Source organism: Moschus berezovskii, chromosome 8 (genome assembly GCF_049115385.1).
Source record: "Moschus berezovskii isolate FMDL1 chromosome 8, NW_MosBer_1.0, whole genome shotgun sequence".
In the NCBI taxonomy this organism is placed as follows: Eukaryota; Metazoa; Chordata; class Mammalia; order Artiodactyla; family Moschidae; genus Moschus; species Moschus berezovskii.
The window spans coordinates 99049384-99173078 of NC_142467.1; the positions used below are offsets into that span (position 1 = coordinate 99049384).

Below are 123695 nucleotides of genomic sequence, written 5' to 3' on the forward strand. Positions count from 1 at the left end.
AATAGTTGAGGCAATTCTTGTGCAAACAGCAGTAGTAATTGGTCCAAGATCACCACTTAGGAAGTGGTGAGCCAGAGCCTGAATCCAGGTTACTCTGTCTCAAAAGCCTGAACTCCAAAGATTATTGTTAATTCTCCACTATGACTGGACAGTGATCATGAAATAGTGTGCAGGAAATGATTAACTTAGCCAGTCTGGGTTGCCCAAAATTTTTACTAGGAATATGAGTATGAACCTATGATGTAAGAAAAGAAATATTTTAATTGGGTTTTTGAAGAATAATAACGTGAGAGTATGTTCACAATATAATTTATATGAAAAGGAGAATATAAAATTATAAATATTAAAAAAAAACTTATTTATTTATATTTTTGGCAACTTTGTGTGGCATGTGGGATCTTAGTTCCCCAACCAGGGATCGAACTTGTGACCCCTGCAATAGCAGCATGGAGTCTTAAGCACTGGACCACCAGAAAAGTCTTGAAAATATCTATTTTAGATATTCACTGAAAGGCCTAGACACAATTAAATCCCAGGAGCACTGAGTCAATGTATCATACAGACCTTGGTGTCAACAAGGAAACAGGCTTCTTGAAGAAATCACTGATTATGGTCTGTTTTTTTTTTAAGTAATTAATTTATTTTTTATTGGAAACAAATTATTTTACAATATTATATTGGTTGGTTTTGCCATACATTGACATGAATTCGCCCCGGGTTTACATAAGTTCCCCCTTCTGAACCCCCCTCCCACCTCCCTCCTCCCTTTATCCTCACTCTGGGTCATCCCCGCACGCCAGCCCCAAGTATCCTATAACATGCATCGACCCTGAACTAGTGATTCGTTTCACATATGACAACATACGTGTTTCAATGCCATTCTCCCAAATCATCCCACCCTCACCCTCTCCCACAGAGTCCCAAAGACTGTTCTATACATCTGTGTCTCTTTTGCTGCCTCGTATACAGGGTTATCATTTGCATCTTTCTAAATTCCATATATATGCGTTAGCATACTGTATTGGTGTTTTTCTTTCTGGCTTACTTCACTCTGTATAATAGGCTCCAGTTTCATCCACCTCATTAGAACTGATTCAAATGTATTCTTTTTAATAGCTGAATAATACTCCATTGTGTATATGTACCAAAGCTTTCTTATCCATTCGTCTGCAGATGGACATCTAGGTTGCTTCCATGTCCTGGCTATTGTAAACAGTGCTGCAATGAACATTGGAGTACATGTGTCTCTTTCAATTCTGGTTTCCTCGCTGTGTGTGCCCAGGAGTGCGATTGCTGGATCATATGGCGGTTCTATTTCTAGTTTTTTGAGGAATCTCCACACTGTTCTCCATAGTGTCTGTACTAGTTTGCATTCCCACCAACAGTGTAAGAGGGTTCCTTTCTCTCCACATCCTCTCCAGCATTTATTGCATGTGGACTTTTGGATAGCAGCCATTCTGACTGGTGTGAAATGGTATCTCATTGTGGTTTTGATTTGCATCTCTATGATCTAACAACCAAAAAAGATGTCCTTTTCATTATAGGGGATTGGAATGCAAAAGTAGGAAGTCAAGAAACACCTGGAGTAACTGGCAAATTTGGCCTTGGAGCACGGAATGAAGCAGGGCAAAGGCTAATAGAGTTTTGTCAAGAGAATGCACTGGTTATAGCAAACACCCTCTTCCAACAACACAAGAGAAGACTCTACACATGGACATCACCAGATGGTCAACACCAAAATCAGATTGATTATATTCTTTGCAACCAAAGATGGAGAAGCTGTATACGGTTAGCGAAAACAAGACCAGGAGCTGACTGTGGCTCAGATCATGAACTCCTTATTGCCAAATTCAGACTTAAATTGAAGAAAGTAGGGAAAACCACTAGACCCTTCAGGTATGACCTCAATCAAATCCCTTATGATTATACAGTGGAAGTGAGAAATAGATTTAAGGGACTAGATCTGATTGATAGAGTGCCTGATGAACTCTGGACGGAGGTTCGTGACATTGTACAGGAGACAGGGACCAAGACCATCCCCATGGAAAAGAAATGCAAAAGAGCGAAATGGCTGTCTGAGGAGGCCTTACAAATAGCTGTGAAAAGAAGAGAGGCGAAAAGCAAAGGAGAAAAGGAAAGATATAAGCATCTGAATGCAGAGTTCCAAAGAATAGCAAGGAGAGATAAGAAAGACTTCCTCAGTGATCAATGCAAAGAAATAGAGAAAAACAACAGAATAGGAAAAACAAGAGACCTCTTCAAGAAAATTAGAGATTCCAAGGGAACATTTCATGTAAAGATGGGCTCAATAAAGGACAGAAATGGTATGGACCTAACAGAAGCAGAAGATATTAAGAAGAGGTGGCAGGAATACACAGAAGAACTGTACAAAGAAGATCTTCACGACCAAGATAATCACGATAACGTGATCACTGACCTAGAGCCAGACATCTTGGAATGTGAAGTCAAGTGGGCCTTAGAAAGCATCACTACTAACAAAGCTAGTGGAGGTGACGGAATTCCACTTGAGCTATTTCAAGTCTTGAATGATGATGCTGTGAAAGTGCTGCACTCAATATGCCAGCAGATTTGGAAAACTCAGCAGTGGCCACAGGACTGGAAGAGGTCAGTCTTCATTCCAATCCCAAAGAAAGGCAATGCCAAAGAATGCTCAAACTACCGCACAATTGCACTCATCTCACACGCTAGTAAAGTCATGCTCAAAATTCTCCAAGCCAGGCTTCAGCAGTATGTAAACCGTGAACTCCCAGATGTTCAAGCAGGTTTTAGAAAAGGCAGAGGCACCAGAGATCAAATTGCCAACATCCGCTGGATCATGGAGAAAGCAAGAGAGTTTCAGAAAAACATCTATTTCTGCTTCATTGACTATGCCAAAGCCTTTGACTGTGTGGATCACAATAAACTGTGGAACATTCTGAAAGAGATGGGAATCCCAGACCACCTGACCTGCCTCTTGAGAAACCTGTATGCAAGTCAGGAAGCAACAGTTAGAACTGGACATGGAATAACAGACTGGTTCCAAATAGGAAAAGGTGTACGTCAAGGTTGTATATTGTCACCTTGCTTATTTAACTTATATGCAGAGTACATCATGAGGAACGCTGGGCTGGAAGAAGCACAAGCTGGAATCAAGATTGCTGGGAGAAATATCAATAACCTCAGATATGCAGATGACACTACCCTTATGGCAGAAAGTGAAGAGGAACTCAAAGGCCTCTTGATGAAAGTGAAAGAGGAGAGTGAAAAGGTTGGTTTGAAGCTCAACATTCAGAAAACAAAGATCATGCCATCTGGTCCCATCACTTCATGGGAAATAGATGGAAAAACAGTGGAAACAGTGTCAGACTTTGTTTTTCTCGGCTCCAAAATCACTGCAGATGCTGATTGCAGCCATGAAATTAAAAGACGCTTACTCCTTGGAAGGAAAGTTATGACCAACCTTGATAGTATATTAAAAAGCAGAGACATTACTTTGCCAACCAAGGTCCGTCTAGTCAAGGCTATGGTTTTTCCCGTGGTCATGTATGGATGTGAGAGTTGGACTGTGAAGAAGGCTGATCGCCGAAGAATCGATGCTTTTGAACTGTGGTGTTGGAGAAGACTCTTGAGAGTCCCTTATACTGCAAGGAGATCCAACCAGTCCATTCTAAAGGAGATCAATCCTGGATGTTCATTGGAGGGACTGATGCTAAAGCTGAAACTGCAATACTTTGGCCACCTCATGCGACGAGTTGACTCACTGGAAAAGACTCTGATGCTGGGAAAGGTTGGGGGTGGGAGGAGAAGGGGACAACGGAGAATGAGATGGCTGGATGGCATCACCGACTCTGTGGACATGAGTTTGAGTGTACTCCGGGAGTTGGTGATGGACAGGGAGGCCTGGCGTGCTGTGATTCATGGGGTCGTGGAGAGTCGGACACGACTGAGCGACTGAACTGAACTGACTGAACTGATTATGAGGGATATTGAGCATTTCTTCATGTGTTTGTTAGCCATCTTTATGTCTTCTTTGGAGAAATGTCTGTTTAGTTCTTTGGCCGATTTTTGATTGGGTCATTTATTTTTCTGGAATTGAGCTGCAGGAGCTGCTTATATATTTTGGAGATTAATCCTTTATCAGTTGCTTCATTTGCTATTATTTTCTCCCATTCTGAAGGCTGTCTTTTCACCTTACTTATAGTTTCCTTTGCTGGGAAGAAGCTTTTGATTTTAATTAGGTCCCATTTTTTTATTTTTGCTTTTATCTAATATTCTGGGAGGTGGGTCATGGAGGATCCTGCTGTGATTTATGTCGGAGAGTGTTTTGCCTACGTTCTCCTCTAGGAGTTTTATAGTTTCTGGTCTTACATTTAGCTTTCTAATCCATTTTGAGTTTATTTTTGTGTATGGTGTTAGGAAGTCTTCTAGTTTCATTCTTTTACAAGTGGCTGACCAGTTTTCCCAGCACCACTTGGTAAAGGGACTGTCTTTTCTCCATTTTATATTCTTGCCTCCTTTGTCAAAGATAAGGTGTCCATAGGTGCGTGGATTTAACTCTGGGCTTTCTATTTTGTTCCATTGATCTATATTTTATGCCAGTACCATACTGTCTTGACGACTGTGGCTTTGTAGTAGAGCCTGAAATCCGGCAGTTTAATTCCCCCAGTTCCATTTTTCTTCCTCAAGATTGCTTTGGCTATTCGAGGTTTTTTGTATTTCCATACAAATTGTGAGATTATTTGTTCTAGTTCTGTGAAAAATATCGTTGGTAGCTTCATAGGGATTGCATTGAATGTATAAATTACTTTCGGTAGTATACTCATTTTTACAATATTTATTCTTCCAATCCATGAACATGGTATATTTCTCCATCTATTACTGTCCTCTTTGATTACTTTCAGTAGCGTTTTATAGTTTTCTACGTACAAGTCTTTTGTTTCCTTAGGTAGATATATTCCTAAATATTTAATTCTTTTCTTTGCAACAGTGAATGGAATAGTTTCCTTCATTTCTCTATTTTCTCATTATTAGTGTATAGGAATGCAAGGGATTTCTGTGTGTTGATTTTATATCCTGCAACGTTACTGTAATCATTGATTAGCTCTAGTAGTTTTCTGGTAGAGTCTCTAGGGTTTTCTGTGTAGAGGATCATGTCATCAGCGAATAGTGAAAGTTTTACTTCTTCTTTTCCAATTTGTATTCCTTTTATGTCTTTTTCTGCTCTGATTGCTGTAGCCAAAACTTCCAGAACTATGTTGAATAGTAGTGGTGAGAGTGGGCACCCTTGTCTTGTTCCTGACTTTAGGGGAAATGCTTTCAGTTTTTCACCATTGAGGATAATATTTGCTGTGGGTTTGTCATATATACCTTTTATTATGTTAAGGTATGTCCCTTCTATTCCCACTTTCTGGAGAGTTTTTATCATAAATGGATGTTGAATTTTGTCAAAGGCTTTCTCTGCATCTATTGAGATAATCATATGATTTTTATTTTTCAGTTTGTTAATGTGGTGTATTACGTTGATTGATTTGCGGATATTGAAGAATCCTTGCATTCCTGGGATAAAGCCCACTTGGTCATGATGTATGATTTTCTTAATATGTTGTTGGATTCTGATTGCTAGAATTTTGTTAAGGATTTTTGCATCTATGTTCATCAGTGATATTGGCCTGTAGTTTTCTTTTTTTGTGGGGTCTTTACCAGGATTTGGGATTAGGGTGATGGTGGCCTCATAGAATGAGTTTGGAAGTTTCCCTTCCTCAGCAATTTTCTGGAAGAGTTTGAGTAGAATAGGTGTTAGCTCTTCTCTAAATTTTTGGTAGAATTCGGCTGTGAAGCCGTCTGGACCTGGGCTTTTGTTTGCTGGAAGATTCCTGATTACAGCCTCTAATTCTGTGCTTGTGATGGGTCTGTTCAGATTTTCTATTTCTTCCTGGTTCAGTTTTGGAAAGTTATACTTTTCTAGGAATTTGTCCATTTCTTCCAGGTTATTCATTTTATTGCCATATAATTGCTGATAGTATTCTCTAATAATCCTTTGTATTTCTGTGTTGTCAGTTGTGATCTCTCCATTTTCATTTCTAATTTTATTGATTTGGTTCTTCTGCCTTTGTTTCTTGATGAGTCTGGCTAGTGGTTTGTCAATTTTATTTACTTTCTCAAAGAACCAGCTTTTGGCTTTGTTGATTTTTCCTATGGTCTCTTTTGTTTCTTTTGCATTTATCTCTGCCCTAATTTTTATGATTTCTTTCCTTTTACTGACCGTGGGGTTCTTCATTTCTTCCTTTTCTAGTTTCTTTAGATGTAGGGTTAGGTTATTTAGTTGACTTTTTTCTTGTTTCTTGAGGTGTGCCTGTATTGCTATGAATTTCCCCCTTAGCACTGCTTTTACAGTGTCCCAGAGGTTTTGGGTTGTTGTGTTTTCATTTTCATTCATTTCTATGCTTATTTTGACTTCTCCTTTGACTTCTTCTATGATTTGTTCATTATTCAGCAGCGTGTTGTTCAGCCTCCATATGTTGGCATTTTTAATGGTTTTTCTCCTGTAATTGAGATCTAATCTTACTGCATTGTGGTCAGAAAAGATGCTTGGAATGATTTCAATTTTTTTGAATTTACCAAGGCTCGATTTATGGCCCAGGATGTGATCTATCCTGGAAAAGGTTCCGTGTGCGCTTGAGAAAAAGGTGACATTCATTGTTTTGGGGTGAAATGTCCTATAGACATGTATTAGGTCTAACTGGTCTAGTGTATCATTTAAATTTTGTGTTTCCTTGTTAATTTTCTGTTTAGTTGATCTATCCATAGATGTAAGTGGGGTATTAAAATCTCCCACTATTATTGCATTGTTGTTAATTTCCCCTTTCATACTTGTTAGTAATTGTCTTACATATTGCGGTGCTCCTATGTTGGGTGCATAAATATTTAGAATTGTTATATCTTCATCTTGGATTGATCCTTTGATCATTATGTAGTTTCCTTCTTTGTCTCTTTTCACAGCCTTTGTTTTAAAGTCTATTTTATCTGATATGAGTATTGCTACTCCTGCTTTATTTTGGTCTCTATTTGCATGGAATATCTTTTTCCAGCCCTTCACTTTCAGTCTGTATGTGTCCCTCGTTTTGAGGTGGGTCTCTTGCAGACAACATATATGGGGGTCTTGTTTTTGTATCCATTCAGCCAGCCTTTGTCTTTTGGTTGGGGCATTCAACCCATTTACATTTAAGGTAATTATTGATAAGTATGATCCCGTAGCCATTTTATTTATTGCTTTGGGTTCAAGTTTATACACCCTTTGTGTGTTTCCTGTCTAGAAAAGATCCTTTAGCATTTGTTGGAGAGCTGGTTTGGTAATGCTGAATTCTCTCAGCTTTTGCTTGTCTGTAAAGCTTTTGATTTCTCCTTCATATTTGAATGAGATCCTTGCTGGGTACAGTAGTCTGGGCTGTAGGTTATTTTCTTTCATCACTTTAAGTATGCCTTGCCATTCCCTCCCGGCCTGAAGAGTTTCTGTTGAAAGATCGGCTGTTATCCTTATGGGAATCCTCTTGTGTGTTATTTGCTGTTTTTCCCTTGCTGCTTTTAATATTTGTTCTTTGTGTTTGATCTTTGTTAATTTGATTAATATGTGTCTTGGAGTATTTCGCCTTGGGTTTATCCTGTTGGGGACTCTCTGGGTTTCTTGGACTTGGGTGATTATTTCTTTCCCAATTTTAGGGAAGTTTTCAACTATTATCTCCTCAAGTATTCTCTCATGGTCTTTCTTTTTGTCTTCTTCTTCTGGGATTCCTATGATTCGAATGTTGGAGCGTTTAACATTGTCCCAGAGGTCTCTAATATTGTTCTCATTTCTTTTAATTTGTTTTTCTTTTTTCCTCTCTGTTTCATTTATTTCTACAATTCTATCTTCTAGTTCGCTTATCCTGTCTTCTGCCTCTGTTATTCTACTGTTTGTTCCCTCCAGAGTGTTTCTGATCTCATCTATTGCATTATTCATTGTATATTGACTCTTTTTTATTTCCTCTAAATCCTTATTAAACCTTTCTTCCATCTTCTCAATCCTTTTCTCCAGGTTATTTATCTGTAACTCCATTTTGCTTTCAAGATTTTGAATCATTTTCACCACCAAAATTCGAAATTCTTTATCAGGTAGATTCCCTATATCTTCCTCTTTTGTTTGTGTTGGTGGGCATTTATCCTGTTCCTTTACTTGCTGGGTATTTCTCTGCCTCTTCATCTTGCTTATATTGCTTTGCTTGGGGTGGCCTTTCCCTCTTCTGGCTGTTTGTGAAGTTCTCTTTATTATGTAGTTTCCTCGTTGTGTGTGGGGTTGGACAGGTGACTTGTCAAGGTTCCCTGGTTATGGAAGTTTGTGTCGATGTTCTGGTGGGTGGAGCTGGATTTCTTCTCTCTGGAGTGCAATGAAGTGTCCAGTAATGAGTTATGAGATGTTAGTGGGTTTGGAGTGACTTTGGGCAGCCTGTATATTGAAGCTCAGGGCTAGTTTCCTGTGTTACTGGAGAATTTGCGTGGTATGTCTTGCTCTGGAACTTGTTGACCCTTGGGTGGTGCTTGGTTTTAGTGTAGGTATGGAGACGTTTGATGAGCTCCTATCGATTAATGTTCCCTGGAGTCAGGAGTTCTCTGGTGTTCTCGGGATTCGGGCTTAAGCCTCTTGCCTCTGGTTTTTGGTCTTATTCCCGTTTCCAAGGTGGTTCCCTCTGTTTTAGCTTCTGTTTGCTGGTCTCTTCAGTGTCTAATTTCTGCCCTGATACTAGGGGTTGGGTGGACACTTTTTAAGGCTCAGTTGTTCAGTCCTGTTCTGGGAAGGGAGGAACGCTGCAGACGAATATCCCTGCTGTCTGTGGGGAGTGCTCGCAGCGTCTCGGTCACACTGGGTTTTCCCCCGCTCACAGCGCGTGTGTTTTCCCAGTCTACACTGCACAGGCTCTAGGTTGCTCTGCTGGGAACTGTCTGAGGCCGACGCCGGGTTGTATGCACTTCCCAGGTCTGAGCGGCTCAAGTTCAGGTTCTCGGGTACTCCACAAAGGCGCAGACTTGGTTGGGCCTGCGTTTTGTGCCTTCCCCAGTCCGAGCAGCTCAGGGGACCAGGTGTTTGGGAGTGCAGTCTCTGCGACTTATCGCCTCCCCAGTCCCCGCAACTCAGTTTTCTGGGTGTACAACTGGCGCACCTTCTCAGGCGGATATCGACCGGCCCGAGCCCAAGAAGTCCTGATTAGCAACAAGCCTGTCTGCAGTTTGTATCAGATGCCTTTCTGGGGCCGCGGTTGCCCCCTCTGGCTCTGGCTGCCCTCTCTGCCTGTCTTGGCTGGGGATGGGGGATGGGCCGACCGCAGCCGGCTCGCTCTGCTCAGTCCTTTATTCTGTGAGCAGGGCTGGCAGAGTCTTAGGTTAGAGCTTTCCACCTTTTCGTGGGGAAGCTATCCCACAGTCTGCTTTGCTCTCCTCAGTTCTCTCAAATTGTTCTCGCGACATTCAAGCCCAGTCCTCTCTCTAAGCAGTTCAGCTGGCTCCTCCCTGCACAGCCCCCGCTTGCTAATGGCATATGCAAGCGTCTGCGCTGCTTTTCCGCTGGGAGTTACCGTTTGGCGGGTAATCTGTGGGTTTTAAAAAAAAATCTCCTTTCGAAGACAATGGGCTGCTTTTCTGGGTGCCTGACATCCTCTGAAAGTATTCAGAAGTTGTTTTGTGGACTTTACTCCGCGTTCAAATGTTCTTTTGATGAATTTGTAGGGGAGAGAGTGGTCTCGCCATCCTATTCCTCCGCCATCTTGTTCCTTCCTCTGATTATGGTCTGTTAACAGTCAAGTTTGGTGCTTCTCTGGTGCCTCAGCAGTAAAGAATCTGCCTGCAATGCAGGAGACCTGGGTTTGATCCCTGGGTTGGGAAGATCCCCTGGAGGAGGCACGGCAACCCACTGTAGTATTCTTGCCTCGAGAATTCCATGGGCAGAGGAGCCTAGCAGGCTACAGTCCATAGGGTCACACAGAGTCGGACATTACTGAAGTGACTAAGCAGCAACAGTCAAGTTCAAAGTGAACTGGGAATTTACGCTCAAAGATTTATAGGGATGTGTTGAAAGGACACATGAATCAAATTAAACTCTTGGCCAAGTTTGGGAGAGTCTGAGCATCAAATGACAGCAACTGTTTATAATATGATAAATGAAGGAAAAATAGGGGAATATGTTGTGAAACCCCGAAAGGGAAAAAAAAATAGAGAAGGCAGGGGAAGTGGGGGGAGAAAGCTCTTGTTCATAAAAGACTGACAGCAAGAAAATGGAAAAATTTGGAAAAAAAGAAACAGAATTAGTAAAAACAAGAACAATAAAAAGCACTTTTTAAGACCCCAATGTAAAAAGAGGTAGAAGTGAAGATCAACAAGTGATGCTAAAACCACTGGGTGAAAGGGCTGGGCAACAGATTATTCCCCTGTTGCCAAGTATCACCCTCAGATCGTTGTTGTTGTTAAGTTGCTGAGTCATGTCCAACTCTTTTAAGACCCCACAGATTAGCCCATCAGGCTCTTCTGTTCGTGGGATTTCCTAGACAAGAATTCTGGAATCGGTTGTCATTTCCTTCTCCAGGGGATCTTCCTGACAAAGGGATCAAACCAGTGTTCCTGCACTGTGGACAGATTCTTTACCACCGAGCCACCTGGGAAGCCTATCACCTACAGATTACCACAAAGAAAAATGTGACTGGGCAAGAGAGAGATGGGTACCCTAACTAAACGCTTTGCACTCCTAATACACAGTGGACGACTTGCATTTATGTGCCTCCTGATGTGACATAACATGAAGTACACATCACCTAGGAAATTTTCAAGTCTCTAAACCTGCAGTCTAATGCAGTAGTCATTTTCTTGCTCCATGTGGCTACGGTGAATAAAAAATGTGGCTAGTGAGACTGAGGGTCTGAATTTGTCATTTTACTCACTTTTAATTAAATTTTAGAAGTAAAACTGTTCAGTTACTAAAAAAATCTTTCAGTACGTTTGGAGCAATCCCGGTTTCCCCAAATACTTTTTCAACACTCAATTTTCTGAAAGCTAAATACAGATCAAGAATTTCTAATAAAAATTTAGCATCCATACTGAGGTGAGCTTAGGTGTAAAATACATATCAGAGTCCAATAACTTGGTACAAAAGAAATGTAAAATTTCTCACTAATGACTTTGTATTAGCTACATTGGTCATTAATTTCACCAATAGTTATATATTAATAACTGGGTAAATTAGGTTAGCTATGACATATTATTAAAAATAACTTCACATGTATATTTTCTCCTAATTTGACTACTAAAAAATTTTAAATCACATTGCATTTGTATTAGATACTACTGGCTCTACCAGGTGACTCAGTGGTAAAGAACCTGCCTGCAAAGGCAGGTGACCTGGGTTTGATCCCTGGGTCAAGAAGATCCCCTGGAGGAGGGAATGGCAACCCACTTCAGTAGTCCTGCCTGGGAAATCCCATGGACAGAGGAGCCTGGTGGGCTACAGTCCATGAGGTCTCAAAAGACACAGACACACACCCTAGACTCAATGTCCACTTTATGAGATACACAAGATAATTATATGAAATTATAGGAAAACATCACCATGTGGGAATGCCAACATTTTTCAATATAAATCTCCTGGACTGCAGGAACCAAAAATACTGGCAAATGTTTTAGGTAAAACAGATGTAAAACCTAAATGCAACGTGCAAACCTTATTTGAATCCCAGCTCCCCCCAAAACCCGACAACTAGAAAATATACTTTTGGAAAACTGGAGAAGTTTTGATTTTCTTGGATGGACAATGGAGTTTTGTTCTTAGCAGGAAACTGTCCTCATTCTTAGACGTCAGTGTCTGCAATTCACCATTAAATGGTTCATCATTTTTATATGACAGACAAAATCTTAAATTAGTGAACCTAGATTAAGAGTTTATGGATATTCCTTTTATTGACCATATATTTTCTTAAGATAAAGATTTCAAGATGAGGGAATTTCTTGGTGGTCCAGTGGTTAGGACTGCGTACTGTCAATCCCGTGGGCCAGGGTTCAACTCCTAGTGGGGGAACTAAGATCCCTCCAGCCATGCAGCACGGGCGAAAAAAAAAAAAGAAAGAAATTCTAGATGAATACCTGGAAGAAAAATCTACCCATCAAAACTCATCTTACGTAAATTCAATTCCAATTGTGGCTACTAACGGAAAACAGCCTCGATCGGCTTCCTTCCCAGAGACTTCTATATTTTGAAGGTTTGGGGCTTTACGGGGCTCTCATGGTAAATTCGGAGAAGGCAATGGCAAGTCACTCCAGTACTCTTGCCTAGAAAATCGCATGGACAGAGGAGCCTGGTGGGCTGCAGTCCATGGGGTCGCTACTAGTCGGACACGACTGAGCGACTTCACTTTCACACATTGGAGAAGAAAATGGCAACCCACTCCAGTGTTCTTGCCTGGAGAATCTCAGGGACGGCAGAGCCTGGTCGGCTGTCGTCTATGGGGTCGCACAGAGTCGGACACGACGGAAGCGACTTAGCGGCAGCCGCATGGTAAATTTATTATTTATATGAATCCCTTCACTCCTGCTCTTATTTAGATCAAACACACGTGCTCCCTAATAACCTACAAAGGTTTCTTCTCTTTCCAACGGAATATGACTTACCAAACTTCAATAACCGACGAACACGGCCGGAGTAAGGCCAGCCACCGAGAGCTCACCGGGATCCGGGGACAGGGGGCCATAGGCGCCGGAGTGTCGAGAAGGACGGAGATGCTATTTCTTTTCCTTGTGGAGAAAGGACCCAAAGGCTGCTCTGGAGGCTTGTGAAATCGGGAGCAACTCGGATGGAGAGTAGGCCGGGCCGACCCGCCTCCTCCCGGAACTGCCGCCTGGACACCGGCGGGCCCAGTGGGTCCGAGCTCTCGGAGGAGGGGCCGCCGCCCGGCAGCAACGGCGGGATGCCAGGGCGGCCAGGTCAGCCCTCGAGGCCAGTGTCCTTTGACTTCAAGCGTCCTCTTGGGTCTGTTCCCCTCCTGCTTGACCACACAGAGAGGGGACGATAAAAACGAAAAATTCACCTCAGACGCGGGCCGGGGCGCACAAATAACAGAACTTCCGTATTGCGCACGCGCAAATTCAACCGCGCCCGCGCACTTCCAGTGTCCGCGTGCAGCCTAAGGGGTGGGGCCTCGGAGGTTGGGCGGGCCCTAGAGGCTACTGGTTCTAAGTCCCAGAGCTTCGAAGAGTTATATCGTTTTCCTCCGGCTGAGAGGCACTGAGGCTCAGGTTCTGGACCGACAAGATGGGGCTGTGGCCCAGGATCGGCTCGGTGGTTTGCTTTCCTCAGTAGTCCATGCATCCTACACGAATGACAATTGCTTTCAAATTTGGGTGCATAACTGAACAGTCATATCATAGAAGGAGGTAGATAATTAAGGTGACAGTGCACAGTCTACAATAAGCTTTCAGTTCAGTTCAGTCGCTCAGTCGTCTGACTCTTAGAAACCCCGTGAATAACAGCACGCCAGGCCTCCCTGTCCTTCAAAAACTCTCGGAGTTCACTCAAACTCACGTCCATCGAGTTGGCGATGCCATCCAGCCATCTCATTCTCTGTCGTCCCCTTCTCCTCCCGCCCCCAATCCCTCCCAGCATCAGAGTCCTTTCCAGTGAGTCAGCTCTTCAAATGAGGTGGCCAAAGTATTGAAGTTTCAGGTTTAGCATCAGGCCTTCCAGTGAACACCCAGGACTGATCTCCTTTAGGATGGACTGGTTGCATCTCCTTGCAGTCCAAGGGACTCTCAAGAGTCTTCTCCAACACCACAGTTCAAAAGCATCAATTCTTCGATGCTCAGCTTTCTTCACAGTCCAAATCTCACATCCATACGTGACTACTGGAAAAACCATTAGATTGACTAGACGGACCTTGTTTGGCAAAGTAATGTCTCTGCTTTTTAATATGCTATCTAGGTTGGTCATAACTTTCCTTCCAAGGAGTAAGCATCTTTTAATTTCATGGCTGCAATCAGCATTCGTAGTGATTTTGAGCCCCAAAACATAAAGTCTGACACTGTTTCCACTGTTTTTCCATCTATTTCCCATGAAGTGATGGGACCAGATGCCATGATCTTTGTTTTCTGAATGTTGACTTCAAGCCAACCTTTTCACTCTCCTCTTTCACTTTCATCAAGAGGCTTTTGAGTTCCTCTTCACTTTCTGCCATAAGGGTGGTGTCATCAACATATCTGAGGTTATTGATATTTCTCCCAGCAATCTTGATTCCAGCCTGTGCTTCATCCAGCCCAGCGTTCCTCATGATGTACTCTGCATATAAGTTAAATAAGCAGGGTGACAATATACAACCTTGACGTACTCCTTTTCCTATTTGGAACCAGTCTGTTGTTCCATGTCCAGTTCTAACTGTTGCTTCCTGACCTGCATACAGATTTCTCAAGAGGCAGGTCAGGTGGTCTGGGATTCCCATCTCTTTCAGAATTTTCCACAGTTTGTTGCGATCCACACAGTCAAAGGCTTTGGCATAGTCAATGAGGCAGAAATAGATGTTTTTCTGGAACTCTCTTGCTTTCTCCATGATCCAGCGGATGTTGGCAATTTGATCTCTAGTGCCTCTGCCTTTTCTAAAACCAGCTTGAACATCTGGAAGTTCACAGTTCACGTATTGCTGAAGCCTGGCTTGGAGAATTTTGAGCATGACTATACTAGCATGTGAGATGAGTGCGATTGTGCAGTAGTTTGAGCATTCTTTGGCATTGCCTTTCTTTGGGATCGGAATGAAGACTGACCTCTTCCAGTCCTGTGGCCACTGCTGAGTTTTCCACATTTGCTGGCATATTGAGTGCAACACTTTCATAGCATCATCTTTTAGGATTTGAAATAGCTCCACTGGAATTCCATCACCTCCACTAGCTTTGTTTGTAGTGATGCTTTCTAAGGCCCACTTGACTTCACATTCCAAGATGTCTGGCTCTAGATCAGTGATCACACCATCGTGAATATCTTGGTCGTGAAGACCTTTTTTGTACAGTTCTTCTGTGTATTCTTGCCACCTCTTCTTAATATCTTCTGCTTCTGTTAGGTCCATACCATTTCTGTCCTTTATTGAGCCCATCTTTGCATGAAATGTTCCCTTGGTAGCTCCAATTTTCTTGACGAGATCTCTTGTCTTTCCTATTCTGTTGTTTTCTTCAATAAGCTTTAGGAATCCTAAGTATGTGAACCGTGAACTTCAGATGTTCAAGCTGGTTTTACAAAAGGTAGAGGAACCAGAGATCAAATTGCCAACATCCGATGGATCATCGAAAAAGCAAGAGAGTTCCAGAAAAAACATCTATTTCTGCTTTATTGACTATGCCAAAGCCTTTGATTATGTGGATCACAATTAAGCTGTGGAAAATTCTTCAAGAGATGGGCATACCAGACCACCTGACCTGCCTCTTGAGAAACCTGTATGCAGGTCAGGAAGCAACAGTTAGAACTGGACATGGAACAACAGACTGGTACCAAATAGGAAACGGAGTACATCAAGGCTGTATATTGTCACCCTACTTATTTAATTTCTATGCAAAGTACATCATGAGAAACGCTGGTCTGGAAGAAGCACAAGCTGGAATCAAGATTGCTGGGAGAAATATCAATAACCTCAGATATGCAGATGACACCACCTTTATGGCAGAAAGTGAAGAACAACTAAAGAGCCTCTTGATGAGAGTGAAAGAGGAGAGTGAAAAGGTTGGCTTCAAGTCAACATTCAGAAAACTAAGATCATGGCATCTGGTCCCATCACTTCATGGGAAATAGATGGGGAAACAGTGGAAACAGTGTCAGACTTTATGTTTTTGGGCTCCAAAATCACTGCGGATGCTGAATGCAGCCATGAAATTAAAAGACACTTACTCCTTGGAAGGAAAGTTATGGCCAACCTAGACAGCATATTAAAAAGCAGAGACATTACTTTGGCAACAAAGGTCCATCTAGTCAAGGCTATGGTTTTTCCAGTGGTCATGCATAGAAGTGAGAGTTGGACTGTGAAGAAAGCTGAGCACCGAAGAACTGATGCTTTTGAACTGTTGTATTGGAGAAGACTCTTGAGAGTCCCTTGGAGTGCAAGGAAATCCAATTAGTCCATCCTAAAGGAAATCAGTCCCGGGTGTTCATTGGAAGGACTGATGTTGAAGCTGAAACTCCAATACTTTGGCCACCGGATGTGATGACTGACTCATTTGAAAAGACCCTGATGCTGGGAAAGACTGAGGGCAAGAGGAGAAGGGGATGACAGTGGATGAGATGGTTGGATGGCATGATCGACTTGATGGACATGGGTTTGGGTGGACTTCGGGAGTTGGTGATGGACAGGGAGACCTGGAGTGCTGTGGTTCAATGGGTCGCAAAGAGTTGGACACAACTGAACGAATGAACTGAACTGAACTAAGTTGTCTTTCAGCAAAAGGAAACAGAATTTTTGAAAATTTATTTTACTTTATTTTGATGTACTTACTTTGCTGTATTGGATCTTAGTATTGGTGCACTGGCTTAGCTGCCCCGCAGTATGTGTGATCTTAGTTCCCCCACCAGGGATGAATCAGCGTCCCCTGCATTGGAAGGGAGATTCTTAACCACAGGACCACTGGGGAAGTCCCCAGGAAAGGGAATTTTTAATAGCTGTTATTCAATTTGGTGTGAAGACTTCGTTCTCAGTGTTACATCATGAACTATACAATTAACCTACTAAATCTGATTTAATTGTTATTTATCCTCAAAAACTCTGTGTGTTATTTCTTTATTTTTGGATGGGAGGCTTGCAAGATCTTAGTTCCCTGACCAGGGATCGAATCCAGGCCCCCTGCAATGAAAGCACTTATCCCTAACCACTGGATCACCAGGGAATTCCCAGAAACTGTATATCTTTAGATAACAAAGTTTTCCAGAGATAAAAATATTTCTTTTGAGGGGAAGTTAGATCAGGTGAATATAAAAGTTCAGCGGAGGATGAGATGGTTGGATGGCATTACCAACTCAATGGATGTGAGTCTGAGCAAGCTCCAGGAGATAGTGAAGGACAGGGAAGCCTGGCATGCTGCAGTTCATGGGGTTGAAAAGAGTTGGACAGGACTGAGTGACTGAACAACAACACCACCCAGAATCAAAGTAGAAGAATAGGGACATTGAAAGGCTTGGAGATTATGGTTAAGAAACTGGAAGAAGTAGGAGGGGATGTTAGTGAAGCCTTGTGACATCACACTTTCAGGTGTACTGTTTTGTCATATGAAAGTGAAAAGGTATTCGGAGTCAGGATGTAAAGGAACACTAGAGAAAGCTGAGCAGAGACCTACTACTGCGAAGTATGCTGATTTCAGAAGTTAAGAAGCAAGAATGGCAGTTGGGTTGGGGGCCCACAGGAAATGTGGGCACACAATACAATTTATAACCCTTAATTTTTTTTTACAAAATAATTTCCCTTATCATTATTTTTTAAGAGGATGGAAATGTTTCAGAGATTAGTACAAGGCTCTTGACTACGAAATCTGCAACAATAGGTCATAGTGCCTCTAGTTCTTTGAGATTGTTGTTGTTTAGTTCATAAGTCATGTCTGACTCTTTTGCGATCCCATGGACTATAGCCCACCAGCCCTTCTGACCACGCGATTTCCCAGGCAAGAATTATGGAGTGGGTTTCCAGAACTGTGCAATTGCAGAGGCATTGTAGGGTTTATATTGATTCATATGGGTCTATAATCTTACTTTCCCCCACACCTGTAGATGAGACCTCAGTCATTGAGAAAAGTAAATCAGAAAACTGAACTAATTAGTGAGTTGGAGAAACATGAGTCTTTAAGGGAAGCCAACATAAATTAGTACATTAAGACATCAGAGCCTGAGAGATTAAAGAAGGGAAAAACATCTTTCAGGTGTTAACCTAATAGTGGCTCGTCATTGAGTCAAAAGTTCCCATCTAAATATGTTAGTGGGGATGAAGAACTGAGATAGATGTATTGAGTAATAAGGGTCCCAGTGAGACAGGCAAGGTTGGGAGAAAAGGAGGGAGTGGGAGAGAACGTGGAAACTTATGGTTGGTAAATCCCACCATTGAGAACTTTTTTATTGCTACAAGAAAGGTTCATGGAAGACTGAGAGAAATTAATGGTGAAGAATATGTCTCTAGTGTCTTAAAAAACTGGATGTTTGATGGCAACTCACAAATAGAGTTATTTTACCTTGCTGACCCAAGGGTCACTTGTAATTTAAGTTTTAAACATTTTCATACCCTCTTGGTGTATGTGTGTGTGGCATAATATCTTGACATGAAAATAAAGTTTAGGGTGGGGGTTCCATTCTATATCTGCAGAGTGACTATGACAATAGGATAACTGGTTCTGTGGATACCAGTAAGCCACCTTTTCCAGCTGCTCCTCTCCCCAGTGGGCTCCTGAACAAAGTAGCCACAGTGGCAGGGATGAAAGTTATGTACGAGCTCAGCAAAAACCTACTACCTCGGGATTTCTCTGGTGGTCTAGTGGTTGTGAAAGTGAAGTCACTCAGTCGTGTCCGACTCTTTGCGACCCCATGGACTATAGTGGACTATACTCCGCCAGGCTCCACCAGGGATTCTCCAGGCAAGAATACTGGAGTGGGTTGCCATTTCCTTCTCCAGGGAATCTTCCCGACCCAGGGATCGAACCCAGGGCTCCCACATTGCAGGCGGACGCTTTAACCTCTGAGCCACAAGGGAAGTAGTGGGAGAGTCGGACTGTGAAGAAAGCTGATTGCCGAAGAATTGATGCTTTTGAACTGTGGTGTTGGAGAAGACTCTTGAGAGTCCCTTGGACTGCAAGGAGATCCAACCAGTCCATCCTAAAGGAGATCAGTCCTGGGTGTTCATTGGAAGGACTGATGCTGACGCTGAAACTCCAATACTTTGGCCACCTCATGCGAAGAGGACTCACTGGAAAAGACTCTGATGCTGGGAGGGATTGGGGGCGGGAGGAGAAGGGGACGACAGAGAATGAGATGGCTGGATGGCATCACCGACTCGATGGACATGAGTTTGAGTGAACTCCGGGAGTTGGTGATGGACAGGGAGGCCTGGAGTGATTCATGGGGTCGCAAAGAGTCGGTCGCGACTGAGCGACTGAACTGAACTGAAGATTCTGTCTTGCAATGCTGGCAATACAGATTCAATCCCTGATTGGGGAACGAAAATCCCACATGGGAATTCAACTAAGCCACCCATCTAGGCTTGGTCGCGCCCCAGCTCCGCCCCACAGGCCTAGTCAATCAAGCCCCGCCACGGGCCTGGTCCCGCTCCAGCGTCATCCAACGCCAAGTCCTCGGCTGACCCGGCTCCGAGACCCAGTCGCGTCCCTTCCTGGAGGAAACTAGCACTTCTCCGCTTGCTCCTGGAAGCTGCCACCGCCCTCCCCATTTTCCCAGCTCCCGAGACCCGCCCCTTACGCTGTACGTGCTCCGAGACCGGAAGCAGCGGCACGCTTCTGCGCGTGCGCGAGCGGGCGGCCTTGTCTTCTTGCATCTCTGTCTAAATCTGATACAAATTTTCCCATCCAGTTCGGCCCAGCAGTACCCAAGTCTGGTGCTCGGGAGGTGGAGAACTCGGCCTTGGAATCTGTGGTCAAAAGGCTGCTGCTTGGGCTCCCCGCCGGGAGCGCTCCCCGCCGCTCCCGGGGTCTGTAGCAGCCGCGGCTGGTCCCCAACTCACTGAATCAGGAACTCTGTGAGGGTCCGGTAGTCGGGGTGAATCGGCTGCAGGCAAGAGTTGAAGAGCCATTCGCCTACTTAATCGGCCTCCAAAAGCATCCTCTGCTCTCTTTCCGTAAAGGAAAAGCATCCTTGCCATTCGGGTCACGGGGACGTGAGCCTCAACTTCGTCTCTGCGCCGGTCTGTGGATTTAGGTTTGTTCGGTGAGTGCGGGGTGACGTTTGCTTAACTCAGTCTGCATCTCTCCCTTCCAGGTGCAAGTAATACATTTTAACCTGTGATTTCTTTTTCTCTGACTGTGGGAGTTAGTTTGTTACGTTATATTCAGCTACATACTAGTGAACTGATTACTTAGTATCTTTTTAACCCGTTTGCCAGTTGCCGCTCTGAAATGTTAGTCAATTATCCATAGATTTTTTTTTGAATTTCACACCGCAAGTGATCATATGCCAGTTTTAGCGTTTTCTTTTTTATTCCTTATGTCTTATATTTTTGTTTATTTAGTGCGTTTGCCAGGACTTAAATGTAGAAAAGCATATAAATTGCATCCTTGCCTTGTTCCTGATCCCAGACGGAATTCTGTCATTTCATTATTAAATAGGATGTTTGTTATAGGTGTTTGTAGATAATATATATATTTTCTAATTAAAGCCTATTTCCTTCTAGTCCTAGTGGGTTAAATTATTATCATCAATGGGTATTGATAGAGATCAGTCACTATTTTGTATTGAAGGGGATAAGTCATATGATCTTTTTCTATTGATGTGAATTATATTTATCGTTTTAACTATATAAATCATTTTAACCACCCATCATTCCTAGGAGGAAATGAACTTAATTTGTGATTACTATCTTCATTATTAATTCCTGGACTGTACTTAATATTTTAATGTTTTGCCCTGTGTATACGAATGAGATCTTTCATATATGTGTGTGTGTGTGTACATGTACAAAAATACACATATATTTGAGTTTTGAGTCCCTTCCTGGTCTTGGAAATACACAGGAAAACACCCACTCAACAACAAAAAAGTAGAATTATGAATCTTTTACTTGTTTGGTGAACCTGTTTGTAAAAGGTTCTGTAGCGTCTATTTCCTTTGTAGGTATGTTCTAAACTGCTATTTTTTTTTCTTTAATGACTGAATGTAAACAGGTTTTGTATTTACAGTTTTATTTTGTTAACTTTTTTCACTTTATTTTTTTAAAATTGAAATATAGTTGATTTACAATGTTGTGTTAATTTCTTCTCTGCAGCAAAATGACTTACACATGTATACACATTCTTTTTTTATATAGTATATTCTTTTTCATTATAGTCTATCCAGGATATTGAATATAATTGCCTTTGCTCTTCAATAGGACCTTGTTGTTTATCCATTCTGTAGTTTGCATCTACTAATTCCAGACTCCTAGTCCATCCCTGTCCTATCTCCTCTCCCCTTTGGTAACCACAAATCTGTTCTCTATATCTGTTGAGTCTTTTTCCACTTTGTAGATCGGCTTGTTTGTGCCACATTTTAGATTCCATATATAAGTGATATCATATGGTATTTGTCTTTCACTTTCTGACTTAACTTCACTTAGTGTGATAATTTCTGGCTGTACCCGTGTTGCTGCAAATAGCATTATTCCTTTCTTTTTTTTTAATGGCTGAGTAGTGCCTAGAAAATCCCATGGATGGAGGAGCCTGGTAGGCTACAGTCCATGGGTCACTAAGGGTCGGACACGACTGAGCAACTTCAGTTTCACTTTTCACTTTCACATGTTGGAGAAGGAAATGGCAACCCACTCCAGTGTTCTTGCCTGGAGAATCCCAGGGATGGCGGAGCCTGGTGGGCTTCCGTCTATGGAGTCACACAGAGTCGGACACAACTGAAGTGACTTAGCAGCAGCAGCAGCAGTGTTCCATTTTAGATATGTACCACATTTTCTTTATTCATTCCTCCACTGATGGATATCTAGGTTGTTTATCTGACTTCACTGTTGTGAATAGTGCTGTTTTGAACGTAGGGAATTCATGTATCTTTTTGAATTGCTTTACTCCAGATATATGCCCGAGAGTGGGATTTTTGGATCATACAGTAGTTCTGTGTTTAGTTTTTTTAAGGAACCTTACATACTGTTCTCCACAATCGTACCAGTTTACATTCCTACCAACAGGTTGGGCATCTTCCCAACCCAGGTATCGAACCCAGGTCTCCCCCGCATTGCAGGCAGATCTTTACCAGCTGAGCTACCAGGGAAGCATTCAGTCACTAAGTTGTGTCCAACTGTTTGGAACCCCATGAACTGCAGCATGCCAGGCTTCCCTGTCCCTCACTATCTCCTGGAATTTGCTCAAACTCATGTCCATTGAGTTGGTGATACCATCCAGCCGACATCCATCTTCTGTCGTCCCCTTCTCCTCTTGCACTCAATCTTTCTCAGCCTCAGAGTCTTTTCCAATGAGTTGGTTCTTTGCATCAGATTGCCAAAATATCGAAGGTTCAGCATCAATCCTTCCAATGAGTATTCAGGGTTGATTTTCTTTAGGACTGACTGGTTTGATCGCCTTCCTGTCCAAGGGACTCTGAAAAGTCTTCCCTCCAATTAAAAATAAATTAATTAAAAAAAATCAGGAGCGCAAAGATAAAGCAGTTGAAGGGAATACTTCATTTGTTTACTCTCCATAGTGTGCCCAACAGCATTCTAGGCTAGACCCCGGTAATGTTAGGGCATAGGGGCCTCACTGATAACTAAATTATAAGGTATATGTTCAGAAATGCACTCTTTGGGCATTTAGCTTTCAAAGTAAATACACCTGGACACACACCCTCCCTCAGCCACTTTCTAATTGGATAACATTGAGCACATGTCTAAGTGACTAAGTTTCTATTGGCTCTACAATACATATTTGGTCACTGAAGACTGCTGTGCTTTCATTATTTGAAATTCATGCACTAGTGCTATAGATGCCACTGTCAGAGATGACACATATGCCAACTGCACTTCAGGTGTTCTTGTTCTGCTGTGACTATACCTCCTGTACAGGCAGAATTTGGCATGAGATGTCTTCTCTGCTGCCTGCATGTGAAATTCAGTCAGTTGTGCTGTTTCTCAAAAACCAGGTTTTGGAGACCCTGCAGCACTTGGAGGGGGAGGATCTCGTAGTCAGAGATTGAGTAGTAATACATATTGGCCTGCCAGGCAGTGCAGAAATAAATATTGGGTGTGGAACCCCCAGAGATCTGGCATACAAGTCACACTTTCCTCTGAGATGGAGTGTATATTCTTACTACTGAAGGCATTCTCTTATATTTTTAATGTTTTCATTATCATGGGCAGATTGACAGCTAAATTTTTTTATACTCCAGCTGACTCACAAAATGGACTCTTAAACCTTTTTTTTTTGAATGATCTACAAGAGTGAGAGGACTGTTTCTAGCTCTTGAGGAGATAAAATTGCTCCAACTTAGAAAAAAAAACATTTTGTTTTGTATTGGGGTGTAGCTAATTAACAATGTTGTGATAGTTTCAGGTGAGCAAGGAAGGCACTCAGCCATATATACATGTATCCATTCTTCCTTAAACTCCCCTCCCATCCAAGCCTCCACATAACATTGAACAGAGTTCCACAATAGGTCCTTGTTGGTTACCCACTTTAAATATAGCAGTGTGTACCTATCCATGCCAAACTCCCTAATTATCCCTTTCCCCTATCCTCCCCCCTGGCAGCCATAAGCTCCTTCTCTCTGTCTGTGAGTCTCTTTCTGTTTTGTAAGTAAGTTACTTTTTTTTTTCTTTCTTGCTCCATTTTCTCACAAGATCAGTGTGTATTTGCTTGGGTGTGCAGGGTCTTTGCATGTGTGTGTGTGTATATGTTTTGAGGAGAATGATCACTCATAACAGAAGTGCTGCCGAATCCACAGTCTAGATTGTGGAGACTGTGGGGACACCCAGATTCTCATGTCTTCTTTCTCCTGTCTTAGCTGTAACATCTCAATACTCTATCTTTCTTCATGAAGGGAACATGGAGGAAGAGAGAACAGCTGCTGAGTTACAGAAAAATGTGATACAGGTAAGTAAGAGCTAATAATTCTCCAAAAGAATATTTCAATTCCATCAGGTTATCTATGTCCTAAATTTAGAGCAGAGATCAACAACCTGTTCCTCCATCGGGTCACATAGTAAGCATTTTAGGCCATAGTTTCTATTTTACTCAGTTCTGCCATTTTATTGTTTTTTGTTTGTTTTGGGTAGCTTGTAGGATCTTATTTCCCTGACCAGGGACTGAACCTGTGCCCTCAGCAGTGAAAGCATGGAGTCCTAACCACTGGACTGCCAGGGATTTCCCATCAGTTCTGCCATTTTAGTGTGAAAGCAGCCATATACAGTGTATAAACAAATGTTTTATTGTGTCCCAGTAAAACTTTACTTATATAAACTTAGCTCATGTTCTATAATTTAAGAAAATATGACTGACTGTGGGTCTGGGTTGAATGTTATACTTCTTGCTGACTTCTGGGCTCCAGGTATATGGGGGGGAAAAGAGAAAAATAAAAGGTCCTTGTCCTTTGGGGATTTAAACCCCACCCAAATTTTATCTAGTGTTTTGTGTTGTGCTGATTGCTATGGTGGGGAATAAGGAAGCAGGTGAACTTGTTTCTGTAACAAGGAATTGTTTTTTAAATAGTTTTTTTTTTTTTTTTTGTTACAGTAGTTTTTCTATTTTACAGTAGAATGTTTTGTTACAGTTGCTTTTTCTGTTTTCTGTTTTGATTTTTTGGCCCCAAGGCATGTGGGATCTTAGCCCCTCAACCAAGGATTGAACCCACATGCCCTGCATTGGAAGGCACAGTCTTAAGCCCTGAACCTCCAGGGAAGTCCCTCTAACAAGGGATTTTTGCTTTGTTCAATATGGAAATTGTCATTTCATTTTTAGAGCATTTCTCTCATTTCTGCAATATGCTCTGGATGTTCTTGATTATTGTAAGAATGGAATTGGTCACCATCAAACAGTGGAAAAATAAATTTAGTATTTCAAAAATGTTGTTAAATCTGTGAGACAGAATTTGATCAGTCAGGATGCTTAGATAGAACGAGAAAGATCTGATGACTGAATCCTAGGGTAGATATTTGGGAGAAAAGAACCTTCTGAACTTCCTGTGAATTGATTCTCAGTTCCCCAGTAGTGTCAGCCTCATTCACCCTCCTGTACATGCTGGGGGAGTTGGTACCTTTCTGAACAAAGTATGTGGAATGTTTTAGGACACAGTGGTCTTCGAGGATGTGGCTGTGGACTTTACCCAAGAGGAGTGGGCTCTGCTGAATCTCACTCAGAGAAACCTCTACAGAGATGTGATGCTAGAAAACTTCCGGAACCTGGCCTCATTAGGTAAGGATGGTAACATTCCTCCAATGTTCTGTTATTTAGAAAACAGCTTTATCTTATAAATTGCCCTTGTTCTAGGATTTGGGTTGAGATACTGGAATAAATTGTTAAATAAGACAGACATGGTCACTGACCCCAAGGAGCTTATAGTCTAGTGGCTTCACCATGAAAATAAACATGTGTATTGTTAAAATATTTCACCAATATAAAACAAGCAAAAAAACTAGTGAACATTTCCCTACCCATTTTGCCACTGGTACTGAATGTAGAGTTTTCATTTTCTCAGGGTTGTAAAGTTTTCATTTTCTCTCCAGTACTGAAAGCTTTATTTTTCTTCATTCAGTCATTCTTTCATTCTTTAAGCATTTTTTTTGAGGATGAACTTGTATCAAACTGTTTTGAATATATACTATAGACAGTAAGATGTCATTGTATTCAAAATGCTTCAGTAATGGAAAAGATAAATATGAAATTAACATGAAGAAAAGAAAGAAAATAAACATATATATTGAACCAGCTTTTCCTTTTTCTTGTGGTCAGAATCCTCAAGGAGGCTTATTAAGTGTGTATGGTGTGGGCACAGACTTCAGGGGTCACTTTGGGGGACAGGGAGAAAATTGGTGTTTTGGGACCTTTTGAGAATTTTACTGCTGTTAATTCCATGTACCAAAAGATCACCAGTTTAACAAGCTGGGTTTATTCCTTGGAGCAGTGAGGGAGAAACACATGTTATGGGGAACAATGCAGTGTGTTAGAAAGTAAATATTATAGGATTTATATACTTAGGTCAAATGATTTGGGGGTAGGTTCATGACAACAGGCTATTCTGTTTTCCTAGGCCTTCCATAACAAAGTGTGACAAACTGGGTAGCTAGGAACAACAGAAAGTTATTCTTTTACTTTTTAAAAAATTTCCTCTACTTCTACTCCCCAGTCTTATTCTGTAGCTAGACAACTATTTTATTTATTTAGGCTGTGCTGGGTCTTTGCTGCACTTGGGCTTTCCCAAGTTGCAGTGAGTGGGGCTACTCTTTGTTGGGGTGCATGGACTTCTCACAGTGGTGGCTTCTATTGTTGGGGAGCCCAGGCTTTAGGTGCAAGGGCTTCGGTAGTTGTAGGGTGCGAAGGCTTCAGTAGTTGTGGTGCATAGGCTTAATTGCTCCATGGCATGTGGAATCTTCCTGTACCAGGGATCGAACCTGTGTCTCCTGCCTTGGCAGGCGTCTTCTGTACCACCTGTACTACCAGGGAAGTGTAAAATTTACTCTTCTGAATTTCAGGAGATTCCAGGAAGTCTGAAATCAGGGTGTCATGATCCTTCTGAAGGCTCAGGAAAAATCCCTTCTTGTCTCTTCCTAGCTTTTGGTTGTTGTTGGCAGTCCTTGGTTGGTAGCCACATCACTCTAATCTCTGCCTCCATCTTCATAGGGCCTTTGTCCTTTGTCTCTACATCTTTCTGTCCTTGTAGGGACACCAGTCATTGCATTTAGGGCCTACCCCAATCGAGTATAACTTAATGTTAACTTGATTACATCTGTAAATATCTGTTTCCAAATAAAGTAATGTTCTGAATTCTGGGTGGGCATGGATCTTTTTTTTTTTCCCCAGTACACTCTATTTTTCTTAGAGCAGTTTATAGACTCACAGCAAAATTAACTGGCAGGTACAAAGATTTCCCATAAATGTACTGCCTTCTGCCAGAGTGGTATATTTATTACAGTTGATGAACCTATATTGACACATCATTATCATGGTAAATCTCAAGTTTATATTAGTGTTCACTTTTGTTGTTGTACTTTGTTACAGTTTAGACAAATATGTGTTGACATTTCCACCATTATGGGCTTCCCTGGTGGCTCAGTAGTAAAGAACCCTCCTGACAATGCAGCAGATGTGCAGTTTGGATCCCTGGGTTGGGAAGATCCTCTGGAGTAAGAAATGGCAATCCACTCCAGGGTTCTTGCCTGGGAAATCCCATAGACAGAGGAGTGTGGCAGGCTATAGTCCATGGGGTCATGAAAGAGTAGGACAAAACTGATCAACTAAACAACAAGCATCCACCATTATAGTATCAGAGAGTAATTTCACTACTAAAAATCCTTTATCCCCCTCCACTCCAATTTATCTCTCCTTCCCTCCCAACTCCTGGCAGCCACTGATCTTTTTACTGTTCTCATAGTTTTGCCTTTTCCAGAATGTCATGTAGTTGGGATCACACAGTACATAGCCTTTTCAGATTGACTTTTTTCACTTACTAATATGCATTTAATGTTCTTCCATCTCTTCATGGCTTGATGGCTGATTTCTTTTTAGTGCTGAGTAATATTTTGTTGTCTGGATATACAGTACCAGTCTGTTTATCCATTCGCTCACTGAAGAACACCTTGATTGCTTCCAAGTTTTGGCAATTATTAATAAAACTGCTATAAACACCCACATGAAGGTTTTTGAGTAGATGTGTTTTTAACTCCTTTTGGTAACTTCCAGAGAGCATGATTGCTTGCTTATATGGCTAAGAGTATGTTTAATTTGGTAAGAAACTGCCAAATTGTATTCCAAAACAGCTGTACCATTTTGCATTCCCACCAGCTCCATATCCTCACCGGGACTTGGCCATTGTTTTAGGTATGTAGTGGTGGCTCATTGTTTTGATTTGCATTTTCCTGATGACATGTAATGTGGAACATCTTTTTTTTCATATACTTATTTGCTATCTATGTGTCTTCTTGGTAAGGCATCTGTTAAAGTCTTAGGCCCATTAAAAAAATTTTTTTTAATTGAAGTGTAGTTGGTTTACAGTGTTGTGTTTACAGCAGAAATTAAATTATATGTATTCTTCATATTCTTTTGGAGAAGAAAATGCAACCCACTCCAGTATTCTTGCCTGAAGAATTCCATGAACAGAGGAGCCTGGCAGGATATAGTCCATGGGATCACAGAGTCAGACATGACTGAGTAGCTAACACTTTTCATTTTCTTTTCCATTATGATTTATCATAGGATTTAAATATAGTTCCCCGTGCTATACAATAGGACCTTGTTGTTTATTTATTCTATATATAATAGTTTGCATCTGCTAATCCTAGATCCCAACCCATCCCTTGCCCTTGACAACCACAAGTCTGTTCTCTGTGTCTGCCAGTCTGTTTTTGTTTTGTAGATATGTTCCATTTGTGTTCTATTTTAGATTCCACATATTAAGTAAGATCATATGGTATTTGTCTTTCTCTTTTTGACTTACTTCGCTTAGTATGATAATCTCTAAGTCTATCCATGTTGCTACAAATGGGATTATTTCATTCTTTTTAATGGCTGAGTAATATTCCACTGTTTATGCATGCTGCATCTTCTTTATTCATTCATCTGTTGATGGACATTTGTGTTGTTTCCATGTCTTGGTTATTGTAATAAATAGTGCTGGTTTGAACATTGGGGTGCATGTGTCTTTTAGAATTATAGTTTTGTCTGGGTATATGCACAGGAGTGGGATTGCTGGATCATATGGCAACTGTACTTTTTGTTTCTTGAGAAACCTCCATACTGTTTTCCATAGTGACTGCACAAGTTTACATTCCCACCAACAATGTAGGTGGTAGTTCAGTTGCTAAGTCGTATCTGACTCTTTGTAACCCCATGGACAGCAGCACACCAGGCTTTACTACCTTCACTCTCTCCTGGATAGTGTAGGAGGGTTTCCTTTTCTCCATACCCTCTCCAGTGTTTGTTATTTGTAGACTTTTTAAAATTGATTAATCTTTTTATTGAAGGATAATTGCTTTCCAGAATTTTGTTGTTTTCTGTCAAACCTCAACATGAATCAGCCATAGGTATACATGTATCACCTCCCTTTTGAACCTCCCTCCCATCTCCCTCCCCATCCCACACCTCTAGGTTGATACAGAGCCCCTGTTTGAGTTTCCTGAGCCATACAGCAAATTCCTGTTGGCTGTCTATTTTACATATGGTAATGTAAGTTTCCATGTTACTCTTTGCACACATATTTGTAGACTTTTTAATAATCACCATTCTGACTGGTGTGAGGTGGAACATCCTTGTTTTGATTTGCATTTCTCTAATAATTAGTGATGATGAACATCTTTTCATGTGCCTGTTGGCCATTTGTATGTCTTCTTTAAGAGAGAAATGTCTAGGTCTTTTGCCTGTTTTTCAATTTTGTTGTTATTGAATTATAGGAGCTGTTTTGAGTTAAGGAGCTTAATTTTGGAAATTAAGTTCTTGTCCATTGCATCATTTGCAGATATTTTCTCTCAGCCTGTAGGTTGTCTTTTTGCTTTGTTTATGGTTTCCTTTGCTGTGCAAAAGCTTGTAAGTTTGACTTGGTCCCATTTGTTTATTTTTGCTTTTATTTCTCTTGCCTTGGGAGACTAACCTAAGAAAACATTTGTATGATTTATGTCAAAGAGTATTTTGCTTGTGTTCTCTTATAGGAGTTTTATGGTGTCTTGTCTTTTAAGCCATTTTGAGTATAGTTTTGTGTATGATGTGAGGGTGTGTTGTTTCCTTGATACACATGCAGCTGTCTAGCATTCCCAACACCACTTGCTGAAGAGACTTTTTCCACATTGTATATTCTTACTTTGGCCTATTTTTTAAAAATCAAGTTATTTTCTTATTGTTGTTTTAAGACTTCTGTGAATATTTTGGATAATAGTTCTTTATCACACATGTCTTTTGCAAATATATTCTCCAAGTATGTGACGTGTCTTTTCATTTTCTTGACAGTGTTTTACTCAGAGCAAAAATTTTTAATTTTAATGAAGATTAGCTTATCAGTTCTTACTTTCATGAATTGTGCTTTTCAGGTTACCTATTGTCTTTAACAATAAAAAGTTATTTTACCAACAGAAAATGGTTTACTTGGGAATAGCAGGGGAATTGGAATTTGAGATAAGAAAGCTATAACAAAAGCCATAGGCAAGTCCACAGAACAATGGAGAAGAATGTAATTTTGTAGAGAAAAATGAGGAAATTGGGAGAGGTTGTTTTGGATGAAAGTCCTTTGGAGAAAGGTGAGAGTTCAGGGTGATGATGGCTGAGTTGCTGAAGTAGTGATTTCTGATAGGAGATGCAATGTACATCTTTTCCTGTTAGGATTATAATTGGTGATTCTTGTTGGGGTCTCTGATGGACAATTCTCCCTGTAATTAATGTTGTGAAGAATTAGATGAAAGCTTCCTCTTCTGGCCTCTTAACTCCATTTTAGTGAAGTTTTCCTTGATTAATTTTCATGTATCTAACAAATCACTAGATCTTAGGGCATCTACATTTTTTCCCTGTTATCTTTTAGGAATTCCATAGTTTTATGTTTTACATTTAGATTTGTGATTCATTTTGAGCTAACTTTTTACTCTCTGTTGATGGACCCCAAGTTGTCCCAAAGCCCTGTGTGCCTCCCTGTGTATTTTAGTTAATTTTTTGCAAGTCTGTGTCAAGACTTTTTTTTTTTTTCAGTCCAGTTCAGTTCAGTTCAGTCGCTCAGTCATGTCCGACTCTCCGTGACCCCATGAATCACAGCACACCAGGCCTCCCTGTCCATCACCAACTCCCGGAGTTCACTCAAACTCATGTCCACAGAGTCGGTGATGCCATCCAGCCATCTCATTCTCTGTCGTCCCCTTCTCCTCCCGCCCCCAACCTTTCCCAGCATCAGAGTCTTTTCCAGTGAGTCAACTCGTCGCATGAGGTGGCCAAAGTATTGGAGTTTCAGCTTTAGCATCAGTCCTTCCAATGAACACCCAGGATCGATCTCCCTTAGAATGGACTGGTTGGATCTCCTTGTGGTACAAGGGACTCTCAAGAGTTTTCTCCAGCACCACAGTTCAAAAGCATCAATTCTTCGGTGATCAGCCTTCTTCACAGTCCAGCTCTCACATCCATACATGACCACGGGAAAAACCATAGTCAAGGCTATGGTTTTTCCCGTGGAAATGTACCTTAATGTCTAGTAGTTGTTTTAGCACCATTTGTTGGAAAGACTTGTTTTTTTCTCTGTTGTATTACCTTTGAGACTTTGTCAAAGATAAGGTGACTATATTTATGTGGGTCTATTTATAGACTCTCTATTCTATTCCATTTGCAGCCATGAAATTAAAAGACGCTTGCTCCTTGGAAGGAAAGTTATGACCAACCTTGATAGTATATTAAAAATCAGAGACATTACTTTGCCAACCAAGGTCCGTCTAGTCAAGGCAATGGTTTTTCCAGTGGTCATGTATGGATGTGAGAGTTGGACTGTGAAGAAAGCTGATTGCCGAAGAATCGATGCTTTTGAACTGTGGTGTTGGAGAAAACTCTTGAGAGTCCCTTATACTGCAAGGAGATCCAACCAGTCCATTCTAGAGGAGATCAATCCTGGATGTTCATGGAGGGACTGATGCTAAAGCTGAAGCTGCAATACTTTGGCCACCTCATGCGACGAGTTGACTCACTGGAAAAGACTCTGATGCTGGGAAAGGTTGGGGGCAGGAGGAGAAGGGGACGACAGAAATGAGATGGCTGGATGGCATCACCGACTCTGTGGACATGAGTTTGAGTGAACTCCGGGAGTTGGTGATGGACAGGGAGGCCTGGCATGCTGTGATTCATGGGGTCGCGGAGAGTCGGACACGACTGAGCAACTGAACTGAACTGAACTGAACTGAATTCTATTCCATTGGTTTATTTAGATATGAATTTTTGAGGGCCACTGTCACCCCAGTTCGCAGGTAGTCATTTTAGATTGGATGCTGACAGAAAGCAGGGGAAATTCTAGTAATATTTTGTCCCTAGGCTAAATCATGAGGTAGCCTTATTTTTTTTTCATTTTATCGTGGTTTTGGAGTAACCTTGTCTAAGACTGGTATTTGGACATTATTTATCTTCAACAGGAGAACAAAATATCCTGCCTGTGAGTATTGGACCAACTTCTGATAATATCGAAGTCTATGTGTGAATATCAGATCAATTCTATTCATTAGACTGCCCCCTCCCCTTAAAAGATAAATTAGATATTTTGTTGCAGTTAAACTCACACTTGTGAAACAGTTCACCTCAGATTTGGACTTGAACTCGTGTGTCAGAGCTTGAACTCATGTGCCAGGACTCGAACTTGGTCAAAATCCAGTTTGGGACTTGAACTCATGAGGCTGGAACTTCAACCTGGCCAAAACCCATGGTCTTCCAACTGAGATCACATACCTAGTTTCTGGACTTAATGAAGGTCAGATTCTTTGTATCTCAGTGCAAAAGGAACAGCAAGAAGCAAACTGATAGGCAAAAAGTAGATAGGATGCTTGTAAGAGATGTAAGTGGATAGGTGAGGGAGCCCTGCACTGAGGATTAAGTGGGCTATAATTTTATTGTCAAAGGAAAGTGAGGGAGGGGAAAGGACCGCCTTCTTTGAGTTGATTTCAGGTTTACATCACTAGTTCCTTCTTTGTATCAGGCCCAAGAATGTCTGACCCTGTGTGGTCAATGTAGAATTGTCACGTGTGCATGCATGCTCAGTCATGTCTGACTCTTTGAGATCCCATAGACTGTAGCCCACCAGACTCCCCTGTCCATGGAATTTTCCAAGTAAGAATAGTGGAGTGGCTTGCCATTTCCTACTTCAGAGGGTCTTCCCAGAGGGTCTTTCCCTTCAGAGGGTTCAGTAGGGGTTGAACCTACGAATCCTGCTTTGGCAGGCAGAGTTTTGACCACTGGTGCCACATTGTCATAGCATTTATTCAAATCAGTAGAAGGGGGGTGACTTTTTTCTTTCAACTAATGACCTGGGGCCTATCTTGTGCTTTTATAAATGGCAGTATAGTTAAACAAGCCTGCTTTGTTCCACCATGGTCTAATAGCTTTTTGAGCATCATTAACTTCCACTGGTCTCTCAAAGTTCCCTAGGTTTCCCTCTTTATCTATAATCCACTACTGGGACTTCTGCATAACTATCCTATCCTGTATAACTATCCTATTCTATCCCTATCACTTGCTTTAGAGTATCAGAAGAGCAGCTTTTGCTCTGTTTCATAGAAATATTTGTGGTAACTTGCTTTCCCTCATGATATACCTTTCTGTGTGAACAGGGTATCCACTACACAAACACTATCTGATCTCACAGTGGAAACAAGAAGAGGACCTAGAGACAGTGGAGAGAAGACCTACCCAGGGGGAGCATCAGGAAGGCAAGAATCCTTGGGTGAAACTGATGTGGTTGGGGGATATTACATTTGGAGAAAATAACATAAAATAAAAATGAAGCTTCATTTTGTCTGAGGAAGCTGAGCTTCCACAGACACCTTAGATTACTATTTTATTTATTTAAAAATTTTTTATTTTTTACTGTGCTGGATCTTCATTGCTTTGCATGGGCTTTTCTCTAGTTGCAGAGAGTGGGGTCTGCCCTCTAGTTGTAGTGCCTGGGCTTTGCAGCTTGTGGGCTCGAGGGTATGGGCTTAGTAGTTACAGCACACTGGCTTAGTTGCTCTGTGGCATGTGGAATCTTCCCGGACCATGGATTGAACTGGTGTCCCCTGCGTTGGCAAGTGGATTCTTATCCACTGTGCCACCAGGAAAGTCCTTGATTACTATTTTGAGTTTTCAGTCCTCTCACCTGTTCCTTGTTCTTGGGAAAGACCACATTTCCTCTTTGTAATGTAGTATTTGGTCATGTGTGTTTTATTCTGTTTCTTTTTGTTTTGTTCTCCTAGTAATATCTTGTTTATGTTACCATCAGTCTCCATCATCATGGGGTTATTTCCTAGTCACTTCGCTATTTTGATCGTGTGCTTATTACCAAAGTCCTGAACTAGCCACACTGCCAAAGTCCTTTGCTCATGGGTGCCTTTGCTACTTTGTTTCAGGTTTCGAGATTCAACTTAAAATTAATGAATCAGTCACTCCACAAGATACTTACGGAGAAAAAATATCCAATGAGCAGGATGTAGTAGGATTCAAAAGGAGTGATTCCTCATTGTCCATTTTACACAAAATCTGGGAATACCATGATATTGATTATCAGAACACAAGCTACGAGAGACATTTGAGGTAAGTACCATTCATATAAGAGACAAGTAGTGTGTTAGGAAAGAATCTTAAAATATCACAGAATTAAAAAAAGAAAAATCTAAAACTTAGTCAAAAATTGTAATTTCATAGACTTTTCATAAGGTATTTTTTTTCACAAGTGAGACTTGAGCCCTTCCATATTTGACATGTAAATCATTGAGCAACCATCAGAAAAATCTCATAGGTCAAAAACTCAGTCATAATATTGTCTGTCTTAGAGCACTATGTGAGTACTTTCATCTTATCATTGGACAGGGCAGAAAAACACACATAGTCACTGAAAATGGGAAAAATTTACTTGCCACTAATAATGTGCTTTTTATTTTTGAAAGAAATCATGGGGTTGACAACATCTATGAACATAATGAAGAAAATCAGTGTGGACAAACCTTCAACCAGATTTCACACCTTAATATACTCAAGAGAACTACCGAAGTAAGAGCCTATGAGTGCCATGCTTGTAAAAAGGCCTTCACAGATCATTTATCCCTGAAGAATCACATTAGGTCTCACACTGGTAGCAAACCCTATCAGTGTAAGGAATGTGGGAAAGCTTTCCATTTTTTTGCTTGTTTTAAGAAGCATATGAAAACTCCCACTGAAGAGAAACCCTACGAATGTAAGGAATGTACCAAAGCCTTCAGTTGTTCTTCCTTCTTTCGGGCACATATGAAGATTCATGCAGGAAAGACAAGTTGCGAATGCAGGGAATGTGGGAAAACGTTTAGCTGTTCTTCATCCCTCACAGAACACAAAAGAATTCACAGTGGAGATAAGCCTTATGAATGTAAGGAGTGTGGGAAAGCCTTTAGTTGTTCGTCCTCACTCTCCAAACACAAAAGAATTCACAGTGGAGATAAGCCATATGAGTGTAAGGAGTGTGGGAAGGCCTTCAGTTCCTCCTCTCACCTTATCATACATATAAGAATCCATACTGGAGAAAAGCCTTATGAATGTAAAGAGTGTGGGAAAGCCTTCAGTGAGTCCTCAAAGCTCACTGTACATGTTAGAACACATACAGGCGAGAAACCCTATAAATGTAAGGAATGTGGGAAAGCCTACAACTGTCCATCCTCCTTGAGCATCCACATGAGAAAACACACAGGGGAAAAACCCTATGAATGCCTAGAATGTGGGAAAGCTTTCTATCTTCCCACTTCCCTGAATACACATGTGAAAAATCAGAGTAGAGAGAAACCCTATGAATGTAAAGAATGTGGAAAAGCCTTCAGTTGCCCCTCGTCCTTTCGAGCACATGTGAGAGATCACACTGGAAAGGCACAGTACGAATGTAAGGAATGTGGGAAAGCCTTCAGTCGTTCCTCATCCCTCACTGAACACTTAAGAACTCACAGCGGAGAAAAGCCTTATGAATGCAAGGAATGTGGGAAAGCCTTCATCAGTTCATCCCACCTGACGGTACATATAAGAACTCACACTGGGGAGAAACCTTATGAATGTAAGAAATGTGGAAAAGCCTTCATTTACCCCTCAGCCCTTAGGATCCACATGAGAACACACACTGGGGAGAAACCCTATGAATGTAAGGAATGTGGGAAAGCCTTTCGCCATTCTTCATACCTGACTGTCCATACAAGGATGCACACTGGAGAGAAACCCTTTGAATGTCTGGAATGTGGGAAAGCTTTCAGTTGTCCTTCATCCTTTCGAAGACATGTAAGAAGCCACACTGGTGAGAAGCCCTATGAATGTAAGGAGTGTGGGAAAGCCTTTGTTTGTCCCGCTTACTTCCGAAGACATGTGAAAACTCACACTAGAGAAAATGTATAAAGTAAGGAATGAGGGAATGTCTTTAATGCTTTCTCAAAGCTTAGGCAGAACGTGAGATCTCACACTGTGGAGACACCCTATGAATGTAAGAAATTGTCGCTCATCTTTTGGAAAAACCCATAACTGAGAGAAACTGTGTATGTAAATCAAGTGGTAATACCTCCATGACCATCACTTATTGTGTTGTAAGAAAATTCATACTTGAAGCAAAGATCAGTGCCTCATCCTTAAAGTGGGCTACTGCTGGCTCATTGATTTCATTTTAATTTTCTGATATGAATGTTTAAGGTGATAAAATTTCTCTAATACCCTTTAGCTCTAGCCACACATGTTTTATTATGAGGTGCTTTTATTTTGGTTCAAATGTAAATGTTATTTCTATTACAGAGTTTTCTGGACCCATTGGGCATTTAAAGTCTATTTTTTATACATAGGCATGAGTGATCTTTTAATATTATTAGTTACTAATTAAGTCTCCTTGTTCTCTAAGTGTGCAGTCATTGTGGCATCGACATTCCAGTATTTGTAGTTTCTTTTGTAAATGGTAATTTCATTTTGATCTAGTATGGCAGAAACTGGAAATTACCTACCCACTATCCTCCCACCCCCGCCTCTTTCTTTCTTTCTTTACAAAAAAACTATTAGTTTTTACCATTAAAAGCTTCCCTTGTCTAATAAGTAATCCAGTGGAAATTAATAAGTGCAAAAGCCTTGATAGAAGAGTCTCAACTGTTATGGTATTTTTGTATTTTGTTCTTTATCCTTGCTTATGACTGGGAATTGGACCCAATGTTTTGAACTTTTAGAGACCTTGCAACAGGAAAGCTACAAGTAAAGTTGGTTGGGCTGGCTTATGTTTTGTTACTGTGGACGTGGCTGGGACTCCATTTCCCAGAGTCAGTTCTTTATCTAGTTCCAGGATTGAGTTGTCTAAAATAAGAGTTTGTGTGAGAATTGGAAGGCAGAGGGAAGAAACCATTATTCTGAGTTTGTGGGGGCAACAAGACAAGGAGACAGATGCATGGGGGCCTGGCAAGTTTCAGTTTCCAGCTTTTTCCCTAATTATTGGACTTGCTGATCAACACTGGCTCAAAGCAGAACACAGAATGCTTGACTTTCATTATCTCAGAGCCAGCCACTCCATAGATACCTTCATAAATTTCTACATCATGGCCATCCACAGCTTCTTGGATTTTTCTGGCAAGTTCTTGCATTGTAATTTTGCTGATATTACAGTCCCTCTGGCATATCTGTTGACTGCATAGAGTTGGCTCCAGTTTGGATAAGGGTTGTTATCATCTACATGGTCCAAAGTGTGCTAATCTTAAGTATACAGCTTGGTGAAATTTTACACTAAATACTGTGACAAACAGAACTTTTCCAGGATTTCAGAAAGTTCATTCATCTGTTTTCTCAATAATTGCAGTGGGGACTTTCCTGGTGGTCCTGGGGCTAAGAATCTGCCTGCCAATGCAGGGGGCTGGGGTTTAATCCCTGGTTGAAGTGAGGTGAAGTGAAGTGAAGTCACTCAGTCATGTCCGACTCTTTGCGATCCTGTGGACTGTAGCCCACCAGGCTCCTCTGTCCAAGGGATTCTCCTGGCAAGAATACTGGAGTGGGTTGCCATTTCCTTCTCCAGGGGATCTTCCCGACCGAGGGAGCGAACCCAGGTCTCCCGCATTGCAGGCAGATGCTTTAACCTCTGAGCCACTGGGGAAGCCCAGGTTAGGGAACTAGATCTCACATGCCACAACTAAAGATCCTGCATACTGCAACTAAGACTTAGTGCAGCCAAATAAATAAATAAAAATAAAATAAATATTAAAAAATGTTGCTCCACAATTTTGCCTTTGATTATAACTTATTAAGTTTGCTTGTTCTTGATCTTCATGTAAATGTCAAGATAAAATATGTACAGTTACATGTTTGGCTTCTTTTTTCAATATAATGTCTAATTTGCCTCTTAATTGCTATTTAGGCATACTATGAACTTATGTCTCTTGTTACATGCTTTGAATATAAGAATGAAATTATTGAATCACAGGATAGACTTTATATTTAGGTAAGTATTCCAGTTTTTCAAAAACAATTCCACTTATAATCCTAAAAGCAATGAATGAAGGTCCTAACTGTTCCACATGCTTGATTAGCACTTTCTGATTTTAGCTGTTCAACACAGAATGTACTATTATCTTGTTTCTCATTTTAATTTGCATTTACCTGATATGTAACAATGGTGAATATTTTTTTATATGCTTATTGATTATTTGGATATCTGGTCATTTTGGCTGTGTGACTTGCAGGTTCTTAGTTCCCTGACCAGAGATTAAACCTGGGCCATGATAGTGAAAGCCTGGAATCCTAACCACTAGGCAACCAGGCAACTCCCTGGATATCTTCTTTTTGGGGATACCTGTTGAAGTAGTTCACCCATTTTTGGTTCCTTTTCTATTTGAAAGGTTTCCTGTGGTTGTGTGTGTGTGTGCTCAGTTGATCAGTCATGTCCAACTCTTTGCAACCGCAGGGACTATAGCCCTCTAGTGCCCTCTGTCCATGGAATTCTCCCGGCAAGAATACTGGAGTGGGTAGCTCTTCCCTTCTCCAGGGGATCTTACTGACCAGAGATAAACCTCAGGTCTCCTGCATTTCAGGTGAATTCTTTGCTGTCTGAGCTACCAGGGAAGTCAGGTAAGCCCTGACTATAGTTAGATCTCGAGAATTTATTTATCTTCTATCTGGCAGTTTGCATCCTTTGATCAGTATCTCCCCATTATCCCCACCCCTAGTCCCTGAAGAAAATGGTTGCATGAAATCAAGATTAAATTGTGTAGAGTCCACAGAGATAAGAAAGATCTGTATCTGTGCCAGTGAATGTAGGAGCATGTGAGAATACATAGCTGAGATCTAAAAATATTATAGAAAATTGTAATTTGTATTGGCCCCATTTTAAAACTAAGAAACTGACATTTCAATAGGCTGCGTAACAGAGTTTTTAGAAATAGTAGGTATTAGTAGTTTCAGCTACAATTCATACTTAGAATTACAAGTTGATTCAAAAGAGTAAATATGGACTTCACTTTCATGAGAGGACTATAAAAGAATTTGGGAGCCATATCTTAAAACTGCTGCTTTTGTGCGTGATCAGTCACTCAGTCATGTTCAATTCTTTGTGACCCCAAGGACTGTAGCCCACCAGGCTCCTCTGTCCATGGGATTTCCCAGGCAAGAATACTGAAGTGGGTTCCCATTTCCTTCTCCAGGCGATCTTCAGACCCAGGGATTGAACCCACGTCTCCTGTGTCTCCTGCATTGGCAGGAGAATTCTTTTGCACTACACCACCTGGGAAGCCCTTTCTCTGGTTATTTATACTTTTTAAACGTATGTAAATGTCTCTATCTAGTTACATACATATACATAAAACATATTTTATATATAGGTAAATTATGTATACTGTATATACCTGTATTGCAGATAGTTTTTCCCAGTCTCCGGCTTGTCTTCATTCTTTTCATTTTTGTTTAAATGAATTAAATAGTTTGATTACAGAAAAATTCTTGGGTATAACTAATTGCAGAGATGGCTGGATCCTGGAGCTAAAAAGATGTTATCTGGATGAATTCTGCCTCCATTCCTTGACTGTGCATCTTTCTGTATTAACTATTCCTCCTGGTGGGCTCTTTCGCTCCACAGTGGCCCTCAGAAGATCCAAGCTGCTTTCTTTCCAGGTTGACGTGTCAGGGAGAAGAGAGTGATTTTCATTGTGATCAATTCCAATATGCCTGTTATAGTTCAATCTAATTGGCTTACTTGCCAACTGTTATCAGTTCATTGTGGCCAGAGGAATACGATTCTTTGGTTGGTTTAGGACTGGTTTCTCACTGAATCTTGTTGTTCAGTTGCTAAGTCATGTCAGAATCTTTGTGACCCAATGGACTGAGGCACACCAGGCTTCCCTGTCCTTCACTATCTCCTGGAGTTTGCTCAAACTCATGTCCATTGAGTTGGTGATGCCATCCAACCATCTCATTCTCTATCACCCCCTTCTCCTCCTGCCCTCAATCTTTCCCATCATCAGGGTGATTTCCAATGAATTGGCTCTATGAATCAGGTGGTCAAAATATTGGAGCTTCAGTTTCAGTAACGGTCCTTCCAATGAATAATCAGGGTTGATTTCATGCTGTATATGGTGAAGGGGGAAGGCAGCAGGGGCAGATAGGGTATAGTAATATATGTAATTATTTCTATTAATGGGCTTCCCTGGTGGCTCAGAGGTTAAAGCATCTGCCTCCAATGTGGGAGACCCGGGTTCGATCCTTGGGTCAGGAAGATCCCCTGGAGAAGGAAACGGTAACCCACTCCAGTATTCTTGCCTGGAGAATCCCATGGATAGAGAAGCATGGTAGGCTACAGTCCACAGGGTCGCAAAGAGTTGGACACGACTGAGCGACGGAACGGAACGGAACAGAATAGATGTAATAATAACATTAGCCAACACAATATGCTTACTCTGATTTTAGCAGTGGGAGGACAGTATGAAATCTGGGAACTCTCAGCCAGCCATAGTTCAAGAAATTTTTCAGAAAGGGTTGATTATGTTACCATCTCTTTTGATTGCTGAAGATGATTTCTCAGTCTTTACGTAATTTTGCAATATTTTTAGCAAGAGCCTTCCCACTTTTTTATTCATCAAGATTGTCATGCCTTCTCTATTTCCCACTTGATTCTATATTAATTTTAGGATCTCCTTAGCAATTTTCACAAAACTTTTGGGACTGCTTGGAATTGCATTGACTTTATGGAATAATGTGAATAAAATTAACATCTTTACAACACTAAGTCTTCTAGTTGATGAACCTAAAATAATTGTTCATTTATCTAGATCATCTTTAATTCCTCTTAACAGTTTTTTTTTTTTTTTTTTAGTTTCTATTGTAGAGGTCTTGAATAACTTTATTTCTAGGTTTGTGGTATGTTTTCCTTTGTAAATATTTTTATTTAATTTTTGATTTTGGGGGCTGGATAGCACATAGAATTGCAATTTCCTTTTGCACATTGAACTTTTATCCATGACATTTATAAATTCAATTATTTATTCAAATAATTTATGAGTTATTTTGGATTTTCGTTGTATGCAATCTTGTCAACTCCAATAAAAGAAAGTCTTACTTGATTTCTAAATTTTACCTTTTCTTTTTCTTGCCTCATTGCTTTATAGTAATAAATAGAAATGATGAAAGTGAACATCTTTGCATTCTTCCTGATCTTAGGGGAAAATGTTCCATATTTTGCCGTTAAGTATATTAACAGTTATAAGTTTTTCATAGATAACTTTTAAAAATGAAAGGAATCCTGTTCTACTATCTACTATCTATTCCTCAATTGTGAAGATGTTTTTGAAAAAATACCTTGTAACTTAAAAAGATCTTAACTTGAGGATAATTGCTTTACAATGTATTGGTTTCTGCTGTACAATAACATAAATCATCCATAATCAGCCATAAGTGCATATATATGGGAAGAGTTTTTTAAATCATTAATGGATAATGGATTTTATCTAGTGCCTTTTTTGTCTATGTCAGGGTCTTTAAAAAATAATTCCTTGGTCTCTTAATGTGGAGAATTACTACATTCCTTGATTTTCAAGTGGTAAGACAACATGTATTCCTGGAGTAAACCATACTTAGAAATGTTATAGATTAGCTTATTAACCTACTTATTTTGCTAGATTCAAAATGCTATTTAAAAAAATTATTTCTGTGTCTGTGTTAATGAGGTTTGTCTTGTAATTTCTTTTATGTCAGTATGCTTTGTATCAGGTTCATGCTGCCTCACAAAAGTTGGACACTGTTCTGAAGACTTTATATGAAATTTGAACTATCTACTATCTGTTCCTTATATGTTTGGAAAAATTCACCAGGGAATCTATATTTGGGTTTTCTTCACAGGAAACTTTTGTAAAATAGTTTTACTGGTGAATCTGTGTGTGTGTGTGTGTGTGTGTGTGTGTGTGTGTGTGTGTAATGCTTATTTGTGTTAGACTCTTTGCAACCCCATGGACTGTAGCCTGCCAGGTGCCACTGTTTATGGAATTTTCCAGGCAAGAATACTGGAGTGGGTTGCCATTTCCTACTCCAGTGGTGACTTATATTGAATGTATAAATAGACTGAAGATTATTTAAAATTTGTACTTGTTTTGCTATATTGTATCTGTCCATTCCATAACTTTCCAAATTTGTTGGCCTAAAGTTATTAATAAAATCCTATAATTTACTTTTAATGTCTAAAAGTTGTAATGATACTAATATCTCCTTTTTCATTCCTGATCTTGGTAATTTATCAAGTATCACATCCATACATGACCATGGGAAAAACAATAGCCTTGACTAAACGGACCTTTGTTGGCAAAGTAATGTCTCTGCTTTTTAATATGCTATCTAGATTGGTCATAACTTTCCTTCCAAGGAGTAAGTGTCTTTTAATTTCATGGCTGCAATCAGCATCTGCAGTGATTTTGGAGCCCCCAGAAAATAAAGTCTGACACTGTTTCCACTGTTTCCCCATCTATTTCCCATGAAGTGATGGGACCAGATGCCATGATCTTTGTTTTCTGAATGTTGAGCTTCAAGCCAACCTTTTCACTCTCCTCTTTCACTTTCATCAAGAGGCTTTTGAGTTCGTCTTCACTTTCTGCCATAAGGGTGGTGTCATCTGCATATCTGAGGTTATTGATATTTCTTCCGGCAATCTTGATTCCAGCTTGTGCTTCTTCCAGCCCAGAGTTTCTCATTATGTACTCTGCATATAAGTTAAATAAGCAAGGTGACAATATACAACCTTGACATACTCCTTTTTCTGTTTGGAACCAGTCCGTTGTTCCATGTCCAGTTCTTTTTTGTTGTTGCTTTATTTTTTATTTTTATTTTATTTTTTAAAAATCTTTTATTGAAGGCAAATTATCTTACATTATGGTTTTTCCCGTGGTCATGTATGGATGTGAGAGTTGGACTGTGAAGAAAGCTGATCGCCGAAGAATTGATGCTTTTGAACTGTGGTGTTGGAGAAGACTCTTGAGAGTCCCTTGTACTGCAAGGAGATCCAACCAGTCCATTCTAAAGGAGATCAATCCTGGGTGTTCATTGGAAGGACTGATGCTGAAGCTGAAACTCCAATACTTTGGCCACCTCATGCGACGGGTTGACTCACTGGAAAAGACTCTGATGCTGGGAAAGGTTGGGGGTGGGAGGAGAAGGGGACGATAGAGAATGAGATGGCTGGATGGCATCATTGATTCTGTGGACATGAGTTTGAGTGAACTCCGGGAGTTGGTGATGGACAGGGAGGCCTGGTGTGCTGTGATTCATGGGGTCGCGGAGAGTCGGACACGACTAAGCGACTGAACTGAACTGAACTGTATTGGTTGGTTTTACCATATATTGACACGAATCTGCCCCGGGTGTACATATGTTCCCTTTCTTGAACCCCCGTGTCCAGTTCTAACCGTTGCTTCCTGACCTGCATACAGGTTTCTCAAGAGGCAGGTCAGGTAGTTTGGTATTCCCATCTCTTTCAGAATTTTCCACAGTTTGTTGTGATCCACACAGTCAAAGGCTTTGGCATAGTCAATGAAGCAGAAATAGATGTTTTTCTGGAAGTCTCTTGCTTTCTCCATGATCCAGCGGATGTTGGCAATTTGATCTCTGGTGCCTCTGCCTTTTCTAAAACCTGCCTGAACATCTGGAACTTCACGGTTCACATATTGCTGAAGCCTGGCTTGGAGTTTTTGAGCATGACTTTACTAGCGTGTGAGATGAGTGCAATTGTGCGGTAGTTTGAGCATTCTTTGGCATTGCTTTTCTTTGGGATTTAAATGAAGACTGACATTTTCCAGTCCTGTGGCCAGTGCTGAGGTTTCCAAATCTGCTGGCATATTGAGTGCAGCACTTTCACAGCATCATCTTTCAGGATTTGAAATAGCGCAATTGGAATTCCATCACCTCCACTAGTTTTGTTTGTAGTGATGCTTTCTAAGGCCCACTTGACTTCACAGTCTAAGAAGTTTGGCTCCAGGTGAATGATCACGCCATCGTGATTATCTTGGTCGTGAAGATCTTTTTTGTACAGTTTTTCTGTGTATTCTTGCCACCTCTTCTTAATATCTTCTGCTTCTGTTAGGTCCATACCATTTCTGTCCTTGATCTAGCCCATCTTTGCATGAAATGCTCCCTTGATATCTCTAATTTTCTTGAAAAGATCTCTTGTTTTTCCTATTCTGTTGTTTTCCTCTATATCTTTGCATTGATTGCTGAGGAAGGCTTTCTTATCTCTCCTTGCTATTCTTTGGAACTCTGCCTTCAGATGCTTATATCTTTCCTTTTCTCCTTTGCTTTTTGCTTTTCTTCTTTTCACAGCTATTTGTAAGACCTCCTCTGACAGCCATTTTTCTTTTTTGCATTTCTTTTCCATGGGGATGGTCTTGGTCCCTGTCTCCTGTACAATGTCACGAACCTCCATCCATAGTTCATCAGGCACTCTATCTATCAGATCTAGTCCTTAGTTTAGTTAATCAGAAATGCACATAGGAAACGCTACTGCAAGTGGCTGAGGTGGGACTGCATCCTTTCTGTGCTATCAGAAACACTTTCTTCTCAGGGACTTCCCTGGTGGTCCAGTGGTTAAGACTCTGTGCTTCCAATGCTGGGGGTGTGGGTTTGATCCCTGGTCAGGGAACTAAGACCATTGGAACTAAGATGTCACATGCCATGGGGCCAAAAAAGAAACAACAACAACAACAACACATCCTTCTCTGTCCCATACTGTGGAGAAGTTTAGAAGACTTAAATTTGTTTCAGAGAAGGCTTTGAAGAGAAGGGGCTTATTTGATTTTATGATAAGAGGGAAGAGGTAAGAGAAAAATAATATTTAATGGGTTTCACTCTGTGTCATTCACTGTCTTAATACTCAAGATATTTCTATATATTAATCATTTTGATTGTCACAATAAGTTCTGAGGCCGATACTTATCCACTTGACACACATAGTGAAACAGCACACATGAGCTCAAATAATTGGGCAGTGTTATACATGTAGTGGAACTATGTCTGAATTCAGAATGCATGATTATTATAACTATATCTATGCCCCAACTAGTAATGCTGAAGAAGCCGAAGTTGAACGGTTCTATGAAGACCTACAAGACCTTTTAGAACTAACACCCCCAAAAGATGTCCTTTTCATTATAGGGGACTGGAATGAAAAATTAGGAAGTCAAGAAACACCTGGAGTAACAGGCAAATTTGGCCTTGGAGCACGAAATGAAGCAAGGCAAAGGCTAATAGAGTTTTGCCAAGAGAATGCACTCGTCATAGCAAACACCCTTTTCCAACAACACAAGAGAAGATTCTACACATGGACATCACCAGATGGTCAACACCAAAATCAGGTTGATTATATTCTTTGCAGCCAAAGATGGAGAAGCTCTATACAGTTAGCAAAAACAAGACTGGGAGGTGACTGTGGCTCAGATCATGAACTCCTTATTGCCAAATTCAGACTTAAATTGAAGAAAGTAGAGAAAACCACTAGACCATTCAGATATGACCTAAATAAAATTCCTTATGATTATACAGTGGAAGTAAGAAATAGATTTAAGGGTCTAGAACTGATTTGTACAAGAGACAGGGACCAAGACCATCCCCATGGAAGAGAGATGCAAAAAAGCAAAATGGCTGTCTGAGGAGGCCTTACAAATAGCTTTGAAAAGAAGAGAAGCGAAAAGCAAAGGAGAAAAGGAAAGATATAAGCATCTGAAGGCAGAGTTCCAAAGAATAGCAAGGAGAGATAAGAAAACCTTCCTCAGCGATCAATGCAAAGAGATAGAGGAAAACAACAGAATAGGAAAAACAAGAGATCTTTTCAAGAAAATTAGAGATATCAAGGGAACATTTCATGCAAAGATGGGCTAGATCAAGGACAGAAATGGTATGGACCTGACAGAAGCAGAAAATATTAAGAAGAGGTGGCAAGAAGACACAGAAGAACTGTACCAAAAAGATCTTCATGACCAAGATAATCACGATGGCATGAACACTCACCTGGAGCCAGACATCTTGGAACAAAGCTAGTGGAGGTGATGGAATTCCAATTGAGCTGTTTCAAATCCTGAAAGATGATGCTGTGAAAGTGCTGCACTCAATATGCCAGCAAATTTGGGAAACTCAGCAGTGGTCACAGGACTGGAAAAGGTCAGTCTTCATTCCAATCCCAAAGAAAGGCAATGCCAAAGAATGCTCAAACTACCGCACAATTGCACTCATCTCACACGCTAGTAAAGTCATGCTCAAAATTTCTCTCAGCCAGGCTTCAGCAGTATGTGAACCGTGAACTCCCAGATGTTCAAGCAGGTTTTACAAAAGGCAGAGGCACCAGAGATCAAATTGCCAACATCCGCTGGATCATGGAGAAAGCAAGAGAGTTCCAGAAGAGCATCTATTTCTGCTTCATTGACTATGCCAAAGCCTTTGACTGTGTGGATCACAATAAAGTGTGGAAAATTCTGAAAGAGATGGGAATCCCAGACCACCTGACCTGCCTCTTGAGAAACCTGTATGCAGGTCAGGAAGCAACAGTTAGAACTGGACATGGAACAACAGACTGGTTCCAAATAGGAAAAGGAGTGCGTCAAGGTTGTATATTGTCACCCTGCTTATTTAATTTCTATGCAGAGTACATCATGAGGAACGCTGGGCTGGAAGAAGCACAAGCTGAAATCAAGATTGCCGGGAGAAATATCAATAACCTCCGATATGTAGATGACACCACCCTTATGGCAGAAAGTGAAGAGGAACTTGAAGAAAGTGAAAGAGGAGAGTGAAAAAGTTGGCTTAAAGCTCAACATTCAGAAAACTAAGATAATGTCATCTGGTCCCATTACTTCATGGGAAATAGACGGAGAAACAGTGGAAACCGTGTCAGACTATTTTTTGGGACTCCAAAATCACTGCAGATGGTGATTGCAGCCATGAAATTAAAAGATGCTTACTCCTTGGAAGGAAAGTTATGACCAACCTAGATAGCATATTAAAAAGCAGAGACATTACTTTGCCAACAAAGGTCCGTCTAGTCAAGGCTGTGGTTTTTCCAGTGGTCATGTATGAACGTGAGAGTTGGACTGTGAAGAAAGCTGATCGCCGAAGAATTGATGCTTTTGAGCTGTGGTGTTCGAGAAAACTCTTGAGTGTCCCTTGGACTGCAAAGAGATCCAACCAGTCTATCCTAAAGGAGATCAATCCTGGGTGTTCATTTGAAGGACTGATGCTGAAGCTGAAACTCCAATACTTTGGCCACCTGATGCAAAGAGTTGTTTCATTTGAAAAGACCCTGATGCTGGGAAAGATTGAGGGCAGGAGGAGAAGGGGACGATAGAGGATGAGATGGCTGGATGGCATTACTGACTCAATAGACAGGGGTTTGGGTGGACTCCAGGAGTTGGTAATGGACAGGGCGGTGTGGCGTGCTGTGGTTCATGGGGTTGCAAAGAGTAGGACATGATTTAGAGACTGAACTGAACTGAACTGAACAATGCTTAATTAATATTCTTATAGGTTTCCTGATATATATGTGCAAATGTTCTTCCATAATAGCTAGTGAGGGACTTCCCAGGTAGTCCAGTGGTTAACACATCACCTTCCAATGCAGGGGATGAGAGTTTGATCCCTGGTTGGGGAACCAAGATCCCATATACCTCACAGCCAAAATAAACCAAAACCTAAAACAGAAGTAATATTGTAACACATTCAATATTTCTGTGGATGGTTGAAAAGCTATCTTTTGCTTGCCTAGAAGATGCCGAGTGAAGGTCACCCCAAAAATGCTGTCTCAGCCCCAGTTGACCCTAGCAGTTACCTGACCAACCACACAACCTGCTTTTCCTAACTGGTTCTTCAGAATTCTCTGATCTCTGGAGGCAGTATAGTGCAATGATAAAGGCCATGGGTTCTGGATTCAGACATAGTTCCACTACATACTAAATAAACAACACTTGCCAGTTATTTGAGTTCAGATCCCCTGGAGAAGGAAATGGCAACCCACTCCAGTACTCTTACCTAGAAAATTACATGGATGGAGGAGCCTGGTGGGGTACAGTCCATGAGGTCGCAAAGAGTCAGACATGACTGAACGACTTCATTTCACTTCACTTCATGCTGTTTCACTGTGTGTGTTATGTGGATAATAAATATCTCTTGTCTTTAGACAATAGCCATTTTGACAAGTGTGAAGTGATACCTCATTGTGTGTGTGTTTTTTTTTAAAGATTTATTTATTTTTGGCTGTCAATGCAGGGGGCATGAGTTCAATCCCTAGTGAAGGAATTAAGACATCATATTTTACACCGTGTGGCCAAAAATAAATAAATAAAAATAAGGAAAATTAAAAAAAATCCTCAGCTCAGGACACATGCAAATCTAATTAAATCAGAACATTTGGCAATGAGACTCAGTTGTCAGTATATTTTAAAATTTATTTTATTGTAGTATAGTTTATTTACAATGTTGGGAAATAGTATTTTTAAGCCTTCCAGGTGATGTTGATAAAAGCCAAGGCTGAGAAGCAGTGACATGCGTCCTCATACATAGACTGCATGCACAAAATTAAAACATAGTAATCAGCTGGAAAATAAACAACAGCTTTGAGGAAAATATATAATATTTAAATTTGTACAAAGGAAGTTTTTTCATCTTTCTAGAATGTGGATCACCATGATAAACTAGAAGCTCCTCTATAGATATAATAAGATTCAGTCACACAGTAGTTCTAATATCTACAGAATCCCAGGATACTCTCCCAGCCCCGTTAAAAACATATCAAAAGAAGTAATATTCAGGTGTAAAACAAGGAGAGGCAAGAAGGCCATAAGAACTACAAAAATGATGTTATGAGAGAGGTAGAATTTTCAGATGTTAATGATGCTACATTTTCCAACTTATACTCCAAATGGATGACACAGGTAATGAGATTAGAATATTTTGCTGGAAAACCTCCACATGGTCCTTTTGATGTGTCTGTTCCTCAGACCGTAGGTGAAGATTTTCAGCATAGGGGTGACCACAGTGTACATCACTGAGGCCACTGCACCCTTCCTGGGAGATTGTGAGATGGTTGAGCTGAGGTACACACCAAGGCCAGTTCCGTAAAATAAGCAAACAACTGCCAGTTGAGAACCACATTTGGAGAAGGCTTTATACCTCCTACCTGATGGGACTCTCAGAATGGAGGAAATAATTTTGTAGTAAGAGAAAAAGATCCCTGAGAAAGGTAGAAAAGCAAAAATGGCACCATCGAAATACGTGACTATGTTATTGGTGAAAGTGTAAGAACAGGCAAGCTTGAGGAGCTAAGAAGGCTCACAGAAGAAATTAGAAAAGTCAGCATTCTTAAAGTAGGTAAGTTGTAGCACAATCAGATTGTGCACTTGGGAGTCCAAAAGGCTGAGAAAAAAAGACACCAAAACTAAGGAGCAGCAGAGGCGAGGGTTCGTGATGACCGTGTAGTTTGTAGTGGGTGACAGATGGCCACAAACCAGTCATAAGCCATCACAGACAGAAGCAGACAATCCATACATCCAAAAAGGATAAAAATAGATATCTGTGCATCTTGGGGACTGTGGTGGAGACAAAACTGATGTCAACCAAGGACACGTTGGAGAGGAAGAAGTACATGGGGGTGTGAAGGTAGGGATCAGAGGTGACAACCAAGATGATGAGCAGGTTCCTCAGCATGGTGACCAGGTACATGGACAGGAACAGGACCCAGAGCAAAGGCTGCAGTTCTGGACCATCTGAGAGTCCCAGGAGGAAGAATTCTGAGATACTGTCTAGATTTCCAGTTCTGTGTATCTTGGGCACCTTGGGAAAAGGAAAAAAAGTGCTGGAAAAATAGGGAATATGTAAATGATCATGCAGTCCTGCATCCATATTTTGGATTCAAACAATATCCGCAAATCAATCAATGTAATACACCACACTAACAAACTGAAAAATAAAAACCATATGATTATCTCAATAGATGCAGAGAAAGCCTTCGACAAAATTCAACATCCATTTATGATGAAAACCTTCCAGAAGGTGGGAATAGAAGGAACATACCTCAAATAATAAAAGCTATATATGACAAACCCACAGCAAACATTATCCTCAATGGTGAAAAATTGAAAGCATTTCCCCTAACGTCAGGAACAAGACAAGGGTGCCCACTCTCACCACTACTATTCAACGTAGTTCTGGAAGTTTTGGCCACAGCAATCAGAGCAGAAAAAGACATAAAAGGAATACAAATTTGAAAAGAAGAAGTAAAACTCACTGTTCACCAATGACATGATCCTCTACACAGAAAACCCTAAAGACTCCACCAGAAAATTACTAGAGCTAATCAATGAATACAGTAAAGTTGCAGGATATAAAATCAACACACAGAATCCCTTGCATTCCTATACACTAATAATGAGAAAATAGAAAGAGAAATTAAGGAAACTATTCCATTCACTGTTGCAACGAAAAGAATAAAATACTTAGGGATATATCTACCTAAAGAAACAAAAGACTTATATATAGAAAACTATAGAATACTGGTGAAAGAAATCAAAGCGGACACTAATAGATGGATAAATATACTGTGTTCGTGGATTTGAAGAATAAATATTGTGAAAATGAGTATACTATCCAAACTAATTTATGAGTTCAATGCAATCCCTGTCAAGCTACCAATGGTATTTTTCACAGAACTAGAACAAATAATCTCACAATTTGTATGGGAATACAAAAAACCTCGAATAGCCAAAGCAATCTTGAGGAAGAAGAATGGAACGGGGGGAATCAACCTGCCGGACTTCAGGTTCTACTACAAAGCCACAGTCATGAAGACAGTATGGTACTGGCATCAAGACAGAAATATAGATCAATGGAACAAAATAGAAAGCCCAGAGATAAATCCACGCACCTATGGACACCTTATCTTTGACAAGGGAGGCAAGAATATACAATGGAGAAAAGACAGTCTCTTTAACAAGTGGTGCTGGGAAAACTGATCAGCCACTTGTAAAAGAATGAAACTAAAACACTCCCTAACACCATACACAAAAAGAAACTCAAAATGGATTAAAGATCTAAATGTAAGACCAGAAACTATACAACTCCTAGAGGAGAACATAGGCAAAACACTCTCCGACATAAATCACAGCAGGATTCTCCATGACCCACCTCCAAGAATATTGGAAATACAAGCAAAAATAAACAAATGGGACCTAATTAAAATTAAAAGCTTGTGCACAGCAAAGGAAACTATAAGCAAGGTGAAAAGACAGCCTTCAGAATGGGAGAAAATAATAGCAAATGAAACAACTGACAAAGAATTAATCTCCAAAATATACAAGCAGCTCCTGCAGCTCAATTCCAGAAAAATAAATGACCCAATCAAAAAAATGGGCCAAAGAACTAAACAGACATTTCTCCAAAGAAGACATACAGATGGCTAACAAACACACGAAAAAATGCTCAACATCCCTCATAATCAGAGAAATGCAAATCAAAACCACAATGAGATACCATTTCACACCAGTCAGAATGGCTACTATCCAAAAGTCTACAAGCAATAAGTGCTGGAGAGGGTGTGGAGAAAAGGGAACCCTTTTACACTGTTGGTGGGAATGGAAACTAGTACAGCCACTATGGAGAACAGTGTGGAGATTCCTTTAAAAACTGGAAAGACAACTGCCATATGATCCAGCAATCGCACTCTTGGGCTTGAACATCAAGGAAACCAGAATTGAAAGAGACACATGTACTCCAATGTTCATTGCAGCACTATTTATAATAGCCAGGACATGGAAGCAACCTAGATGTCCATCAGCAGACGGATGGATAAGAAAGTTTTGGTACATTTACACAATGGAGTATTACTCAGCCATTAAAAAGAATGCATTTGAATCAGTCCTAATGAGGTGGATGAAACTGGAGCCTATTATACAGAGTGAAGTATGCCAGAAAGAAAAACACCAATACAGTATACTAACGCATATATATGGAATTTAGAAAGATGGTAATGATAACCCTGTATACAAGACAACAAAAGAGACGCAGGTGTATAGAACAGTCTTTTGGACTCTGTGGGAGAGTGTGAGGGTGGGATGATTTGGGAAAATGGCACGAAACACGTATATTATCATATGTGAAACGAATCACCAGTCCAGGTTCGACGCATGATATAGGATGCTCGGGGCTGGTGTATGGGGATGACCCGGATCAGGATAAGAGGGGGAGGGAGGTGAGAGGGTGGGTTCAAGGAGGGGAACACATGTACACCCGGGGTGGATTCAATTCAATGTATTGCAAAACCAATATAATATTTTAAAGTAATTAGCCTCAAATTAAAAAAAATAATAAAAAAATAAAAGTACACATATGAGTACCTTCAGCAATTGGAACAGGAAAGAGCAACCCACTCCAGTATTCTTGCCTGGAGAATTCCATTGATGAGGGATCCTGGCGAGCTATAGTCTATGGGGCCACAAAGAGTTGGACACGACTGATTGACAGCACCTTCAGCAATATTTCTCAGTATGAAAAATTCTGTCTTAGAATCGTTTCCTCATTGGCTTCTATGTTATTCATTTTTGTCTATACACTCTTAGAGTATAAAAGGAAAGAAGAACATTAGGGATAATACATCCATGATCTCAGTTAAATACAGCCTACTTTTTTAAGAAATAATGAGAGATTCCCTTCTCCTTCTAAGAAAATATATAATAATTAAAATATAAAGAAATTATGTCATTTATATAAATCTTACTGTATTCAAGTATAATTCTAGATATTTCCTTCATTTGGAATATTTACAAATATCTATGAAATGCAGGACTATGTCATGTGGATTCTAAATTAAAAATGAATGTTCATAATCAGAACACATTTTGTTTGCTATTCAGAGTTTTATCATCTTTGATTTACTGTCTTCCATCCTTCATGAAATGGGGATTATTCAAATATCAAAGTTGTCTTTTAGAAGTCATTTAGTATATACTTCATATCTTTGGTGGACTTCAACTGTCAATCAATCTTGTTTAATTAATTGCACATGGCACTGGAGTGGTGTGCTGGAGTGGTGAGCAACCGAGAGGAGATACCCCACGTCCAAGGTCAGAGAAACTCCAGTAAGGTGATAGGCGCTGGAGTGGCTGTAAGGAGACACCCCACATCCAAGGGCAAAGGAGAAGTCCCAGCAAGATGATAGGAGGGGCAAATTCACATTTGGAATCAAACCCCATTCCTGCCAGAGATGCTAAGAGGGCTCAAACAAACCTTGTGTGAACCAGGACCCAGAGACCCCACAGAGACTGAGACAGAACTGTGTTTGAGTGTCTCCTGTGGAGGTGTGGATCAGCAGTGGACTGCCACAGGGATGGGGCTCTGGAAGCAGCAGACTTGGATATGGCATAAACCCTCTTCGAGGAGGTCACCATTAACCCCACCATAGAGCTGCCAGAAATTACACAGGACTCTGGGAAATAGACTCTCGTAGGGCACAACAGAACTTTGTGCACCAGGACCCAGGAGAAAGGAGCAGTGATCCCACAAGAGACTGACTCAGACTTGCCTGTGAGTGTCCAGGAGTCTACAGCAGAGGTGTGGGTCGGTCGTGGTCTGCTGAAGGGTTGGGGGCACTGAATGTGGCAGTACATGCATGGGATCTTTTGAAGGAGGTCACCATTATCTTCATTACCTCCACCATAGTTTGGCCCCAGGAGAGAACACAGCTCTACCCATCAACAGAAAACTGGATTAAAGATTTACTGAACATGGCCCCATCCATCAGAACAGACCCAATTTTGCTTCCAGTCAGTCTCTCCCATCAGGAAGCTTCCATAAGCCTCTTATCCTTCTCCATCAGAAGGCAGACTTACTGAAAACCACAATCACAGAAAACTAACCAATCTAATCACATGGACCACAGCCTTGTCTGACTCAATGAAACTATGAGCCATGCCATGTAGGGCCACCCAAGACGTACAGGACATGGTGGAGAGTTCTGACAAAATGTGGTCCACTGGAGAAGGGAATGGCAAACCACTTCCTGCCTTGAGAACCCCATGAAAAGTATGAAAAGGCAAAAAGATAGGACACTGAACTCCCCAAGTTGGTAGGTGCCCGATATGCTACTGTAGATCAGTATAGAAATAACTCCAGAAAGAATGGAGATATGGAGCCAAAGCAAAAACAACATCCAGTTGTGGATGTGACTGGTGATGAAAGCAAGGTCTGATGCTGTAAGAGCAATATTGCATAGGAACCTGGAATGATAGGTGCATGAATCAAGGCAAATTGGAAATGGTCAAACAGGAGACGGCAAGAGTGAACGTCAACATTCTAGGAATCAATGAACTAAAATGGACTGGAATGGGTGAATTTAACTCAGATGACCATTATATCTACTACTGTGGGCAAGAATCCCTTAGAAGAAATGGAGTAGCCATCATAGTCAACAAAAGAGTCTGAAATGCAGTACTGAATGCAATCTCAAAAACGACAGAATGATCTCTGTTCGTTTCCAAAGCAAGCAGTTCAATATCACGGTAATCCAGGTCGACGCCCTGACCAGTATGCTAAAGAAGCTGAAGTTGAACGGTTCTATGAAGACCTCACTTCAGTTCAGTTCAGTTGTTCAGTCTTGTCTGACTCTTTGTGACCCCATGGACTGCAGCACCCCAGGCTTCCCTGTCCACCACCAACTCCCAGAGTTTACCCAAACTCATGTTCATTGAGTTGGTGATGCCATCCAACCATCTCATCCTCTGTGGTCCCCTTCTCTTCCTGCCTTCAATCTTTCCCAGCATCAGGGTCTTTTCAAATGAGTCAGCTCTTCACATCAGGTGGCCAAAGTATTGGAGTTTCAGCTTCAACATCAATCCTTCCAATGAACACTCAGGGCTGATCTCCTTTAGGATGGACTGGTTGGATCTCCTTGCAATCCAAGGGACTCTCAAGAGTCTTCTCCAACACCGCAGTTCAAAAGTCATCAATTCTTCAGTGCTCAGCCTTCTTTATAGTCCAACTCTCACATCCATACATGACTACTAGAAAAACCATAGCCTTGACTAGATGGATCTTTGTTGGCAAAGTAATGTCTCTGCTTTTTAATAGGCTGTCTAAGTTGGTCATAACTTTCCTTCCAAGGAGTAAGTGTCTTTTAATTCCATGGCTGCAGTCACCATCTGCACTGATTTTGGAGCCCCACAAAATAAAGTAAGTCACCGTTTCTCTATCTATTTGCCATGAAATGATGGGCCTGGGTGCCATGATCTTAGTTTTCTGAATGTTGAGCTTTAAGCCAACCTTTTCACTCTTCTCTTTCACTTTCATCAAGAAGCTCTTTAGTTCTATGCTTTCTGCCATAAGGGTGGCGTCATCTGCATATCTGAGGTTATTGATATTTCTCCTGGCAATCTTGATTCCAGCTTGTGCTTCATCCAGCCCAGCGTTTCTCATGATGTACTCTGAATAGAAGTTTAATAAGCAGGGTGACAATATATAGCCTTGACATACTACTTTTCCTATTTGGAACCAGTCTGTTGTTCCATGAAGACCTACAAGAACTTTTAGAACTAACACTCTAAAAAGATGTCCTTTTCATTATAGGGGACTGGGATGCAAACGTAGGAAATCAAGAAACAGCTGGAGTAACAGGCAAATTTGGCCTTGGATCACGGAATGAAGTAGGGCAAAGGCTAATAGAGTTCTGCCAAGAGAACGCAGTGGTCATAACAAACACCCTCTTCCAACAACACAAGAGATGACTCTACACATGGACATCACCAGATGGTCAACACTGAGATCAGAGTCATTATATTCTTTGCCTCCAAAGATGGAGAAGCTCTATACAGTTAGCAAAAGCAAGATTGGGAGCTGAATGTGGCTGAGACCATGAACTCCTTATTGCCAAATTTCAACTTAAATTGAAGAAAGTAGGGAAAACACTAGACCATTCACGTATGACCTAAATCAAATACCTTACAATTATACAGTGGAAATGAGAAGTAGATTTAAGGGAATAGATCTGATAGAGTGCCTGATGAACTATGGACAGAGGTTCGTGACATTGTACAAAAGACAGGAATCAAGACCATCCCCAAGAAAAAGAAATGCAAAAAAGTAAAATGGCTGTCTGAGGAGGCCTTACAAATAGTTGTGAAAAGAAGAAAAGCGAAAATCAAAGGAGAAAAGAAAGATACACCCGTTAGAATGCAGAGTTCCAAAGAATAGCAAGGAGAGATAAGAAAGCCTTCCTCAGCGATCAATGCAAAGAAATAGAGGAGAACAACAGAATAGGAAAGACAAGAGATCTCTTCAAGAAAATTAGAGATACCAAGGGAACATTTCATGCAAAGATGGGTACAATAAGGAACAGAAATTGTATGGACCTAACAGAAGCAGAAGATATTAACGAGAGGTGGCAAGAATACACAGAAAAACTATGCAAAAAAGATCATGACCCAGATAATCATGATGGTGTGATGACTCACCTAGAGCCAGACATCCTGGAATGTGAAGTCAAGTGAGTTTTAGGTAGCATCACTACGAACAAAGCTAGTGGAGGTGATGGAATTTCAGTTGAGCTATTTCACATCCTAAAAGATGATGCTGTGAAAGTGCTGCACTCAACATGCCAGCAAATTTGGAAAACTCAGCAATGGCCACAAGACTGGAAAAAGTCATTTTTCATTCCAATCCCTAAGAAAGGTAATGCCAGAGAATGCTCAAACTACTGCACATTACACTCATCTCACACGCTAGTAAAGTCATGCTCAAAATTCTCCAAACCAGGCTTCAACAATAAGTGAACCATGAACTTCCAGATGTTCAAGCTGGTTTTAGAAAAGGGAGAGGATCCAGAGATCAAATTGCCAACATCTTCTGGATCATGGAGAAAGCAAGATAGTTCCAGAAAAACGTCTATTTCTGCTTTATTGACTATGTCAAAGCCTTTGACTCTGTGCATCACAATAAACTGTGAAAAATTCTGAAAGAGAAGGGAATACCAGACCACCTGACCTGCCTCTTGAGAAACCTGTATGCAGGTCAGGAAGCAACAGTTAGAACTGGACATGGAACAACAGACTGGTTCCAAATAGGAAAAGGAGTATGTCAAGGCTGTATATTGTCACCCTGCTTATTTAACTTATATGCAGAGTACATTATGCAAAATGCCAAGCTGGATGAATCACAAGCTGGAATCAAGATTGCCAGGAGAAATATCAGTAACCTCAGATATGCAGATGACACCACTCTTATGGCAGAAAGTGAAGAACTAAAGAGCCTCTTGATGAAAGTGAAAGAAGAGTGAAAAAGTGGGCTTAAAGCTCAACATTCAGAAACTAAGTTCATGGCATCCGGTACCAACACTTCTTGTCAAAAAATTGCGGAAACAGTGGCAGACTTTATTTTGGGGGGCTCCAAAATCACTGCAGATGGTGACTGCAGCCGGGGAATTAAAAGATGCTTTCTCCTTAGAAGGAAAGTTATGACCAACATGGACAGCCTATTAAAAAGCAAAGACATTACTTTGTCAACAAAATTCCATCTAGTCAAGGCTATGGTTTTTCTAGTAGTCATGTATGGATATGAGAGCTGGACTATAAAAAAGGCTGAGCACCGAAGAATTGATGCTTTTGAACTGTGGTGTTGGAGAAGACTCTTGAGAGTCCCTTGGATTGCAAGGAGATCCAACCAGTCCATCCTAAAGGAGATCAGTCCTGAATATTCATTGGAAGGACTGATGCTGAAGCTGAAACTCCAATACTTTGGCCACCTGATGGGAAAAGCTGACTCATTGGAAAAGACCCTGATGCTGGGAAAGATCAAAGGTGGGAGAAGGGGACGACAGAGGATTAGATTGTTGGAAAGCATCACCGACTCAGTGGACATGTGTTTGGGTAGGTTCTGGGAGTTTGTGATGGACAGGGAGGCCTGGGGTGCTGCAGTTCATGGGGTTGCAAAGAGTCAGACACGATTGAGTGGCTGAAGTGAACTGAACTGAATTGCACATGATATAATACTTTGGTGAGTACAAAATCATGTTCATGTGCACAGAATTGACAATGATTAAAAGATTAGTGAAATTTAAGAAATTTTTTATTCTATACAAGGTTATTTGCTTCAATACTATCTCAGTTAAATGTCTGATGTTTGAGACCACTTTACATTTTTTGGACTCTGTTCTGTACTGGCAGAAAAATACTACTTCATTGTGTCTTTTCAGTTTATTGAAGTGATTGACAAAACTACATATATTTGGGTTGTGCCTCATGAAAGTATTTAAAAGATGTACAAAATGATTTAATATTCATACACATGGAGAATGATTACCACAGTCAAGGTAAATAATGTATCTGGTAGCTCACATATTTTCTATTTGTGTGTGTGTGTGTGTGTGTGTGTGTAGTAATACTTAAGCAAATCTTTCTGAGCAGATTTCATGAACACAACCAAAATTATTAACTATAGTAACCAGGCTATTTATTACATCCCCAATATTTATTCATTTTATAAGGGAAAGTTTGTATCATTTTACTAACATTTCCCCACTTTCCTCACCACCAGTGGCCACCTCATGCGAAGAGTTGACTCACTGGTAAAGGCTCTGATGCTGGGAGGGATTGGGGGCAGGAGGAGAACATGACGACAGAGAATGAGATGGCTGGATGGCATCACCGACTCTGTGGACATGAGTTTGAGTGAACTCCGGGAGTTGGTGATGGACAGGGAGGCCTTGCGTGCTGTGATTTATGGGGTCGCTCAGTCGTGACTGAATTGAACTGAGCTGAACTGAAGTCCTCACAACTACAGTTCTAATCTGTGGTCCTAAGAGTTTAATTTTCTTAGCTTCTACACATAAGTGAGATTATAGTGGATTTGACTGTCTGTGTCTGGCATATGTATTTTTTTCTTTTTATTTGAAAAAACTTGATTTAGTTGAAAATAGCACATTGTAAACAAGTCCATTGATCCATTAGCTTAAAACAGAATGACAACACATCACGTATAAAAGCTAAAGATGAAGCACAGGTACCAAACACAGTACTTAAAGAGAGGCCTGTGCCAAGCTCTGAAAGATCTTTCCCAAAAAAGGGGTGGCAGCAGCATCCAACTGACACAAAAACAGGGAGGAGGAGGCAGCATCCAAACCGTCAAGGCAGGAAAGAAGAGCAGTAGACTCATCTTATGAACAAGGAGTGAAGGAGAAAGGGGCAAAGCATTGTGTTTCCTGATGTTCTGGGAACATGAGGCCATGCCACATGAGCCCACGAGGATTAGAAAGATAGGGTATTTTACGTAGGGAAAGGATATTAGTTCAGTTCAGTTCAGTTCAGTCACTGAGTTGTGTCCGACTCTGCGACCCCATGAATCGCAGCATGCCAGGCCTCCCTGTCCATCACCAACTCCTGGAGTTCACCCAAACTCATGTCCATCGAGCCGGTGATGCCATCTAGCCATCTCATTCTCTGTCATCCCCTTCTCCTCCTGCCTCTAATCCCTCCCAGCATCAGGGTCTTTTCCAATGAGTCAACTCGTCGCATAAGGTGGCCAAAGTATTGGAGTTTCAGCTTCAGCATCAGTCCTTCCAACAAACAACCAGGACTGATCTCCTTTAGGATGCCCTGGTTGGATCTCCTTGCAGTCCAAGGGACTCTCAAGAGTCTTCTCCAACACCACAGTTCAAAAGCATCAATTCTTCGGCGCTCAGTTTTCTTCACAGTCCAACTCGCACATCCATACATGACTACTGGAAAAACCATAAAAGGATATTAGGCAACTTCAGAAGAAGTTGGTATGTTTTTGGCACTTAGCTCTTAGTGGTGTAGAACATGTCACTTGTGTGTTTCTAAACTCAACTGAGCTGCTTGCCCTCGCCCCATAACCTTGACTGAATACCGCTTTGAACTTGACAGTGTCTGTTGCCTCTGTGGACCTCCTCCATGTGTATGTGAGGTTCCACAGTGAGACTTTGGAACAAAACACAGGACTCCGGTGGGAAAAATGTTTCTGCCTTCCTCCCAGTGCTGGAAGGTCCCTGTGGGAAAGGAGTTTAACGTGGCTGGGTCTCTTGTGGCTCTGAGTTTATCAGAAAAGCCTTCTGTCTAGCTCCACCCACCCAAATCCTCCCTCAGTCCTGTGAGTTCACGGAACGGCCAACTGAAAGAGCGGAAAAAAAAAAAGGGAATAGAAAGTAAGGGATAGTTTCCTTCCCATGGCCTTTGTTATTGACTAAAGGGACTGCTTCCTCATACTGATTTTAGACACAGAGTGTTTATTCCTTAATCTAAAACACTGATTCTCAAATGAGGGGTAGGTCTGTTCAAGACGACTCTCAAGACTCTCCAAGAGTTTCTATCCAATATTTATCCATAAGCCCTTAACTCCCTCTGCAATTGAGAATCAGCGCACCTGATAGAACTTACTGATGGGAGTACAGTATACATGTGAACAGTGTCAGAGACAGAACAAAAAGCTAAAAACCCCTAGTCAGTGGGGCAGACATCAAAATTATGGAGTGATTTTTTCTTTTCTGATTAAGTTACAAACAAGTAGCTAGACTCCATGACCAGACTCCACATTGCATGCCAAGAACAGTCTGCCCACTTATCTGGAGTAACCACACTAGAATAAAGAAACACAATTCCATCGTCCTAAAAGGACAGTTTCCAGAAAGATCCGGGAAATCTTTCCTACGGAGGTGGGAAAGTACCTCTGTCCCAATGAGGTACTTGACACCAGGATTAGCATAGGCTAATCACTGTACGGTTTCTTAGAAGACTGGCTTTTCTCTATTTCTTTCTCTTTGTTACTGTACAAGGGGTCCACCAACTTATTATGAACAAGCATTAAACCTTTGAAATACTTGATGGTCTTCACTTTCAACTCCAGGGTAACATCCTCGTCATGCATAAACACCGTGCAGTGATGCTGCTGGAAGGCAGACATGGTCTGCATGTGGTTCAGTCCCTCCTCAATGGCCTTGTACAGAGCAAACGCCTTGTGAGCTCCTCTTATGAGGATCGTCACATCGCTTGCATCCATGACAGTGCCCATGCCCACTGTCAGGGCCATATTGGTCACCTTGGTGAGATCTCCGTCAAAGAGCCTAGCATTGGCCAGGATGGTGTCCATGGCCAGTGTCTTCACATGGGTCCTAGACATCAGACTGGAGCCTGGCTAGTTGAAGGCAATGTGTCCATCAGGGCTGATGCCTCCAACAAACAGCTCAATCTTGCATGTAGCCTTGATTTTCTCTTCAAAGGCATCACACTCAGTGTGCAGGTCAGCTGCATTCCCATCTAAGATGTGGGGATTTTCTGGGTGGACGTCAATGTGCTTGAAGAAGTTGTTCCATATGAAGGAGTGGTAGCTCTCTGGGTGGTCTCAAGGAAAGCCCACATACTCATCTATGTTGAAAGTCTTCACGTATTTGAAGGAACAGGTCTCCATTCTTATAGTATTCAATTTGTTTCTTGTAGCAGCCAAGTGGGGGTGCTCCCAGTAGGGAGCCCCAGGGTGAAGTGCTTCTCTGGCTGTGGGTTAAACTGGATGATATGGTTCCTGATGTATTTGGCAACCCACTCACTGGCCTGAGAATAGTGGTTCAGGATGATGAGCTTCATTGTGTTGCAGATGCCTCCCATGGTGGCTGCAGTGACTACTGGTGTATGTATTTTAATGAGCATAATATTCTCCAGATCCATTCATGTTGTCACAAATGGCAGGATTTCCTTCTTTGTATGGCTGAGTAATATTCCATTGTCTCTATATACACACCACATTTTTCTACCTGCTCATCTGTCAACAGACATGTTTCCACTTTTTTCCCACTATTTCAAATAGTATCACAATGACAAGGGAGTATAGCTATTTCTTTGAGGTTCTGACTTCGTTTCTTTGGCATCTACCCTGACGTGGGGTGCTGGATTCTAAGGTAGTTCTATTTAAATTTGTTGCAGTTTTTAATTTTTAAAGAAACTTCCATTCTGTTTTCTGTAATAGCTATACCAATATTTATTCCCACCAACCAGGTACAAAGGTTTTCTTACCTCCACATCGTCACCAACATTTCTTGTATTTTTTTTAAAAAATAGTAGCCATCTTAACAGATGTGAGGCAATATTTAATGTAGATTTTGACCAACTTTTCCTGTTACTAGCAATGTTAAGCACATTTTCATATACCTGGTAGTCTTGTTTTTCTGATCATAAACTCTTATTTACATAGATGAGCTTAGCATAAGGAGAAGTCCCACAGCCAGGTGAGGATGCAAACCTCTAAGTCTGCATGTGTGCATGCCTGCTAAGTTGTTTCAGTCGTGTCCAAATCTTTGTGACCCTATGGACTGTAGCCTGCCAGGCTCCACTGTCAAAAGATTCTCCAGGCAAGAAGACTGGAGTGGGTTGCGATACCCTCCTCTAGGTGATCTTCCTTATCTAGGGATTGAACCCAAGTCTCTCATGTCTTCTGCATTGGCAGGTGGTTCTTTACCACTGCGCCAACTGGGAAGCCACCTCTAAGAAGTGTTAACAGAATTTCATATCAATACTTCCTAATAAAGGAATTACAATTTTAAACTTTTATTTCCATTTGATTGATGATTTTCATGTGCTTATTTTAAAATACACAACTACCCTGGCTTTCCCTAGAAAGAATTTCAGTATTTCTATATGTAGGTTTTTTTTTTTTTTTTGGTCACTCAGCAGTGGCCACAGGACTCGAAAAGGTCAATTTTCATTCCAATCCAAAAGAAAGGCAATACAAAAGAATGTTCAAACGACCACACAATTGCACTGAACTAACACACTAGCAAAGTAATGCTCAAAATTCTCCAAGCCAGGCTTCAACAGGACATCAGTCATGAATGTCCAGATGTTCAAGCTGAATTTAGAAAAGGCAGAGGAACCAGAGACCAAGTTGTCAAAATCTACTGGATCCTAGAAAAAGCAAGAGAGTTCCAGAAAAGCATCTACTTCTGCTTATTGTCTATGCCAAAACCTTTGACTGTGTGGATCACAGCAAACTGTGGAAAATTCTTAGAGATGGGAATACCAGACCACCTTACCTGTCTCTTGAGAAATCTGTGTGCAAGTCAAGAAGCAAAAATTAGAATTGGAGGTGGAATAACAGACTGGTTCCAAATTGGGAAAGGAATATGTCACAGCTGTATATTGTCACCCTGCTTATTTAGCTTCTATCCAGAGTACATCATGTGAAATGCTGGGCTGGATGAAGCACCAGCTAGAATCAAGATTGCCAGGAGAAATATCAATAACCTCAGATATGCAGATGACACCACCCTTATGGCAGAAAGCGAAGAATTAAAGAGCCTCTTGATGAAAGTGAAAGAGGGGAGTGAAAAAGTAGGCTTAAAACTCAACATTTGAAAACTAAGGTCTTGGTATCTGGTTCCATCACTTCATGACAAATAGATGGTGAAACAGTAGAAACAGTGACAGACTTTATTTTTTGGGGCTCCAAAGTCACTGCAGATGGTGACTGCAACCATGAAATTAAAAGACGCTTGCTCCTTGGAAGAAAAGCTATGCTCAACCTAGACAACCTATTAAAAAGCAGAGACATTACTATGCCGACAAATGTCCGTACAGTCAAAGCTATGGTTTTTCCTGTATGGATGTGAGAATTGGACCATAAAGAAAGCTGAGCGCCAAAGAATTGATGTTTCTGAACTGTGGTGTTGGAGAAGACTCTTGAGAGTCCCTTGGACTGCAAGGACATCCAACCAATCCACCCTAAAAGGAAATCACTCCTGAATATTCATTGGAAGGACTGATGCTGAAACTGAAACTCCTATACTTTAGCCACCTGATGTGAAGAACTGACTCATTTGAAAAGACCCTGATGCTGGGAAAGATTGAAGGCAGGATGAGAAGGGGACAACAGAGGATGAAATGGTTGGATGGCATAACTGACTTGATAGACATAAGTCTGAGCCAGCTCCAGGAGTTGGTGATGGACAGGGAAGCCTGGTGTGTTGCTGTCCATGGAGTCGCAAAGAGTCAGATTTGACTGAGTGACCTAACTGAAGTGAACTGAATGCGAAGCTGGACTTGATCAACACTACCTTAGAATATTGTCCAACTTAGATAAAGCTCCATGAACATTCAGTTCAGTTGACTTCAGTTCAGTCACTGAGTCGTGTCCTACTCTTTGTGACCCCATGAATCGCAGGACACCAGGCCTCCCTGTCCATCACCAACTCTTGGTGTTTACCCAAACTCATGTCCATCGAGTCGGTGATGCCATCCAGCCATCTCATCCTCTGTTGTCCCCTTCTCCTCCTGCCCCCAATCTCCCCCAGCTTTGGGTCTTCCAATGAATCAACTCTTCGCATGAGGTGGCCAAAGTATTGGAGCTTCAGTTTTAGCATCAGTCCTTCCAATGAACACACAGGATTGATCTCCTTTATGATGGACTGGTTGGATCTCCTTCCAGTCCAAGGGACACTTAAGAGTCTTCTCCAGCACCACAATTCAAGAGAATCAATTCTTCGGCGATCAGCTTTCTTCACAGTCCAACTCTCACATCCATACATGACCACGGGAAAAGCCGTAGCCTTGATTAGACGGACCTTTGTTGGCAAAGTAATGTCTCTGCTTTTTAATATGCTATTTAGGTTGGTCATAAATTTCCTTTCAAGGAGTGAGCACCTTTTAATTTCATGGCTGCAGTCACCATCCGCAGTGATTTTGGAACCCAGAAAAATAAAGTCTGACACTGTTTCCGCTGTTTCCCTATCTATTTCCCATGAAGTGATGGGACCAGATGCCATGATCTTCGTTTTCTGAATGTTGAGCTTCAAGCCAACTTTTTCACTCTCCTCTTTCACTTTCCTCAAGAGACTTTTTATATCCTCTTCACTTTCTGCCATAAGGGTGGTGTCATCTGCATATCTGAGGTTATTGATATTTCTCCTGGCAATCTTGATTCCAGCTTGTGCATCTTCCAGCCCAGCATTTATCATGATGTACTCTGCATAGAAGTTAAATAAGCAGGGTTACAATATACAGTCTTGACGTACTCCTTTTCCTGTTTGGAACCAGTCTGCTGTTCCATGTCCAGTTCTAACTGTTGCTTCCTGACCTGCATACAGGTTTCTCAAGAGCCTGGTTAGGTGGTCTGGTATTCCCGTCTCTTTCAGAATTTTCCAAAGTTTATTGTGATCCACACACCAAAGGCTTTGGCATAGTCAATGAAGCAGAAATAGATGTTTTTCTGGAACTCTCTTGCGTTTTCCATGATCCAGCGGATGTTGGCAATTTGATCTCTGCATCCTCCGACTTTTCTAAAACCAGCTTGAACATCTGGAAGTTCACGGTTCATGTACTGATGAAGCCTGGCGTGGAGCATTGTGAGCATGACTTTACCAGCGTGTGAGATGAGTACAATTGTGCGGTAGTTTGAGCATTCTTTGGCATTGCCTTTCTTTGGGATTGGAATAAAAACTGACCTTTACCAGTCCTGTGGCCACTGCTGAGTTTTCCCAATTTGCTGGCATATTAAGTGCAGCACTTTCACAGCATCATCTTTCAGAATTTGAAATAGCTCAATTGGAATTCCATCACCTCCACTAGCTTTGTTCATAGTGATGCTTTCTAAGGCCTACTTAACTTCACATTCCAAGATGTTTGGCTCCAGGTGAGTGATCACACCATCGTGATTATCTTGGTCATGAAGATCTTTTTTATACAGTTCTTCTGTGTATTCTTGCCACCTCTTCTTAATATCTTCTGCTTCTGTTAGGTCCATAACATTTCTGTCATTGATAGAGGCCATTTTTGCATGAAATGTTCCCTTGATATCTCTAATTTTCTTGAAGAGATCTCTTGTTTTTCCTATTCTGTTTTTTCCCTCTATTTCTTTGCATTGTTCGCTGAAGAAGGCTTTCTTATCTCTCCTTACTATTCTTTGGAACTCTGCCTTCAGATGCTTATATCTTTCCTTTTCTCCTTTGCTTTTTGCTTCTCTTCTTTTCACAGCTATTTGTAAGGCCTCCTCAGATAGCCATTTTGCTTTTTTGCATCTCTCTTCCATGGGGATGGTCTTGGTCCCTGTCTCCTGTACAATGTCACGAACCTCCATCCATAGTTCATCAGGCACTCTGTCTATCAGATCTAGTCCCTTAAATCTATTTCTCACTTCCACTGTATAATCATAAGGGATTTGATTTAGGTCATATCTGAATGGTCAAATGGTTTTCTCTACTTTCTTCAATTTAAGTCTGAATTTGGCAATAAGGAGTTCATGATCTGAGCCACAGTCATTTCCCGGTCTTGTTTTTGCTAACTGTATAGAGCTTCTCCATCTTTGGCTGCAAAGAATATAATCAACCTGATTTCAGTGTTGACCATCTGGTGATGTCCATGTGTAGCGTCTTCTCTTGTGTTGTTGGAAGAGGGTTTTTGCTATGACCAGTGTGTTCTCTTGGCAAAACTCTATTAGCCTTCGCCCTGCTTCATTTCGTGCTCCAAGGCCAAATTTGCCTGTTACTCCAGGTGTTCCTTGACTTCCTACTTTTGCATTCCAGTCCCCTGTAATGAAAAGGACATCTTTTTTGGGTGTTAGTTCTAAAAGGTCTTGTAGGTCTTCATAGAACCGTTCAACTTCATCTTTTTCAGTGTTACTGGTTGGAGCATAGGCTTGGATTACTGTAATATTGAATGGTTTGCCTTGGAAACGAACAGAAATCATTCTGTCGTTTTTAAGATTGCATCCAAGTACTGCATTTTGGACTCTTTTGTTGACCATAATGGCTACTTCATTTCTTCTAAGGGATTCCTGCCCACAGTAGTAGATATAATGGTCATCTGAGTTAAATTCACCCACTCCAGTCCATTTTAGTTCACTGATTCCTAGAACGTCTATGTTCACTCTTGACATCTCCTGTTTGACCACTTCCAATTTGCCTTGATTCATGGACCTAACATTCCAGGTTCCTATGCAATATTGCTCTTTACAGCATCGGACCTTGCTTCTATCACCGGTCACACCTACAATTGGGTATTTAGCTAATTATGTAACTCAGATGTCAGCTTTTCAACAGGCATTAATGGAACTCCGGGAGGTGATTCCTGGCCCAGTCTCTGAATCAAGTAAGCCTCTATTTGAGCCAGGAACTGAGGTCCTGATAAAAACATTGGGACCTGGGGGCCAATCTCTTGAGCCCCTCTGGGAAGGTCTTTACCAGATTTTTCTTTCTTCTCCCACAGCTGTCAAAATGCCAGGAATTGATTCATGGGTGCATCACACTCCAGTTAAGAGGTGGCACTCTGACCAGAACTAAGTGACATCATTTTATGTCTTCACTTTCTATGCTCTGACTTTGTACTATTCAGATTGGCCTATCTATGTGTGCTTACTTCTGCTGACTTCAAAGGTCCTGAATCTGCCATTTGACCCTCAAGACAATGCCTTCCTGTCCTTAGTTCACTCCTATACTGCATTCCACAATCGGTCTAACAGCTGGGTCTGTGGAGCACTCCCCTCTTCATCAAATGGAAGAGTTCCCATGGTGGGTTTCTCCACTTCAAGGAAAGGACTTTCAACTCTGTGATGATATCTAACAATCCTAAGATGGACTGATGTAATTATGGACATAATTTTGCCTTACATCTATAACTGTATAATGGGATTTGTTTCTAACCATCTGAAAGCTTTTAAGTTACAAATGGTTGTCCAAACTCCTACAAGTGCCACATCCTCCTCCAACTATTACTTGGGTCTTCTGGATCAGAGACCCTCAATATGAGGATTAGGTGAATATGTTGTTTCAGCAATTTAGGGACCACGCCCCTAAACAGCAGGAAGTAGTTATGGAACGAAAATTACACTCCCTCCTCTTGGCAACATAATTCTCCTAAAAGAAAAGGGGGGAATGAGAGAGTCAATCCTAGGCAGGTTGATAAGAATTCCAAGGGTCCCCAAGGAGAGAGGGATCTGGATTAATTCTTAAGGAGGAGGAAAGGACACCCCCCCAACATTCCTTAGGATTATATAATGATAATGTATCCTGCTTGAGAACAGTCTTTGGAAAAAACCTTCTGGCTAATCCTGTTATCTTAAAATATAAATTTTGGGAGTGGGTCTAGTAAGGTCTTTACAACTTCCAGACTTTCTTTTGATTCACTGTACTAACTAATTAAAAGTATATAACTCCCTTATGGCAGAAAGTGAAGAGGAACTAAAAAGCCTCTTGATGAAAGTGAAAGAGGAGAGTGAAAAGGTTGGCTTGAAGCTCAACATTCAGAAAACAAAGATCATGGCATCTGGTCCCATCACTTCATGGGAAATAGATGGGGAAACAGTGGAAACAGTGTCAGACTTTATTTTTTTGGGCTCCAAAATCACTGCAGATGCTGATTGCAGCCATGAAATTAAAAGACGCTTACTCCTTGGAAGGAAAGTTATGACCAACCTAGATAGCATATAAAAAAGCAGAGACATTACTTTGCCAACCAAGGTCTGTCTAGTCAAGGCTATGGTTTTTCCCTTGGTCATGTATGGATGTGAGAGTTGGACTGTGAAGAAAGCTGATCGCTGAAGAATTGATGCTTTTGAACTCTGGTGCTGGAGAAGACTCTTGAGAGTCCCTTGGACTACAGGGAGATCCAACCAGTCCATTCTAAAGGAGATCAATCCTGGGTGTTCATTGGAGGGACTGATGCTAAAGCTGAAACTGCAATACTTTGGCCACCTCATGCGAAAAGTTGACTCACTGGAAAAGAGTCTGATGCTAGGAAGAATTGGGGGTGGGAGGAGACGGGGACGACAGAGAATGAGATGGCTGGATGGCATCACCGACTCGATGGACATGAGTCTGAGTGAACTCCGGGAGTTGGTGATGGACAGGGAGGCCTGGTGTGCTGTGATTCATGGGGTCGCAAAGAGTCGGACACGACTGAGCGACTGAACTGAACTGAACTGAACTCCATTGCTAACAATAGTGAGGGGGTACTCTTTCTGCCATCTTCTGATGTCTATGTCGGAAGCTTTCTCTATCCCTTTTATACTTTAATAAAACTCTATTACACAAAAGCTGTGAGTGATCAAGCTTTGTCTCTGGCCCTGAATTGAATTCTTCTCCGGAGGCCAAGAATCTTGGCGTCTTTCGTGGTTCAGCAACAACCTTTCAGTTTCAGGTGAATAGCGAAGGGACTCAGCCATGCAAATACATGTACTATTCTCCCCCAAACTCCCCTCTCATCCAGGCTGCAACATGACACTGAGCATAGTTCCATGTAGGTCCTAGTTCATTATCCTTTTTAAAAAATTTATTTATTTATTTATTGGAGGCTAATTACAATATTATATTGGTTGGTTTTGCCATACAATGTCATGAATCTGCCCCGGGTGTACATGTGTTCCCCCTCTTGAGCCCCCCTCCCACCTCCCTCCTCCCCTTATCCTCCCTCTGGGTCATCCCCGTGCACCAGCCCCAAGCATCCTGTATCATGTGTCGAACCTGGACTGGTGATTCGTTTCACATATGATAATATACATGTTTCAATGCCATTCTCCCAAATCATCCCACCCTCACTCTCTCCCACAGAGTCCAAAAAACTGTTCTATACACCTGTGTCTCTTTTGCTGTCTCATATACAGGGTTATCGTTACTATCTTTCTAAATTCCGTATATATGTGTTAGTATAATGTATTGGTGTTTTTCTTTCTGGCATACTTCACTCTGTATAATAGGCTCCAGTTTCATCCACCTCATTAGAACTGATTCAAGTGTATTCTTTTTAATGGCTGAGTAATACTCCATTGTGTATATATACCAAAGCTTTCTTATCCATTCGTCTGCAGATGGACATCTAGGTTGCTTCCAGGTCCTGGTTATTACAAACAGTGCTGCAATGAACATTGGAGTACACGTGTCTCTTTCAATTCTGGTTTCCTCGGTGTGTATTCCTAGGAGTGCGATTGCTGGGTTGTATGGCAGTTCTCTTTCCAGTTTTTTAAGGAATCTCTACACTGTTCTCCATAGCGGCTGTACTAGTTTGCATTCCCACCAACAGTGTAAGAGGGTTCCCTTTTCTCCACACCCTCTCCAGCATTTATTGCATGTAGACTTTTGGATAGCAGCCATTCTGACTGGTGTGAAATGGTATCTCATTGTAGTTTTGATTTCCATTTCTCTGATTATGAGGGATGTATGACAAACCCATAGCAAACATTATCCTCAATGGTGAAAAATTGAAAGCATTTCCCCTAAAGTCAGGAACAAGACAAGGGTGCCCACTCTCACCATAGTTCTGGAAGTTTTGGCCACAGCAATCAGAGCAGAAAAAGACATAAAAGCAATCCAAATTGGAAAGAAGAAATAAAACTGTCACTGTTTGTGATGACATGATCCTCTACACAGAAAACCCTAAAGACTCTACCAGAAAACTACTAGAGCTAATCAATGAATACAGTAAAGTTGAAGGATATAAAATCAACACACAGAAATCACTTGCATTCTTATACACTAATAATGAGAAAATAGAAAGAGCAATTAAGGAAACTATTCCATTCACTGTTGCAACGAAAAGAATAAAATACTTAGGAATATATCTACCTAAAGAAACAAAAGACTTTTACACAGAAAACTATAAAACACTGGTGAAAGTAATCAAAGAGGACACTAACAAATGGAGAAATATACCGTGTTCATGGATCTGAAGAGTAAATATTGTGAAAATGAGTATACTACCCAAAGTAATTTATACATTCAATGCAATCCCTATAAAGCTACCAACGATATTTTTCACAGAGCTAGAAAAAATAATCTCACAATTTGTATGGAAATACAAAAAACCTCGAATAGTTGGCTATTCTTGAGAAATCTTGAGAAAGAAGAATGGAACTGGGGGAATCAACCTGCCGGACTTCAGGCTCTAGTACAAAGCCACAGTCATCAAGACAGTATGGTACTGGTATAAAGACAGAAATATAGATCAATGGAACAAAACAGAAAGCCCAGAGATAAATCCACACACCTATGGACACGTTATCTTTGACAAGGGAGGCAAGAATATACAATGGAGAAAAGACAGTCTCTTTAACAAGTGGTGCTGGGAAAACTGGTCAGCCACTTGTAAAAGAATGAAACTAGAACACTTCCTAACACCATACACAAAAATAAATTCAAAATGGATTAAAGATCTAAATGTAAGACCAGAAACTATACAACTCCTAGCGGAGAACATAGGCAAAACACTCTCTCACATAAATCAGAGCAGGATCCTCCATTACCCACCTCCCAGAATATTGGAAATAAAAGCAAAAGTAAACAAATGGGACCTAGTTAAAATTAAAAGCTTCTGCACAGCAAAGGAAACTATAAACAAGGTGAAAAGACAGCCTTCAGAATGGGAGAAAATAATAGCAAATGAAACAACTGACAGAGAATTAATCTCCAAAATATATAAGTAGCTCCTGCAGCTCAATTCCAGAAAAATAAATGACACAATCAAAAAATGGGCCAAAGAACTAAACAGACATTTCTCCAAAGAAGACATACAGATGGCTAACAAACACATGGTTATCCTTTTTAAATATAGCAGTAATTTCACCCAATTTTGTCTTGCAGGTGTATTTACTTTCATCTTACCAATGGTGTACATCATGGAAAGGCATTTCATGAATGTTGTAGAGAGTTTAAGATTAATACTCAAATGTGTATATTCTATTATAATATACTCAAATTGAAAAATTCAAATGTTCACTTATCTTTAGAAATTTTAAGGTAGTGCAGTCTGAAAGCAACAGCTAGAAAGTTTTACAGAACACACTTGAAATTAAACTGCATACACACAAAAGCAACTTTTCTTTGTCTTTTTCCAAGTTTCCTTGCCTATCTTTTGGCTGGGATGAATGGAGAATAAATATAATATTTTAGGACATATATTTAATATGATATTTTAAAAGCACTAGTAACTTTAATGGGCAATATCTTTTTCCACTGAATAATATGAATTCATCTTCTGTTACATAGATTCCCTTCTTTACTATTCATGTTTCTTATCAATTCAGTCGATAACAGTTTACCCTTGGTTGGAAAATGCAAAGCAAATTAATCTAGATATGGAAAGCTTTCAGAACACAAAGATTACTGCAAAAATGATGTGTGACATCTCTAAGAAGTATTGGAAACTCATCTTGTAGAAAACAAAAGGAAACCAAAGACTGAGTTATCCTGACTGAAGGGAGGGAAGCATGGTGAGGTACTAACCAGAATACCACTGCTCAAAGGAAACACTCCCCTTTCTGACAATATGGTCCTTTGCAATCCTACAGTAACATAAAAGAAGATACATTTGTTGTGATGACTTGGGTGATTTAATAACATTTAGGTATCATTAGAGCCATGTGTAATTGGAAAAATAACATCATCACCTATTTTCCAGTTGGTTACCGATGACTAAGACATTCTGGTTAACCACCCTTCTTACCTGTGCATGATTTTTAATCATGTAACTGAAGGCACCATACAATGTATTTTTATAGCCCATGCTACAGTATCAGTAAAAGTTCAGTCAAAAAAGCAGTAGAAACCAATTAGCTGTTTAAGGAGGAAGATTTAATATAGAGAGTTGGTTAAAAAGTTATTGAAAGACTGAAAGATAAGGAAGAAAAAAGTGGCACCTTAGTGATCATAACTGAAGGAGGAAGGTACTTCACCAAGGGCTGGAGGGGTATAAAGGGACCCATTGAACTTTTAGAGCAAAGAGACACTTACAGACCATTGTTGAATATATGTAAGATGAATATATGTTAGATGAACACAAGATGGACATTGATGGAACATAGACCACAAGATGGAACATGATTTCAAATGCCCCACCCTAAAGCAAAGGCCAGGTGTACAACATAGAGAAGCTATGTGAAGAAGTTTATTGGAAATAATGGAGAAAACAAATTGCTTGTTACCACATCAGGGTCTTCATATCTTCCCCCTTTGACCTGTGATCTCTTTTGGATCTTCAACATTTGTCCATGAACAACGTTAGGACTCAAGGCATAAACTTCACCTTTGAAAGAGGGGCTTGACCTGGATCAGTAGTTGTCAACCTTGGGCACACACTTGAACAACCTGAGTGCTTTCTAAAATTCTCATGCTTGGATCACACTCAAATTCAATTGAATCAGAAATTCTGGTGGTGAAACCCAGTCGTTAGTATTTTAAACTTCCCAGAAGATTTCAATAAAAGCCAAGGCTGAGAAGCAGTGACATGCAGCTCACATAACAGCATGCACAGATTTGAATGGCAGAATTTACTATTGAAAGTATATAAGAGCTTGGGAAATTTTTGATATATTAAAGGGGAATTATTCATCTTTTGAGGATGCTTGGGCTACCAAAGATAAAATATAGAATCTCCATAGATATAATGAGATTCATTCAAGGAGTGATTTTGATACAAAAAGGCTCTTAGATCTCCCCACTGTCATGTTAAACCACGGGCATGTGTGTGCGTGCTCAGTCTTGTTTGACTCTTTGCAACCCCGCGGACTGTAGACCACCAGTCTCCTCTGTCCATGGGATTTCAAAGGCAAGAATACTGGAGTGGGTTGACATTTCCTATTCCAGGGATCTTATGGACTCAGGGACTGGACCTGTGTCTCTTGTGTTTCCTGCACTGGCAGGGCGACAAACCGTAAAGAGAAGTAATATTCAGGTAGAAAGTGAGGAGAGACATGAAAGCCATAAGAGCTATAAAAATGGTGTCATGAGAGAGGTAGAATTTTTAGATCTCCAGGTTTAGTTTTGCTACGTTTTTTAGTATACACTCAAATGGGTTTCCAGGTCCTAAGCTGAGTTTGTGCTGCCAGGAACCTCCACAAGGCCCTTTTGATGTCTTTGTTCCTCAGGCTGTAGATAAAAGGGTTCAGCATGGGGGTGACCACAGTGTACACCACCGAGGCTGCTGCATCCTTCCTGGGAGATTGTGAGATGGCTGAGCTGAGGTACTCACCAAGGCCTGTTCCATAAAATAAGCAAACAACTGCCAGGTGAGAACCACAGGTGGCAAAGGCTTTGTACATCCCGCCTGATGAGGGGACTCTCAGAATGGAGACAAGAATTTTATAGTAAGAGAAAATGATTCCTGAGACAGAGAGAAAACCAGTCAAGGCACCAATAGTATAGCTGACTATGTTATTCGTGAAAGTGTCAGAACAAGCAAGGTTGAGGAGTTGAGAAGGGTCACAGAAGAAGCTAGAAATTTCTACATCCTTGAAACAGGTAACTTGTAACACAATCACATTGTGCACCTGGGAGTCCAAAAGGCTAACCCAAAAGGACACCAAAACTAAGGAGCAACAGAGGCGTGGGTTCATGATGACCACATAGTGCAGTGGGTGACAGACGGCCACAAACCTGTCATAGGCCATCACAGTAAGAAGCATACAATCCATACATGCAAAAAGGATAAAAATAGACATCTGAGTCAAGCATCCTTCACAGGGGATGACTCTGCTGTCAGACTGGATGTCTACAATCATCTTGGGAACTGTGGTGGAGACAAAACCGATGTCAACCAAGGACAGGTTGGAGATGAAGAAGTACATGGGGGTGTGGAGGTGGGGGTCAAAGGTGACGGCTAATACGATGAGCAGGTTCCCCAACACGGTGACCAGGTACATGGAGAGGAAGAGGACACAGAGCAATGGCTGAAGTTCTGGATCATTTGAGATTCTCATGAGGAAGAATTCTGAGACACTTGTTAGATTTCCAGTTCTGTGTATCTTGGACACCTTTGGAAAAAGAAAAGAGGACTGGAAACAAAGGAAATAAGTAAATGGGCATTGAGCAGTGTGTCCGTATTTTGGATTCAAGCAACTTATCTCTAATATTATACACTCCTGCTCCTCCAGCAATATTTCTCACTGCAACAAATTCTATTTCTTAGAAAATTTCCTCCTTAGTTTCTGTTATACACATCTGTCTATAAACTCTTAGATTATAAAACTTCACAGAAAAGTGAAAGGGAACAAGAACATTAGAGGTAATGCATTTATGATCTCAGTTAAATACAGCCTACTTCCTTGGAAGTAATACGGAAAGAGAAATTCCCTTCCCCCTTTAAGAAAAAATATAATTCAAAGAAATTAAACATGTTTGTATAAATCTTATTTTGTTTAAATTCAATTCTAGTTATTTCCTTTATTTGGAATATTTTTACATCTCTATGAAATGAAGGAATTATTCATCCGGATTCTAAACTAATAATGAATGCTCACAATCAGAAAACATATTTAGGGTTTCAGACAGTAAAGCATCTGCCTGCAATGCATGAAACCTGATTCAATCCCTGGGTCAGGAAGATCCCCTGGAGAAGTAAATGGCAACCCACTCCAGTATTCTTGCCTGGAGAATTCCTTGAGTAGAGGAGCCTCATGGACTACAGTCCATGGGGTTGCAAAGAGTCAGACAATATAGAACAAGTAACACACATACAACCAGCTTTTAAAAAATCTTCCCTAAATAAAATAATATCCATATTGCCTCTGAATTCACTTTGTTACCATGCCATTTTGGTTAAGTCTCTTGTGAAATACATACAACTACATCAAACAATTTCCTGACACACATTATTACATAAGGAAAGACACCATTTTCTTCAGTTGGTAAATTTATATTTATATAAATTAATTTCAGTTTAACAAATTTAACACATTTAAGTGCAGTAATGTATAATTTGATATATTTTATATATTAAATATTTAGTTTACATTACATATATTATTTTTATTTATATCAGTTTCTGCTTACAACAATCCAATGAGAATTCTTGTACCTTTCTCTGTTTCAGACAAATGGAAATTAGTGCATAACTTGTGAGTGGTAATTAGTTAAGGTCTCACAGTGGGTACATAACCAGTTTGGTATGTGCGTGCTCAGTTGTGTCCGACTCTATGCTACCCTATGGACTGGAGTGCACCAAGCTCCTCTGTCCATGGGATTTTCCAGGCAAGAATACTAGAATGGGTTGCCACTTCCTTCTGCAGGGGATCTTCCCAATCCAGGGATCGAACCTGGCCCTCCTGCATCACAGGTAGATTCTTTGTTGTCTGAGCCACCAGAGAAGCTAATTCCCTACACTTGTTTCAGCGCAAAAATAATGTTCTTTCAACTGCATCATGCCATTCTCACCTTGTATAGGAAATCTTCTCAACCTTAAATTTCAAAGCTGGACTGCAATTTGCATGACTATTCATTGAAGACCTTATAGTCATCCATGTTAGTGCCATTATGACCTCTGTAAACTGCGACCTCAGTCCCATGATTCACAGATTCTCACTGAACCAAAAGAGGATGAAGTAATTATCTACCTTCCTTTCACCTATGGGAGCCAAGTAGGTTTGAAAAGAAATATATTAGCTACAGTGGAGATGACTGAGAGTTGGCGCAGGAAAAAGCAGGTCATTGCTTGAGTCCTGGGTCTTTCATCCTTGTAAGTGAAATATGTGCAATTATCTCAAGCTCTTTGTGATTCTCTTCTTGGACATGAAGATCTAACACCCACTCTAGAATATATGTGGCACCAGAGGGAAATTGGAAACTTAATAAATATTTGGTCATTTGTATAAAGAATTTTAATCATTATTGGATAATGTGTTTATTAATAGGGCTTCCCAGGAGGTACTAGTGGTAAAAATCCTGCCTGCCAATGCAGGAGACAGGTTCAATTCCTGGATCAGAAAGATCCCCTGGATGAGGGCTTGACAACCCACTGTGGTATTCTTGCCTGGAAAACTCCATTGACAGAGGGGCCTGGTGGGCGACAGTCCATGGGGTCGCAAATGGACACAACTGAAGTGACTTAGTACACATGCATGTTTATTAATTAAACACAATGCCCAAAATGTAATGATGTATCATGGAGCATATGGCAGAGGGATCAAAGCCTTTCCTATCTCAGAGGTGGAGCACAGATCACATCAAGTCCTAAAATATGACTAGGCACATGAATTAAAATGTGCATGTCCTCTTCTTCTTTTCTAACTCTTTTTTCCCCATATTCATCAAAATTTCTTCAATGACTTCTCAATGATTGAATTCTGCATATGTTATTAAATGGGAAATAACTAGTCTCAAAGAAAGTCCATGAAATAGAAACAACCAGTGTTTTAACTTTTCTCTAGTCCTGTGGGACTTTCTGAAAAGGATGAAAACACTGACATAAATGGTCCACCATGTGGACCGTATTGCTTACATGTTGTTTCTATGAAAAAGAGAAGAGTTTATTCAACACTTCCGTTCCGTTCCGTTCCGTCGCTCAGTCGTGTCCGACTCTTTGCGACCCCGTGGACTGTAGCCTACCAGGCTTCTCCGTCCATGGGATTCTCCAGGCAAGAATACTGGAGTGGGTTACCGTTTCCTTCTCCAGGGGATCTTCCCGACCCAGGGATCGAACCCGGGTCTCCCGCATTGGAGGCAGACGCTTTAACCTCTGAGCCACCAGGGAAGCCCTTAACTGGGTATTTTTATCCTTGGTGTCTCCTCTGTGCCAACAAGATACAGGTTTTGGGGAATCAGAAATAAATGAGCCTCGCTTAGTTCTCTTACTCTAGGAAAAATGTACTTGCAGAAACAAAAATAAAATGTCCTGTCAGGGATGTAAAGAAACAACAACATCAGATCTAGAGATGTTTAAACCTGATGATATGACAAATAGCCTTAGCATTATTAGTAACAAAATCAAATATGTATTTTTCCCTTTCCTTGTGCATCCATCACACAGTTATTGCATTGAGGGTGTGCATATTTGCTTAGTCCCAATCCAGTGGTCTTGGTCCCTGTCTCCTGGACAATGTAATGAACCTCCGTCCAGAGTTCATCAGGCACTCTATCTATCAGATCTAGTCCCTTAAATCTATTTCTCACTTCCACTGTATAATCATAAGGGATTTTGCAGATGACACCACCCTTATGGCAGAAAGTGAAGAGGAACTAAAAAGCCTCTTGATGAAAGTGAAAGAGGAGAGTGAAAAGGTTGGCTTGAAGCTCAACATTCAGAAAACTAAGATCATGGCATCTGGTCCCATCACTTCATGGGAAATAGATGGGGAAACAGGGGAAACAGTGTCAGACTTTATTTTTTTGGGCTCCAAAATCACTGTGGATGCTGATTGCAGCCATGAAATTAAAAGACGCTTACTCCTTGGAAGGAAAGTTATGACCAACCTAGATAGCATATTAAAAAACAAAGATATTACTTTGCCAACCAAGGTCCCTCTAGTCAAGGCTATGGTTTTTCCCGTGGTCATATATAGATGTGAGAGTTGAACTGTGAAGAAAGCTGATCGCCGAAGAATTGATGCTTTTGAACTGTGGTGTTGGAGAAGACTCTTGAGAGTCCTTTGGACTGCAAGGAGACCCAACCAGTCCATTCTAAAGGAGATCAATCCTGGATGTTCATTGGAGGGACTGATGCTGAGGCTGAAACTCCAATACTTTGGCCATCTCATGCGACAAGTTGATTCACTGGAAAAGAGTCTGATGGTGGGAGGGATTGAGGGCAGGAGAAGAAGGGGACGACAGAGAATGAGATGGCTGGATGGCATCACCGACTCGATGGACGTGAGTTTGATTGAACTCCGGGAGTTGGTGATGGACAGGGAGGTCTGGCGTGCTGTGATTCATGGGGTTGCAAACAGTCGGACAAAACTGAGTGACTGAACTGAACTGAACTGAATCCAGTGGTTCTGTATTAGTGAGGAATCCCTCATTTGATAATCCTAAATCTCAAAGATTCTAAGAAATTGCCCCACAATACACTAAGAATGAGTGAAGCAAAGAGGATTCAAAGCAAACAGGATTCAAAACAGCCTTCAGAATGGGAGAAAATAATAGCAAATGAAGCAACTGACAAAGAATTAATCTCAAAAATATACAAGAAACTCCTGCAGCTCAATTCCAGTAAAACAAACACTCCAATAAAAAAATGGGCCAAAGAACTAAACAGACATTTCTCCAAAGAAGACATACAGTTGGCTAACAAACACATGAAAAGATGCTCAACATCACTCATTTCAGAGAAATGCAAATCAAAACCACAATGAGGTACCATTTCATGCCAGTCAGAATGGCTGCTATCCAAAAGTCTACAAGCAATAAATGCTGGAGAGGGTGTGGAGAAAAGGGAACCCTCTTACACTGTTGGTGGGAATGCAAACTAGTACAGCCACTATGGAGAACAGTATGAAGATTCCTTAAAAAACTGGAAATAGAACTGCCATACGACCCAGAAATCCCACTGCTGGGCATACACACCAAGGAAACCAGAATTAAAAGAGACACGTGCACCCCAATGTTCATCGCAGCACTGTTTATAATAGCAAGGACATGGAAGCAACCTAGATGTCCATCTGCAGACAAATGGATAAGAAAGCTTTGGTACATATACGCAATGGAGTATTACTCAGCAATTAAAAAGAATACATTTGAATCAGTTCTAATGAGGTGGATGAAACTGGAGCCTATTACACAGAGTGAAGTAAGCCAGAAAGAAAAACACCAATATAGTATACTAATGCATATATATGGAATTTAGAAAGATAGTAACGATAACCCTGTATCCGAGACAAAAAAAGAGACACAGATGTATAGAACAGTCTTTTGGACTCTGTGGGAGAGGGTGAGGGTGGATGATTTGGGAGAATGGCATTGAAACATGTATATTGTCATATGTGAAACGAATTGCCAGTCCAGGTTTGATACATGAAACAGGATGCTCGGGGCTGGTGCACTGGGATGACCCAGAGGGATGGTGTGGGGAGGGAGGTGGTAAGGGGGGTTCAGGATGGGGAGCAGGTGTACACCTGTGGCGGATTCATGTCGATGTATGCAAAATCAATACAATATTGCAATTAACCTCCAATTAAAATAAATACATTAATATTAAAAAAAACCTGTTTTTCTTCTCTGAGTCCCATGCCCTAAATTTCATTGTTTATAGACTTTCTGAAAGCTTTCAGCAGAGGTGGAGAGGTATCAGTTCAGTTCAGTCGCTCAGTTGTGTCCGACTCTCCGCGACCCCATGAATCACAGCACGCCAGGCCTCCCTGTGCATCACCAACTCCCGGAGTACATTCAAACTCATGTCCACAGAGTTGGTGATGCCATCCAGCCATCTCATTCTGTGTCGTCCCCTTCTCCTCCTGCCCCCAACCTTTCCCGGCATCAGAGTCTTTTCCAGTGAGTCAACTCGTTGCATGAGGTGGCCAAAGTATTGCAGTTTCAGCTTTAGCATCAGTCCCTCCAATGAACATCCAGGATTGATCTTACAGAAGTTAAGTAACTCTTCATCTGATCCAGGTTTTCAGATTTTCATAGCTGAATGTCGTCTCTGTCTCCTGAATACCTGATTTTTAAAGACATAATACTTTCTAATGTATGATATGCAAAATATCAGTACTTTTAGGAAAATATCAGATAATTCAACTGTATATGAACTGTGTTCTATCACTTGCTTAATTTGTCATGAAAAAGCTAAGAGTTCAAATTTTGTTTTTCTGTTTCTGAAAAAATGTTTCACTCATTTCTTTTGTTAGAATTCTGCAGTAAGTTCATTCCCAAGAAAGCTCTTCATTTCTCCATTACATCATATGATCAAATACTGGAAGTCATCAGTCCAGAATATTTCCTGATTTTGTGCTAATAAATGTCCAAGAAGCTCTGAATATATTTAGAAATTATAACTATGGATATATCTGGAGTATATTATTTTAAATTTTTTCGTTTTCCTTAATAGGACTGGATCCCAAGACTGATTTTGTGTCTCCTTCATGATTGACTTAGCTCATTCTAACTATAGAGGAGAAAGTGGACAGGTGAAGTGAAATCAAAGAACAGCATCAAGAGAGATTTACCCTGAAGTATCAGGTGCCAGTTATTTCTATGGCTTCATCTGTGATCTCAGATATTCTTCCTATAGTACATGTGGCAAGTGATACCTGCCCAACACTGTGCCCTCCAGAAAACTCCAAGGGGAAAGGCACAGTAAGCAGGGAGTCTCTGCCAGGAAGTGACAGGATTGTTTGGGTGAAAAGAGGAAGACCACCCTGATGCTCTGTGTCTGGAGTCAGTCTGCCCAGACTGACAAGCTTCAGACTTGGCTTTAACACTTTAACATGAACTGGTTAAACATGAACATGATATGATGTAAAATGCTCTACTTCTTTCCTCATATTAAAGCAACAAGAGGAAATATTTTCCTGGACCAGGAGGCTAGTAAGACAGTGGTCCAGAGACTTTTGCTACTTGCAAGGCCTGGTCCAATTTTAGCACACTGAGTGGTCCATCACTTCCCTAGACCTGGGAATGAGCCTTCCCAGCACCGCGGGACACAATGGCCATGAAATGGTGTCACATGGTCAGATGTGTGGTTATGAAGGGACCCTGCTGGCTGGAAGTTGGTACTTGCCAGCTGCCTCTACAAAGATTACATCATGACTATTGCAAGCTGCTGACCTTCAACACCCCCTGAAAGAAGTTCAGGGTGAAAATCAGGAATGAGGCACTCTGTGCTCTGAAAAAAAACACACACACACACAAAAACTGGCAGAACAGGCCTTCAGATAGTTAGATATTTTCAGAAAAAGGTTTTATGAGTTCCAATTCTTGCATCTTCTCATACCTAGAAAAACACTAATGTCATTAATGGTGAAATCTGCTTTGGCTATTAAAATTTTTTTTTTTTTTTTACAATTAAAAGTCAAAATAGAGTAGCTATGGTTCAGACATCCTGGGAAATAACTATTTCCCAGATATCCAGGAAAATGATATTATGGGTGTGATTTCAGATTAGACGCTGTGACCTAATGTAGAACTTAATGCTCCTATAATGCATTTTTGCTTCTGTACTTTGCTTGCTGCTCGTAAAACCAAAGTTACTCCATTTTAAGATAAGGTTGTTTTTAAGTAAAGATTCCTAAAATTGTTTTTGAAAAAATAAAATAAAATAAATTTTGGGAGCTGAAAAAAAATATTGAAATTAAAAAAAATAAAAACAAACAAACAAAATAATAATAATATGTGCACTAATAATTTGGGAGAGATTATGCAGACAGAATCAAGCAAGAAACATAAAACGTATCTCATAGCCTGATACTTAGGAAGCCTTGAATAACAGTACATGATGGTATGATTAGTTTTATCCTTCTCATTTTCATCATCTATTCATCACCATTTCATTTTATTTAAATGTGTGAAAGAGAGTTTACAGAGACCCATTAGCTCCTCTGATGGGAAGGATGCCAGCCAGAACAAGAACCAGTAAGTTGTATGGAGGACTCTGAATGAGAGTTCTCATATGCCAACCAGAACCAAATACATAAATTTAAAAAGTCACTATTCCAAACCATGTAGATGGGTGCCTTCCTACCTTTCTGTGAAAATTATCATGTTTGTTGCTCTTCAGGAGGAAATAATGCTGAAATAGTCCCTCTGCCAACTACTGTCTCCCTCTGCACTTACTGGGCTAGGCTGCATTTCTGCTGGAGCATGACCAAGGAGCACAGACTCACTGCCCATCTCCTGCCTGGTGTGTGATGAAGTCTCAGGGTCCCTCCTCAGGAAGGGCAGGAAAACACACTCAGACTGGACCTTCTGATGCGGGTTCCTACAAAGGATAGAGACATAGGTGTGGACTCACAATATTAGAATAGGCAAACGAAAGAGCTGGAGGCACTGGCTAATTATTTTTAATGATATAACATTAGGGTTCAATGCCCGAAGCTCATCATTAGTCAGTTGGTCCATGTTATCCCAATCTCTGGAGACTTGTTAATACTGACAGAAAGGAAAAGGAGAAAAGTGAATGTCCTGTAATGTCCCTCCTCTCCTCAGGTGGTTGTTCACCTCTCCTCTTTACTTCTTACTTTCAAGTTGCAGGAGGATAACATAAAATTCAGACTTTTTTCTCAATTTAATCACACAATGTGTAATTTTGATATTTGTAAGTCTCTTTATTTATCATGAAATCTAGGCATATTAGGACTTTTACCAAGGATATGATACACTTTCCATTTTCTCAGTTAGTTGTCTCTAAGTATAAATTCTTGTTTTCATTGCCTTACGACTTGCTTAGAATGGCATTTATATCATGAAGATTTACATTTTAATCTCTAATTTGAATGAATCTTTGTTTCTGAGTTTTTCTCTAATGGAATTAAATTGACATATCAGAAAAATCTTATTTTTTAGCCTCCAATTAAAATTAAAAAAAATAAAAAAATTTTATTGGAATGCAGTTGATTTACTGGTATGTTAGTTTCAGGTGTACGAGAAAGTGAATCAGTTATACATCATACACATCCACTGTTTTTTAGATTTTTCCCATATTAGTCTCACAGAATATTGAGAAGAGTTCCCTGTGCTATACAGTTCAGTTCAGTTCAGTCACTCAATCGTGTCTAACTCTTTGCGACCCCATGGTCGCATGCCAGGCCTCCCTGTCCATCACCAACTCCTAGAGTTTACCCAAACTCATGTCCATTGAGTTGGTGATTCCATCCAACCATCTCATCCTCTGTCGTCCCCTTCTCCCACCTTCAATCTTTACTAGCATCAGGGTCTTTTCCAATGAGTCAGCTCTTTGCATCAGGTGGCCAAAGTATTGGAGTTTCAGCTTCAGCATCAGTCCTTCCAATGAACACTCAGGACTGATCTCCTTTAGGATGGACTGGTTGGATCTCCTTGGAGTCCAAGGGACTCTCAAGAATCTTCTCCAACATCACAGTTCAAAAGCATCAATTCTTCGGTGCTCAACCTTCTTTATAGTCCAAAAATCACATCCATACATGACTACTGGAAAAACAATAGCCTTGACTAGATGGACCTTTGTTGGCAAAGTAATGTCTCTGCTTTTTAATATGCTGTCTAGGTTTGTCTTAGCTTTTTTTCCAAGGAGCAAGCATCTTTTAATTTCATGGCTGCAGTCACCATCTGCAGTGATTTTGGAGCTCCCCAAAATAAAATCTGTCACTGTTTCCATTGTTTCCCCATCTATTTGCCATGAAGTGATGGGACTGGATGCCATGACCTCAGTTTTCTGAATGTTGAGCTTTAAGCCAACTTTTTCACTCTTTTCCTTCACTTTCACCAAGAGGCTCTTTTGTTCTTCTTTGTTTTCTGCCACAAGGGTGGTGTCATCTGCATATCTGAGGTTATTGATATTTCTCCCAGCAATCTTGATTCCAGATTGTGCTTCATCCAGCCCAGAGTTTCTCATTATGTACTCTGCATGTAAGATAAATAAGTAGGGTGACAATATACAGCCTTGACGTACTCCTTTTCCTATTTGGAACCAGTCTGCTGTTCCATGTCCAGTTCTAACTGTTGCTTCCCGACCTTCATACAGATTTCTCAAGAGGCAGGTCAGGTGGTCTGGTATTCCCATCTCTTGAAGAATTTTCCACAGTTTGTTGTCATCCACACAGTCAAAGGCTTTGGCATAGTCAACAAAGCAGAAGTAGATATTTTTCTGGAACTCTCTTCGTTTTTCGATGATCCAACAGATGTTGGCAATTTGATCTCTGGTTCCTCTCTGCCTTTTTTAAATCCACCTTGAACATCTGGAAGTTCATGGTTCATGTACTGTTGAAGCCTGGTTTGGAGAATTTTGAGCATTATTTTGCCAGCGTGAGATGAGTGCAATTGTGCAGTAGTTTGAGTGTTCTTTGGCATTGACTTTCTTTGGGATTGGAATGAAAACTGACCTTTTCCAGTCCTGTGTCCACTGCTGAGTTTTCCAAATTTGCTGGCATATTGAGTGCAGCACTTTCACAGCATCATTTTTTAGGATTTGAAATAGCTCAACTGGAATTCCATCACTTCTACTAGCTTTGTTCGCAGTGATGCTTCCTAAGGCCCATTTGACTTCGCATTCCAGGATGTCTGGCAGATGAGTGATTAAACCATCTGGGTCATGAAGATTATCTGGGTGATTATCTGATTATCTGGATCATGAAGATCTTTTATTGTATAGTTCTGTGTATTTTTGCCTCCTCTTCTTATATCTTCTGCTTCTATTAGGTCCATACCATTTTTGTCCTTTATTAATCATCTGTCAATGAGTAAACGATAATAAAATTTAAGAACTCTCTTGAAATTTTCATTCATGGTGATGTTTGGCAAAAACCATTGCAACATTGTAAAGTAATTATCCTCCAATTATAGTAAATTAATTAAAAAAATAGGCAAAATATTCTCCAGGTCATTCCATGTTGTCAGGAATGGCAGAATGTCCTTCTTTTTATGGCTGAGTAATATCCCATTATTTATATATACACCCAACATCTTTTACCTATTCATCTTCAATAGACACGTTTTCACTATTCAAGTAATATAATGATACAAGGGAATGCAAATATCTCTTAGAGGTTCTGATTTCATATCTTTGGCACCTACCCTGAAGTGGGTTGCTAGATCCTATGGTAGTTTTATATCAATTAGCTATAGCTTTTAATTTTTTTAAGGAACCTCCATTCTGTTTTCTGTAATGGCTGTACCATTATTTATTCCCACCAACCGAGTACAAGTGTTCCCTTAACAGTGAGCTGGGAGCAGCAAGTCTCTGCCAGGACTGACAGGGAAGTGAGTGACATGATGGTTTGGGGTGGCAGAGGTATTGCCCACATACCTTGCATCTGGAATCAATCTGTCCAAAATGATTGACTTCAAACATGATTTTATCGTTCTTTAACTCATGATCTGGTTGCTGATGTTTAGACCCTAAGTTGTGTCCAACTGTTTGTGACGCCAAGGACTGTAGACCACCAGGCTCCTCTGTCCATGTGGTTTCCCAGGCTAGAACACTGCAGTCGGTTGCCATTTCCTTCTCCAGGGTATCTTCATGACCCGGGACTTGAACCTGAGTCTCCTGCATTGGCAGGCAGATTCTTTTACCACTGAGCCACCAGGAAAGCCCCATGAACTGGTACACGTTACATAAAATATTTCACTTCTTTCCTCTTATTAAAATAATAGTAATGCGTGTACATTTAATTGGAGAGAAATTATGAAGATGTACTCAAGCAGGAAATAAAAAATTTATAATTCAGAGCCCAACAAGTAGGAAGCATTCAATAACAGGGCAGGATGGTATGGTTCATGTCATCCTCGTCATGCTCGTCCTCATCCTCATCACTGATCCCATAACGAACTGAAGTGTTAGAGGGAAGGGGGACAGAGGATGAGATGGTTGCATGGCATCATTGACTCAATGGACATGAGTTCGAGCAAAGTCTGGGAGATGGTGAAGGACAGGGTAGCCTGGCTTGCTGCAGTCCATGGGGTTGCAAAGAGTAGGACACAACTGAGCGACTGAACCACAACTGAACAAGGGGAAAGTTTACAGAGGTGCATTTGCTTCTCTAGTGGGAGGGATGACAGCCAGAGCCAGGCCATTGAGGGTGAAAGCAGAACTCTGAATGAGAGGTCTCCCATCTCAACCAGAACTAAGAATGTGAACTTCAAAACACTTTATTCCAAAACTGTGTAGATTGCTCCCAACATTCCCGTCACCATCCCTGTTTCCCTAACACTTACTGGACTGGGGTGCATCTTAGCTGAATCATGACCAAGGAACACAGACTCACTGTACCTCTCCTGCCTGGTGTGTGATGAAGTCTCAGGGTCCCTCCTCAGGTTGAGCAGGAAGACAGACTCAGGCTGGACCTTCTGATGCAGATTCCTATAAAGGATGGACACATAAGTGTGGATTCACAGTATCAAAACTTGCAAACTAAAGAGCTCTAGGCACTGGCCAATTATTTACAATAGTATGACCTAAGAGCTCAATACCCAAAGCTCATCATTAGCCACTTTGTCCATATTGTCCTCATCTCTGGGGACTTGTTAATATTAACAGAACAGGAAAAGGAGAAAAGTGAATGTCCTTGGAAAGGTCTGGTTCCCTCTTCTCCTCAGGAGGTAATTCCATGTACTCTTGTTCCTTACTTCCAAGTTGCAGGATCTTAACATAAAATCAGACATTTTTTCCTCAGATTTGCCACTCAAATGTGTGATTTTGATATGTTGAAATCCATTGCATAAATTATGAAATCTATGTAGCAAGAGGTCTAGACCAATGAAGTGATACACTTTCCATTTTCAGAGTTAATAATTGTCTCTAAAGATAGTATACTTTCATCTCTTTACTTTAGCTCACAGTTGATGAGAGGAAGTACACACAGAATGAAAACCAGGAGTTGAGATGGGTGAAAGCATCTCAGGTCCTGCTCACCACACAGGCCTCATCCTCTATGAGGACTTTGTGCTCCAAACCCTTCAATAGTCATGTCTTGCCCATCTGCTTTGCAGCATATTCCTAGATTCACTGCGCCAACGTGATTTCAGCAAAAATTCCCTGGAAACAAACTAGAAATGTGTGGATCTTCCTCTCCACTGGGTACTTCTGCAGACCCCACTCTACAGCTTCAGGTCATGAAGTCTCAAGTCGACCACTGGTTTCTGATATACTAGGAGAGCCCCTCCATCAGCATCAGGACAACCTGTAGCTGCTCCATGAACAGATATAACAAGTTCCACATGTTTCTGATTTCTTCTAATTCAAATGGAATCCACTCAAACCTGGGTATATTTTCTCTTGGTTTCCTTGTGGTCTCAGCTCTTGAAGACTTTAATAAAATGTGGATTTGGCTTACCCATTTTTGCTGCTGCTACTGCTAAGTCACTTCAGTCGTGTCCGACTCTGTGTGACCCCATAGACGGAAGCCCACCAGGCTCCCCCGTTCCTGGGATTCTCCAGGCAAGAACACTGGAGTGGGTTGCCATTTCCTTCTCCAATGTGTGAAAGTGAAAAGTAAAAGTGAAGTTGTCTGTCGTGTCCGACCCTTAGCGACCCCATGGACTGCAGCCTACCAGGCTCCTCCACCCATGGGATTTTCTAGGCAAGAGTACTGGAGTGGCTTGCCATTGCTTTTTCCAGGGGATTTTTGCTAGTGGATAAAGTGGGATGTGTGTGGAGAGTGGTGGGATGTAACCTTCTCAGTCCTGTCCATGCAATCTTCCTGACAGAGAGTGCTCTCCTGATGAATGCAGAGGTTGATTTGTCATTAAGTGATATGAAAAAACTTTAAACCAAATCAAATTGGATATGGAGAGAAGAATGTTATTTACCTGTGTGTGAATAAGTGACGGGGTATTTTTAAGACAGCACATGGCAGATATGCACAGGTGGATATGAGAGGAAGAGACTGGGTTTGGGGCATTTAAATAATTTGTGGTTATTGTTGTCTAGTCACTAAGTCATGTCCAGCTCTGCAACACCATGGACTGTAGTCTGTCAGGCTCCTATTTCCATAGGATTTCCTGGGCAAGAATACTGGAGTGGGTTGCCATTCCCTTCTCCAGGGGATTTTCTCAACCCAGAAATCAAACCTTTGTCTCCTGCATTGGCAGGTGTGTTTCTTATCACTGAACCATTAGGGAAGCCTATCTTTTTAAGATTAATTATATTTATTTATTTTTAATTGCTTGATGATTGCTTTATAGTATTGTTTTGATTTCTGCCATACATCTACATGAATTAGCCATTGGTGTACATATATCCCCTCCATTGTGAAACTCCTTCCCACCTCCCATCCTTTTCCACCCCTCTAGGTTGTTATAGAGCCCCAGTTTGAGTTCCCTGAGTCATACAGCACATTTCCATTAGGGGTCTATATTGCATATGGTAGTGTATCTGCTTCCATGCTACTCTCTCCAAGCCTATCTTTTAAACTAGAGTATTTAACCTCCATGTGGTTAAAAATAGTTGGAAAACATAACAGTTTGTTTGTTTTTTGCTGGTTCACAAGCTAATGACTTCCAGGAGCTGATGCTTCAGATGAAATATACTACCTGAAAAACCTTTTAGCTGAAACACAATATGATAGTGTACGCTTCTTGATCCACTACTGTGTCCAAACACTGTTCTGATAAGTACTTTTGATTGCCTCATCTCAACCACCCTCTCAGTTAAGAAATTTTGTTGAAACTCTCCTACAGATGAGGAAGTTGAAAAGACATGTTGTATCACATGCACAGTCACAGTTTGTAATATGAGGCAACACGTGAGTTGCAAGATGCTCACATGAATTTTGGAATAGAAAATGGCAACCCACTCCAGTGTGCTTGCCTGGAGAATCCTATGGATAGGGGAGCATGGTGGGCTACAGTCCATGGGGTCGCAAAGAGTCAGACATGACTGAGCACATGCACACACGCATAAATTTAAACACATTGCTAGGAGGAGGTGAAGATGCGGGAGTAAGAGGACACTGAGCTCAGCTCCCTGCAGGAAAACAACACAAATGCATCTCCATGGGGAGTCATTCTCACTGAAAACAACTGGAAACTGTCAGAGAGATTCTTTTACCAAGACTGTTAAGAGTGAACCACATGTTAAAAAATTTAGAAAGGAATGTGTATGTGGTGTAACTGAGTCACTTTGCTCTACAGCAGAGATTTGCACAACATTATACATCAACTATACTTCAACAATTTAAAAAAAAATTAAAAGAAAACAGAATGATCCACATGGAATTGGGTAGGAAAGCAGAGTGACTTGATGCCCTCAGGAGGGGACACAGAAGAGGAAGGACTACAATAGTCTAGGTTAACCTCTATGAGAAGTAGGGATGAGAGATTTACACCATATATTGGACACCCCAGTCTGAGATCCAACACTAGGAAGACAAATCTCCACCTCACACCTGTTAGACTGCTTATTATTAAAAAGACAAAAAGTAACAAATGCTGGCAAAAATGTATAGAAAATGGAATCCTCACGCACTGCTGATGGGACTGTATAAGCACAACGGACAATAGTGTGGAGGTTCCTCAAAAATGTTAAATAGAACTGCTATATGCTACAATGATCCCACTTCTGGGTGTGTCCAGATGAGATGACATAACTCTCTCAAAGAGATGACTGCATGGCCATGTTCATTCCAGCATCAGTCACAAAAGCAAAAGATGAAACCAACCTAGTGTCCATGGATGAATAAGTGATAAAGAAAATGTGATATACATTCAGTACATACAATGGAATATTATTCAGTTATGAGAAAGAAGCAAATCCTGTCATTTGCTACAATATGGATGAAATTTGAGGGCATCATGGTAACAAATAAGTCATACTGTGAAAGACATATAATATATTATTTCCATTATATATGGAAAATAAATTATTTTTGTTATAGAAGCAGAGTGTATTTTCTCGCCTTTGAGCAATTGTGTATATTGTGAAAAAAATTTCATGAATTTTGCAGAACATCTAGGATTAGTATCCAGGTGTGTGCTTTCTATTATAATAACTTTGGGTTTAAAATTTCCTTTTGCTATGAGAATTTAATACGATTTAATAAGAAAATGGGGCTTCTGAGGCTCTAGTGGTAAATAACCTGCCTGCCAAAATAGGAGACATAAGAGATGTGGGTTCAATCTCTGGGTGGGGAAGATCTCATGGAGAAGGGCATGATAACCCACTTCAGTATTCTTGCCTGGAAAATCCCATGGACAGAGGAGCCTGGTGGGCTACAGTCCATTGGGTTGCAAAGATCCAGACACAACTGAGGAGACTTAGCATGCATGCATGCTATAAGAAAATAGGAGGTGTAAATTTAACAGAACATGAACTGGAAATCAAACCACCCATCCACCCACACACACAAACGCAGCATTCCTTTGGCTCCTTCCAATATTCTTTCACTATCACTTAGGTTTGCCTAAATGGATATGCAGATACAGTATTCAAGTAATTTTCATGAATTTTACTGGGTGACATCTCTTCCTCCAAACTAATAAAAATTTAGTCTGTGTCAAGTGTTTTCTTTACTATCAAAGTTTCTCAACAATAGAGTTAGTCAGTGATTTTTCTAAGTGGCAAAATGCAAAGTAAATTAAGCCAGTTTTGCACAGTTTTCAGATGGCCAAGATTACTACCACAAAAACCAGGTGTGAAACATCTGAGAAGTGATGGATACTAATCTTGTAGAACACAATAGGAACCCTAGGATGTAGTTACTGTGACAGAAGACAGGAAAGCATAGTAATGAAGTCCTAATCAGGCTATTTCTAGTAAAGGGGAAAAATCTCCTCTTTGTTGACAATATAGTTCTTTGCAATCCTAAAATCATGTGAAAAGAGATAAATTAAGTGTGAAAACTTGGGTGACAATGTACCTCAGGCATCATTAGAGACACACAACAACTGGACTAGGACATCACTGCCTATATTTCAGATGCATACCCCAAACTAAGACATATGCTTGGCAAATACTTTATTCCCTGGGCACATTTTGCAATCTTCCAATTGGAGGTACCTCACAGCATACTTTTATGTCTCTTGCTACAGTATCAGCTGAGATTCAGCTAAGAAAGGAGAAACCAATTAGTCATTTTAATTAAGACAATTTAAACTGGGAGTTCACTATGAACAAAGCTAGAGGAGGTGATGAAATTCCAGTTGAGCTATTTCAAATCCTAAAAGATGATGCTGTGAAAGTGCCGCACTCAATATGCCAGCAAATTTGGAAAACTCAGCAGTAGCCATGAAGTGAAGTGAAGTCGCTCAGTCGTGTCCGACTCTTTGCGACCCCATGGACTGTAGCCCACCAGGCTCCTCCATCCATGGGATTCTCCAGGCAAGAATATTGGAGTGGGTTGCCATTTCCTTCTCCAGTAGTGGCCATAGGACTGGAAAAGATCAGTTTTCATTCCCATCCCAAAGAAAGGCAATGCCAAAGAATGTTCAAACTACCGCACAATTGCACTCATTTCACACGCTAGCAAAATAATGCTAAAAATTCTCCAAGCCAGGCTTCAAAAGTACATGAACCATGAACTTCCAGATGTTCAGGCTGGATTTAGAAAAGGCAGAGGAACCAGAGATCAAATTGCCAACATCTGCTGGATCATCGAAAAACCAAGAGCGTTCCAGAAAAAACATCTACTACTGCTTTGTTGACTATACCAAAGCCTTTGACTGTGTGGATGACAACAAACTGTGGAAAATTCTTAGAGAGATGGGAATACCAGACCACCTGACCTGCCTCCTGAAAAATCTGTATGCAGATCAAGAAGCAAGAGTTAGAACTTGACATGGAACAACAGACTGGTTCCAAATTAGGAAAGGAGTATGTTAAGGCTTTATATTGTTACCCTGCTTATTTAACTTCTATGCAGAGTATACCATGTGAAATGCCAGGCTGGATGAAGCACAAGCTGGAATCAAGATTGTTGGAAGAAATACCAATAACCTCAGATATACAGATGACACTGCTCTTAGAGGAGAAAGCAAATAGGAACTTAAGAGCCTCTTGATGAAAATGACAGAGGAGAGTTGAAGAGCCTGGCTTAAAACTCAACATTCAAAAAATGAAGATCATGGCATCTGGTCCCATCACTTCATGGAAAATAGATGGGGAAACAATGGAAACATTGTTAGACTTTTTTTTCTTGGACTCCCAAATCACTGCAGATAGTGACTGCAGCCATGAAATTAAAAGATGCTTGCTCTTTGGAAGAAGAGTTGTGACAAACCTAGACAGCATATTATAAAGTAGAGACATTGCTGACAAAGGTCCATATAGTCCAAAAGCTATGATTTTTCCAGTAGCCATGTATGAATGAGAGAGTTGGACCATAAAGAAAGCTGAGTGCCAAAGAATTGATGCTTTTGAACTGTGATGTTGGAGAAGATTCTTGAGAGTCCCTTGGACAACAAGGATATCAAACCAGTCCATCCTAAAGGAAATCAGTCTTAACTGTTCATTGGAAGGATTGATGCTGAAGCTGAAACTCCAATACTTTGGCCACCTGATGTTGAGTCAGTTCTTCACATCAGGTGGCCAAAGTATTGGAGTTTCAGCTTTAGCATCAATACAATATTGTAATTAGGCTCCAATTAAAATAAAAAAATAATAACAATAAGAAAAAAAGAACTGACTCATTGGAAAAGACCCTGATGCTGGGAAAGATGGAAGGCAGGAGGAGAAGAGGATGGCAGAGGATGAGATGGTTGGATGGCATCATGGACTCAATGGACATGAGTTTGAGCAAACTCTGGATATTGGTGATGGACAGGGAATCCTGGCGTGCTGCAGTCCGTGGGGTTGCAAAGAGTCAGACAGGACTGAGCAACTGAACTAAACAGAACTGAAACTGGGAGTTGGTTTAAAAGATACTGAAAGACTAACAGGCAAAAAAGAACAAAGCATTAGGGCAAAGAGAATTTTACTGACCACTAAGTTGGGATGGACAGGGAGGCCTGGCGTGCTGCGATTCATGTGGTCGCAAAGAGTCGAACACGACTGAGTGACTGAACTGAACTGATGGAATGTATGTAAGATGAACACAAGATAGAAAACAGAGAGGTTATTTCAAGAGCCACACTCCAAAGCAATGTATACAGGTATGAGTTTGGAGCAGAGATAATAGCTTCATAAACAGCACATAAGCCATAGAGACCAAACTCTATGGTGTAGAGAGGCTCTATGTGAGGAATCATTATCAACAATAATGCGGAAACCACGTTGTCTGTTTGGCTTCTCAAGTTGTGCAGTGGTAAAGAATCTGCCTTCCAATTCAAGAGATGTGGGTTCCATCCTTGGGTTGGGAAGATCCCCTGGAGAATCAAATGGCAACTTCAGTGTTCTTGCCTGAAAAATATCATGGACAGAATAGCCTAGCAGGCTTCAGTCCATGGGATCACTAAAGAGTCAGGTGCAACTTACCGACCGAACATGCACACAGGCACGTTGCCCGTTAATACAGCAGGCTCTTCATATCTTCCCCCGTGAGCTCAGACCTCTTTAGGATCTGGGGCATTTGTCCAAGAGAAGTTAGGACTCATGATATAAAGGTCACATTTGACTGAAAGATCTGACTTAGATCAGAAGTTCTCAACCTTGGCCACACGGTAGAACCAGCCTTAGTGTGTTTAAAAATCCTCATGCTGGGACTTCACTGGTGGTCCAGAGGCTTAGATTCTGCCTTTGAATGCAGGAGGCATGAATTCAATCCCTGGTCTGCGAATTAAGACCCCACAAGCTGCATGTTATGACCAAAAATAAACAAAAATAAGTAATTTTAAAAAAATCCTCAGTTCAGGACAACCTAAGTCTAACATTGTGAAGTATTTATCCTCCTTTAAAATAAGTCACAAATTTAAAAATAAATAAATAAGAGTAGAAAAAGTAGACTCTTTGGCAGTGAGTCTCAGTTGACAGTCTTTTTTAAAATTTATTTTATTGTAGGACAGTTGAATTACAATGCTGCAAAATAGGCAGTATTTGTAAGCCCTCCAGATTATTTTGTTAAAAGCCAAGGCTGAGAAGTCATGACATGTATCCTCACACATAGACTGCATACACAGACTTAAAATATAGTAATTAGCTGGAAAATAGACAACAGCTTTAGAAAAAGATTATACTATTTAAATCTGTAAAAAATGGAGTTGTTCATCTTTCTAGTATATGGGTCACCACAATAATAAATAACAACAGTAATAATAATAAACTAGAGACTCCTCCTTGGGTATGATAAGATTAAGTCACAGTAGTTCTGACATCTACAAAATCCCAGAAGACCCTCCCAGCCCCATCAAAAACATATCTAAAGAAGTAATATTCAGATGTTAAAAAAAAAAGAAGTAATATTCAGGTGTAAAACAAGGAGAGGCAAGAAGGCCTGAAGAGCTACAACTGATGTCATGAGGGAGGTAGAATTTTCAGATCTAGATGTTAATTTTACTACATTTTCCAAACTACACTCCAAATGGAGGTTAGATTTTTTTGTTGAGGAAACTGCACAAGGCCCTTTTGAAGTCTCTGTTCCTCAAGCTGTAGATGAAGGGGTTCAGCATGGGGGTGACCACAGTGTACACCACTGAGGCCACTGCATCCTTCCTGGGAGATTGTGAGATGGCTGAACCGAGGTACACACAAAGACCTGTTCCATAAAATAAGCAAACAACTGCCAGGTGAGAGCCACATGTGGAGAATGCTTTGTACCTCACACCTGATGACGGGACTCTCAAAATGGAGGAAAGAATCTTATAGTAAGAGTAAAAGATTGCTGAGAAAGGGAGAAAAGCAAAAATGGCACCAATAAAATATATGACTATATTTTTGGTGAAAATGTCAGAACAGGCAAGCTTGAGGAGCAGAGAAGGGTCACAGAAGAAATTAGAAATTTCTATATCTTTGAAGCAGGTAAGTTGTAGCACAATCAGATTGTGTACCTGGGAGTCCATAAGGCTACCAAAAAAAGACACCAAAACTAAGGAGCAACAGAGGTGTGAGCTCATGATGACCAGGTAGTGCAGTGGGTGACAGATGGCCACAAACCGGTCATAGGACATCACAGACAGCAGCATACCATCCATACATCCAAAAAGTATAAAAATAGACATTTGTGTCAGGCAGCCTGCATAGGAGATGACTCTGCTGTGAGTTTGGATGTTCACAATCATCTTGGGGACCGTGGTGGAGATGAAACCAATGTCAGCCAAGGAGAGGTTGGAGAGGAAAAAGTACATGGGGGTGTGGAGGTGGGGGTCAGAGGTGACAGCCAGGATGATGAGCAGGTTCCCCAGCACGGTGACCAGGTACATGGACAGGAAGAGGATACAGAGCAAAGGTTGCAGTTCTGGATCATCTGAGAGTCCCAGGAGGAAGAATTCTGAGACACTTGTTAGATTTTCAGTTCTGTGTATCTTGGATACCTTTGGAAGAAGAAAAGAGGACTGGAAAAATATAAATACATAAATGGTCATGCGGTATTTTGTCCATATTTTGGACTCAAGCAATTCATTTCTCAGATTATACACCCCAGTTCCTTCCGCAATATTTCTCAGTGTGACAGATTTTATTTTCTTAGAATTGTTTCCTATTGGTTTCTGTGTTATTCACTTCTGTCTATACTCTCTTACATTCGTTATAAAGATTCATGAAAAGTGAAAGGGTGGAAGGATATTAGAGGTAATACATCCATGGTCTCAGTTAAATACAGCCTACTTCTTGAGACATAATACAGAATGAGAGTCCCTTTCCCTTCTATGAAAGCATGTAAAAATGCAAATATAAAGAAGTTAAGTCATTTATATAAATCTTGTTTTATTCAAATACAATTTTAGATATTCCTCCACTTAGAATATTTATAAATCTCTATGAAATGCAGAGGTATGTCATCTGGGTTCAAAATTAAAGGTGAATGTTCATAATCAGATCTCATTTTACATGATATTCAGAGTTTTATCATCCTTTGTTTTTCTGTCTTCCTTCCTTTATGAAATAAGGGATTACTCAAGTATCAGAGTTTTCTTTTAGAAGTCATTTAGTATATATATTTTTCATATCTTTGACTTTTATGGACTTCAAATTTTGATCAATATTGTTTAATTAAGTGAACATGATCTAATGTGTTGTTGACTACAAAGATGGTGTTCGTGTACACAGAACTGCTAAAGATTATACAATAATGAAATTTAAGAAATCCTCTTGAAAGCTGTGGTACATATACACAATGGAGTATTACTCAGCCATTCAAAAGAATACATTTGAATCAGTTCTAATGAGGTGGATGAAACTGGAGCCTATTATACAGACTGAAGTAAGCCAGAAAGAAAAGCACCAATACAGTATACTAACACATATATATGGAATTTAGAAAGATGGTAATGATAACCCTGTATACGAGACAGCAAAAGAGACACAGATGTATAGAAGAGTCTTTTGGACTCTGTGGGACAGGGTAAGGGTGGGATTATTTGGGAGAATGGCATTGAAACGTGTATATTATCATATGTGAAATGAATCGCCAGTCCAGGTTTGATGCATGATACAGGATGCTCGGGGCTGGTGCACTGGGATGACCCAGGGGGATGATATGGGGAGGGAGGAAGGAGGGGGGTTCAAGATGGGGAACACATGTACACCTGGGGTGGATTCATGTCAACGTATGGCAAAACCAATACAATATTGTAAAGTAGTTAGCCTCCAATTAAAATTAAAACAAAATAAAGAACAGTTTAGCCATAAAAAAAAAAGAAATCCTCTTGAAATTTTTTATCTTAAACAGGGTTACTTGTTTCAATACCATCTCATTTAAATGTTTGATGGATGAGAACCTTTACCTTTGTGGGCTCTATTCTGTCCTGGCAGAAAAATAATACTTCACTGATTTTATTTTCTTCAGTTTACTGAAGTGATTGACAAAATTTCATATATTTGAATTGTGCCACATGGAGGTCTTTAAAAGATGTACAAAATGATGATTTAATACAATACACATTGGGAATGATTACCACAGTCAAGTTAAATAATGTATGTGGCACATAATGTGGTTTCTATGAGTGTGTGTTTGTGTGGGTAGTAACAGTTAAGCAGATCCCTCTTAGCAGATTTCAAGAACACAACCAGAATTATTAGCTATAGTTATCAGGCTGCATATTAGATCCTGAAAGTTATTCATTTTATACCAAAGTTTGTACATTTTGACCATCATTTCCTCACCTTTTCTACCACCAATCCTCACAAAAAGAGTTTGATTTTCTTAGCTTCCACACAGAACTGAGATAATAGTGGAGTTGACTTTCTATGACTGGTGTGTATAGTTTAATAAGCATAGTATTGTCCAGGTCCATCCATGTTGTCAAAAATGGCAGGACTTTCTTCTTTCTGTGGCTAGATAATATCCCATTGTTTATATATACACATCTCATTTTCTTTACCTATTCATCTGTCAACAGATACGTATCCATATTTTCACTAATTCAAATAATATTGCAAAGACAAGGGAATGCAAATATCCAGTTTTGAGGTTCTGATTTTATTTCTTTGGCCAATACTCTGAAGTGGGGTTGGTGGTTTCTAGTTCTATTTCAATTTGTTGCAGTTAAAAAATTTTTAGAGAACATCCATTCTGTTTTCTCTAACAAAGGTACCAATATTCATTCCTGCCAACCATGTACAGAAGTTCACTTATCTCCACTTCCTCACCAGCGTTTATTTTCTTTTTATTGTTTTTAATAGCTATCCTAATAGTCATGAGGTGATCTTTGATCTAGGTTTGGACCTGTGTTTCCGATATTAACTGATGTTGAGTACCTTTTTATATACCTGTTAGTCTTGTTCTCCCGATTGTAAACACTTCAGAGCCAGACACCTATGATGTTATGATATTCTAACAACATCATAACAGTACATGATGTTACGGTTGATGTCACATTCTTCATCCTTGTCCTCATCCTCATCACTACTCTCATAATGAACTGAAGTGTTCAGTGGGAAGGTTACAGAGTCCATTAACTACTCTGGTGGGAGGGATGACAGCCAGAGTCAGAACCAGTGGTTGTGGAAGCAGAACTCTGAATGAGTGTTCTCACACCCCAGCCAGATCCTAAAATGTATATTTTTAAGTGCTCTATTTGAAAACTGAGCAGATTGGTGCCCTCCAGATTTCTCTACCAAGTAAAACACCATGTTTGCTCTTCTTGTGGAGGGAATAATGCTCCCAACTGTTCATCCTTCAATCACTGTGTCCCTCAGTACTTACGGTGCTGGGCTGCATCTCTGCTGGGGCATAACCAAGGAACACAAACTCACTGCCCTTCTCCTGCCTGGTGTGTGATAAAGTCTAAGTGTCCCTCCTCAGGTTGAGCCGGAAGACAGACTCAGGCTGGACCTTCTGATGCAGATTCCTATGAAGGATGGAGACACGGGTGTGGACTCACAGTATTAGAACATGCAAATTAATTAGCTAGAGGCACTGGAAAATTATTTACAATGGTATGACCTTAGAGCTCAATGCCCCAAACTCATCGTTAGCAAGCTGGTTCACATTATCCCAATCTCTGGAGACTTGATAATAATAACAGAACAGGAAAGAAGAAAAAAATGAATATCCTAGGAAGGATCTGGGCCCCACTTCTCCTCAGAAGGAAATTCATCTTGTACTTTTACTTATTGCTTCTAACTTTCAGGTTCAGTTCAGTTCAGTCAGTTCAGTTCAGTCGCTCAGTCGTGTCCGACTCTCTGCGACCCCATGAATCACAGCACACCAGGCCTCCCTGTCCATCACCAACTCCCGGAGTTCACCCGAACTCATGTCCACAGAGTCGGTGATGCCATCCAGCCATCTCATTCTCCATTGTCCCCTTCTCCTCCCGCCCCCAACCTTTCCCAGCATCAGAGTCTTTTCCAGTGAGTCAACTCGTCGCATGAGGTAGCCAAAGTATTGGAGTTTCAGCTTTAGCATCAGTCCTTCCAATGAACACCCAGGATTGATCTCCTTTAGAATGGACTGGTTGGATCTCCTTGCAGTCCAAGGGACTCTCAAGAGTCTTCTCCAACATCACAGTTCAAAAACATCAATTCTTCGGCGATCAGCTTTCTTCATAGTCCAACTCTCACATCCATACATGTACTTAACATAAAATTCAGACTCCCCCTCTGCCAATTTAGCCACTCAATGTATTATTTTGATATCTACCAATCAATAGTATCAATCATGAAACCTATGTAGCATTAGGTCTATACCAAGAATGTGATATACTTTCCATTTTTACAGATAATATTTGTCTCTGAGGATAGCTTCTCTTTTTTTGGCTAATTTTAAAGAACCTTCACATGGGGTCACAAGAGTCAGACATGATTTAGCAACTAAACCACCGCCAAACCAATGAGTCTTCAGTTTTAAGGTTTTTTTTTCTCTATTGACATTGGCATATGGCTTTATCCCAGGGATGCAAGGATTCTTCAATATCCACAAATCAATCAATTTAATACACCACGTTAACAAATTGAAAAATAAAAACCATATGATTATCTCAATAGATGCAGAGAAAGCGTTTGACAAAATTCAACATCCCTTTATGATAAAAACCTTCCAGAAAGCAGGAATAGAAGGAACATACCTCAACACAATGCTGCTGCTGCTGCTAAGTCACTTCAGTCGTGTCCGACTCTGTGTGACCCCACTGACGGCAGCCCACCAGGCTCCCCCGTTCCTGGGATTCTCCAGGCAAGAACACTGGAGTGGGTTGCCATTTCCTTCTCCAATGTGTGAAAGTGAAGTCGCTCAGTCGTGTCCGACCCCTAGTGACCCCACGACTGCAGCCCACCAGGCTCCTCCATCCATGGGATTTTCTAGGCAAGAGTACTGGAGTGGCTTGCCATTGCCTTCTCCCCTCAACACAATAAAAGCTATATATTACAAGCCCACAGCAAACGTTATCCTCAATGGTGAAAAATTGAAAGCATTTCCCCTAAAGTCAGGAAGAAGACAAGGGTGCTCACTCTTATTACTAGTATTCAACATAGTTTTGAAAGTTTTGGTCACAGCAATCAGAGCAGAAAAAGACATAAAAGGAATCCAGATTGGAAAAGAAGTAAAACTCTCACTGTTTGCAGATGACATGATCCTCTACATAGAAAACTCCACCAGAAAATTACTGGAGCTAATCAATGAATATAGTAAAGTTGCGGGATATAAAATTATCACACAGAAATCCCTTGTATTCCTATACACTAACAATGAAAACACAGAAAGAGAAATTAAAGAAACAATTCCATTCACCATTGTAATGAAAAGAATAAAATACTTAGGAATATATCTACCCAAAGAAAGAAAAGACCTATATATAGAAAACTGTAAAACACTGGTGAAAGAAATCAAAGAGTACACAAATAGATGGAGAAACATACCGTGTTCATGGATTGGAAGAATCAATATATTGAAAATGAGTATGCTACTGAAAGCAATCTATAGATTCTATGCAATCCCTATCAAGCTACCAACGGTATTTTTTAGAGAGCTAGAGCAAATAATTTCAAAATTTGTATGGAAATACAAAAAACCTCAAATAGTCAAAGCAATTTTGAGAAAGAAGAATGGAACTGGAGGAATCAACCTGCCTGACTTCAGTCTCTACTACAAAGTCACAATCATCAAGACAATATAGTACTGGCATAAAGACAGAAATATAGATCAATGGAACAAAATACAAAGCCCAGAGATAAATCCACGCACCTATGGACACCTTATCTTTGACAAGGGAGGAAAGAATATACAATGGAGAAAAGACAATCTCTTTAACAAGTGGTGCTGGGAAAACTGGTCAGCCAACTGTAAAAGAATGAAACTGGATCACTTTCTAACACCATACACAAAAATAAACTCAAAATGGATTAAAGATCTAAATATAAGACCAGAAACTATAAAACTCCTAGAGGAGAACATAGGCAAAACACTCTGACATAAATTAGAGCAGGATCCTCCATGATCCACCTCCCAGAATATCGGAAATAAAAGCAAAAATAAACAAATGGGACCTAATTAAAATTAAGTTTCTGCACAACAAAGGAAACAATAAGCAAGGTGAAAAGGCAGGGGTCAGAATTTTTAAACTTCCCAGATGATTTAAAAAAAAGCCAAGGTTGATAAGCAGTGACAGGTATCCTCACACATAACTGCATGCAGAGATGTGAAAAATAGAATTTACTATGGAAAATACATGGGCTTCCCTGGTGGCTCAGATGGTAAAGAATCTGCCTACAGTACAGGAGACCTGGGTTCAATCCCTGTGTTGGGAAGATTCCCTGGAGGAGGGCATGGCAACCACTCCAGTATTCTTGCCTGGAGAATCCCCATGGACAGAGGGGCCTGGTGGGCTACACTATACTCTTGGGGGTCCCAAAGAGTCAGACGCAAATGAAACAACTAGGCACATACACATAGAAATTACATAAGGGCTGTGGAAGAATTGTAAACTTTCAATGTATTAAAAGAAAAAAATTTAAAGATTTTATTTTTATTAGCCACTATACCACAATGCATAAGGTAGTTACAAAGTTGAGAAGTAAAACCTGAAGAACAATGTAAAAAGATATGAAAGCTAATTTTTACTTGCTTATGGCTTGACATAGATATTTTTCCTTAGAGGATAATTGCTTTACAATATTGTGTTGGCTTCAGCCATTCATCAACATGAATCAGCCATAGGTATACATATGTCTCCCCCATCTGGAGCCCCCGTCCCATCTCCCATCCCACTCCACCCCTCTAGGTTGTCACAGAGCACTGGATTGAGCTCCTTGTGTCACATAGCAAATTCTCACTTGCTATTTATTTTACATATGGTAATATATAAATGAAAGGGAATTATTTATATTTTGAGGATGCTTGGGCTACCAATTATAAACTATAAAATCTCTGTAGATATAACAATATTCAGTCAAAAAGTGAATATGACATACAAAGGATGATAGAACTCTCAAATTGTCAGATAAGGACCTAAAAAAGGAGTAATAATTAAGCTGTTAAGGAAGAGAAGTGAAGCCATAAGGGCTACAGAAATGATCTCCTGAGGAAGGTGGAATTTCTAGGTCTAGATGTTAATTTTGCTACATTTTTCAACCTTATACAATCCAAATGGGTGGCGCAGGTACTAAGATGAGATTATTTTGCTAAGCAACTTCCACATGGCCCTTTTGATATCTCTGTTCCTCAGGCTGTAGATGAAGGGGTTCAGCATGGGGGTGACCACAGTGTACACCACTGATGCTGTCACATCCTTCCTGGGAGATTGTGAGATGGCTGAGATGAGGTACACCCCAAGGCCTGTTCCATAAAACAAGCAAACAACTGCCAGGTGGGAGCCACAGGTGGAGAAGGCTTTATATTTCCCACCTGTTGAGGGGATTCTCAGAATGGAAGAAAGAATTTTATAGTAAGAGAAAAAGATTCCTGATAAAGGGAGAAAACCGAAGATGGTACCAACAAAATACATGACTATGTTATTGGTGACAGTGTCAGAACAGGCCAGGTCGAGTAGCAGAGAAGGGTCACAGAAGAAATTAGAAATTTCCACATCCTTGAAGCAGGTAAGTTGTAACACAATCAAATTGTGCACCTGGGACTCCAAAAGGCTAACCAGAAAAGACACCAAAACTAAGAAGCCACAGAGGTGTGCGTTCATGATGGCTGTGTAGTGCAGTGGGTGACAGATGGCCACAAACCGGTCATAGGCCATAGCAGTCAGAAGCGTACAATCCATGCCTCCAAAAAGGATAAAAATAGACATCTGAGTCAGGCAGCCTTCACAGGAGATGACTCTGCTGTGAGTTTGGATGTTCACAATCATCTTGGGGACCGTGCTGGAGATGAAACCAATGTCAGCCAAGGAGAGGTTGGAGAGGAAGAAGTACATGGGGGTGTGGAGGTGAGGGTCAGAGGTGACAGCCTGGATGATGAGCAGGTTTCCCAGCACAGTGACCAGGTACATGGACAGAAACAGGACACAGAGCAAAGGCTGCAGTTCTGGATCATCTGAGAGTCCCAAGAGGAAGAATTCTGAGACACTGGTTAGATTCTGTGTTAGATTCTGTGGTTGTATGTATCTTGGACACCTTTGAAAAAGAAAAGTGTTTGGAAGAAAGATAATGAGCAAATGGCATGTACTATTGTATCCATTGAAAAATTCAGACTTAAATTGAAGAAAGTAGGGAAAACTATGAGGCCATTTAGGTATGGCCTAAATCAAATCCCTTATGATTATACAGTGAAAAGGACAAATAGATTCAAGGGATTAGATCGGATAGACAGTGCGCCTGAAGAACTATGAATGGAGGTTTGTAACACTGTAGAGGAAGCAGTGATCAAAAGCATTCCCAAGAAAAAGAAATGCAAAAAGGCAAATGATTGTCTGAGGAGGCATTACAAATAGCTGAAAAAAGTAGAGACGCAAAAGGCAAAGGAAATAAGGAATAAACAGCCATCTGAATGCAGAGTTCGAAAGAATAGTAAGGAGAGAAAAGAAAGCCTTCCTAAGTGAACAAGGCAAAGAAATAGGGGAAAACAATAGAATGGGAAAGACTAGAGATCTCCTCAGAAGAATTATAGATGCCAAGGGAATATTTCATGCAAAAGTGGGCACAGTAAAGGACAGAAACTGTATGGACCTAACAGAAGCAGAAGATATTAAGAAGAGGTGGCAAGAATACACAGAAGAACTGTACAAAAAAGGTCTTAATGACCCAAATGACCACAATGGTGTAGTCATTCAACTAGAGCCAGACATTCTGGAATGTGAAGTCAAGTGGGCCTTAAGTATTACTATGAAAAATTTAGTGAAGGTGTTTAAATACTAAGTTAGCTATTTCAAATCCTAAAAGATAATGCTGTTAAAGTGCTGCAATCAATATACCAGCAAATTTGGAAAACTCAGCAGTAGCCACAGGACTAAAAAGGTCAGTTTTCATTCCAATCCCAAAGAAATGTTAAAAGTGTTAGTTGCTCAGTCGTTTTCAGCTAGTGACCCCATGAACTGTAGCCTGCCAGGCTCTTCTGTCCTTGGCATTCTCCAGGCAAGAATACTGGAGTGGGCTTCCTTTCCTTTCTCCAGGGATCTTCCCAACCCAGGGATCAAACCTGAGTCTCACGCATTGTAGGCAGTTTCTTTACCATCTGAGCCATCAGGGAAACATAATCCCAAAAAAGGGAAATGCCAAAGAATGTTCAAACTACCACACAAATGCACTCATTTCACAGGCTAGCAAGGCAATGCTCAAAATCCTTCAAGCTAGGCTTCAACTGGAGAAGGCAATGGCAAGCCACTCCAGTGCTCTTGCCTAGAAAATCCCATGGATGGAGGAGCCTGGTAGGCTGCAGTCCGTGGGGTCGCTAAGGGTCGGACACGACTGAGCGACTTCACTTTCACTTTTCACTTTCCACTTTCACACATTGGAGAAGGAAATGGCAACCCACTCCAGTGTTCTTGTGTGGAGAATCCCAGGGACTGGGGAGCCTGGTGGGCTTCCATCTATGGGGTCACACAGAGTCGGACACGACTGAAGTGACTTAGTTAGCAGCAGCAGCAGCAGCAGCACAAGCTGGATTTATTTTTTAAATATAAATTTATTTAATTTAATTGGAGGCTGATTACTTTACAATATTGTATTGGTTTTGCCATACATTGGCTGAATCCGCCACGGGTGTACATGTGTTCCCCATCCTGAAACCCCCTCCGACATCCCTTCCCATCCCATCCCTCTGGGTCATCCCAGTGCACCAGCCCAGAGCACCCTGTACCATGCATCGAACCTGGACTGGCAATTAGAAAAGAGGAACCAGAGATCAAATTGTCAATGTCTATTGGAATATAGAAAAAGCAAGGGAAGACGAAAAAATGTCTACTTCTGTTTCATTGACTATGCTAAAGCCTTTGATTATGTGAATCACAGCAAACTGGAAAATTCTTGGAGATGGGAATACCAGGTCACCTTAGCTGTCTCCTGGGAAACCTGTAGGCAGGTCAAGAAGCAAAAATTAGAACTGGACTTGGAACAATGGACTGGTTCCAAATTGGGAAAGGAGTACGTCAAAGCAGTATATTGTCACCCTGCTTATTTAACTTATATTATATTCACCATGAACATCATGCAAAATGCGGGGCTGGATGAAGCACAAGCTGGAATTAAGATTGTCAACAGAAATATCAATAACCTCGGAATGCAGATGACACCACCCTAAACGCAGAAAGCAAAGACTAACTGAAAAGCATCTTGATGAAAGTGAAAGAGGACAATAAAAAAAACTGGCTTAAAACTCAACATGCAAAAAACTAAGATCATTGCATCTAGTCCTGTCACTTCATGGCAAATGAATGGGAAAACAATGGAAACAGTGACAAACTTTATTTTCTTGGTCTCTAAAATCATTGCGGACAGTGACTACAGCCATGAAATTAAAAGATGCTTGCTTCTCGGAAGGAAAGATGTGATAACCCTAGATAGCATATTAAAAAAAGAGACATTGCTTTGCCGACAAAGGTCCATATAGTCAAAGCTGTGGTTTTTCCAGTATTCATGTATGAATGTAAGAATTGAACCATCAAGAAGGCTGAGTGCCAAAGAATTGATGCTTTTGAACTGTGGTATTGGAGAAGATTCTTAACAGTCTCTTGGACAGACAACAAGGAGATCAAACCAGTCAATCCTAAAGGAACTCAGTCCTGAATAGTCCTCAATAGTCATTAGTCAATAGTCATTGATGCTGAAGCTGAAGTGCCAATACTTTGGCCACCTGATTCAAATAGCTGACTTATTAGAAACACCCTGATGCTGGGAAAGACTGAAAACAGGAGGAAAAGGGGACAATAGAGGATGGAGAGATGGTTGTTCAATCTATGCAGAGATGGCTGGATGGCATCACCTACACAAGGGACATGAGTTTGAGCAAGCTCTGGGAGATGGTGAAGGACAGGGAAGCCTGGCATGCTGCAGTCCATGGGGTCAAAAAGAACCCAACACAACTGATATACTGAACAACAAGAATCAATTCATTCCCCTTTGTATATCCCAACTGTCATGTTTGTCTTGTTGTGGAAAAAATCATGTTCCCCAACTCCCTTCACTTTCACTGTCTCCTCCAGCACTTACTGGGCTGGACTGCATCTCTGCTGGAGCATGACCAAGAAGCACAGACTCACTGTCCCTCTCCTGCCTGGTGTGTGATGAAGTCTTAGGGTCCCTCCTCAGGATGGGCAGGAAGACAGACTCAGGCTTGACCTTCTGATGCAGGTTCCTACAAAGGATGGGGAAGTAAGTGTGGAGCCAGAGTACTAGAACAGGTAAATTAATTAGCTGGAGGCACTGGCTAATTATTTACAATGGTATGACCTTAGGGCTCAGTGCTCACAGATTATCATTAGTCAGTTGGTCCATGTTGTCCCAAACTCTGGGGACTTGTTAATATTAATGGAAAAGGAAAAGATGAAAAATTAATGTCCTGGGAAGGGTCTGGGTCCCTTTTCATCTCAGGAGGAAATTCCACGTACTCTTGCTTCTTACCTCCAAGATGCAGGATCTTAATGTAACATCAGACCTTTTTTCTTAACTGACCACTCAATGTATAATTTTGATATGTTGAAATCCATTGTATCAGTCATGAAATCCACGGAGCATGAGATCTAGACCAACGATGTGATACACTTTGCATTTTCAGAGTTAATGACTGTCTCTAAAGAAAATGTACTTTCATCTCTTTACTTAAGCTCACAGACAATGGGAGGAAATAGACAACGGAATTAAAACCAGGAGCTGGAATCAGTGAGAGCATCTCAGATCCTGTCCACTACACAGGCCTCATCCTCTATAAGGAATCTGTACTCTAAACCCTTCAAGGGTCAGGTCTTGCCCATCTGCTTTGCTGTATATTCCCAGATTCACTGCGCCAACATGATCTCAACAAAAAAATCCCTGAAAACAAACTAGAAATTGGTAGGCCTTCCTCTCCACTGGGTACTTCTGCAGACCCGACTCGACAGCTTCCAATCATGCTGTCTCACATAGACCATTGGTTTGATACGCTTGGAGAATCTCTCCATTAGCATCAGGACAACCCGCAGTTGTCACATGAACAGATGTAACATATTTCCATATGTTATATTCCTCAAGTTTCTAATTTCTGCTAATTCTAATGGAATCCATTCAAATCTGGATATATTTTCTCTGGGTTTCTTTGTGGTCTCAGCTCTTGAAGACTTTAATGCTATGTGGATTTGGCTTACTCATTTTTGCTAGTGGATAAAGTGGGATGTATGTGGAGAGTGGTGGGATGTAACCTTCTCAGTTCTGTCTATGCAATCTTCATGACAGAGTGCACTCTCTTGAAGAATGTGGAGGTTGGTTTGTCGTTAAGTGATATGAAGAAATCTTTAATTTAAACCCTATCAGATTAGATATGGAGGAAAGAATGTTATGCAACTGTGTGTGAACAAGTGACAGAGGGTATTTTGAAGGGAGATCACACTGAGGATATGCACAGGCAGATATGAGAGGAAGAAACTGGGGGCTGTGGCATTTAAATATTTAGTTCTTGGCAAAACATGTATCACTAAATTGAAATGCTTTCATACTGAGAGCAAGGAATAAGATTTGAGGGTCAAAGACAAAGATGAATTTATAGGGCTTGAGACATGAAAACCAAGGTAGTTATGTTTGTCCCGTAAAATGTAATGTATGTCTTGGTTTTTTTCCATTTCTCAATACCTTCTCACGATGAATAGTGAAATGTCTCAGTCGTGTCCAACTCTTTCCGACCCCATGGACTGTATCCTTCATCCATGGGATTTTCCAGGCAAGAGTACTGGAGTGGGTTGCCATTTCCTTCTCCAGGGGATTCTCCCAACCCAGGGATCAAACTGTAGTCTCCCACACTATAGGCAGATGTTTTTACCATCTGAGCCACCAGGGAAGTATCCATGACCAAATAGCAACCCAGTAGAGTTGATTATTGGAGAAGGCAATGGCACCCCACTCCAGTACTCTTGCCTGGAAAATCCCATGGATGAGGAGCCTGGTAGGCTGCAGTCCATGGGGTCGCTAAGAGTCGGACACTACTGAGCGACTTCACTTTCACTTTTCCTTTCATGCATTGGAGAAGGAAATTGCAACCCGCTCCAGTGTTCTTGCCTGGAGAATCCCAGGGACGGGGGAGCCTGGTGGGCTTCCATCTATGGGGTCGCAGAGTCGGATACGACTGAAGCGACTTAGCAGCAGCAGCAGCAGAGTTGATTATGGACTGCCCCGATGTTGTTGTTCAGTTGCCTGGTCGTGTCTGACTGTTTGTGACCCCATGGACTAGGAAGCTAGGCTTCCCTGTCCTTCACCATCTCCCAAAGCTTGCTCAAACTAATATCTGTTGAGTTGGTGATGCCATCCAATCATCTCATCCTCTGTCATCCCTTTCTCCTGCCTTAAATCTTTTCCAGCATCAAGGTATTTTCTAACGAGTCAGCTCTTCATGTTAGGTGGCCCAAGTATTGGAGCTTCAGCTTCAGCATCAACATTAGTCCTTTCAGTCAATATTCAGGATTGATTTCCTTTAGGATTAATGGGTTTGATCTCCTAGCAGTTCAAAGGACCCCCAAGAGTCTTCTCCAAAAACCACAGTTTGAAAGCATCAATTCTTCAGCACTCAGCCTTCTTTACTGTTCAACTCTCACATCTATATATGACTACTGGAAAAACCATAGCTTTGACTATATGGACCTTTGTTAGCAAAGTGATTTCTCTACTTTTCAATATGCTGTCTCACTCTGTCATAGCTTTCCTTCCAAGGAGCAAATGTCTTTTAATCTCATGACTGGAGTCACTGTCAGGAATGATTTTAGAGCCCAGGAAAAGAAAATCTGTCACTGTTTCCATTGTTTCCCCATATATTTTACCAGGAAGTGATGGGACCAGATGCCATGATCTTAGTTTTTTGCATGTTGAGTGTTAAACCAGCTTTTTCATGTTCCTCTTTCACCTTTATCAAGAGGCTCTTTAGTTCCTCTTTGCTTTCTGCATTTAAGTTGGTGTCAGGTGCATATCTGAGGTTGATATTTTTCCTGGCGATCTTGTTTCCAGCCTGTGAGTCATCCAGCCTGGCATTTTGCATGATGTTCATGGTGTATATAAGTTAAATAAGCACAGTGACAATATACAGCCTTGATGTACTCCTTTCCCAATTTTGAAACAGTTCATTCTTCCATGTCCAGCTCTAACTATTGCTTCTTGTCCTACATACAGGTTTCCTCAGGAGGCAGCTAAGGTGGTCTGGTATTCCCATCTCTTAAAGAATTTTTAACAGTTTTCTTGTGATTCATGAAGTAAAGACTCTAACATAGTCAATGAAGCAGAAGTAGATAGTTTTCTTGAATTCCCTTGCTTTTTCTATAACAACTTGATCTCTGGTTCCTTTGTCTTTTCTAAATCCAGCTTGTCCATCTTGAATTCTCAGTTCATGTACTGTTGAAACCTAGCCTGAAGGATCTTGAGCATTACCTTGCTAGCAGGTGCAATGAGCACAATTGTGCAGTAGTTTGAACATTCTTAGGCATTGCTCTTCTTTGAAATTGAAATGAAAACTGACCTTTTCCAACCCTGTGGCCATTGCTAAGTTTTCCAAATGAGTGAGGGTAGCACTTTAACAGTGTCATCTTTTAGGATTTGAAATAGCTCAGCTGGAATTCCATCAGTTCTACTAACTTTGTTAGTTGTAATGCTTCCTAAGGCTCACTTGACTTCACACTTCAGGATGTCTGGTTCTAGGTGATGGCCGCACCATCATGGTTATCCAGGTCATTAAGATCTTTTAAATACAATTCTTCTGTGTATTCTTGCCACCTCTTCTTTTTTTAAAAAAATTATTTTTCATTGAAGGATAATTGCCTTACCAAATTTTGTTGTTTTCTTTTAAACCTTAACATGAATCAGCCACAGGTATATGTATATATTTATCCCCTCCCTTTTGAACTTCCCTTTCATCTCCTTCCCCATCCCATGCCACTAAGTTGATATACAGCCCCTGTTTTATTTTCCTGAGACATACAACAAATTCCCCTTGTCTATCTATTTTACATATGGTAAGGTAAGTTTCCATGTTACTTGTTCCATACATCTCACCCTCTCCTCTCCTCTCCCCAGGTCAATAACTCTATTCTTTATGTCTTTTTCTTCATTTCTGCCCTGCAAATATGTTCTTCAGTACCATTTTTCTAGATTTCATATATATGCGTTAGTATACGATATTTATCTTTCTCTTTCTGACTCACTTCACTCTGTATAATAGGTTCTAAGTTCATCCACTTCATTAGAACTGACTCAGGCAGACGCGAGAGACGCCCGGCTCCCGGCGGCGCAGACGCGAGAGACGCCCGGCTCCCGGCGGCGCAGACGCGAGAGACGCCCGGCTCCCGGCGGCGCAGACGCGAGAGACGCCCGGCTCCCGGCGGCGCAGACGCGAGAGACGCCCGGCTCCCGGCGGCGCAGACGCGAGAGACGCCCGGCTCCCGGCGGCGCAGACGCGAGAGACGCCCGGCTCCCGGCGCAACCGACCACGTGCAGAATCGTGGCTGAGAGGAGCTGCCCCGCGCCCAGGGTTAGGGCGGTGGCCGAGAGGAGCTGTACCACGTCCAGGAGGCGGTGGCTGCTTGGGCACCGGAGGGCCAAGAGGAGCTGATCCACATTCAAAGCAGGAGGGGCAGCCTTGAGGAGATACCCCTCGTCCGAGGTAAGGTACAGCGGCTGCGCCTTGCTGGAGCAGCTGGGAAGAGGTACTCCACGATCAAGTGGAATATAAGAATCCAGTGTTCTGGGGAGGAAGGAACAAGATGGCGGAGGGATAAGACGGCGAGACCACTTTCTTCCCCACAAATTCATCAAAAGAACATTTGAATGCGGAGTAAAGTCCACAAAACAACTTCTGAATACTGGCAGAGGACATCAGGCTCCCAGAAAAGCAGCCATTGTCTTCTAAAGGAAAGAGAAGAAATCAAGCTCCACCCACCAGAACACTGACACATGCCTCCCTAACCAGGGAACCCGGACAAGTCACCCGTCCAACCCCACACACAGCGAAGAAACTACGTAATAAAGAGAACTCCACAAACTGCAAGAAGAGGGAAAGGCCACCCCAAGCAAAGCAATATAAGCAAGATGAAGAGGCAGAGAAATACCCAGCAAGTAAAGGAACAAGATAATTGCCCACCAACACAAACAAAAGAAGAAGATATAGGGACTCTACCTGATAAAGAATTTCAAATTTTGATGGTGAAAATGATTCAAAATCTTGAAAGCAAAATGGAGTTACAGATAAATAACCTGGAGAAAAGGATTGAGAAGATGGAAGAAAGATTTAATAAGGACTTAGAAGAAATAAAAAAGAGTCAATATACAATGAATAATGTAATAGATGAGATCAGAAACACTCTGGAGGGAACAAACAATAGAATAACAGAGGCAGAAGACAGGATTAGCGAACTAGAAGATAAAATTGTAGAAATAAATGAAACAGAGAGGAAAAAAGAAAAACGAATTAAAAGAAATGAGGACAATATTAGAGACCTCTGGGACAATGTTAAACGCTCCAACATTCGAATCATAGGAGTCCCAGAAGAAGAAGACAAAAAGAAAGACCATGAGAGAATACTTGAGGAGATAATAGTTGAAAACTTCCCTAAAATAGGGAAAGAAATAATCACCCAAGTCCAAGAAACCCAGAGAGTCCCCAACAGGATAAACCCAAGGCGAAATACTCCAAGACACATATTAATCAAATTAACAAAGATCAAACACAAAGAACAAATATTAAAAGCAGCAAGGGAAAAGCAGCAAATAACACATAAGGGGATTCCCATAAGGATAACAGCTGATCTTTCAACAGAAACTCTTCAGGCCAGAAGGGAGTGGCAAGACATACTTAAAGTGATGAAAGAAAATACCCTACAGCCCAGATTACTGTACCCAGCAAGGATCTCATTCAAATATGAAGGAGAAATCAAAAGCTTTACAGACAAGCAAAAGCTGAGGGAATTCAGCATCACCAAACCAGCTCTCCAACAAATGCTAAAGGATCTTCTCTAGACAGGATACACAGAAAGAGTGTATAAACTTGAACCCAAAGTAATAAAGAAAATGGCTATGGGATCGTACTTATCAATAATTACCTTAAACGTAAATGGGTTGAAATTTTCAAAAAGGCTAGGAAACAATTCTCATACCCATCAATAGTTCAGTGTTGAGTTCATGAATAGTTTTTAAAGTTTGGGACAAACTGTAGTATTTGCTATTTGAAGTACTATTTGTAATTGGCATATTACGATGCAACATTGGTCTTCATTTCCAACTTAAAACGCCTAAAAATGCCTAACAGATTTTTAGATTTGTGAATTTTAGTTGAAATGTATTTTACGATGTTACTAAACCTGCAGAAATATTGAAATATTTCAGAGAACTTATTCACTGTACATTTAATTTATTTTATTTATAAAAGTTATGAACTGTAGAAAGTTTTACTTGTTGGGTCAAATGCTTGTTGGGTCAAATGCTTGTTGCATTTGAAGTGCTAGTTACAAGAAAATCAAATACCTTCAATGTATAAATGCTATTAAGTTTTTAAAGGACTCTGGAGTATAAGTAAGTTTGTTTAAAGAAATTTAGTCTATTCAACCTGAATCAGCTCTGTCAAACATTAATTAAAAGCCTCATTTAAAAAAAAAATAAAAATAAATAAATAAATAAATAAATAAATAATGGTGGTGGGAGGGAGGGTTGGGAAGCTGGCTGGAGGTGGAGGTGGTGAAGTTTATAAATCTAATTAAAAATGAAGTTGCATTTCCATTTTCCAAATCCACCCATCCACCAGCGTACTGTGTCACTAGACATTATGTTCGATTTTACTTTGCGACAGAAACCATTACATTTAAAAATTCATTACAGCAAGGTGAGTTAGACACATGATGGATGCAGCTTTAATTCTGCCATATATTATTACAGTTAAAATGTAAATGATGAAAAATATTTTGTGCTTATCAGCATTTATGTGGAAATGTGTTTTACAGTGATATATGATGTTATATTTCTATTATTGTGATGAAAAAAAAAGCAATACAAAAAGATGAAGTGTTTATTAAAACATGAAAAAAAAAAAGAAATAAATGGTTTTGCAGCACTGAAGAAATTATAGAAAGTAAATAAGCTAGATCAGACCTGTTTTAGGTAGTAATTTTATAGTTTATTTTAATTATTTCAGTTGTAAAATATTGTTATACTGTTAATTAGTTCTGATTGTTCATATTAAACTATTGTAATGCAAAAAAATAAATAAATAAATAAAATTAAAACAAAACAAAAAAAAAAGAACTGACTCAAATGCATTCCTTTTATGGCTGAGTAATATTCCATTGTGTACATGTACCACAAATTCTTTATCATTCATCTGTCGATGGGCATCTAGGTTGTTTCCATGTTGCAGTTATTGTAAACAGTGCTGCAATGAGCAATGGGATACATGTGTTTTTTTCAATTTTGGCTTCCTCAGGGTATATGTGGAGAAGGAAATGGCAACCCACTCCAGTGTTCTTGCTTGGAGAATCCCAGGGACGGCAGAGCCTGGTGGGCTGCAGTCTATGGGGTCGCACAGAGTCAGACACGACTGATGTGACTTAGCAGCAGCAGCAGGGTATATGCCTAAGAGTGGGATTGCTGGGTTATGTGGTGCTTTTTTTTTTCCTGTTTTTTAAAGGTAATCTCCATACTATCTTCCATAGTGGCTGTATCAATTTACATTCCCACCAACAGTGCAAGAGCATTCCCTTTTATCCATACCCTCTCCAGCATTTTCTGTTTGTAGACTTTTTGATATGGCCATTCTGAGTTGTGTGAGGTGATATCTCATTGTAGTTTTGATTCGCCTTTCTCTAATAGTGAGTGATGTTGAGCATCTTTTCATGCGTTTGTTGGCCATCTGTATGTCTTCTTTGGAGAAATGTCTGTTTAGGTTTTTTTCCCCACTTTTTGATTGGGTTGCTTGTTTTTCTGGTATTGAGTTGTATGAGTTACTTATAAATTTTGGAAATTAATCCTTTGTCAGTTATTTCATTTGCTATTATTTTCTCCTATTCTGAGGGTTGTCTTTTCACCTTGCTTGTAGTTTCCTCTGCTGTGCAAAAGCTTTTTAATTTAATCAGGTTCCACTTGTTTACTTTTATTTTTATTTCCATTACTCTAGGAGGTGGGTCATAGAGGATCTTGCTTTGCTTTGATTTATGCCATTGAGTGTTCTGCCTATGTTTTCCTTCAAGAGTTTTATAGTTTCTGATCTAACATTTAGGTCTTGAATCCATTTTGAGTTTATCCTTGTGTATGGTGTTAGGAAGTGTTCTAATTTCATTCTTCTACATGTAGCTGTCCAATTTTCCCAGCACCATTTATTGAAGAGGCTGTCTTTGCCCCATTGTATATTCTTGTCTCCTTTGTCAAAAATAAGGTACCCATAGGTGCATGGGCTTATTTCTAGGCTTTCTATCCTATTCCTTTGGCCTATATTTCTGTTTTTGTGCCAGTACCATACTGTCTTGATGACTGTAGCTTTGTAGTATACAAAGTAATAATGAAGTCTGTAATTTGAAGTCAGGAAGGTTGATTCCTCCAGCTCGGTTCTTCTTTCTCAGGACTGCTTTGCTATTTGGGGTCTTTTGTGTTTCCATATGAATTGTGAAATTTTTTATTCTAGTTCTGAACAAATACCAGAACAATACAATGTTCTAGTTCTGAACAATACCAGAAAAATGCTATTGGTAGTTTGATAGGGATTGCATTGAATCTGTAGATTCCATTTTGTAGTATATTCATTTTCACAACATTGATTCTTCTTACCCAGGAACATGGGATATCTCTCTATCTATTTATGTCATCTTTGATTTCTTTCACCAGTGTCTTATAATTTTCTGTGTACAATTCTTTTGTCTCCTTATGTAAGCTTATTCCTAGATATTTAATTCTTTTTGTTGCAATGGTGAAGGGGATTGATTCCTTAATTTCTCTTTCTGAGTTTTCATTGTTAGTATATAGATATGCAAATGATTTCTGTGTATTGATTTTGTATCCTGCAACTTTGCTAAATTCACCGATTAGCTATAGTAATTTTCTGATAGTATCTTTAGGGTTTTCTATGTACAGTATCATGTCATCTGCAAACAGTGAGAGCTTTATTTCTTCTTTTTCTGATCTGGATTCCTTTTTCTTTTTCTTTTCTTCTCTGATTGCTGCAGTTAGAACTTCCAGAACTATGTTGAATAATAGTGGTGAAAGTGGACACCCTTGTCTTACTCCTGATCTTAGGGGAAATGCTTTCAGTTTTTCACCATTGAGAATAATGTTTGTGGTATGCTTATCATATACGGCCTTACTATGTTGAGGCAGGTTCCTTCTATTCTGAAGGGATTTAATCATAAATGGGTGCTGAATTTTGTTAAAGTCTTTTTCTGCATCTATTGAGATTATCATATGGTTTTTATGTTTCAATTTGTTAATATGGTGTATCACATTGATTGATTTGTGTATATTGAAGAGTCCTTGCCACCTTGGAATAAACCCAAGTTGATCATGGTGTATCAGCTTTTTAATGTGTTGTTGAAAACTGTTTGCTAAAATTTTGTTGAGGATTTTTGCATCTATGTTCGTCTGTAATATTAGCCAGTAGTTTGCTTTATTTTGTATTGTTTTTGTCTGGTTTTGATATCAGGCTGTGGTGGCCTCGTAAAATGAGTTTGGAAGTGTTCCTTCGTCTGCAATTTTTATTTTTATTTTTAAATTTATTTATTTTAATTGGAGGTTAATTACTTTACATTGTTGTATTGATTTTCCCATACATTGAAATGAACCTGTCCCATGTACAAGTGTTCCCCATCTTGAATCCCCCTTCCATCTCCCTCCCTATCCATCCATCTGGTTCATCCCAGTACACCAGCCCCAGTATCCTGTATCATGCATTGAACCTGGACTGGTGATTCGTTTCACATATGATAATATACATGTTTCAATGCCATTCTCCCAAATCATCCACCCTCATCCTCTCCCACAGAGTCCAAAAGACTATTCTATACATCTGTGTCTCTTTTGCTGTCTCGGATACAGGGTTATCGTTATCATCTTTCTAAATTCCATATATATGCGTTAGTATACTGTATTGGTGTTTTTCTTTCTGGCTTACTTCACTCTGTATAATAGGCTCCAGTTTCATCCACCTCATTAGAACTGATTCAAATGTATTCTTTTTAATGGCTGAGTAATACTCCATTGTGTATATGCACCTCAGCTTTCTGATCCATTCGTCTGCAGATGGACATCTAGGTTGCTTCCATGTCATGGCTATTATAAACAGTGCTGCGATGAACACTGGAGTACATGTGTCTCTTTCAGTTCTGGTTTCCTCGCTGTGTATGCCCAGGAGTGCGACTGCTGGGTCATATGGCAGTTCTCTTTCCAGTTTTTTAAGGAATCTCCACACTGTTCTCCATAGTGGCTGTACTAGTTTGCATTCCCACCAACAGTGTAAGAGGGTTCCGTTTTCTCCACACCCTCTCCAGCATTTATTGCTTGCAGACTTTTGGATAGCAGCCATTCTGACTGGTGTGAAATGGTACCTCATTGTGGTTTTGATTTGCATTTCTCTGATAATGAGTAATGTTGAGCATCTTTTCATGTGTTTGTTAGCCATCTGTATGTCTTCTTTGGAGATATGTCTGTTTAGTTCTTTGGCCCATTTTTTGATTGGGTTGTTTATTGTTCTGGAATTGAGCTGCAGGAGTTGCTTGTATGTATATTTTGGAGATTAACCCTTTATCAGTTGATTCATTTGCTATTATTTTCTCCCATTCTGAAGGCTGTCTTTTCACCTTGCTTATAGTTTCCTTTTCTGTGCAGAAGCTTTTAATTTTAATTAGGTCCCATTTGTTTATTTTTGCTTTTATTTCCAATATTCTGGGAGGTGGGTTTTGGAGGATCCTGCTGTGATTTATGTCGGAGAGTGTTTTGCCTATGTTCTCCTCTAGGCGTTTTATAGTTTCTGGTCTTACATTTAGATCTTTAATCCATTTTGAGTTTCTTTTTGTGTATGGTGTTAGGGAGTGTTCTAGTTTCATTCTTTTAAAAGTGGTTGACCAGTTTTCCCAGCACCACTTGTTAAAGGTTTTGTCTTTTCTCCATTTTATATTCTTGCCTCCTTTGTCAAAGATAAGGTGTCCATAGGTGCATGGATTTATCTCTGGGCTTTCTATTTTGTTCCATTGATCTATATTTCTGTCTTTATGCCAGTACCATACTGTCTTGATGACTGTGGCTTTGTAGTAGAGCCTGAATTCTGGCAGGTTGATTCCCCCAGTTCCATTCCTCTTTCTCAAGATTGCTTTGGCTATTCGACGTTTTTTGTATTTCCATACAAATTGTGAAATTATTTGTTCTAGCTCTGTGAAAAATACCATTGGTAGCTTGATAAGGATTGCATTGAACTTATAAATTACTTTGGGTAATATAATCATTTTCACAATATTTATTCTTCCAATCCATGAACATGGTATGTTTCTCCATCTATTAATGTCCTCTGTGATTTCTTTCACCAGTGTTTTATAGTTTTCTATATATAGGTCTTTTGTTTATTTAGGTAGATATGTTCCTAAGTATTTTATTCTTTTCGTTGCAACAGTGAATGGAATTGTTTCCTTAACTTCTATTTTCTCATTATTAGTGTATAGGAATGCAAGGGATTTGTGTGTGTTGATTTTATATCCTGCAACTTTATAATATTCATTGATTAGCTCTAGTAGTTTTCTGGTAGAGTCTTTAGGGTTTTCTGTGTAGAGGATCATGTCATCTGCAAACAGTGAGAGTTTTACTTTTTCTTTTCCAATTTGGATTTCTTTTATGTTTTTTTCTGCTCTGATTGCTGTGTCCAAAACTTCCAGAACTATGTTGAATAGTAGTGGTGAGAGTGGGCACCCTTGTCTTGTTCCTGACGTTAGGGGAAACGCTTTCAGTTTTTCACCATTGAGGATAATGTTTGCTGTGGGTTTGTCATATGTAACTTTTATTATGTTGAGATATGTCCCTTCTATTCCCACTTTCTGGAAGGTTTTTATCATAAATGGATGTTGTATTTTGTCAAAGGCTTTCTCTGCATCTATTGAGGTAATCATATGGTTTTTATTTTTCAGTTTGTTAATGTGGTGTATTATGTTGATTGATTTGTGGATATAGAAGAATCCTTGCACCCCTGGGATAAAGCCCACTTGGTCATGATGTATGATCTTTTTAATGTGTTGTTGGTTTCTGATTGCTAGAATTTTGTTAAGGATTTTTGCCTCTGTGTTCGTCAGTGATATTGGCCTGTAGTTCTTTATTTGTGTGGCATCTTTGTCAGGTTTTGGTATTAAGGTGATGGTGGCCTCATAGAATCAGTTTGGAAGTTTACCTTTCTCTGCAATTTTCTGGAAGAGTTTGAGTAGGATAGGTGTTAGCTCTTCTCTAAATTTTTGGTAGAATTCAGCTGTGAAGCCGTCTGGACCTGGGCTTTTGTTTGCTGGAAGATTTCTGATTACAGTTTCAATTTCCGTGCTTGTGATGGGTCTGTTCAGATTTTCTATTTCTTCCTGGTTCAGTGTTGGAAAGTTGTAGTTTTCCAAGAATTTGTCCATTTCTTCCAAGTTGTCCATTTTATTGGCATGTAATTGCTGATAGTAGTCTCCTATGATCCTTTGCATTTCTGTGTTGTCTGTTGTGATCTCCCCCTTTTTATTTCTAATTTGATTGATTTGGTTTTTCTCCCTTTGTTTCTTGATGAGTCTGGCTAGTGGTTTGTCAATTTTATTTACCTTCTCAAAGAACCAGCTTTTGGCATTGTTGATTTTTGCTATGGTCTCTTTTGTTTCTTTTGCATTTATTTCTGCCCTAATTTTTAAGATTTCTTTCCTTCTACTAACCCTGGGTTCTTCATTTTTTCCTTTTCTAGTTGCTTTAGGTGTAGAGTTAGGTTATTTAGTTGACTTTTTTCTTGTTTCTTGAGTTATGCCTGTATTGTTATGAACCTTTCCCTTAGCAGTGCTTTTACGGTGTCCTACAGGTTTTGGGTTGTTGTGTTTTCATTTTCATTCATTTATATGCATATTTTTATTTCTTTTTTGATTTCTTCTATGATTTCTTCATTATTCAGCAGCGTGTTGTTCAGCCTCCATATGCTGGAATTTTTAATAGTTTTTCTCCTGTAATTGACATCTAGTCTTACTGCATTGTGGTCATAAAAGATGCTTGGAATGATTTCAATTTTTTTGAATTTACAAAGGCTAGATTTATGGCCCAGGATGTGATCTATCCTGGTGTAGGTTCCGTGTGCACTTGAGAAGAAGGTGAAATTCATTGTTTTGGGGTGAAATGTCCTATAGATATCTATTAGGTCTAACTGGTCTATTGTATCATTTAACTGTGTGTTTCCTTGTTAATTTTCTGTTTAGTTGATCTATCCATAGGTGTGAGTGGGGTATTAAAGTCTCCCACTATTATTGTGTTATTGTTAATTTCCCCCTTCATACTTGTTAGCAATTGTCTTACATATTGTGGTGCTCCTATGTTGGGTGCATATATATTTATAATTGTTATATCTTCTTCTTGGATTGATCCTTTGATCATTATGTAGTGTCCTTCTTTTTCTCTTTTCACAGACTTTGTTTTAAAATCTATTTTATCTGATATGAGTATTGCTACTTCTGCTTTCTTTTGGTCTCTAGTTGCATGGAATATCATTTTCCAGCCCTTCATTTTCAATCTGTATGTGTCCCTCATTTTGAGGTGGGTCTCTTGTAGACAACATATATAAGGGTCTTGTTTTTCAAGACCAGCCTTTGTCTTTTTGTTGGGGCATTCAACCCATTTACATTTAAGGTAATTATTGATAAGTATGATCCCGTTGCCATTTACTTTATTGTTTTGGGTTCGAGTTTATACACTCATTCTGTGTTTCCTCTCTAGAGAAGGTCCTTTAGCATTTGTTGGAAAGCTGGTTTGGTGATGCTGAATTCTCTCAGCTTTTGCTTGTCTGTAAAGATTTTGATTTCTCCTTCATATTTGAATGAGATCCTTGCTGGGTACAGTAATCTGAGCTGTAGGTTATTTTCTTTCAACACTTTAAGTATGCCCTGCCATTCCCTCCAGGCCTGAAGAGTTTCTATTGAAAGATCAGCTGTTATCCTTATGGGGATCCCCTTGTGTGTTATTTGTTGCTTTTCCCTTGCTGCTTTTAATATTTGTTCTTTGTGTTTGATCTTTGTTAATTTGATTAATATGTGTCTTGGGGTATTTCGCCTTGGGTTTATCCTGTTTGGGACTCTGGGATTCTTGGACTTGGGTGATTATTTCCTTCCCCATTTTAGGGAAGTTTTCAACTTCCCTAAGTATTTTCTCATGGTCTTTCTTCTTGTCTTCTTCTTCTGGGACTCCTATGATTCGGATGTTGGGGTGTTTAACATTGTCCTAGAGGTCTCTGAGATTGTCCTCATTTCCTTCAATTCGTTTTTCTTTTTTCCTCTCTGTTTCATTTAATTCTACCGTTCTATCTTCTAACTCACTTATCCTATCTTATGCCTCTGTTATTCTACTGTTGGTTCCCTCCAGAGTGTTTTTGATCTCATCTATTGCATTATTCGTCGTATATTGACTCTTTTTAATTTCTTCTATATCCTTGTTAAACCTTTCTTGCATCTTCTCAATCCTTGTCTCCAGGTTATTTATCTGTAACTCCAATTTGTTTTCAAGATTTTGGATCAATTTCACTATCATTATTCTAAATTCTTTATCAGGTAGGTTCCCTATCTCTTCCTTTTTTGTTTCGGTTGGTAAGCATTTATCCTATTCCTTTATTTGCTGGGTATTTATCTGCCTCTTCATCTTGCTTATATTGCTGTGTTTGGGGTGGCCTTTCTGTCTTCTGGCAGTTTGTGGAGTTCTCTTTATTGTGGAGTTTCCTCACTGTGGGTGAGGCTGGATGGATGGCTTGTCAAGGTTCCCTGGTTAGGGAAGCTTGTGTCATTGTTCTGGTGGGTGGAACTGGATTTTTTCTCTCTGGAGTGCAATGAAGTGTCCAGCAATGAGTTATGAGATGTCAATGGTTTTGGTGTGACTTTGGGCAGCCTGTATATTAAAGCTCAGGGCTGTGTTCCTGTGTTGCTGGAGAATTTGCGTGGTATGTCTTGCTCTGGAACTTGTTGACCCTTGGGTGGTGCTTGGTTTCAGTGTAAGTATGGAGGCGTTTGATGAGCTCCTATCGATTAATGTTCCCTGGAGTCAGGAGTTCTCTGGTGTTCTCAGGATTTGGACTTAAACCTCCTGCCTCTAGTTTTCAGTTTTATTCTTGTAGTAGCCTCTAGACTTCTCTATCGGTCACTTCCAAGGTGGTTCCCTCTGTTTTAGCTTCTGTTTGCTGGTCTCTTCAGTTTCTAATTTCCGCCCTGACACTAGGGGGCGGTGGTGGACACTTTTTAAGGCTCACTGTTCAGTTGTGTTCTGGGAAGGGAGGAATGCTGCAGACAAATACCTCTGGCATCTATGGGGAGTGCTCACAGTGTCTTGGCCACACTGGGTTTGACCCCACTCACGGCGTGTGTGCTGTCCCAGTCTACACTGCACAGGCTCTAGGTTGCTCTGCTGGGAACTGTCTGAGGCTGGCGCTGGGTTGCATGCACATCCCAGGTCTAAGCTGCTCAGGTTCAGGTACTCGGGTTCTCCATGAACACGCAGACTTTTGTTGGGCCTGTGTTTTGTGCCCTTCTGCGGTCTGAGCAGCTCAGATGACCAGGTGTTTGGCGAGCGTGTTCGCTGTGACATATCACCTCCCCGGTCCCTGCCATTGTTTTTTCTGGGTGTACAACCAGTGCACCTTCTCAGGTGGATGTCGACCAGCCAGAAACCCAAGAAGTCCTGGCCAGCAAGAAGCCTGCTTGCAGATTGGAATCGGATGCCTCTCAGGGGCTGTGATTGCCCCCTGCTGGCTCTGGCTGCCCTCCCCTGCCTGTCATGGCAGAGGATGGGCCGTCCGCAGCCAGCTAGCTCTGCTCAGTCCTTTGTTTTGTGAGCAGGACTGGCGGAGTTTTAGGTTAGGGCTTTTCACCTTTTCGCAGGGTAGCTATCCCACAGTCTGCTTTGCTATCTCCAGTTAGTTCTCTCAGATTGCCCTCGTGGCATTCAGGCCTGGTCCTCTCTCTAAGCAGTGCCGCTGGCTCCTCCCTGCCCAGGCCCTGCCTATTGTAACCTCCCCTTTTTCATTTCTAATTTTGTTGATTTGATTCTTCTCTCTTTTTTCCTTGATGAGTCTGGCTAAAAGGTTTGTCAATTTTATCTTCTCAAAGAACCAGCTTTTAGTTTTATTAATCTTTACTATCGTTTCTTTCATTTCTTTTTCATTTATTTCTGCTTGGATCTTTATGATTTCTTTCCTTCGGCTAATTGTTTCTTTGGTTATTCTTTTTCCAGTTGTTCTATGTAAAGTTAGGTTGTATTGTTGATGTTTTTCTTGTTTCTTGCGGTAGGAATGTATTGCTATAAATTTCCCTCTTAGAACTGCTTTTGTTGCATCCCATCGGTTTTGAGTTGTCGTGTTTTCATTGTAATTTGTTTCTAGAAATTTTTTTTATTTCCCTTTTGGTTTCATCAGTAACCTGTTGGTTATTTAGAAACATATTTTTAAATCTCCATGTGCTTGTGTTTTTTAGTTGTTTTCTTGTAATTGATATGTAGTCTCATAGCATTGTAGTCAGAAAAAAATGCTTGATACGATTTCAATTTTCTTAATTGCCACCTCTTCTTAATCTCTTCTGCTTCTGTTAGTTCATTATGCTAACTGAAATAAGTCAAGTAGTGAAAGATGTGGAACATAGGATTTTGCTTCTCTGTGGAATGTAAAATATTAAACTCATACAAGCAGGATGTATTTTCTGACATTTTGCCAGTTGTGAACATTGCAGAAAATCATTTCATGAATATTGTAGAGCACCTAGGATTACTATTCAAGTGTGTACTTTCTATAATAATATTTATGGAGTTAAAATGCCTTATATTCATTTTCTATGAGAATTTAGTATGATCTAATAAGAAACCAAGTGATATAAGTTTAACAGAACATAAACAGGATATTAAACCCACAGAACCACATGCACGCATGTGTGCGCATGTGTGCACACACATACACACACACATATAAAGTAGCATTATTTTGGCTCCTTCCAAGATTCTTTCAGTTTCACTTCCGTTCCATTCCGTTCC

At 40.5% G+C, this 123695-nt stretch overlaps 4 protein-coding genes and 2 pseudogenes across 4 annotated transcripts; 1 reads left to right on the plus strand and 5 right to left on the minus strand.

Annotated features, from left to right (window-relative positions):
* The first annotated feature begins 19535 nt into the window (after window positions 1-19535).
* On the plus strand, window positions 19536-42321 carry ZNF699 (zinc finger protein 699). Its single transcript, XM_055430895.2, has 6 exons — window positions 19536-19948; window positions 23753-23805; window positions 24996-25122; window positions 33195-33293; window positions 33972-34155; window positions 34509-42321. Exons 2-6 carry the CDS (start codon window positions 23758-23760, stop codon window positions 35965-35967), a joined length of 1917 nt encoding a protein of 638 aa, XP_055286870.2. The 5' UTR covers window positions 19536-19948; window positions 23753-23757; the 3' UTR covers window positions 35968-42321.
* Window positions 42322-48980: 6659 nt separating this feature from the next.
* On the minus strand, window positions 48981-49869 carry LOC129558838 (olfactory receptor 7E178-like; annotated as a pseudogene).
* Window positions 49870-60798: 10929 nt separating this feature from the next.
* Window positions 60799-61676, minus strand: LOC129559374 (glucosamine-6-phosphate deaminase 1 pseudogene; annotated as a pseudogene).
* Window positions 61677-73842: 12166 nt separating this feature from the next.
* Window positions 73843-82563, minus strand: LOC129558837 (olfactory receptor 7E24-like). The gene is made up of 2 exons (XM_088839318.1): window positions 82535-82563; window positions 73843-74808 (listed from the first exon to the last, which is right to left on the minus strand). The coding sequence occupies exons 1-2, from the start codon at window positions 82547-82549 to the stop codon at window positions 73843-73845; spliced, it is 981 nt and encodes a 326-aa protein (XP_088695444.1). The 5' UTR covers window positions 82550-82563.
* Window positions 82564-94849: 12286 nt separating this feature from the next.
* Window positions 94850-95791, minus strand: LOC129559062 (olfactory receptor 7E24-like). The gene has a single exon (XM_055430515.2). The coding sequence runs from the start codon at window positions 95678-95680 to the stop codon at window positions 94850-94852; it is 831 nt and encodes a 276-aa protein (XP_055286490.2). The 5' UTR covers window positions 95681-95791.
* A 6723-nt stretch (window positions 95792-102514) lies between these two features.
* On the minus strand, window positions 102515-103477 carry LOC129558836 (olfactory receptor 7E178-like). The gene has a single exon (XM_055430275.2). The coding sequence runs from the start codon at window positions 103349-103351 to the stop codon at window positions 102515-102517; it is 837 nt and encodes a 278-aa protein (XP_055286250.2). The 5' UTR covers window positions 103352-103477.
* Window positions 103478-123695: the final 20218 nt, after the last annotated feature.

Excerpts from the sequence above, each read along its gene's own strand:
- LOC129559062 (XM_055430515.2), bottom strand. The coding sequence starts at position 95,680 with ATGTACCTGGTCACCGTGCTGGGGAACCTGCTCATCATCCTGGCTGTC.
- ZNF699 (XM_055430895.2), top strand. The coding sequence starts at position 23,758 with ATGGAGGAAGAGAGAACAGCTGCTGAGTTACAGAAAAATGTGATACAG. Across the intron at positions 25,123-33,194 it reads CCGGAACCTGGCCTCATTAG|GGTATCCACTACACAAACAC; the intron begins GTAAGGATGGTA and ends CTGTGTGAACAG. Across the intron at positions 33,294-33,971 it reads CCAGGGGGAGCATCAGGAAG|GTTTCGAGATTCAACTTAAA; the intron begins GCAAGAATCCTT and ends ACTTTGTTTCAG.
- LOC129558836 (XM_055430275.2), bottom strand. The coding sequence starts at position 103,351 with ATGTACCTGGTCACTGTGCTGGGAAACCTGCTCATCATCCAGGCTGTC.